The sequence below is a fragment of the Labrus bergylta genome, chromosome 8 (genome assembly GCF_963930695.1).
Source record: "Labrus bergylta chromosome 8, fLabBer1.1, whole genome shotgun sequence".
NCBI lineage: Eukaryota > Metazoa > Chordata > Actinopteri > Labriformes > Labridae > Labrus > Labrus bergylta.
In genome coordinates, this window is record NC_089202.1 from 7,780,052 (window position 1) to 7,907,597 (window position 127,546).

The following is a 127,546-nucleotide window of genomic DNA, read 5'->3' on the forward strand; positions in this document are numbered from 1 at the left end:
ATTATTCAGGAACATTTTAAACTTGTGTATTCTCTATTATTGGAACATATCTAATATTTACCTGAAATGTAACAAATGGGAAAGAAGACTGATTTAAGATGTTTGAGGCCTGACACTTTATACTACATGGGGTGTTTTTTTATTTTTTTATTTCATACTGATAACTCAGAAAGGTTGCAAATTTGCACATTCAAAAACTCAGAGTCAAAGTAAAATTTATATTTTTTATTATATTGCGAAAGCTGTCATTACACAAAAAATAACAATCTTTACCTGCTGAAACAAACTGCATCATAGGCTTTTGAACTGTACACGGACAGACAGAGAGGTCAACTCTCCTCTAAAAGAACAACTAAAATGTTCTCTACAGGGGGGAAAAAAAATAACTAAACCAGGTCAAACTTTACTTTGAAACCCTCACAAACTATAAACTTCTTATTTTAGGATATACTGACATTTGGCAACTCTGATATAATATATATTTATGCTAGCAATTTAAATATGGAACTTACAAGTTTACATTACAGGTTTTAGACATGAGGACGGCCAGAAAACAAAAACAAAATACATAAAATTAACATTACTAACAATATTCCAAACTGAAAGCCAAGTTTCACAAACATCCGTATCGTTATATGATTTAGCACAGTCTACATTACACCGTACGGAGTATCTGTATGCAATTGGTTCGATTTGACTGCACCCACTTTACAGTCTGGGTTTAATTCAGACAAAGAGTTGAGTCATCAACTATTGTACTTTTCAATTACGTTTAATACATAAGAAACCTGATAAAGATGTAGAAAATAAGTTGATGTCCGTGGGAAACTCAGGTCAGATTTTACCAAAAGACCAGCGTGCTATTTGTTTGAATCTAATTGAACAAGAGGCCTACTAAAAGAACTGTTGACCAACAATGTACCTTATTTACCAGATGTAAATAACTGAGATACAAACATTTAAGTTCTAATCATCCCCAGGAAAAGATTGCAGTCTGTTCCATCAAGAATCATAGCGAGGCATGCTGTCAGTCATCTTTCCACTCAGTTGATCCAAAACACACCGAACACATAAAGGTATTCACTGAAACCAACAATAAAAATCTGATTCAAGAATACCTATTGTGTAGAGATTGCACTGTGTTAACTAAAGTGAAACCATTCTGGACTCGTATACCATTTCCCCCCAAATCTGAACTCATAATACTGATGCAAACCTCTCCATTATATAACCTAACTTTGACCTGGCAGTCAAAGGAATAAACCTACTTAACTTGATTACAACAATGCAGTGTATGCACTTTATGTGTGTTTGAAATAAGGGACATAATGAAGTCTATCGAAAGCGAAGAATATTTCACTTCACATGCACTGATAGATAAAACAACTAATTACTCTGATACTTCATACAAGTATAAAAAATAGACAGGTTAAGAACTAAAAATAGATTTTAAGAATGAGAAGAAGAAAATAAATTAAAAAAAAGTGTGACTTTCTGGATAAACTTATACAGCTATGTAACATTTACAGTTTTTATATATGTTGTTGTTGTAGTAGCCGTGTTCTCACAGTGCCTAAACAGAAATGAAAATATATCTCACGGACACTAAATGCTTTAGTCTTAAAATGCTGCAGTTTGAGGGAAAGGTCCTCTTAAAGCCATATCATCCGAAATATAACGGAAAACATTCAAATGTACATATGTTGATGTTTTTACTTAATTGTAATAAAGATTTTAATATGTGTAGTGTTGAAGAAAATTGTAGATGACACGTTAAAACCAAATGAATCAAATGGGCGGAGCATGCAGGCTAACATGTCACATAACAGTAAGAAAAACAGTATGTCACATAACAAATCATAGCACCCTACTGATGAGGTTCAAATCCGGCAAAAATATCTGACTCATGAAGTTTTATAGAACCTTAATTAATATTAGTACATTAAATGTTGAGTTTTGATATGCGCGTCTGAACTTTGACATTCATTAGTAATCATATTCGTTATGATCGCACAGCAGTTTGCAGTATGGCTAATAAATGCTGCTACACAAAAAGGGGATATATATATATATGTTAGGGCTTATATAGAAACACAAACTACTGAAGAGTTCTACAAAGCTCAAGCCAGTAGATACTGCGGATTTAATAAAATAAACACTGGGAAAACATGCAACATAAAACCAAATTCTGGCAAAGGGCTTTGATGATTATTCTATAAAATCTTGCTTCAAGATGTGAGACTAAATGATCGTGACTGTGGAGAAGAGCGATAAACAGCATAGACACAGAAAGTGAGAAGCACAAACACAATCCTTGACATGCAAAATTATTTACAAATCATGTAAATACTTAAAACAAATTCAACAAAACAGGACGCAAATTAAAGTGTCTGAATGTCAGGGCATCGACAATGTGACGTTCAGGTCACACTGTTGTCTCGCACACTTTGACTTTAACACAAAGTCCCGTCGTTACCGTCGGTAGCTTAGTGAGGAGCTTTCTGTGTTAAGATTGGCTCTGTGGAAATCTTACATATTTGAACTGTTAGTGGAAGACGGCTTTGACAACACAGCTCCCTCCTGCAGCCTTCAGGGCGTCCCTCGAAGTGAGCAGTCCATACTGTTCAGGGGATGCCAAATGGTGCAATGCAAAGACATTGGAGCCAGTACTTTATAGTGCACCTTATTATTGCTCTCTTGGCACTGCGTGGTACTTGAATTTCTCGTTGCACCCCTTCTGCCAAGCCACTCGGCAGATGGAATGCTTTTTTTTGTCCCACGGTAGTACACTGCACTCCCTACGCAATGAGTGTTTACATATGATACACACTGTTTATTTACAGAGAAGAGGCATTGACACGGTCCAACCCTCTGCTTCAGGGAAAACACTGGAAACAAAATGTGTGAAATTAATCTTTCCTGTCCTCGAGTGTAATGCTGATTTTGTTCCTCTGGTTATTTGCAAACAAAAAAGCATCCGTTTGTATTTCATAACACACCTGTGGGCTCGGATTTGCATCACCACCTTAGGCTTAGGTCTTAATATTGTAAAGGCGTGTGATCCACTTCAGGTCCAAAGCTATATGTTTAACAACCTCGCTTTACACATTTTCTACCTCATTAAAACCCAAATGATACCTGAACCAGAACAAGAGACTTTCTGTATGCATCTTTCTTCTGAATCATTAAAGATGGGGAATTCAAACAGAAGGAGGTTATGCTTTATGTATAACAAATGTGTTTGATTTCTCTTACTAGCATAAAGACTTTTTTTGATTCTGTACAACACATTTCTATCAGCAGCATTTTGTCTAAAGCCTTTGACCCAAAGGGAGAGCCGCACTCCTCTTTGACGCAAGATCACATGTTTCTTGTGTCATGTGATCATGGGATACGTGGTGCTGAGCGGTCGTTGGTGAGGGTTCTTTTAAGCTTGACCCCCTTGCGGATGGCCACTAGCATGTTGCCCTCTGACCCTTCTCCTCCCTGGTGGTCCTCTTCTCCTCCGTCCTGCCCTGGCTCCCTCTGCAGGTGCTGGGGTACACTGGGAGGATTGGTGGTAGCCTGACCACTCCAGGACATCATAGGCAGCGTACTGGCATCCCCACCTCCTGCATATGTTGGAGAATCTGGGCTTTCATCTCCACCTCTGGTCTCCTCCGCACTCCTGCTCCCATTTACCACTCCAGGCAAGTCGGGCACTGTGGGGATTTTTACTGGGATAACAGGAGTACGAATAGGGATGGGGCCAGTGCCCACTATTGAACCTGAGCGGCGGGCGGAGGGTTTTGAGGAGGGGGTACGGCGGATTGTGGCAACTCCAGGAGTGACAATCACTGGACCATGGCCTGAAGAATAGGAGCCAGGGGCATTGTGGGATCCAGAATAAAATGCCTGACCTGAATTTGAGCCTGCCATGGAAGAGCACAAATGAGCCAAACATAGATTATTTTTTCAAGATTTTAGAGAATTATATCCAATTGTGACAATATCTGTGTAGTCTGTACCTGTAGGGGTAGTAGGATAAGGCCCACCGTGGATGGGTGTGGAGGGATAGGGCCCTGCAGGGTAGGCTCCCTGACCTGGGTAAGGAGCCTGCGTGCTGGGCAGGCCGGCTGTGGAGGCCGGCCGTTTGCTCTGAAACATTAGTCTGTAAGACTGACTGATGTCACTGTTTCTGGGGATGGTGGAGGACTTATCAAAGTCTGACTGCTGCTGCTCAGGCTCCTGATCCCCCGCCATGGAGAAGTAGTCATAGTCTGATACTAGAAAACACAAAGAGAGGGGTAAATGATGCATTGACACAGCAAGATATTGTATGAAACAAGAGTAAAAAAAACAGGTGACAGTTTACTAAACAATTGAGGACTAAATGATAGACATTGTGTTACCTTGTGAAGGTATTGTGTCCTCTGAGCAGCAGGGTGTGTTGGTCTGTGTACTGTAGCCACTTGAACACTGGATGGAGTCTCTGCTGGATCTCTGAGTGTCCAGCTCCAGACCTCTGGTTAAAGCCAGAGCCAGTTCCTCATGGGCGTCAATATCCCCAGCCTGGAGCAATCAAGCAGTGAAATCAACATTCTGTAATGGGGTCTGATGGTCTGACTGTCTGGACACAGCCAGGTACAATTCATTTAACTCATTACAATCATTAGGTACAATTGATGTCACTAAATGGGAACATTAGTGGTCTAAATGCCTCAACTGTGAAAACATTGGCCTGCTGGGAGTTCAATGTGAGTTTGCCTTAAACTAAAGAAACACAGATGGCATTAAGTCTGTGTGCTCCGTCCAGTATCGTGGCAAATTGCCATCAGCCATAGAAAACTACAAATGTTTTCAAGCACAAAGTTGAAAGTTAAGAGGCATAAAGGGGGAAAAATGTCTAGAGTCATTTTGAGCTTCTCTTAATTTAACATAAACTTGCAAAAAGTATAGAACAGATGTATAGACAATTATTCTCTATTCAGTTCTCTTAAATTTCTAAAAAGGAAATGAAGAAGTATGATCTAAAATGGATTATGTGCTATGAATAACAAAAAAATAGTGTAATGAGGAACTAAATACAGAAAAAATGCTGAATGACGGCAGACTTTTTATATCACAAACAGTTTGAATGATCTGACCTTGATAGGTGCAGCCACGATCCTGTTCTTCTCCTCCACTGATGCAGACGTTTGAAGAGCCGCTGAGGCTGGTGCTGTAGACCCTGGGATGTTACCATTACTCATACCACCATTACTGTCTACTACAGCTGGGGCCTCCTTGTCTTTCTTCCTCCTCAGTGTGTTAACCATTGGCTGATCATAGGGGCCTGGCTTAGCCCAGTCCTATAAGAAAAGAGAGGTCAAGGTGTAAATATCACATTACTTTGCTTCTGTCCTCTTATTCATCTCTACACACATCAAAAGTATAAAATAGGCAAACAGTTGATTTAAAAATAATGTAAATGACATATGTTGAATAAACTGTTTAAAAAGGAGGACGGGAGCAAGATGATCATCAAGACCAAGGTGATGAACAAACCTTCCAGCTGGGGACCCTTGATGAAGGCACCATGGGGGAGCCCATTGTGCCGTAGTGAGGGTAGTCTGGCAGTAAAGCTGAGGCGGGACGTGACCATGAGCGAGTGGGGCAGGAGGTGGAGGTGGAGGATGAGGAGGAAGGAGGGAAAAAAGGGAAGGCGGTGCCTGATCCTGAGCCCAAACTCCCCCCATTGCTATGCAGGTAAGGGGAGTTTGCCGGACTGTAGTGGTCAAAACCATTGGACAGCTGGATGTGTGTGCAGGATATTAGCAGAAAACAACAAAATACAAGGGGATACATTACTTAAATGATATACAAAGGAAAATGACAACAAAAAAATGGCCACATCACTTAAGTGAAATAATTAAACAGCACAAAAAGAAACATGGATCCAGAGGAATAAAACAGAACAAAGGAAACTATCATAAATGATGATCAAAATCATAAATGAGAACTTGATGTGCATGCCTGGGAGTAGCAGGTGATGAACTTAAGTTGATGTAATGTACAGCCAATTTGAAGTTAGGTACAAGAAAGCTGTAGTGCATGTAGTAGTTGTACAGTACAGACATGTATGTGAAAGAGGGTTAAGCGTGTTTCACCTGGTCAGTAGTGTGCTGAGGTGCAGTAGCAGCAGCTAGAGGAGAGGGGGAGCTGCAGTCACTGTGAGGCTGCCCAGTCTCTGACACCTCAGAGGACCTGGAACTGGGACAAGGCTGGAAAAGCAAAGGGGCAGCAGCAAGAAGCCAGTGAGATGAGACCAGAGGGAGAGAAGAGGTTAGTGAGGGGGGGAGGTGGTGGAAGAAATTGAGACAGATAGGCATGTGCAGAGGGGCAAAAAAACGCAAAGACAGACATGTCAGCAGGTAGACAGAGAGAAGCAGAGAGAAGCACTTTGTTAGAGAGCAGCTGCAATTTTTCCACAGTCCTCAGCAGTTAGTGAGGAGTACAGACAAGTGACCATAAAGGTGGCAGAGACGGTGCACTGGGAGTCATACAAGCATTAATTGCTTTGACATCAGCAGTACTGTAGCATTGTTAAATAATGCACAGGATAAGTTGTCTTTAGGATGTTGAAAGTACTCTCACAAACACGTGTTAAACATTTTAAAAGGGAAATATTAGCAATTAACACCCTATTTGTAATTCATACTTAATTCATGCCTATAAAAGGGAAATCGTTGTTTTGCTTGTGGTCCTTCAGAAGCAGATTAGAGGTCAGCTTCAGCTGCAGAGCACCAACCACAACGTTATTAAAAATGTATGTAAATTAAAGAAGTCCACATTGACTAGAATCTTTGGCCTTACCAGTCAAGGGTTAAGGAGTAACCCCAGTAAATCCTATTTAGTCATGACAACTTTTTCCAACATCAACTACGGTAACCTTAGAATAAGGCATTGAGAGGGCTAATCCTTGAGACTGTACTGTAAACAGGTCACGTATGAATTTGCCAAACCACTCTCTCACTGCATCATAAAAACTTGGAGTCTAACTCCACCACTGTGTCCTGGACAGGGGAACTCTGGTTGCTGGCACCCTACAAAACGCCATCTAATGCAGCCAGCCGCTCTCATGGTTGATCTCAAACCACAAAACCCCACACAGACAATCCCCCTGACTATTACATCGATAATTACCCAAAAAGTCCATGTCTGATGGTGCAATAAAAGTGACACAATGAGACCTGCTGATAGAAACATGCCCTCAGCGAGAGGAAAGCATACTATTGACGCTGAAATATATAATTTTACTTTGATACATTTAATGATAATACATCAAACAGCATGATCAGGCCCCTGCAAGTTTAACCAAACCACAGTCTGTCACAGCAGTCGACTCTTTAATAGCAGGATAGGGCTGACCTGTTTTGCCCTGGGCTAGAATGGAAGCAGACTAATTTCCTGTACATTTATGTTATAATAATAGTAGTGAAATGACTTCACCATGATCACATACACTCTCTGCTGTCAGCTAACTGCCTCCCATAGTGGCTGGGGAAATGTGTGAGAAAAGACTATTGTGGATTGCTGATTTGGGGTTTCTCTCTTTGTTTCTGAATACAATAACCTATAAAACATAAAGCATTTTTTGGTTTTACAGCCTTGAACTTTAAGCTACTTTAAGCTATGATGACGGTTACATGTGGGTCGCTGACATTTGTTTTCTTACCTTTGTTTCAGCTGGCATTGGCAATGATGATTTGCACGATGTGTATTGGTCCTGTGATGACGAAATGAAGCCTGAGTCGTGGGAGGAGATGCTAGAGAGCCGAGCTGGGGTCTGCTGGGGTAGGGTAGAGCTGCGGTACCGATGGCGAGGGGGATGGTGGTGGAAGAGGTGGTGTGAGGAAGAGGAGGAAGAAGAGGAGGAAGGAGAATGAGAGTGGGAGCCACTGGATCCCCTGGAGTCACTACTGTTAACGCTGTTCAGACTACTGAGAAGGGGGAAAGGGGTGAGGGATGAGGGAAGGACCAGAGGAAGGAGAAGTTTGGCAGTGACAAGCGGGGGGAGGGGGGGGGGCAGGGGGGGAAGAGAGAATCAAAGTGCACCCATAGACATGGATTGAAGGAGGATGGTTGGACAACAGGAATAACAAGGAGAGAATGGATTGGGGGGAATGTGGAGGAGACAGGGTGGGAAACAATTAACACAGCACACCAAGATGCAGCAGGCAGTGACTGTGGCCGATCCAGTCAACAAAACAAAACAACATAAGAGGCATGATATCATAATGACAATAATTAGAGGCTGGAAATCAAAAGGTCTCATGCCTTTGAAACCGCTGTTTGAGAGTTTCTACACAGAGATTACTGTGAGCTAATTACACTACAGTAGTGGAATTATTGAGGACTAGTTACTGTGTAAATTAAAACCTAAAAGCAATACATAAGTGATAGATTGCAAACACTGTCAAATGAAATATGCATCAAAATAAGTAAATTATGTAGAATGAAAACATACAATGCAAAAAAAGCAAAACTGTCTTATTTAAGCCTTACTTCAAAGTCTGTGAAAATTATAATTACAAAGCATCAAAACCAAGAAAGCAGCTGTCTCATAATGATTTAGTCATTTCATGAACGATTGGTTGAAAGCACAACAACAAAAAGTCTTGTTTTGGGGTGAAACACTTAAATTGCTCTTTTATAGTGTTTCAACAGACTGGAAGGCATTTAAGCTTTTGATGAAACCCATTGTCTTCAAAATTAATATCCCAAAGCTTTAACATTAGAAATGCAAAGCAATACCCAACCCAGGCAAAAACAAATGTCTTTATTCAAACCAGAAAAGTTCAAGAAAAATGACAAACAAAAAAGAAGAGAGGAGAGAGTGTAGAGGACATGGTCTGAAGAGCTACAACTAATGAAGTCTAACATACCACATTATATATCAAACTTTGTCCTTGTGCCATTCCTTTAAAATGTACCGGTAGTTAAATTCAAGTGTAACCTGCTTAGGTGAATCATAAGCCCTTTTCAGAGTACAATTTCACAACAGCGCCTTAGCAAAGCCTGGCAGTCATAACGACTCAAGAGTCCCATCTCCCGTGTATTGCAGTTTTTACCTCTGAAGGCTGCACAGAGGGATGATCACTCCCCCCCCCCCCCCCCGTTACACCTCAGCAACATTCAATTAAAGGCGAACGGTCACAGGAGTGTAAATATCACACCCTAAAAACAGCAGTCTGAATAGGGCTATTGACTACCAATGCAGATGAAGCACAAATAGAGAAATGAAGATGAAGGATATGCTAACTACTCCATCTTAAATTGACCACTGGGTGGCAGACATAGATTGGGCAACACAAAAGTTTTTCTTTTCTAAGATGTCTCCAAATATAATTCACAGCCATTGAGAGGGTTTGGGAGCCTTTGTGCATACATTACACATGCTATGATTAAACCTCTAAATTCAATGTTTAAAAATATTTGTTCCTCATATCTCAGTTGTTGGAAATGATTGAAAAAAACTGTAGACATTTTATTTTATATTTTGTGTCATCCTGGAAAAAAACCCCAGATGTGTCTGTCCATTAGGTAAACTACTTTGTGGCTGTGAGTCTTGTGATTGGATGTGGGAGCCTACCTGCACATGCTGGACTTCCTGGACATGGTGGTGCTGGGAGATGAGGGTGGCGTTTGGTAAGACCAACCATAGTCTGAGCCCTTCAGGTCCGTAATCACCTGAGAGGAAGATAAATAGTAGTCATACTTCTTAGTTGCACCTGTCAAGGTGAAAGGCACTAAACTAATCCAAATAACTTGACCTCAGGTCAGTTGTTTCAGTTTAAGTTAACTGTTCATGGGCTGTCATCTTTGATAGTTTTCTCACCTGTTCACTGGCAGGAGGAAGCTTGTGTGGGTCAGAAGTCAAGGCTTTGAGGTCATCAGATATGGTCTGGAGGTGGGTGACCTCTCCCAACATAGAAATCTCCTCATCCTAGAAGAATAAATGGCAGAGAATGAAGTATATATATCAAGAGCTTACAATATAGAAAAAGTCCTTTTTGAGTGAAACAAGAAGATCTGGAATGGTGGGTAATGGACAAAGTGCATAAAGGTACGTATAAGTAAAGCAATTCAATAAAAATAATGAATTGAAAATCACCTTCACAGTCAGTAAAACAAAATGCAGAGACAGATTGCAGATTGGACTTTCTAAAGGCTTTAGTCCTTCTTTTACACATTACTGTACTCACCACTACAGGCTGCAGCATGGCTACAAAACAGCAGAATCTCTGCCTGTCCTCTATAAGAGCCTTCCTCAGGGCCTGCTTCTCCGTCTCTTCCAGCAGGATGTATTTATCACTGACATCCTGCATGGCGCTGTCCAACTGGGGCTGGATATCACCTCGACCTTGGAAACGAAATGGAAATATAAACAAACACATGAAAAAAATGAAATACATCACAGGTATAATGAGATAACCAACTCACGAGGAAACACATGACTGGTTTATTTACTACTACTACACAAACACTACAAAGAACAGAGTTTTGCTACTGTAACATGCATGAATATTTACAAACAATATGAATACAAAGCCATGAAAGTATGATGAGGTTTCATTACTTCTGCCTGGAGTTGGCTCTGAGTGTTACTACAGCTCTGAATGTTATCTTCTCACTGTGGTTGTTGCTTCAATGTAAGCATTTGAATGTTCCTACTACGTTTTGGCTATCACCTCCACATGAAGTGCCACTCATGTCATAGAAGTGTTTCCTATTGTTTGCTCAGAGGTAGTCAGAAGGTTACCAACTTTAAAGTCATCTGTTGCTTATCCTCAAAAACTTCAATCGGCTGTGAGCGGATAGCCAAAAGTAAAACCTTGTGTTGAGTGTGTAAAGGTGTGTGTGTGTGTGTGTCTGCATACATTTGTACATGTTTCTGTGAGAGTCTATGTGTGTTGGCCTGGGTGATTGAGAGGACACCCTGAAGCCAGCTCATGCCCTCTTGAATTCCCTATGGAGGCAGGAAGGCTGGAGACTGTGCAAGTGAACTTATTGTGGGCCTCAAAAGCATTATCTAACCACTCAAACTACTCGTCCTCAAAAAAGCTATACACATACACACTCTTGACTTTGGTACATCAAGGTCAAACCCACAATAAGCAGCACTGTAGTCTGTCTGTCTGCTCTTGTGTCTAAGCAAAGATAACAAACTGGTGCCTGACATTGACGATTCCTGAGAGGCCCTATATAATGCAAATTAGTATGAAGGAAACACTGATAGAGTTCCAGGGGAGAATTATCTTCACGTTAAATGTAAAACAAAAGGATGTGTGTATAACGTTGAAGATAAAGCTTTAGCTCTTTTCTCTCTGATATGGCAGTACAATCTATACATTATAAATCATTTGGGAAGCTCTGGCTCAGATGCTTTGTCTTACCATCGGTTGACAACTAGACCACAATTAAAGGGACAATAAACAATGGCTGCTTTAAATGGAAAAGCACACATTGGAATCTCTTGCTGTTATTAACTGACTTCAAGATCGTTCAAAAGTTTCCATATATAAGATATCCAATAACCAAGCTTTGTTTAGTGTCTGTCACACTGAGAGGAATGTGAGTTATGTGAGTGTATATGGCAATTCCCACTATATTACACTATGGGGACCATACTGATGAGTAAATAGAATGGAAAGCTCAAATTGTAGTTTATATTTTCAAAGGGGCACTTTTTGAACAAATAAGTATTCAATTACATTGTACAAGGTTTAGTGGAGAGCTGACTGTATCCTTGCCTGATATGGCTAGACAGGCCTCACTCATTAGTCTGGTTTCCACTGCCGGACCAATGTCTGTATTATTCATAACCCTTCAGGCAATATGACTCTATATCAATAATGTTGCCAAGGAAAATGTGAACAATGCTTTAATCAAGAGTTGTAAACAGTTGGGCTGTTATCATTTAGTTGAATTAAAACCTTAATCAATTAATTTAATTGTTTCAATTCCATTTTGCAGAATGCTTACTTAACACTTGCTTCAAAGAACAGTCATTAAGGTGACATAAATCAAAATATACGTCACATCTTGTTTTCTTTTGAGTTTTTTTTAGCTGGTCTTGAAAAAAGACTGAAACCAGTACTGATGCATCTGCAGACAAGACCATCAGCGACAAGCTTGATAACGTAATTTTTTTTTATGCTTGTTACCACTGCTTTGAAGTAAGTGTCAAATGAAGTGAGTTAAAGCAGCATGTCACAGAAACAGCCTCTGTTAAAATGTTCCACTTCAAAGATTCAGTCAGGGATATGATTGACTATCACAAGATGGAAGGAGGAGAATTTTATTCAGAAAACAGGACTAACACTTTGAAATATACGAGGTGCTGCTTTTTCAACAGGGCCCGCCAAAATCCAGACAAATCAAGAGTTTCTCCCAGGAGCTGTAACTCTCTTTTAAGTGTGATAAAAACATTTTAAGCTCCAAGCCTTAGTTGGCCTTACTGTAGAAAAGTGAAATTTCCAAAGCCAGAGATGCTGTGGTGTCTCTTTGGCATGCTGTATAATGAAGGTTCCTGCATTCTGGCCACAGTGGTTTTGGATAGACACTACAGTAAGTTGAGGTACTGTGTCTTAAAAAAAAGCAAAAGATTTTCTTTGTTGCTGTTTTGGTAGGGCCCATGAGAATCTTGACTAGCCGAGCTTAACATTGTCACAATCAGTGTCATATAACTTCTACATGTACTTTTGTTAAAGGTAGTACTATCAAGAAGAAGCAACTTATCACTTTACACACTAACTAATATGAAAACGTTTGAATTTCAAGAAATACAAGCAAACTAATAATTGTTATTACTCAACAAGCTGGAGACGGACATTAGCATAGATGGAAAAAGCAGAATTGCACGGATGGAGGGGATAGGAAAAACTCACAGGAACACACCTATGCCGTCATATCCTTGCAAGAGATTTCCACTTGTAATCCAGAGACAGGTAATGAGTGCCGAACATAGGATTCTGTTATGTTTCGAAATTGTCTCTACAATGGGTCGTTCCTTGGTTTGTTCACATTCCTGGGTTCAGTACCGTGACTTGTGCAACTATTTGAATGACAAGGTCCTGATTGCTACTTCCTCCTTCCCTTCAACCACAGACATACACTGAGGTTCACGGAAGTTCAGTGGTCACTGACTGCATAGTAAACAAATCCACCCTGAAGCATATTTCCCAAGCTGTTTCAGTGTTTCATAAGAGACAATTAGAGATTGGGCTGTATACAGTAGACAAACTATTTGGTTTCACACTGACTACTGAGTGTCTCTATGTTACACCCTCAGAGCAACTACGTAACGATTAAATGGAGACACCCTTTTGAGTGTTAGTGAAAATGAAAATAAAGCTTTGCTGTGCACTTTGCTGTATTTTATAGTCTTTTATGTATCAGAACATTTGGGACATGAAATCGACACAAAGTGTCAGAAATCCCACGGGTATGATGCACTTGTTTTTACCAAACTCAACTTCCCAGAAATCCAGTAACTAAGCCGAGGCTAATCTGGAGGTGGTTTACATGGTCTGCACACATGAAGATACATTGTGCATACACACAGAAATGAGATTATCTGAGCTTTCACATGACCAATGATTACATTAGGTTTCAGTCACAGGCTGTTTCTTAGCAAGGCTGAGGTCTCAGGTCAGAAAAACACCCTCACGAGACACATATCAAGCATCAGATAAACACAAGCTGACAGAAGATGTATAAGTTCTGTGTGTAAACAGCATGCTATTTTTAAAGTTCAATTACTGAAAGAATTAGCTCACTCCTAGACTTTATAATTATTATTATTTTTTGTTTCTGTGACATGGCCGTGAGTTTACAGACATTTCCCATGGACCAGATGTAGTGGGGTATATTAAGATACATTTTCCTAGCTCTAATCACTAGGCTAATACCAGCAAGGGGAATGAGCTACTGGTAAATGCTATGTTATAACGGAATCATCTGTTTCATTGCCTTCTTGTCACACATTCTTTGGTGGGTAAATATTGTTGTTGTCAAAAGAAAAAAATTCTATGAATTATAAGCATTGAAAAAAAGTGTAATTTGTGTCACTAGGTGGCGCACTGAAAAGAAACACATTAGTTTCTTTACCTTGAAGTCAAAACCCAAATTAACAACAGATTCCCATGTGTGATGTGACAACTATAGTCTGAAGACAATGTCCGAGAAAATTATGGTGAAAAAATGACTTTCTGTAAATGCATCCAAGGTGCTTGGTTAGACATTACAGCCTGGACTAAAACTTGGACAGTATGTCTAGCCACAGACAGACTTACCTAGATTATCAGCTGCAGTGCAGCATAAGGACAGGGATGTATCCGAAACACATGGGGACAGGAAGAGGGAAGAGATCCAAGTCAACTGAAACAGTGCCACCACTAAACACTAATCCATCACCTTAGGGTGCAGTCTTTTGTCTTTGGATGCCTGCTATCATTGTAATAAGAAACCAACACAATGCCTTCAATATGCTTCAGAAGGAAGTAACATCATTAAGTCGCCCAGTATCACACAGTACTTAAATAGTGCTTTAATTAATAGTACATTACAGGCAAGCTTAGCTGACCACAACAAGCAAGGCTTTGTAAAATGCTTCTGTAATGTAAGAACATCACCAGTTAAGACAAACCAGACACTTTGATTCTATTAATCACTGCATTGATCGCCACAAAAAACTCCAAATGTTGGCAGTTTTAAATTTTAAAGCTGACATAATCAAATACTGACAGTATACTGATATTCTGCTGCACCTACACAACAAACAGATGAAAATTGTGGCAAAATGTTGCTATGGTTACTGTTTCTTTTATTGCTGGGCTGATAGTCTATTGGTGATTTTATCTTGTATTTAATTATCAGTGTCGCAGAATGCTGCAGGGGAAAGACACAAGTCTCTCGTTGCCATACTAGTAATGATCACTGCACTGTTTAAGTTCTATGCTGTTAGATCCACTGCAAAGTAAGAGAAAGTTCCATGTTTCCCCTCAACCTCTGTTGACTTTAGGAATATAAAACAACCACTTAATTAAACCTGAACACATCAACATCTCAAAACTTACTGTGGAAACATATTTTCCCAGTTCCTTTTATGTGTGTATCATTTTTTACCCAGGTGGGCGAGTGCGTAAGTAGAACCTGAGCCAAAAGACATGCAGTATGAGAAAGCTCCTTCACTCTCGCAGTGTTTACCAAGTAAGGTAATGTTTATCCTCTCTAGATTTGTATAAGTCCAATCTCAGCAAGGGCAAACTCCTTCCATACACATTAGTGCTGTCTAATGAAAATGTTGTTTATAATGTTAGGACATTTTCTCATTTAAAATAAAAGATAGCATTTTATTTCACAAGCTGTTTCTTTGCCTGGTCGTGTGTATGACTTCTCTTAATTCTGTAAAGCTGACTTTTTGCTGATAGAGATCTTCAGTCATGTACAGCATTCATCAAATTACCACCAAAGCCCAGGTACATCTTGTTCAAGTAAAGAGAATAATAGCATTACAAGTCATTCACCCGTAGATTCCTTTTTCTTCTCTCCTGATGTAACAACTATGAGACAGATAATGACGAGGCTATCAGAGAGGCAAATTTAAAGCTCATCTTTGCTACACGTAGGTCTGGCAGGTTATGACAGACACAAAGCATGTACGGGTAAAGCTCTTTTGAATATTGAGCTAATCTTTTAGCATGGGGGAGTAAAAGATTCAAGTGCCATGCTTTCTGATTAAGCATCAAAAGTAGCAGGGGACAACAAAAGCATTCTACATGGATACAAGTTTTAGGACATATGAGGTGGCTATCTTTCTCTAGCATCAGTTTGTAATTAATATGTGACCCCCCCAAACAATGTCTAGTTTTCATGCATTCACTTCATCATTAAGACGCTAGTGTATATTGTGTTGTGTGACTCCAACATGATGTCTTGCTCTAAGCTGATAGTTTAACGGTCCAATCTTAAGCAGAGTGTCAGCAGAACATTGTTCTCCATCATTAACAGATTAACTGCCAATAGCAGTAATATTTAGTAAATTCATATCAGCTATTTTCTTAATTAAGAAAGTAAATTGCATTCAACTTTTACCTTTCTTTGCTTTCTTTTGAAGTTTCAGGGTGTCTGAGGACTTCTTCTTTATTTCCTGTCGGGCTCTTTTATACTCTGGTTCAGGAGGACAAGGTGAAAAGTGTATTATTAGTGAAAACTTAGTATAAACGTGCAGTTTTTCATACACTTGGTATTATTCTGTGGGACAAAAGAAAAGTATGACACCCTTCAAGGGGAAATGTGCTGATTTTCCACCAGCTACGTGTATATTGATATCATATGTTAATGAACAATGTTTTACTCCCCTCAGTGTTAACTGCAAAGAAAGCTCCCATGTACCAGCAAAACTTCACCTAGCAGAGTTTTCATATGTCTTCTTGTACTACAACCTGTACTGTTTTTTGCGGAGAGATGCCTCTAAGAGAGGCTTATTGTCTTATCCACAGTCTTATTGTGGATATGGAGGAAAACGATCTTACTACTGTAAAGTTGGAGTCAGACATTTGGGGCTACTTATGCACACAGCAGAATACAGTGTGGTGGAATGACTGTGTGTAGAGGAGCTAGATGCTGTGGAGGGTGAAGCAACCCCAGCAGGTAAGGAGAGAAAGAAATAGCCAGCTTGAGCCGGGACAGCTGGTGGTGCTGTAGAAACTGTGTACTGATGAAAATCTTTATACTGCAGTGCATTTCACCTTGCAATTTAAAAAAACATACGTTGTCTACGCACTATTTTGTTCTCTGAGAGGTCAGCAAGCGGAAACTTTTGTACTTTCATTTACCCACCCACCAGAAGCACCTTTAAAGCCTATCCATTTGGGAAGGGCCTGGGAGTGGCATTGGAAGGCAACGAGCCCTGTGCATTCTGGGTGTTGAAGAATTTGAACCCTTTGGGCAGAAGGGTATGACAAAGCCCTTTTTTTGGAATTTATCTTGCTTTGTAGCACTGATTTCATCCCCCCCCCCCCCACATTTTTACTGCACCAGACAGTTTAGTTTTATCACAAGTCTATCTTCCCAGAAGAAAATATCCCATTCCTAACCTCTTCTTGCGGTCATAATTCGATAATAACTAGTAAGCTGCTGAAATAACATTATTACTGAAAACGTGTTCCTTGCATTGCTTTAAGTTGTTTAAGATGTTGTCTGATATATGAAATGATGAAGTTAATTTGTGTATCCTACCTTTAGCATGGTCCTTGTCCAAAGTGTTGACTCCTCTCTTCCAATCCTCCACCTGTTCTTGTAGAGGATTGATCAGACCCTCAAGGAAGACCCTGTGATTAACAGCAAAATATTGTTATTTAATCTGAGGTCAGTTTGATTCTGTAAACCAATTATATGTACAGTAAAAAAAAACAATTATATGTACAGTAAAAAAAAAATTATATGTACAGTAAAAAAAAAAATTATATGTACAGTAAAAAAAAACAATTATATGTACAGTAAAAAAAAAAAGATATGTACAGTAAAAAAAAAAATTATATGTACAGTAAAAAAAACAATTATATGTACAGTAAAAAAACAATCATATGTACAGTAAAAAAAAAATATATATATGTACAGTAAAAAAAAAATATGGCCGCAGGTTCGAATCCTGGTCCTGTCAGCATTTGGTACATTTCATCCCCCATTCTCTCTCCCCACATTCTCTGTCACTCTATATCTGTCCAATCCATTAAAGGCAAAAAGTCCAACAAATATCTTAAAAACAACATGAAAAACTCATTGAGTGATACATGGATAAACTATCTTATTTTAAATAAACAAATAACAATACTACACATGAGGCATATATGTTTACCATCCAGAAACTTCCTTTCCTTTTATGTTTCATGTTTTACAGGCATGCTGAGCACGGTTTGTCAGTCTGTCACCTGTTTATAAACTAGCAGACAAACCATCAGACATAAAAATCATTAAGTCTGGAATTTCTGTCTAACACTGTATGGCCTTTTTTGTCAATCATTAACAAGGTGAGAGAAAGCAAAAAACCAATGAGTGTCACAGTAAGAAACTGGTGCAGTCTTGTCTGTCAATCATTACCTAACACTGCCCGTCTTGTATTTGTGAGTGTTAAAGAGGCTGGGTATGAGAAGTAGGGAGCTGAAGGCTTAATGCACACAACTAAAATTAGACCTCTCCCTCTTGCAGACATTTCTCAAGTGTGTGTGTCAGTGGGTGGGTGGTGACCACAGCCCCCCTGTGTCCAGCCTTTGCTATGGAGATCCAAGTGGAATCTGTACTGAAATGCCACCCAAAATTAGAGCGCCCCTTGTCTACATAATGTGTGTATGTGTGTGTGTGTGTGTGTGTGTGTGTGTGTGTGTGTGTGTGTGTGTGTGTGTGTGTGTGTGTGTGATGGAAAGAGAGAGGAAGAGCTGTGGTGTGTGGACTACACTGAAACATTACTGATGTTTGTGTTGCCAGACAAATCGTCTCTTTCCCAGCATTTCACAACAAGTGGCATTCTCACCCACACACACTGAATGTCAAGAAAAGGTAAAATAAAACTTTATTTATATACACTATTCAATGGTGAAAGTATGCTAACTGTGACCTACTAATATGGAGAACACTGTAATAAGAAATTTACTCTAACCATACTAGAAAGTTACCTTTGAACATTTATCATTATAGTGCTGATATTTTTGTTGGAAGTGAAAAAAAAAACAAAAAAAAAGCTAAACGTTTATCACTTGAAATTACCAAACTGTAAATGTGTGAGGAGGGGACGTTTTTTTAAACACATAAACTCCTGATTAACTGTCCTTATTTAGCTCAGCCAAACCACTTTGATTAAATTTATAGGGAAAGAAAACCCTGCTCTTACCCAACCCCATTTACATCCCCGCCAAGCATTCAGCAAAATTGCATGAGGGATATATCATATCAGATCCTGTATGTTTATAAATGTCGACAGTCTGTAAAGCAGGAAAGTAGAGAGAAGGTCAAATGTGTAATGTTGCTTACATGGAGAACTGTTTGAGTTTAGCCTCTATGCTGCGATGTCTCATACACATTCTGGTCAACGCTGATCCAATGTCCCTGGTCCCACCTGAAAGACAAAAGGTTTGAAATAAAATTACAACATGATCATTAATGATAGCATGCACTAATGTTCATATTCAACCAAACCTCAAATATGAATCACTGAAACGTATTGGTAATAGGGTAGGGTTAAGCAGCAGGCTTTGGAAAAAGGTGTAGTTGTAACACTCACTGACCCCACTGTCCCTTCATTGTGGATGAGAACTGTGAGAATCAGTGGGAAACACTGACATACGAATTGCACATATATTCAGGTCAAGAGAAGTGATGGGGAGTTGAAGCTGGAGTCAAGTAATTGTGCTTGAGGCTAAATGTGGGTTTCCTTCACAGGCTAACTATCTGTCCACCAAAGGCCTCAGGCTGACAGCTAAGCAGGGAACTGACAGTGATTGACAGAACTATTGTCTGGATGCTCAGTAGGACTAGTTGGTTTCTCCGTGGGGTTTAGGCACTACAGTGTGAGTGTGTGTGAAAGTTCTTTAGAGAGAAAAAGGAAAGGTGGGGGCACAGAGATCGTGTATGAAACTTATGACATTCTGTTCATTGCATCACTCACAGAGGGAGACTCACTCTGTGTATGTGTCTGTGTGTGTGTGTGTGTGTGTGATGATCTGATTTGAAGTGTGAATCCCTTCCAACAGAGCAAGCCATTCTGTAGTCATCACAGTCCTTGATGCATGCAGAGACACACAAACAGAACTGTCACTCACTCACACCCACTCACAATCAGATTCACACACACACACACACACACACACACACACACACACACACACACACACACACACACACACACACACACACACACACACACACACACACACACACACACACACACACACACACACACACACACACACACACACACACACACACACACACACACACACACACACACACACACACACACACACACACAGTTTGTCAGTCTTCTAAACTGGACGAAGCAAATGCAACAAGCTATTCTTCCTTACATAACACAAGAGGAATTAATACATTAAAACATTTTAATTGAAATTGAATTGGTTTTGCAATATTCTCAGTGAAATATGCAGATAAAAAGATTGTGATCAATTTTTTTTTTTTTTACATAGATTTAGAATATTTGGTACCAGTGTTGCAAAACATGCAAAGTAGATACTTTTATTGTTTAATTTCCTTTGCTTCTGTCTCTTTCACTGAGCTGTTTAAATGCCACACTGACCTAAAACGCTTGACTTCGATTATGAACAGACAGTTTGTCTAAGAACTGGTTTTTGAGACAATCAGCATCTATCCAGCTCTTCTTTAATACTTGAAAAAGTTTCTGGTGCTCTTCACTGCTCAGCAGTGGAAAAAGCAGAATAACTGTAACAGTGAAATAGAGGGATGCAGTAAACTAAGATATTCTAGATGAAAACTACCATTCAGTGATACAGAATTGAATGTCAGTCTCAGTGAGGCCATAATGACTTCTAAATTCTCCCTCTATCCATTCATCTATCCTTTCCTGTTTTACTGTGTGAGCTTGTAATGGCAGAGGGTGTGACTACAACATGCTGTAAAATAAACACCATAATGTTCATTCATTCTTGTGTTGACTTGTTGTCATCCAATCCATCCATTCGTCTGCTTTACTCTCCCTTACTATGATTGCTTGTTGTTGTAGAGGGTGTGGCTGATGGATGCCTCAGTGCCACAGCGAGGCCAGAAGAAAAAAAACCCTGATCAAGCTAGCTAAGTCTTGCAACTACCGGTAATAGTGTTTACATCATAACAACATATAATTTTAAAAATGTGTTTCATTCCAATAATTCAAAAATACTACGTACTCAATGTGCACAGCTGGTTGGGAATCAATATGGCTGGAGCCAATGCTGCAAATTTCTCTGGAATATCACTCACTATAAACTCACATATTATAGTACATGGAATACGAAGAAGTGTTAAAAGTAAGCATGCCAGCCCAAGGATGATATCAGGCCAACCTGCTTTTTTTGGAAAGACTAATTTTGTTGCTCTCAGGATAAAGGGGCTGCTAACACATATCATCGACCCTGTCTGGCAGCAAGTGACCCCGTGATAGAAGTAGCTACTTTGGCTCTCCAGTTGTCTACCACACACACACACACACACACGCACACACACACGCACACGCACACGCAAGCAAGCAAGCAAGCAAGCTTCAATTGCCTCACTGAACTGCTCTTGTGTGTGTGAGAGAGTGTGCTTGCATGTGTGTGTTTTTGTGTGTGTTTTTGTGTGTGTGCGCGAGTGCGTGTTTGTGCTTGCATGTGTGTGTGTGCATGTGGGGTGTTTCTGTGCAAAGTGGCATAGCTGGCTGTCAGTCGATAGCTTCTAGAGAATTGTAATTATCTATGCACCAACAACACTCTTCAAACAGATGAGCAAGTAGCACTGGCAAAAAAAAAGGTACAGGACTTAAAGCAACACCATGTCCTACAGCATGAATGACAAGGTAACTTAATTCATTTACGGCCTTGGCTTTATCTGACTTACGATACTTTGATGTTTTTAAATTGTTTAACCTGTCTTAATAATCTTAATACTTAATAAGTGATAGATTATTTTATATACAAAAAATTATTCCTAGATACATGTGTTCCAGTTTGAAACGCTATAAAGCAGCTACTTCTTACATTACTATAAAAAGAGCTTTGTTTTCATTTGGAACCAGTGTATTCCACAGTCTAAAAGGATATTTGTGACAGAGCAGAGGTGATGGTTTCCACAGTCTTTGTGTGTTAGTGTGTGTGTGTGTGTGTGTGTGCACTGGACTGAGAGAGCTAGTATGGCAATTTGAAGTCAAGCTGCCAAGTCTGGTGTGTCATCAACCCCCTCCAGATTGTTCCTTGGAATGTCACACTGTGCTGACAAAGAAGTGTGTCTGTCTCTGTGTGAAAGCACTCTGTAAGAGAGTATTAGAAAGAAAGCATTTTGAAAGCCCATAGATTATATAGGGATGTATTAATGTATTGATACAGCTTTAAAAGGCACTCAATTTAAGTGGTTTCAATATTAGCTTTTAAAATGATATGCAGCCTCTATACATAACAGTGCATTGCCAAAGAAGTCTGTGGGTGACGGGCGGCTCTATAGTTCTCACCAAACTCGCATTAAAGTCTCATGTATTATGAGGTTGAAGAAAAATGTCCCCAAAGGCAGAGGGCAATGCAACTTCACTTAAAGGGTAAAGTAGCTTCCCAAAGCTAACTGATTTTGTGTCATGTTGCTTGAGAATGTATTACCAAAAGTTCCCGGTCTGTGTTGGTGTAAATGAAAAGGTGGATTATGATATTTCTATGGTGATTTGATAATTCAAATCTACCCATATAATATGGTGAGTCTCTACTTCTTCTGTGATGATCAATGTGGACCAAACTATCCAGACTCAAAGTTTCAAATGCACAAATTGATTTTATAGGAAGAAAAAAAGGGTCCATGGTATATTTCTGGTAAACCCACTTAAGAGCATGAGGAAAAAAACAAAGCCAGGCTGTTTTCATAACACAGATCTCAGCTTGTCATTAGGGGATGGAGGGAAAGCTGATATGAAGTGAGAGAGAAGGAGGATTAATCCAAAAACGAAAAAAGGGGAGACGGAGAAGTGGAGAGAAAGAGAGAGTTATTGGGCTGCAGAGTTTTTTCACATGAAAACCAAAGAGGCCTGCTAGCTAAAAGCAACTCAGTATGGACACCAGATGGTTGCTATTAAATATAGGCCAGTGGTTACACTGATAAGAGACTTGAAACCCCACACACACACACACACACACACACACACACACACACACACACACACACACACACACACACACACACACACACACACACACACACACACACACACACACACACACACACACACACACACACACACACACACACACACACACACACACACACACACACACACACACACACACACACACACAACCAGCTGGACAGAGGTAAGGGAGGTGTTCACTGGCTAATTAGAGAGCTTGGGTAAAACACCAAGGCTGCATCCACACTAAACTGGCTAAAATTACTCTTCTTCATGTTGGGCTTGAAACGAACAAAGCTGTATCTCTTCAAACCAAAAAATGATCTTCAATATGTTGGTTGAACTTGCTTTACCCTGTGCCATGAAGCAATAACCTTCAAAAAACTCATTGCTGCCTGTGACTAATAAAGGCAATAATACCACAAAGATGTACTGGTATTTATGTTTACGTCTCAGCCTTTGTTTTTAGAAGAAGGTATGATGATGTACTTAAAAAGGAAGAACCATTAAAGCTGTTAGGGTCGTCGCCTCTCAACCGGAAGGTCGAGGGATTGATCCCCAGCTGAGCAACATGTCTGATGTGTCCTTGGGCAAGACAAATAACCTTGCATTGCTCCAGCTGCTTCGGTGGTGGTGTATGAATGGATTAGTGTTGTCCTACTCTCTAATGTACATAGCTTTAGATTAAGTCGTCTGCTCATTGAAGTGTAGAATTACTATGTTTTTTAATTTGAATGACAAAAAATGATCTCCTAGAGTACTCCATAAGCGGCAAGTAAGTAAGCTTCTCAGAAGGCAACAAGGATATTTACTTGCTTTTGTAACTCATAATGGTAATTGTAAAATAGTCACTAGTGTTTTTGTCAACAAATTGTAACAAAACAACAGTTCTTCTGTTCAGGGTTAAAGGCATAAAACTTGTAAATTGTATTTTTTTTAAAAAGACCCTGAATCACACACACATGCACATGCACTAGCACACACACTGAGTTGAGCAGTTGGCATGCCCAGATGGAGCCACCCACAGAGCACAGACCCAGGCTAGTATTTCATTCATTGATTTATATCCTGCTCTGCCAGTCTGGTAGTCTATACAGTAACTCTACAGTTATTTCTACTATAACTAAACCAATTGGCGATTTGTGTTGTTGTTGTTTTTTACTCAGAGTGAGCTAAAAGAATGACTGACTGTAGGAAAAAAGAGAAGTAAAATGATTGAACAAAAATTGGTTTCGCTTTACAGTCAATATATAAACTATGAAAAGGGGTTAATTAAGGAAAGATGTCCCGATAGCAATCTTCAAAGTTTAAGAGGTCAAGGGCTTATAATAGTTTGCTCTAATAGACGGCTTGGCGACCATGGGAACCAGGCCCATCTCTTTAATCACCAATAGCTGTTGACAGAAAGGCACCACACACACACACACACACACACACAGCAGGTCTAGTCTCTATGGGGCACCAACACATGCAATGTGTGGGCGAGCAAACACACACGCACCTGCTGCAGTGTGACCACTGCTGACACACAAAAAACTCTGGACTGTCTGACTACATCTCACAGCAGCTGTCACTCACAGACAGGAGGAGGAAAATGATGGGCAGAGGGGAGAGGAGGAGAGGATGAGCAGAGTTGTTGAAAGAAAAGTAAATGATGAGGAACGGAAACTATAAATCAACTTAATTTAACAGGCATTTAACTCTTGAGACAAAGCCTCATATTTACTGAACACTGACAGGAGAGAAGATACGTCAAAGGGAAGGGCTGATCATTTGTTTGTAAATGGTTTGCATCATAGTCAAATGACGCACCAGAACAACTGCAGGCTGACATCTGCATGTAGTTACGCAGGTATAGTGAATGACTGCTGGGCGTGGAGCTTATTGACAACATTCGTCATTGGCATTGGGCCAGCTATGTAGTGTATTGTAATAGTGGGAGTGATTTTAGAGGGACAGCATGTTACATCCAGTCTTGAGGCCAGACATAAACGATTAAGTATAGATGATAAATGTATACATTGCTCTCTGTGTGTCTCTCTCTTATTTGGCGGCATAAGGGGAATCAGCATTTCTCCCTTACTTCTCCATTCTTGTTACCATCTGTTCTCTAACCATTTCTGTCTCTCTGCACTGTGATTTGAAGTAATACTAAGGCAATGAATGGAAACCAAATACAATGACAAGAGTTCATTACTGTTGTCTACAAAATGCCACCATCCTTTTCCTTAATGCGTTTGTGTTCTGTGTGAGTTATTCCTTCTCCTATCACACTTGCTGCACATCCCATACACACCATAAGGCCTATAAGCCCTTTCATTTATTATTAACCAGAGGAGTGCCACAAAATTGAGAGTTTTGTGGCCAAACAGTAAGATTTTCTTGAGTGGCCTGGTCAGTACCCTGACCTCAGTCTATCTGAGCAGGTGTTTCACTTGCTGAAGACCACAGTGATTGCAGAAACCCCCCAAAAAAACAGCAGTAAATGAGGGCTTCAGTAAAAGCCTCAGGGAAAAATACTTTCAATAATAGCAGAAGTAAGCCAGTTTACATTATACAAGAAGAGTACAAGAGAAAAGTATGAGGGTGGTCTCTAGATAGAAATCCAAGGCTGGCAAAAAGTCTCCAGACCGACTTGACATGCTAATTTATGATAACTGGATAGCTGTAGTCTTACACTTCTACGTCATAACTGAATATGTTGGCTTCAGTTGCAGATTTGAATACAAATGTAGGTCATGGAGGACTTTCATCTCCTCCCCCCCTTTTATTCTACTGTATTCCTTTGATTTTTCTCTTAAGCTTCTCTCACTCTGATCTAGTTCTCTATTGCTCCCTGAAACTTTCTGCGCTCTGCTAAGTTTTGTTGCTTTTCTTTTTGTTCGAGCTTGAGTCTTCTGGTCCCACAACTTGTCTCTGATGTCACCGTGAATGTAGTACCATCGTGTTAACACAGTTCCTGAGTTAATCCGGTCAGTTAACATTCAGCCAGTTCAATAAGCGGTCAACATCAAGGTAAAAATAAATGTTGATAGGAGTCTCGTAGTGGAAATAAAGCATTTTGGAGAATTCTTTTTGTAATCTTTATTGACTGTATACTGAGCTATGTTTCACAACTTTGTATTTAAATAATATACTTAGACTTGATTTGAATTAAAGACAGGCATTTTATAAAACAGTAAATACATTTTTTTTCCCTCATATAGAAGAAGGTAGTTGATCATCACGTGAGCGCTTAGCTAAAATACCCAGGGGGCTTTTGGATTTTTGATGAGACAGAAATGGACGAATGGATTTTATAATGGATATAAATAACCACAAGAACCATTATATTATTCCTTCTCATTAAAGGCATTGTATAAAGGGCAAACACATTCCCTGTAAAAGCTTAAACACAAAAATATAATTATTTTTGGTAAAATAGCTGAAATACAGAGCTTTAGGCAATAACCATTACCATTCATATTGTTCTACAGAGTATATCACAGCTTAACAGCAGCCATGAGAATGCTCCCAACCTCTAACAATTCAAGCCCCCAAAGAGAGGGTCTAATCATAAGACAACCAGGGAGAGAGAAAGAGCGAGAGAACGAGAGAGAGAGCAAGCGAGCGATTGAAAGAGAACAAGAGATATACTAGATTACCCTAGAGCCCACTGCTGCTCTTTCTGGGCTCTGGTGTCCCACTTTTGCTCTAATCTCCCTTTCTGGTCTGACACACATTCCACAGACAGATAGACTGAAAGGATTTATTAGGACCTCTACCCATGGACTCAGTTTAGTGCTTTTAGGTTGAGTACTGCCATTTTTGTTTGTGGTATGGACAGCTGAGGTGACAGTACATACCTTCTGAAACAAATCATTTTTTGCAACATTCACACTTAGCATTCACACTGCTTAAAAGCATTTTAGAGTCTTTTGGAAACGTGTTTCAGGGGCTAAGGGCAGAAATAGAGATTTGCAAAAATCATTAACCTCATCCTTTCAGCAGATTTATTGGACAATAAAAATGCCCTTCTTGGTGACCATGGGTAAAATAAAATTACAGTATGGTCAGGAAGACGTGCATAAAGTCTGGTGTCCCAGTTAATCATTTACCATGAAGAGGACAGAGGGTCATATTTGACGCAACAACAAAACCACCTAAGGTCTGAGTCATGTTCGTCTTTTATGCATGACTAACGACACAGCATTATAATATCTATTATTATTATTATTATTATATCTCACATTTAGCTTCAAATGCAATTTTGTATTTATTTGAACAGTGAATATGGCAGAGACATTCCAGCTAGTTCTGAGGTGAAAGTATCACCTACACTACCCCAGAAAAATCTTTGTAACAACATGAATGTATTTAAATCAAGGAGGAAAGCAGGTAATTCAAGTAATAAGGTTGGAGAAGATTTATTCAGAGACAGAGTTAAGATCCTGTGTGTACTTGCCCATAGAAAAGCTCTTCAAAAAGGCCTGGAGAAGAGTTTGGTTAGTCAAAACTGTCAAAAAGGACTTATGAAAGAGATTAACTTGGAAGCTACTGTTGATTTTTGTAGGTATTTGAACAGAAGCCATCATGCCGTTTTCATGAGTGTGCACAAGAAACAACATGAGTCTGTATTATATTTTCCTTTGTATAAGCACTAGGAAAAGTGTGAAATGATTCCTTCAAGGATATATGTATTTAAAATGTATCTGATATCAGTCAGTCTTTGTTTTACACCTATAGGCAATATTTTAACATATTTTTTATAGATTTAAAACTTTATTAGCAAACTTACATCCAAATGTTGGTATACATTTACACGTATAGACAACGTGCATCAAATTATGCATTATATGCAAGTTCCTGTCTGCTAAACCAAAACACACATACAATATTCTAATCAACAATTAAATTAAAACAATGTGTAGGCTTGTTGTAAAAGTTTTTTGGAAAAGACAAGTCAGGAGGATGAGATAAAAGTTACATCATTCAGAAAGAGGAGAAGTGCCAATATTTGTTTTGGTCTACAAAAAGTTAAGGTTCAGTCAAAAACCTGATGTGCTTTTAATTTGTTACAATATAATGATCAAATACAGCCTAGATATAAAGAGGTTAGAAAAGAAACAGTATAACTTCCATAAATACATGGAAGACAACACATTTTGAGTAAGCTTTCGACGTCTGCATTGGACCAATGTGTACCCTTTGCCGCTATTGTTTAAATGATTTTTGAGAGGAACAGTCTATACATCATGTCCACGCTTTAAACCTGTGCTTGTCCTCATTCATGAACAACTGTACTGTTCTGAAGCTCACCTCTTCCAACGGTGCTAAGGCCAAGGAAGTGTACTGTGCTTGAGCACGGTACAGAGCACTCACACTAGTCCAATTAACTGGACTTTGGCTAATGTCAGTACGCCCTCAGACTCAAAAGCTTTTTCTAACAAAGTTGAATAATAGACAACCGTTGTAAAAATGTAGATCACAAAGGTGATCAGGTTTGAGTCTAACTTGCCACTAACTCGAAGTCATGCAAGGCATAGAAAAAAAATCTACAGGTTTGGCTTCTCACCCTCTGCTCTTACTACCATATATGAATGTGCCTGTGACCTCCACTTCCCCTGCAGGGAGAGAAACTGAGAGGCCTTTAGTCCTGGAGATACTGGTGATAATTCAAACCAGGCCGACACGAAAGAGACTGAACTGTTTGTCAGAACAACACAACACTTGCCTTGTTTGCAACACTGGCCCCACCAGATTATATCTACTATGTGTGTGTCATAGCCTTTGAGTCTACATGTGTGTGTGTATGTGTAAGGGCTCTCTAGCTTGTCAAAAAGTTAGTGAGCAGACATTCACCACCCAAAAGTCTACCCACTTTCACTATATACACACACACACGCACACACTTAGAGACACACAGAGACCCACACACACATCATTCATTCAGAGTGTTTTATGAAGTGTCTCTGGGACGATGGGGAACAATCCAGACACTGAATTCTCACTGAGTCAACCTGCTGACTGAGTAACTTGAATGGACTGAATTTAACCATTATTTACTCATGTATCAACCAACACAATGGCTGTATTATCTCACACACTCAATTATAAATACCTAATATATCAATCTAAAGGACAACATGTGACATGTCATCCAGAATTAAACAAAACATTAAGCCTAATATTATTTTATGTGGACATAATGAGACACATTTGTTTCATAATATAATGTCACCTTAACTTACTTGAATGTGACTGGGATGGACTGAGAGATGTTATACATCCTCCAAGATCACCTTTCTACTCATTCTGCAGCAGAAAGCTCACCTGACAAGTCATACAGCAACAAGCTGATGAAGGTATCCTGCTGTGCTATTTACATCTGTGCATCCATAAGTGTTCATGCAAATGTGTAGCTGTTGCACTCTATTTGTAAGCCTGACACATAGACACTTGACAATCTGAGCACATTTACAAAGTGTTTATTCTCCCCATTCTAACATAGGTCTTCTCTGTGTCTGAGACCTTCCATCATTTAAAATACTTTTTGTCCTTGGAGGAAGTTTTAACAGAGCAGGAAGTTCTAGGTGACTAACAGAAAAGGGTTGGGTACTGCTGTCAAAGACCGGCTGTGTTTACACCTGGCCTCGACAGCCTGGGCACAGGCAGGAGGTAAGACTGTACATAGGAAGGGAGGACAACGAGATATTAAGTGTGGGGAAAAAAAACTAGAATATGCTGAGAGAAGGAAGGGACACATTCGGACAAGCGACCTTAAATGAATTTGCTTCTAGGGAAAGTATTTTAATATTAAGGATAACAGAAAACGAGTTCATAAGATGACTTGTTACTTCCTTGTCACGAATGGTTAATTTGTTTAATTTTGATTTCGTGGCTGTCTCTGTTAAAATAAAAATCTGTGACCTTTGAATCAAAATCTAAATCTAAATCTTAAAGTGAGAAGTAAAAGAGCAGCAGTGTGAGTAAGCCTTAACATCCCTGTGAAACCCAGTGTGAGACTGTAAGTGTGTGCATGGCCGTGTAGAACAAAAGCACACTGTGTTGGGTCACCGCCTGGCTGCTGGGATGTGGTCTTGTGTTAAGTGTTAAGAGAGAAACCTAAAATTAGCACACAGAGCCACAACACAGACACCCTTGAGCAAAGCCCTCGTACACGTGCTTTAAACAGATATACATACGTGCACTCGGCAGATACAATTACATACACACAAACAACACTATTGTGTAGAGGAAACTCCTGTAGACAGAGCAGGCCAGCTTGGTTGCCCTCAGTTTTCCAGGAACACACACACACGTAAGCAGGTAGATTATACCTGCATCTAATCCTTTTATGTTATTAGTGAATATATAGAAACATCTTTGCAATAAGAAAGTAGTTTCAACTGGGAAAATAGCTTAATCGATTCTTATCAAGTCACCTCAGAAAGTCTGTGGAGTGTTTTGAATTTTGCTTTGCATGCATGTCAGATATTTCAAATCTAAAGCTCACCGGTCTAACAGGGTTTATGTTTAAACAAAAACAGAGCAAACAGCGCTAACACACACAACCTCTTTAGTGGACACACACTGCATGCACGCAAAGTCAAGTGCATGGATGATTCTCTGCTGCTTTTCCAGGTAAAACACACTCAGGTGTTTAGCTTACTCTGATCTCATTCTAAATAACATACACCAAGAGGAATGTGTCAAACAGGTTTTGCTGCACACATTCAAAGACAAACATACACTCACTTATTTGCGTCACTTCACTCCTTCACCAGTGCATTTTGAAGCCTAACTCTGAATTAGTGGTGTCCATGGACATATGTGTGTGTTAAAGCAAATGGTGGAGGGTAAATCTTTTCAAGACATTTCCCTGTATTATTGATGTTAATGTGTTTTATAGTGCAAACTAAAAGGCAAATAAAGTGAGTCTACCATAAGAAATGACAAGAGTTTGAGTGCATGACCTGTACATTTTTAGACAGAAGAAAGGACAACCAGCTCTAAATCCTTCTTGAGAATATATTGTCCATGAGACAGAGTATTTTAGTCTATATGATTGAATCTCTGCTTATGCTTTGCATGCATCTCTGTGCATATTCTTCTTGGACTAGTCATTGAATCTATGCTTTTGTTTTGTTTATTCGACCCATTAAGTAGTTTAATTGCTGGTTCCAGTGATCTGTAGGATTCCCAGGATGAGGTCAGGGAGAACAGAGGAGAACAGAGGGGGAATTGAGAGGCAGGCAACACGTCTGAGGATGGGATCTAGGTCTGGGCCGGACAGCGGACAGCGGACAGGAAATGTATACGGCCAGGCTGGTCTTGGACTGAAATTGGAAAGAGGACAGAGCCCTTTCAGAGAGGGCATTGAGACAGTGGGCTAGTTCAGGATCTAAAGCTGCTCTGTAACAAAAGGCCAAGCCATGAACTGAGAGGGGCAAAGAGGAAAGGGCCTAATTTTTTTCTTCCTGAGCTGTATGGGGCTCTGTCCATAACGGAGCACACAGAGCATGCTTAGAGAAATGGGAAAATACAGGCAGAATCAAACTAATGTTCCACAAAAGTCTCAAGTTCAGTGCATTCCATGGTTGGTTTGGAAAGCCAATGTGTCATGATCATTCACAACGGAAAATGTCACTTTTGTCTTGAAACATGTGAAGTCAAAGAACATCTGCATTCAGGTAAACCTTTCTGGATTATAGAGTTACTGTGCACAGCTCAAATGGGAAAAAGGCAAGACAGAACCTGACTGTCTACTCATTTTAAACTCCTCAACTGGATCAGTCCTTTATTTGAGTCTAAATAGACAGAGTGTGTGCTGGTTCAGAGTAATTATATGGCCTAGCGTCACTCAGTAAAAGGGGATGAGGGTCAGGGAACAGAGGCCTGATTGAGAAATAACCAGGGCATGCATATGCACACACCAACACACACAAGAACAAATATGTAGTACATGTGCTTTCCTCTGTATCCACCAACTCAGCACTCACACGCACAGATCCTTGTTAATGTGCAGCAGCACTCCAATTCCAATTGAAAGATGACATAAATCTTCATTATCTAATTCATGTATGCACACATAACTAACCCTCTATCACCCATTTAGACTTCATCAACCCTGTTGTTTTACTTCCATATTTAGTCAATTGTCAGCTTCATGGACATACTCAACTCAAATTATTACCATGCATGTTGTACATTTAACTCAGCTGTTAATCGTTCTAAAACTATTAACCACCATGACTGAGTAGTTAGAACACTGACAATATGTGAGTATGTTATCCGTGCCTTTTACAATGACAGGCATAGATAACAGGTAACAGTTGTGACTGGGATTAACACACGCACCAAGTGCATTACCAGATGACTACAAACGGTAAGGTAAATTCTCAGAGACATCTGGGTTTTACAGCCCCATGTTGCGCTGAATATTTACAACACACAGCAACATAGCATGAACAATTTGTACAATATGTGTTGTGTTGTGTGGTTTTCAAGTTTCGGAGTCAATTTTTTGTTAAACTGACATTTAATTTGAAACATACTAAAAGGTGCAGTGCAGATAGTTCAAAGGGAAGAAGACACAAATCTCTGGATTGGAAGTTATTTTCAGGAGCTGAACTCATTGTTGGCACATATGGGCTCAGTGGAACTAAGCAATTCCATAAGGAGGGGCGGCATTGATGTTAATGGGAGAGGTTATACAATGGGCTGAAGCTAGGCATGGATAGAGGTCAGAGAGAAGGCTTCTAAACAGCTACACAAGTAGGTTTAAATGTAGCAATACCTCATTGATTATTTTCCTTTTTGTTAAACCCAGATATTCTGAAATACAGAAAATGCATATGTTGGATTTTGATGTGGGATTTTGTATCACACCCACACTAATTCAGCACACATAAGCTCCTTAATTTCAGAAGCCCCATCCTTCCCCTCTCTATGACTACCAAGGGATCAAAAATCATTAAGCTTCAAAAAGGCTGCAGCTTACTCAGACCCACTGGGCTACTTCAACATACAGTTTTGTTTTTTACAAACGGCACAAGTGGGAAAAATGAGACTGTGGTTGTGCCTCTGTAATGAATTAATGTTAAACCTACTGTAGGTGCAGTCAGGTGAGTAGGATAAACACTGATGTAATAAAGAGGTATGGCTTGGATAGCAGATAATTGTAATGGCATTGGAACTGCAATAGAGACAACAATAGCTGGCATACGGACACAACATGTGTCGGAACTGGTTTATAAAAAATGCACAACAATACCTCAATCAAAAATAAGAAGAAGCATGACTTGACCATGACCTTTGGTAGGTAGGGAAAGCAGAGGTCCATCTCAGAATCAATTTCCATCAAATATAGTTATCTCTTAACATTATGGATGTGCTGAAATAGGTAATTGTTTAAAGAATCTTTCATCTTTGGTGATACACAATTCTCGTCCAATGTTATGTGAATAAGTAATTATTCTTGTTCAAAATAACCTGAATAATCAGATAGCTGACTGTAGGATCCAAGTAATTATCAGCTCTAAGATCATGTTTGCACAACTTAATAATCTTTTTATGTCTAATGAGTCTGGCAGGCTTCTACATGCTTGCTTTGTGCCAGGTGTCCATTTCATCTTTACAGAGTCAGACATGTCTAAACAGACTCAACACTGGAGATGCTGACAGAGCCACTGGGATTAATATATATATATCTACACACACACACACACACACACACACGCACACGCACACGCACACGCACACACACACAATGTACACACACAAGGGCTCAGCTCAGAGACAGTGTCCTGACAGCTGCTTACTACAGGCTGGTTATTTTTAAAACTGTGAACACACTAAATGCTACAACTGGTGCGAGAAATTCTATGTTGTGTGTTTGTCTGTGGAAATTGTTTTGTAACATGCAATAAGCAAGAGGAGATCAAGATTTATGATCTGCCAATCCTTTCAAATTTGTCATATATATTTCACACATTTTGAATGTCTGGCAATTTGGATGACAATTCACAGTACAATCTTATGTAACTTCTCGAGTCATGTATGAGTTTTTATTCTAAGGTAGTGGTTTCAGACACAGATATTTTAAGATAGATTAATGAAAAAGACTTGAAAAAGCGATAATATGCTAAGCAGGCAGAGATGTAAAGCAAGTCACTGACTATAGACCTCGACTATAGTTAAGTACCGGTAAGTAAAAAGCAAAATGACAAACTTAATCAAAGTTTACAGCCTTGATATAAATTATCGCATGCTGTCCTCGTCTGGCCTGTTGTATGATTTGACTTCATCCCTAAATTTAGCAAGTTTGCCATCAGCAGTTTCCCCGTGTCTGACTCAGAGTTACTCTTACTACTCAGCCACTCCGTCACTCTGACACTCAATGAATGGAACATACCACAAAAAGGTATCACTCGTATACAGCGCTATGAACATACGCAGACAAGCTAAAAATAGACCCACAGACACACAAAAACAGACTCATATAATAGCCCAATATACAATGAAACTGAAACTATGAGGAAAGCATTATTTAATAATAAACAGAGGGGGGGGGGTAGAGGTGATCTACATGGAAAAATGAACTGGTGCCTGATGAATAAAAGAGAAATGATTATTCCTCCGCCTTCTCTTCTTCTATCCACGTTTCCTATTTGTCAAAATTGTCACATTTTCTTCTTTAGCAACACACATTGTCGTAACAGATTGTTTGTCAGTCTCCTTGGACATTGTTGCATGTGGCCTGATCCCTGTGGTCAGCCCAAAACACTGAATAATTTACATTTGATATCATGAGTTCAAACAATGGAACTATTTACTCTATTAGAACAAACATGGTCACACTGTTCCTACCAGGAGACACTCTGTGGGTGCCCAAATGTTTGTTTTGCTAACAGTTCAAGGATACAGGCAAATGGCTGCATGTTATGTTGTCACTTTATTGGGCAGATTCAAGGTTAAACTATAGAAAGGACTTAACAGGGAAAGAAAGCTAATATGGCCAAAAAAGGCAATAGAGATAGAGAGAGAGAGAGAGAGAGAGAGATAGCTGTAAAAATGACATCAAATAAGTGCAAGAAGAAAGTGAGAGTGTAAACTTCAGTTAATGAATCAGTGGATTCACGTAAAAAAGGCAAACAAACTAAATTCACCCACTTCAGGATGTTAGTTTAACCTGTTTTTGTAAAAATGCTATAGGAAAAACAAAAAAAACATGTTGATTATAATATAAAACCCTGTCAAGGATACATATTTAGAACATTTGAATTAGAAAATCACTGTTGTTGATATGACACTCAACAGTAAGCATTTCTCTAAAAAAAATTGTCATGAATGTTTTTACCCAACGATTTCCATACATTTGTAGCTCAACTTGACAGCACAAACATTACTCAGACTCAGTGTTAGCTTACTTTTAACTAAGTGACCAGTCAAAATCATATCCATTTTTACAATGCAGAGAGGAGGGAAAACCTGAGCTATCCACACTAGCACCTCCTGCTCAAACAAACAAAGCTGCAACAACAAAAGGGTAAGGCAGAAAACAAATTACGGGATAAAACAAAACTGTTATGGGGATATGATTGAGAAGTTCAGGAGAAACAACACTTCCATTTCGGAAAAAACAAACAAACATTTGATTAAGAACCTTAAAATGCTTTCTCAGTCAACAAAAGTGGAAAAAATACACACACAATGATCAGAAGTGCAAATGCAGCTATAAAAACAAGTAGAAACGAAAAGCAAAGAAGTCCTGCCAATGCACACTCCAATGTTCTGCATCAGAGTGAGGCAAAGTTAGCCCCTTTGTGCATGGAGAAAGTCCCAAGAAACAAGTGGTCTCTGCTAATCCTGTGTGTGTGTGTGTGTGTGTGTGTGTGTGAGTGTGTGTGTGTGTGTGAGTGTGTCTGTGTGTGTGAGTGTGTGTGTGTGTGTGTGAGTGTGTCTGTGTGTGTGTGTGTGTGAGTGTGTGTGTGAGTGTGTCTGTGTGTGTGAGTGTGTCTGTGTGTGTGAGTGTCTGTGAATTTAGATGTCTTGTAATGAACATATTTAAACAGGTGTGTGAGCACCCGTGTTGGATTCTTTGCAGTTGGGTGTCACAAACTGCCCATATTTACACTTAAGTACAGTGTGTTTGCATGTTCTACCAAAGCAAGTTTTTTTTTAAAATCTGTGATCTGTGTGTGCTTGTGTGTGTGTGTGTCCACTGTCAGCTACAGTACACTACATAATAAGAGACAAAAAGGAAAGGAAAGCCTTTGCTGGGATTCTTAAGTCCTTCTTTCTTCTATTCAAACATTCCCCACTTGGCATTCCAGTTATTTGATTTCACTCAACTGTAAACTTATAAGCTGGGCTTTACCTTTACTATTCTCATCAATGAAAAGAAGCAAATGCATGTCTCTTATTGTGAGCTGATTCTGTAATGCGGATTAAATCTTATATTGTAATCCTCCAATCTTTTCTAACCCTCACTCTTCTCTAACTGGGTGTTCTTAGCCAGGTCCACCTAATGCAAAACTGGCCAAGTACCCTCAGTTTGCAGGTTTAATCTCCTCTGTTCATCTTATGAAAACATCTGGTTCTCATAGATCAGTAAAAACAAATCATTTAAACAAATACAGAAACAAAAACAGCATGCCACAGCTGATTATTAAATGAAGCTCCAGCCTCTCACTGGACCACTGCCAGAACTAACGTAAACAATTTTTACCACAATGATCAGCTCATGAGCATTTCATTTACTGATGTTAGAACTGGAAGATTGATAGGAAGAAATCCTTGTTTTACACTAAACTACAATAGATATGATTAAATCGCTTGCCACAAAGGCTTATTGGGGTCATTAAGTTAACTCAGAAGAATCTTCCATTTTGAGTAGGCCTTAGGTTAAAGACATTTCTTGTTATACATTTTATTTTGCACAAAGCGATCAAAAAAAGCTGCTTGGCACATGGAGGACCAAATATTGTACATTGGTTTAATACTGGAAAGGAAAAAATATGTTTCTGCTAAATGCTGCCTCAGAGATAACACAGATAAAAGCGTCAAGGAGTAACTTTCATCTCAGCCCCATCAAAGACTTCTGAGTCCACTGATCAACCCTTGAATTTTATGAGCAACCGCTCCGGCCAATATCTGAAGACTATCTATTAATATGACCATTTACAAAGGCGGCAGAAAGTCTTGTTCTTCTGATTATGACACTAAACAACATTCAGTACATGCACTGTCATTTTTTATGCCAAGGGTGACAAGAAACAGAGGGAAACAGAGAGGGTGAACCAAAAGAACGGCCATCATCTTTTGTGGCCTTAGAAGCCTCTGGCTGTATGATGAGCAAACAGAAAATGGCTTGTCTACCAGTCTGCACTTTATCTGATCTAGTCACAAAACCATGCAGATGCTCTTCAACATCAAAGCTGCAGACACACATGAACAGAAACATAAAGGCTGGGAGGGAAATATATTCTGCTCTTTTACTCTGAAGGTGAACAATACAGTAAGCTGATATGTTGCCTGAGTAGAAAGATCACTACCCCAGGCATTTTGAGAGTCATGACATGTACATAACAACTGTTTCATAGTTTTATAGTTTTATATTCCAACAGAGCAGTTTGGCTTGGTTACAAATGACTCCTCAGTACATTAACAATTACAACATGCCTCTCAGCAACCAAACACCATAGTTAGCCATGTAACAATATTGCTCATGAAAATAAGTACACTTTAGTTTTGAGGTATAATGAGAAAAGCTTTCTACCACAGTTACCCTCCTGTCCTGCAGCATCTTTTTATTTGCTTTGTAATAGCTTCACATGAACCCTAAATTTGCTCATACATTAATTCTTCAAGAATAGGCAAACATGAAATATTGACTTAATAATCATTTGCTCTCTCAACACAAATTGAGCATCGATAGCCAATCTCTATAGCGTATGTGCAAAGCTTGAAGTCTTGCATCGCTTTAAATATACTGACAAACCTATCTGCAGTCAGGAAATCTTTGTTTAAGTTGTGTGTGTCCTTGTGTGTGTGAGAGGGGAACATTTTATTTATTTAAAGTTGCCATTACAACAGTACCTCCACTTTTCTACAATTATTTGAGTCACGGCATAGGTGAAGCACTAATAAGAAGGAAGATACTGTTTCTATGTGGACCTGTGTTCCCCTGCAACCCTGTGTGTAACTTTCCACTTAAAGATATTTGCACTCACCCTTAATTATGCAAATGCATGCACAACTGTACAGTTGCTTCATTGTGTGTGTGTGTGTTTGTGAACCTTCTGTCCATTTTGTGTTTTGATATTTTATTTAATATTGCATGTCACTCTTTATTCTATATCTGTCAGTTGTTTTTCCACCCTAACACCAAGTCAAATTTCTTGGATGCTTGGCAATGATCCTTATTCTGATTCAGTCAGATAATCTAACAAGAGATATATAAATCATTATTTATGATTTCCTCTATGTTTCAGTGCCCAGGTGTGCAGTGAAACCTGAGTTACAAAGCACATAAATGACAGCCTTGTCATGCGATATAGCAAACCTACAACACAATAAGTAGAGGGACGGGGTGAAGAAAGTGATGGAAGAGCAGATCAAGGATGATGCAATGCTCCTCAGCTGAGTGAACCTAACTCTTTTGCAAACATTTACAAGGGGTGAGTGAGACAGATAGGGTGTAATGACTTCCAGTACTCCGCATCTCTCTCTCTTTCTCTCTCCTAGCTCTATTCCCCCTCTCTCTTTCTCTCTGCAGTGACTGAGGTGATGAATGTGTGTGTCTGTCTCAGTTCCTATTAATAGTAAAGAGCAGGACTGGAGGTGTCAACGCTCGGGAGAGGTGTGATCTCTCACTCTCTCTCTTTCTTTCTCATACACATACAGAGTGGAAGCAGACCCTAGCAGAGTGTCCAGATGTAGCAGAGGCGGTGTTGGCGGGGGTGGCGTCGGGGCAGAAAGCAGGGGAAGGGGAGTAGAGGTTGAAGACAAAGCCAGCCACAGAGCTTCAAACAGCATAGTGAGGGATTTACTACCTATACGATAAAGCAAACAACCCATAGAACTTCTCAGCACAGTCGGCCCAAAAAATGGACTTGCCCAGTGGGGCTACACAGACAAACACACTAACACATAGGTGCCCAGAAACAGGCTGTTAAACAGTGAAGTAACTGATTTATCCCAGTAAGCACTGTGCTAAATAGGAAACTAAAATGGGGAATGGGTCAGGGGTACAGACAACTGCTCAGGCACTAAAGCCTCTAAATCTGTGAACATATACAGTATCTACGTACCTCGTGAGTTGGTAGCCAGGTCGGCCACTTTCTGAAAGGCATCCAGGAAAGCAGCCACAGCAACTACAGTCGCCCTAGGAGAAAAAAAAACTCCATATCAACGAAAAATGTCATAGCTCAGGTGGCTGATCATCTTACACACAAGTGTTGGCAGGCAGAGACAAATGATCTGATAAAGAAAACTCTTCATTTGCTTGAAAAAGCAGATAAAAAAGTAAAGAGACTTAGCATGTGCATTCATGCACGCTTGTGTGTGACATTTCAGATTAAGAACCTTTAATCAGCCCCTGACGTCTGAAATTGAAGTGTGTAAGATATATTCTAAGTGCTTGGCATGTGTGTAAACTCAAACGTGCCCTACTGTGTGAGGAATGTCTATGTGATTACTTAGAGAGCGATGGAATCTGTCTGGCTCAGCAGAGCCGCTCTGGAGCTAAGTTTGCCACACTTGCAGGTTGAAGAAAGGATCAATGGGAGAACTACTATGATCAGTTCTAAAATGGAAAAGGGGCTTGTGCCTGTGGTTCACAACTTCAACATGCCTTTTGGTAACCTTGTAAAGCTTACAAAGTATTTAAATTGCATGCAAAATGTGGTAACACCCACATTGACTGCCTTTCTGGCTGTCTTACTGACTTGTTACTTTGCTTGCGACAGGCTGCATCAACAGCCCTCACATGATTAACATCACAGAAGATGAACGTGCATGTGGTGCACGTGCATTTATGTGATATCTGATTTCCTCAACAAAGACAAGACTGCCTAATGCATGATAAAAAAAAAAGAAGAAGCACAATGCGGGAAATTTTCCACAGCACAGTCAGCCCCAAAAACATGCTTGTTCTAACAAGGAGCTCCTTCATTTGTAAACCCTTGTTATCGTCCACTGGCCAACAGAAAACCACCACAACACAACCTGGGAGTTTCCATAAACAGTCCAGACAGGTGGCTCTCATAACTGGGCAAAACAATAGATGAGTTCAGGATGGTGGAGACTCATGTTTTTTTTTCTACTTTATGTATCTAAAAGCTGTAAAGCAGTTTGGGGGAATACTCGTGCATTGGGAAATATTAAAAGGGGAAGTTTGTTAGTTTTACACATTAAAGATTGTTAACTGGTATGAGTATTATGCATAAATTAGTAGTTGAGGAAAAATCAGGTGGGGCTCAGGACTTCAAAAAAAAGGTGGACTCTCTAGATATGGTATACAAGTATTTTTTTTCTAGTGTCAGTACTATGTAAGTGCTCAATTTTTAGACCAGTCTTTTAATGCAACCTTATAGGTGGGGACACACTGTAGCACCCTTGAATATATGGGTCAATGCTATCAACAGAACCACTATGTTATATTCTTTAAAAACTCCTCAGAAGATTTTTTTAAAGACAGAAGGTTAATGCTGAGTTTTACGTTATTTTTAAAAAGTCATCCTTCAACTGTTTAAAGACGGTTCTTGGTAGTTTAAATACCAGTTACAGTTTACCTGTCTGACTCCCACAAGGTTAGCAGAAAGGGAATACATAGATGTTCTACTGATAAACAGCAAATATATAACTCAGGGCCTAATACTCTGCTTCATTCAAGTAAAAGCCAAGTCTTAGCATCAGTCAATGATCTGGCATTCATTTTCTTTATCATCTAAAATCTTAATGACTAATAAGTGCTGTGTTGATATAGGGCTCACTAGAAGATCCAAGGGTGTGTCTTGCAAATGGAAAAAGAAACATACGCGCAGGCACACACAGATTCCTTTCTATTTAAAGCCCAGAGCAGGCACCAGAGTAACCTCCAACTCATATCTGCTCCCACTAATTTATACCATTAACACTTTGGTCTATCAGATTCTACTTGCAGCTAAGTCTTGTTCGCGAAGGTTTGATTTATTAATGCAAAACAGGTTTATGTGGGAAGTGGTTGTAAATGAAGCCTGCTTCAGAATCAGAGGCTTCAGCACACTGACCTACAATGTGCAGCAGTTTACAACTACTCGGCATGATCACCTGCTGTTAACTGTTCCATGTTTTAACAAGAGAAATGTCCAACTATTAAACTTGTTTAGTCCATTCACTGCACTTTCAAGATCTATCTGTACAGCCTAGATATACACATTTCATATACATTTCTAAATTAGCAGCATTGAGAGAAATTACCTTTAAAAACTTGAAAAGTATTCTGGCACATTCAACAGTGAAGTATGCCAATTCTCAACAAATAAATGATTACAGATTTGCAAAGGCGCATAATCACATTTGAATCCTCAATACTTTCAAGAAGGTAAGCCTTCAGCTTTGCACAGTTCTCCAAAAATGACCTGGCTGCTACTATTGGCTTTTAAATCTGCAAATGCCCCTGTCCTGGGGTCAAGACAAATGACTTTAACATATCTATTCTGTAAGGCCTTGGCCAAGCCAATCTTAACTCCCAATGGACCCAGGCGTAGTACAGTGGTGTGCTTTTTCTTAGAATAATACATTCAGCAGTGCTGCCCTCATCTATTCTTAGTGCAACAGAAGCTAGAGTGAGGCTATAGTAAATCTGCATTAAAAGAGGTTGTGTTTAACTCAGCTTGTTTCAGACACAACATACCAAGCACTGTGACACACGCAGTACATTGAGGGTGTTTCAAGAAGTTGTGTTAGTGTTATGTGTACTGCATCCGTTTGTGTTCTTGTGAGTCCACTTTTCAACAACAGTCCAACAATTTTGTAACTCCTTTTGAGCTCAAACAAGTTGAATAACCACCAAGTTCATAATCTAAATTAAGAGTTTTGAGGTTGTCTCTGAATTTAAAACCAGAATGAGGGAGGTCTGAGTGTAATCCTGGCCCTGTCACAGCTGCATCAACCATGCCGCACCAAACAGACCAAACATTGACAAGTTAAAAAGGGCCTTGATTAGAAATCATCTAGCCTATATTCTGCACTGCCCTTCTTCAAAGCTCTGTTATGTGTGCATGCATGTACATGTGTGTGTGTGTTAGTTCTTAAAACCAGAACTAGGAGGGATAAAAACACCATATTTGGTCCAAAAATGACAGGACAACCCCAACACTGTAATTGGTTGATTCCTCATTGCTTTGTAAAGGGCGAACAGAGGGTTTAAATTACAGAGCAGGATGCCTTAGGACGTCATTACACACACAGACATATGCCTGCTTCCATTGCTGGCTAGTCGCTTATCCAAGCCAAGGAGGGAAGGTGGGTGTGTTTGTGTTTTACTGTGAGTTTGTGTGTGTGTACCCTTCTGTCTAGCTCAGTCCCTAAACAGATTACAGAGGTCATTGGGTGGGGGGTGGGGGGGGCTAGTTCTGCCAAATTTGTAGTCGCTGGAGACCGGCTTTAAAGTAGCGGAAAAAGCCTCACTTGTAGGTCACCATTAGCATACTTTGATATTACTTCTTATTAGCTGTGCAGCAGCATGGGTAATTCATATGCAGCCATATGCCACAACCACTGTAGCCTGAAGCAGGGCGTAGGCCAGGCTTCGTTGGGTAACAGCAACTCATAAATGCTAAAACAGGTTGGTTTTTTTTAAAATAGTTTGTCAATGAATGGCACTTCAGTCATCCTGAATAGGAGAAACTGATCTTTTCTGGGGGCATCAATAGACATATCATAATATAATACTCTTACTTTGAACAAAACATAAAGAACATTTAACAAAACCCTACAGAAATCCAACTCCACAGAAAATATGTAATTATTTCAAGAATTTATTAAGTTGAACCTCAGACTTTTTAACTTTTTATTGTGAATCCAATTGTTTTAATTTATTTATGTGTGGGAGAAACCGGAGCATCCCGGAGAAAAACCCAGTGTGAGGTGGGGGTTGGTCGCTCCCGCTTCTGCACCATTTGCAGGTGCTTACATTTGCGAAGATGTTTGAGAGTGCATGCCTTTTTGAATTTCCTCCACCAAGAGACATGCTCGACCACAGATGCTTCTTGGTACGTCTCAGGTGTTCGCTCTGTCTCCGCTGTTTCATGGATCAGTTCAGCAGTATCCTGGACTGTCTCTGCCGTTTCTTGGACCGTCTCTTGTATTTCCTGATCTGTTTCAGATGTTTCCTTGACCATCTCAGTTGTTTCTTTGACTCGAGGGTCAGCCTCATCTGTGACATGGATGTTTTTTTAGCGGGAGGGACAGCTCTACAATTGGCTCACATGTATGGAGCTCCATATCTTTTGGGAGTTCTTCAACCTCCTCCTGCGTGACCTGACAAAGCCTCCCCCTCTGTCAAGGCCAGCTCAAAGCTGCAGCTCGTATTTTTTTCTGAAGCTGCTTTTTGAGGTCCTCCAGCTAACCTTCTCTCTGTGTCGTGCCTCCTCTTCAAGTGCATCTTTTTCAGCTTTGACCTTCTCAACAAGCTTCAGGTCCCTGTGAAGTGTCTTATGAAGCTGTTGCCTAACTTCTTTCAGTTCTTTGTCCAGGTCTTCAGCCCTATACAATTCAGTCAGCAGCAGGTTGCATTGATAATTACAATCGCTTTGGATTTCTACTGTCTTGCATTTCTGCTGTTGTAGTTGTCTTCTTATGAGCTCTAGATCCTTTTCGAGCTCTTCCACTTTATTCACAAGCTCCTTATTGGCCTCCTTCTGAAGAAATAGTTCAGAGGCCACATTCAAATGCTGTTCAAGAGCTTCTTATTCAGCCCTCAGTTTCTCCATCAGATCGCTGGGGGATCTCTGGCTGATGCTCCAGTTGTTTTCTGAGTGCACCAGCCCCAAACTTTTCGGCCTACAGCTGGCTGTTTTGAGCTGCCACAACTGCTAAGAGCTCCTCTTTGGTCTTGTTCATATAGTTTGACAAGTCCTGTGGTGCGCTTAAGAACGGATTCAAGTTCTCTGAGCGTCATGTTCTCCTCTTCACACTGGAGTCTCCTGTTGATCTCCTGTTGCAGATTTGCGTCTGCATAGCACCATTGACCAGTGGAGTTCCTGGCCGCTCTGATCTATGGTATTTGCATGCTGTGTGTTTTTTTCCTTTGAATGCTGATTTAAGATCAGGTTTTGTCTGTATCTGATGGTTTTAAAACCATTTTACCAAACGTGTTTTTTATCAGAGAAAACCTAATTTATAATGTCGAGCCCTGGAATGAAATACTTAAGTTCACTATTTGTTCACTTATATATTTATATACGTAGATCTGTTCTTTGCTCCATAATCCAGACACAGAGCTCTCCAGTGCCAAACCTCCAGTCATTAGCAAGACGGCCACCAATACTCCCCGGAGTGTTAACATGGCAGGGTCACATATTTAACCTCTGAATGATGGAGACACTTGAATAACATATCACCATTATTTAGCCTTAATACTGAGAAAATGGACAAATGGGACACTGATTGGCCCCTGGGAAGTATTGTTAAGTCCCTGAGCCTTTATAAAACTGTCAGTATGATTCTGTCCCAGGACACGTGGACACTTAAATGGCTAGAGAACTGCCATGTTAAGTTAATCAAAGAATAATTTAGACCACAGGACATCCATATTTACAGTACTTGCTGGACAATGAGCTTTTATTTCAGCTGTCATGGGCTGTTTGTCTTCTGACACGTGTCCACTTAAAACCAACTAGGAGAGGTGGCTGGGATTGGCATCCATTGTCAGCAGAAGACTTTTGGCAGGAGGTGTGTAAATTTACAGCATTAGACGTAAAAATTAAATCAGGCTTAAAGATCACTCAATGAGAGTAAAGTACACATAATGAAACCCAGACAGTATTGTCAGAAGGTTAGGCTTTTGTGTAAACTGTCAGTGCTTGTCAGTCTGAGGACATGTGGTCAAATAGTCACTGACTATGTAAAGGCCAAAATAAAGTACATGATCAGACATTCACACACATTTTTACAAAATTTAAATATGAGTAAAATTTGAGTTGACCACACAAAACAGATTGTGAGGCTAAATGTCCAGTTGGATGCCATCAAATCATTGCAAAAGAAGAGGGTGCCATGAAATAATGATGAATAAAATCTGTTGTATGTGCACACCAACAGGTTCTCACCTGAGCTGTGACTGCAGTTTGCCAGCCTTGGTGGTAAAGTCCTCCCAGATAGGGTAGCTGCTCTGTGCAAAAAAAAACAGAGAGAGACAAACGTGAATGATACATTTTCAGAACAGATTTTACTATTCTCACGATTACCCAACTGTTAAGCCATCATGAGGCCACCTGGTGCCTCGCCTCACCTGCAGGGCTAAGAAGAACTCAGGCCAAAGCTTTCCCATGCATGTCACTCAGTTATGTCACAACATAACAACATAATGTTTTTCCATAAACTTGGAAGGGAAAATACAAGACGATATTTGCTCTATGAGCCTTTAAACAGGAATAATACTGTACATCACTTTTTTCAAACAGTGTGCTTTGTTAACACAATTGTGTTCAACTTTTTAAAGTTATTTGTTACCTGTTAATGGGAGAACAGATACTCATATCCTGCTTGTGTTAGGTTAGAAAATGGGTCGCAGGCCTCTAGAGCACTAGTACTATGGTATAATGAGCCTGGTTCCCGATGGGACTCTAAATTTACCTAATTCAGGTCCTTGGCTGAAAATAGTTAAAGGGGCTTTTATCATAGCTCTAACACAGAGAACAAGTGGCATTTTGCATCAAAGAGAGGAAGATAACATGATGGTTTAAGACATGACATAGTGCCTGGTTGTATTTGTTCAACCCAGAAACATTTAGGAATCCCAATTCATACAGAAAACATTCATTTTAGCTCACAAAACCACACTTTAATCACATACCAGGTATAGGATAGGATACTACTTTACTGATGCATTTTTTTTTAAAGAAAGTGCTCTGCTGAGTAACATATAGCTTGAGCATATGTTTGTCACCGATGTGCTTCTACTGTCAGGGGTCTGAGGAATGTCATGGTATACTGTCAAACATTACACCCAACAATCAAGTCAACCCTAAAGGACCTCTCTTTCCCCTCCCTGTCGCCCAATCTCCCTTACACCACTTTGGTTCCTACAGGTCTCTTAAAATCAAGAGGTCACCACCAGCAGCTCTGCCTGCTTATATTTAAAAATCAAACACTACAGCACAACATGAATGGCTTTTTCCCCCCTTTTCTGTTGTTGCATTATTACTACCAAATATTACTCCTCTTGTTGACGGATTAAGCTTCTACACTTGCTAAGTTTCAACTACAATCATTTGTAGGGTACACAGCCTTATCTGTGGCACTGGAAAAGAACATGCTCCTGTAGGGATGTGAACTTCCAGCCTATATGCTAAGACAAATCATATACACACAGAGACAGGGGATACATGAACTACCCAGTGAAGTGAGACAAGGGGCCCTGAGGAGTGTTGAATGTCTGAGCAGTATTCATAACAAACTATCTGACTCCAGTAGACCCGATGGCCGGTCATTTGACCTACACATGTCAAATCCTTCAGACGCTGAGGGTAATTTTCTACCCTGACAGCTACATTCTCTACATTCCTCCAGCCAAGTACAACAGCTGAGAAATCTCCTAATTGTCCCATCCAAGATGTAAAAATAACTCTAAAATAAGACACGTTTTTAGACTAACTAGCCCTATTTAGTCCATATTATAAGGGCCACTTACTAAACTTGAACAAATGAATCTATAGACCTTGATGTATTTTTCCAATAGAAAAGAATAGATAGATAGATAGATACTTTATTGATCCTGAGGGAAATTCAAAGCATCCAGTAGCAGGTTACAAAGACATACATGACATGAAACATTTGTTACAAATTAAACCGCAAAACCGACGCCCCCCTCCCATGCACATATATATATATATATATATATATATATATATATTAACCTGAAAAAAAGATTTAAAGAATACCCCTAGATGAATCAAACTTGAACTGTGCAATTAAAAATAGATTTATACAAGAAATGTACATAACCCGTGCAGGGATAAAAAATATTTGTGTAATTTAAAGCACCTATAAACAATATAAACAATAAAGTAACGTTGATTATTATACATACAATTCAGAAAGTCTTAAATTACTTAATTATATCTAGCCTAAAAGTTATTGTTTTTATATATTTATTATGCTCAATGTTGATATTGAAGTTAAAAACCTAATCAGGAGTCGGACCATTAAATACAAACTGTTTATCATTGGTCTTTTGGAAGTTGACTAGAAGGGAAAGTTAGTTTTTATGCCTAGTCAAATGTCTTTCTGATAATATATAATGTTTTGTAAAGTTCATTTGTCTTACTTTCATGTCTCCGATAAGAGTTTGGAAGAGTCCTCCGAGTGCGCTGCATTCCTTCTCGACAGCCTCCATTTTCAGGAGACTCCAGCGGGCAGTGCCGACTCCGTGAGCCGCTTTCAGGTCACCTCCGCTCTCTAGGAAAGCCCAAAAAACTCCGTCCAAAAAAAACCGAAAAAAAACTTTCAAAGTGTAGTGTTTTCTACTCTGGAATCGACGAAGAACTACTTTAGTCTGAGCCAAACGAGAAAGGAAGCACAGCTGGATCCTGCTGCGGTGCACCGTTTACTTCAAATCAAAAGAGGCTGTTTGGGACGAAAGAGAAATTTAAATCCCCCTCTCCTCTCCACGCCGTCCCGCTCATACCCATGGCTGGACCCTGAAGACAACCTTTTGCAGATTAATAGTCGAAACTGGATATAATCCACGGCGTTCAGGCAGGAAAAATGTGTCTGTATCCTGTCAGGTAAACACCAACACTCGCAGTTGCTCTCGCTGCTTTCTCAACACCGACTGAGTAAGAAAAACCTCCACGAGAAACATCCAACAAGCCCGCCTCAATCAACACAACACGCACTTCCGGTTCATAGTTTTTTCACCCAAAACAAATATATATTTTATTAAGTTTATTAAGTTTTAAACTCGTCCAAAAAGAATGGTTTTAAGATTACTGAAAATAAAAAGCAACACTTGACTGTAGTGAGCAACACTTGTGTTTATACATGTAGATTTATTTCATATTATTTAAAACACAATGTTTCGTGTGAAATTCTACTTCCGGTATGTATTATTTTGTTCTACTTGACTCTGTTTTAATGGGACATACAAAAAGGTGAGCAGTGAATGCTAAAGTCTTTCGATTACTTTTATGTGGTCACATTACCTACATGGGTGTAGTAATAGGGAAAAGTAGGACTGACTACCCAAACCCAAGAAGAGGCCATCATTTGTTTTTTTAACACAAGGTTTCTAAAGTAAGGTGAGATGATCTATCATTTTTTTTGTTTTAAAATAAGGAAATTAACTGAGAACTATTCTAGTTTTGAGGTGATGGTAACATCCTGATTATCGTTCAAAACTGCACTTAAACACAAGACGGATAATATTAGATATTGTTTTTATAAGTACCCTACACGTTGAAATATTAAAACATTCTCAGTATGTTTTTGCCTTGTGAGTGTGTAGAGTGAATTATACAAGCACAACAATTTAAAGCATATTTTGTTGATGCCAAAGTTTTGATATCAATGGCTCATGTGGAAAAGTTGAGTTGTTGTTGGTTACTGGTGGCATCTAGTGGTAGACATAAAAAGTTACAACACAAAATCCCAGTAGGAAGTTCAAATGTAAAACAGCAATTTCATATTAAGTTTGTCATGCAATTACAGAAGTAAAAACTTACAACAATGTATCCATTCCTATAAAACACATCTTTAGTGCATTTGGGAATTTATGATTTCAGGTCAACTTTTCCTTGAACCAATCCATGTTTAAAGAAAGCCATAATATCATTTTAGACTTTCCAACAATAAAATATTCCTATGCTTTAAACTATATTACTGTACACCAGGAAATGTGAAGTCGTAGTAGTGTGTGTAAAGTAAAATTGAATATTTGCTGTAGATGTTAAAAACATTTTTTTTTACTTTGGTGACACATAGTAGTAGCATGAGAAAAGACAGCTGATTACAGTACGTTATTCAATGATGCAGACATGATGTTATTCTTCAAAACTTTTATTTCTGTACTTCTAATATAGGCTACATTAATTACATCAAAGCAGCAGGTTTCTAAATCATACATTCAAACAATTTTTTAATTAATATCACTTCATTGGCCTAGTGCATAAAAAGTTAAATACAGTAAATCTGAGTAATTAATCATGTCTCACATGAGAAATAAAGTTACAAAATACAAAATTCTTTTTTATTGAATCTGATAAAATATTATACTTATCAAATAGTACATTAGTTAACCACATGGACTTTACTCAGAACTTTTAAAGGTGCATAGTGCACTTTTAAAGATTGGTAGTGCAATTTGAAAGTTGGAGAAGTGAAACAATTCCATACTATACTTTCTGAACTAAATACACAAACTTTATTCAAAGGTAAAATGGGTCCCTGGAACTCTGTTTGGAGCTAAAAAGCTACCAGGAGAGTTACGGTTTCACTGTTGTGGACCCCCCACCATAACTTCTCACGTAGCATTTTATCTTCAAACAGTGTTACAGGGACCAAATTTTCCTCTGAGGACAGTTTGTGTATCGAGTTATGAACAGACCACAGAATCTGTACACTTCTCCAACTTTTACATTTCTCTACCAAAACTACATAGTGCACCTTTAAACAGTCTCAGTTATTAGAACCTGATGAGGACTAAGAAGAGCTAAAATGTTATAATGTTACAATTATGATATACAGAGAAAATCGGACAAAAAAGTGCTCAACAGCAAAACAACATTCAAGCACTAGATCCACATTTTATAGAATGACCACGTTAAAAAAGTTACAGCAGTTAAATGCAGAGTGAGTTTACAGCTCTTTGTCACAAAGGTAACCAGAGGACAGTAAAAATATTGCACCATCAACATGTTTAGTTTTTCATTTCTCATTAGTGACACGCTAGTAGGGATGTTTTTGTGGTTTTGGAAATGGGAAATGTTCCCTCCAATGAGGATGTTACTCAAGAAATTGGGCAAGTTTTTTATGATCAGCAAACTTGATGTCAAAACCATAACTGTTGCATACATCTTTCAAAAGTACCCTGTATAGCCTTATTATAACTTTTCTCCTCCTCCTCCTTCCACAAAGACTTTTCTTTGGGGTAAAGGATAGCGTATCTGGAGTTAGATACACCTATAGTTAAAGTTCAGTTTTATACCCTGTTATCAAAACATCTTCAAAGGCCATGATTGGACCAGAAATGTTGTCATCTATCATTTCCCACTGAACTAAAGAGCAGTGGTCTTTATGGCGCTCTGGATGGTGAGGCTGATGGTTTTATACATGTTATACTGCAGTTACAGGAGCTAGTGCGTGCTGGTTTTCTTGGTTACATCCTCCATCTCTTGAAACCCATCGCCAAACTGCAGCCATAGCATAGTGTCACTGCAAACGCAAATATCTGGAGCATGAAAAGGAGAGAAAAGAAGATGAAGAGAAAAACTCAGTCAGATAAACCGCCAATCGGGCTGTTTCCCCCAAAAAATAATACAGAAAAGTATCACAATGTTTATTCATACATTTTTATATTGTTTTTATCGCCTCTACACTGATACAAAAAAAGTCATTTCATGTTCCTTATATTCCTGTGGTCACAATGAGCTCAGTGCCTGAAGATGTCGCTGTTTGACTCGAGAGCTGACACAGAGACCGTTGAGAATCTCTTTCAAACTGAACTCTTCTTTGACAGATATAATGTACAGATAACAAAAAAACAGGCACAGAAGATGTGTCTTACTGATTTTAAAATTGTTGACAGCACATTAGTGAGGGTATATTTCACTTTAATCAAAATAAGACCTTACTTAACTGTTTACAGCTTTCTGATTATTCAAGACTACATGCAGAGGTGCTGCTTGTCAACAGGCAAGGCAGCAGCCCAATATGTGCAAAATTTGCAATGACAGTAGGAAACCTCCCTATAGGGGCCCCAGCTGACACAGAGACCGTTGAGAATCTCTTTCAAACTGAACTCTTCTTTGACAGATATAATGTACAGATAACAAAAAAACAGGCACAGAAGATGTGTCTTACTGATTTTAAAATTGTTGACAGCACATTAGTGAGGGTATATTTCACTTTAATCAAAATAAGACCTTACTTAACTGTTTACAGCTTTCTGATTATTCAAGACTACATGCAGAGGTGCTGCTTGTCAACAGGCAAGGCAGCAGCCCAATATGTGCAAAATTTGCAATGACAGTAGGAAACCTCCCTATAGGGGCCCCATCTGACAGCACTCACTCTCGTTGCCCTGCTGAATGCAGCCTCCCCCCCAATTGATTTTTGACTAGGGCCCCAACAGACTTTAGAATTGCCTCTGACTACATTGACACTCTTTCATGTCATCAAATAGTGCAGAATGCATTTCTTAGTTATATCTTTATGACACTTTTACCTACTTCTCTCCAAAGTGAACAAACAATGAGCTTATCTTCATTCACATTGCACTGTGAGTGATTTATGCTGAAATTGCTTTAATGAAATCTTCAGCACTCACCGTGGCTGCTACATTAACACTGTATTGGTATTCACTCAGGACTGTGAATATCGTGCCCTGTGTGTTGGCTGTACACAGGACTTTTCCAGTGCCGTTCAGTTGGATGATGTGAGCTCCTCGATTAGCTGCTGTAGTTGCTGCCTCCAACACAAAGGCAGCAAAGTAGAAAAGCAGAGCCAAAAAATGGTAAAACACGTCCTGAGAAAATACAGAAAGAAAGCATTACAAAAGACAAATACAAGTTCAAGAGACTATGGCTGCTTAGTGAACAGGCAAACAAGTGCAGCCATTATCAAAGTTAAAACATGTTTTTTCCCCTGTAAACCTGCAGAACAACTTCCAGTTTACACAACACTAAACAAAGTGTACTGGTAAGAGAGGCAGGCTGTCAAAACATCAACATTTTACAACAATTGTATCGTATAAAATGGTTGAAACAACAAACATGACAAATAAAAGAATTCAACAGAAAAAAGTAGATGAGTGGAAACATGTAATATTGATGAATTCATTATAGAAAGAATGAAAGCAAAGAAAGATAGAAGGATTTAAGAAACACAGAGAGAGAGAGAGAGTGCGTCTTTGATAGTGAAGAAGGTTAATGAGAGTTTGTGTTGTCGACTGTGTGAGCCTGGCCGGACTACAGGCAGGCCTTTGTTACACATTGGTGTGAGCTCATCATACATGTCATTCATTGTTCGGCTGGACACAAACAACCCACCAAGCCTGGCTACTCCTGGGAGCAGAATCAAGAGGCTGAGGCAAAACGGCCCTGTCTGAGAGCCCAGACTTTAACGGTTCAAAACAAAGACACAGCACAACACAAGAACATGGAACAGGGTCGCACTTTTTCTTTTATTGAACTTCTGTTGATCATAGTTCATTGTGAGAGAATGTCTTTAACAGTTATTTCATGTTATATAAAACAAGATGTAGGTTCGCATCAATTTATTTGATGTATTTACATGAAAACAAGCCAACAGTTGTTGATTTTCACTAAGATACAAATTACTATGGGTGGGAAGAAATACTGATAGAGCAATATATCGCCATCCTGACTCGTGATAAATTTATGGAATCCCTGCTGCCAAATATTGAATTTTTTTATTACTTCAAATAAAGTCGCTCTAAACAGATTTCACTGCAACTTTGAATCATTGTGTCACCACTTTAAATCCCTCAAAGTGGTGGTTTTGACATGCATGAGCCTAAAGTGAACTGAAGTAAATTGGACAAAGACGAAGAAGACAGTGGGCTAATGTCAGACACCCATGAGATAAGCGGTGAAAGTGACTTCAGATTGCATTGAATTAATACATTAATCCTCCACTTGACCTTTTTATGGGTATTTTATGGCCTTCAGCTAATCAGATATGGACATAAATCATTTTATGATTATCTTACAAAATATAGATGATCACAAATTTGCTGTATCGGGATATTATCAATGTCTTGGGCCACATATGACATACTGCATGGGTATGGTATGGTTGGTTACCCTGTGACTCCCACCCCTACAAATGACCTCAGCAACAGTGCTAATATGTGGCATCTTCATCCATAATGCATTAAGCTAAATGGTGTACTGTGCATAAGTTACAGAAAAAGCCATTTTACATTTTAGCTAACACTAACTTTCATCATTGATTCATTTTCAGCTTAGTCAGCTCAGTTAGTCAATGAACCGAACATAACAGCTATCATAACTTCCAAGGTATAAGACAAGGACAAGGATAAACTTTTTTTTTTGCATTAAAGCTCATGTGAGGAACTTTTGGTTTGAGTCGATTGTGGTCCCTGAAGAACTGAAGATAAACCTGCTGTGTGATAACACATTTCTGAAGCTTGTGTTATGGAAAGTGTTTAAAGCTATCTTATAACAGTACTTTCTGTATTTCACGGTCACCTACATGTCCTTACCTGAGGTCTACACGGACTACCTGTCAGTCAGAGCACTGTAATAGACTTTGCCTGTACACATTATGGTTAAGATTACATTGCTAAAACGATTGAGTTTCATCTGAGCATTATCTTTCTATAATTGGCATAAAGCTTTGTGCACAAGATGGTGAATTAATAAATAATCTGCCTCACTTTGTTGCCTGTTCTCTAAAGAGCTCTTTAGTCACCAGCGGTTTCAAATCAAACCCCAGATACCCAACATATGGATTTACAAATGCAGATAAGATATAATATTTAACAATGTTTTTCAGTAAACTACAGTAATTTCTTCTTATGGCTTTTATACAAAGTTTTTAAATGTTGGATTAAAGAAGTGATGCATTATGTAAGAAATCAAAGATTTCACACATGAACACATTTACCACTGAGTCAGATAATGACACAATAACCTCAAATGGGTTTCCATACTTGGGGAAGTGCCATGATTTTGTGGGTAATGTCACAAGTTAATGTTTGTCCTTAACTGTCCTTAATGTTAAGCCGACTCTATGACTAGTTTTTATATTATGTTACATTTCCAGAAATCCCATTAGCAAAAAAAAGAAAACATTTACTTGGCATCATTAGAAGAAAAAAATTGCAATATGTTCAAACATCCAAAGAGAAAGCAATTTCAGCCACGATATTAGATTTCTCTATCATATGAATGTGTTTCGGTATAAATAAGTCAACCGACTTACAACTTAAATAGTTCAAACATAAAGTTTACACATGTTACTGAACCATTTCAGACTATTCAGGCACCCAACAACATCTGTTGTTTTCATGAGAACATTATCAAACATCTTATGTTGTGGTGCAGATAGCATAGTGGTTATGTCACATTCCCCATGTATTGAGGCTATAGTCCTTGTCCCAGCAGCCATGGGTTCTAATCCGACCTCGGCTGTTTGCTGCATGTCATCCCCATAGACTGTAAATATTTGTCATCCCACGCTTCCGCCCCCCCCCCAACGTTTCCTGTCACGCCCAAAAATAAATCTAAAACCCCCCCAAACATCTTTTAAGCATAACCTTACAGACCTCTAAAAGCACTATGAGGCTGATTTTTCTAAAGATACTTCTCTTTATACAGCTTGTTATAGTAATTTGTGCAATGTTTGTAGACAGCTGTGAACTAGTCAGCTCAACAGAGAAATGGAAGAATGAAAGAATGAATAGAAAGATAGACAGATATACAGATGGGCACATGAGTGATATGATCCGCATTTATCTACAGTAGAACATACCAAAAAGTTCCAGTCAGTGTTGATGCGATCTGCCAAGCCAGAGACAAGGAGTGTGAGGTAAGCAGAGGAGAGGAAGAAGGTGGTGACGGAGACAAACATCACCCAGCCCTGCAGCAAGGGCACGGGCACGTTGGAGGAGGCCACCAGGATCCATACCAGACCACCAAATATCTGGAGATATATACAAGCTGTTATTTAATTTGATATGCTGAAATGAATGCTGGGTGAACCTGAGGAAGCTACAGGTGTGATGCATTGTTCGCTCTCAATAAAGTGACAGTTGAATAGTTTTCAATGTGCAACGGTTTATTATTTTATTTACTCATGTTCCTGCAACCTATCGGCACCCGAGGACCTGGGCTGTTTGTGCACGGGGTCCCTGTTGGTCATTTTTATTATGCTGAAATTAAACTCAGCATCAGGAAACTCCTTTAATCCATTTAACAATTTATTGTGTCCGTGGTCAGATTTGTAAAATTACAGGCTTGAAAGCACTCAATAGTTTGCAACAATTCTACATATTTACATTAGCAAGGGGATTTTTTTTTACTCTTAGAACCTATATGTATAAAACCTAAACTCTGCTGGCAACATTTCTTATCTGATATCAGAGCTTTGTATTTGCTAAATGTAAAAGGTTAGCATCACTGAGTGCAACTCTATTTAATATTTGATCAGTAGTGTAACTGGAAATGGATGTGTTAGTGTTAAGAGTCAGTGACTTTTATGCAGACTTTGACAAAGACACTATCATATCACCAGCAAACATATCTGATTGATGTATCCTCAACTGTGTCATATATTTGCATCATTCAAAAGTTGCTTATATTTTTTTCTCACGCTTTAAGCAGTTTATTGCTCAATCTCCATAGTTGTCCATGTGTCCTGCACCTTTTTTTTGTTATTGCAAGGCCATAAGGATAACCTACTGTTGAGTTCGGTGTGAACCCAACCCAAGAAATAAAAGCTGAAATGGAACATTAAAGACAATGAATGCATTAAGGTAACACCACTGACATCAGGTGTTTATAGACAAATGAGGATATTGACAGAAAGGTACCAATAACAAGACTGGGGAAAAGCTTCTACATTGGACATAGCTTAAGACAACAACTCTGCATGTAAATGGTTATTTTATGTGAAGGCCTAGTTAGAGACAAAAAGGCCATCACCTGCAAATAGTCCACAGATAAGTACGCAAATAATCCTAAACTAAGAGTGAGTTTGTAAAGACGTCGAGACAAGGAAGGCTAGCACTTGTAACTTATAACACAATATTATGAGAGGATAACAAGCTCATAATACATTTTTGATATTTTACAGGCCTTGCATCTCAACAACAGGTGTTTAATCGAGACACCACGTTGCTTGAGGCCATATTTGCCCTTTATTTGCCTGTCAAGCGCAAACAGTATACCCAGCCTCAGGCAATCTCAGTGACGATCAGCGCGTTTGCAACTGTGAAACTGAGCAGCAGGGATGGTTTAAAGTCTCACTCAGCTGAGAGTCCATTAATTATTAACACAGTAACATTTACTCTGCAATTTTAGTTCTAAAAAGCCACATAGTAGGCTACACGGATTCACCAATACATAAACATCAAACGTCATTATTAACCCTCTGATAAACAACACTTACTATTTCTAAGCATACAAGGGCTCCAGAATAAGTTCTCAGCACGTCCAGTCCCAAAGGTAGAGAAATATTTGGTGCAGGGAACGAGGTGGCAGCGGGATTAGTGGCTGGTTCCGACATCTCTATATCCCCCTCTCTCGTCTGTGTCTCCCCCTCTCTCCTCTGCCTCTCACCCTTCGTCTCCCACAGAAAAGAAGACGCCGGTAAACAAAGGACGGGAGCAGCGGGGGGGAGGAAACGAAATTCCTCGGGAGTCTAATATCCCTCAAACAGGTCGGACAGGTGTACTTCGCCACTCCCTGGAAACGTGTGGTGCATTCAAGGACATCACGGAAGCTCCCCGTGCCAGATATCCAGTTTTGTAAACCCTTATATGTGCGTGGGAAATCATTTCTTGGACTTTCAGTGGCTTTGGCGGTTGATTTAACATGATGAAGATGTAGCCCAATAACCATCATGTTAAGACTGTGTTTCCTTAAAGATTAGTAGCCTACTTGCAAATAGAACACAAATCAGTCTGTGAAAAAATAGAGAGCAAACTTATAGGTGCAACAAGTTTAAGACAATAAAATGGGGATATCTTAGACATTTTTTATATATTCAACAAGTCAAATAAAATACAGAGGGACGCTAGTGAGTACTCATCTTCCATAAAATGAACAACCAAATGCACTTGTATATTCAGTCCAAACATAATTTATATGATATAGCTTATATATTGCTATATATATAGATTAATAGTTATAACAGAACCATTATCTAGCAAAGTAAACCTGTAGTCTGCATTACATGTGAGAATATTGAGTATTTCATAAAGGGTTTCAAGGTGTGTTTACAATGATGCAACACCATTGAATGGCCTTTATTCTCACCACACCCTAACTGTCATTTCTTGATAACCCTACAATCAATTATTGTGGTATGCCCAGCTGCCCCCAACCTTGTACTTTAAGTATTTCCAACAACTAAAGGCAGAGTATCATTCTGTCAGTCTGTTAAAGAGCATAGTTTGAAAAGCAGCCCTGATTACTGAGAGGGTGAGTATAAAACTGGAGTGAATGTCCAGACCCCAAAGGATATCACTGTAAGAAAAGACATGGGAAGCTAAGAATCAGTGGTGTGTGCACTACTTCTCCATCCCAGTGCAAGAGCCAAGTAGTTTGAAAAGTAAATATTGGTTTCAGTGTTACTTTCACAGTTGAGGAGAGAGGAGTACTGATTTCCACACACTCAGCAACATCAAACATATTTGCACTAAAAATGAGAAGTGAAACATCCATGGTTAAGGAGTGACCATTTACAAACACAGTTCTTTGAATCAAATGGTAAAAGCCTGTGTTGTTAAGTTTTTAAGAGCAGTTTGTTATGTTAGCCATTAATGTTTAGCTAGGGCTTGGATTATGTGAAACAATGTTTATTTAACCTCTCAAAGGGCACTGGGCTTGGTTCAGTTTAGTAGCTGGAGGTTAGAACTGATGTTAATTGTATAAGAACATGTATCATATCACATAATGAAATAATTTTGTTTATGAAATCCAGCATTGCTACTGTAAAATCGTTTACAGAGCATTTATTTTAATCATGAAGAAAAAAGGCCCTATAAGGATACGCTTAGAGAAGAACCTATAACACCTTCTTGACTTCACTTTTCTTCAATTTTCAATACTGTAAATGTGGCGTTTAAAACTAGGCATTCCATCATTCTTTTATACATGTTTATTGTTTATTTTAGAAACAGTGGAAGAAAGATACGGTTGTTACAACTGCACTAAACCACAACATAGAGGTAGAAATATAGTTATATACAATCAAAATATTCATAAAATAGGAATGCAAGTAAAATATCAAGCACTAAGTACAAGAAATAGTTACAAAAATAAGATTTAAAAAAAAAAAAAATCAGCTTTGTACTAAGGGCATCTATCAGCTCTGATAAAACTTTAAAAAAGAAAAAATAAGAGAAATATCACCTCCATAATAACCTGATAAAATTGTAGAAATTAAAGAGAAAAAGAAAAATATCACCTCGATAATAACCATGGAATCTTAAAAAATAAAAAAAGGCTCATTATATTACAAAAGGGACTGTAGGATATATAACAGGATGAGGGGGACTTATAGACATTTTTCAATTGCTACCCCCTGGACCAAAGGCCTCACATGTCCATGGAAATTTATTCCTACAAGGTGCATCATTCCATTTCACCTGAGAGCGGGAAACCTCCACACAATCCTCACTTCCTTGATCATTTGGCTCCCCTTCTTTCCAGAATCCCAGATCTTCCAGGTCAGTCCCATCCACCCACTGCCACACGCCTTCTTGCAATTTATCTGACAAACCAATCCAGGAGTAGCTATTACCTTTGCTGACAAAAACGAGCTCATCTTGTGTTTTTGGCATCGCCAGGTCCCCTCCTCTCGCTAGACAGTCTGCTCTGCTATTTTCCCAGGTGTCAGTCTTTCCTTTGGGCGAGTAGTAGTAGCACTTGTTGTTATGAAGGTTCCATCCAGGTAAACAAGAAGCTAGAGAAATATATAGTTTAAAAATAAGTTAGTTGGAATCTTAAATACAGGTTAAAAAAAATGATGTCCATCATTATTTAATGTTAATTACAACAAGTCAAAATGGTAAACGGTAAAAGGCGAGGCCACACCTCTTGCACATGCTGCCAATAAACACCTGATCTTATATCAGACAAAAAAGCTTTGAAACAATTTTTTTTTTTTTTACAAAAGCAGACTTCTCATTTTGATTCTGCTTTAGTTGCAAGAAATGAAAACTCTGATGTATTGAAATGAAAACCAGCCAAAGATAGGTATGTACACACTCTTGAAACGAATGAGTCAGTTTTAAATGGTGTAGCTGAGATGTTGTAAAAAGATCTGAAATATGAACATGAAAACTGTTAAGATTAATGTCTAGAATTAGGACTAGATGGAAATAAACACTGTAATATAAGCCTTTTTGGTTGCTTTGGTTTAATGTTGACACTTATAAGGGGTGACATATATGTTTCCAACTTTATTCAGAGTATTAAGTTTATTACTTCCCAGTGGTGTTAAAATAACAGATATTGTTTTTAGAAAGCCCAATATCAAGCTGTACTGTGTTTAACACTCATAACTTCTCTATCATGCGGGGAACTTAAAGTCATTTAATTGTTACTGTTAAACAAAAAAACCTTAAAGCCCCACAGAGGTATGGACTTCTGTCAAACATTCAACAGTAGAAGATTCTTCAGACCTGTCAGACTCATCAATAATCAAGCCTCATAACTTGCATTGCTAAAGAGGAAGGCGGGCACACTGTATTAGCAAGTAAATATAACCTCCCTGTCCTATAGGTCGATCAATCTGAGCAACTCACTCATACTCATGACTTGATTTAAAGTTTAGATCTACCTCTGACAATTGCAAAAAAGCCAATCATAGTTTAAGTTTTTGGGTGGCTCCAAGGGTGGCCAATCACATTTCAAGGGGGACAACCCTAGATCCTACTCTGTGGTTGTTAAAGTAGATTTTATACCTGTTTGGTTGAGGTTGAGCCTGTTGAGCTCCTCTTGAAGCCTATCTCGCCTTAGAGCCACAGTGTTGTATTTGCTCTGCAGGATCCCCATCTCTTTGGTCAGGTTACTGGAATGAATCTTCAGCTGGTTTCGCTCAATTCTCAAAGCGTCTCGCTCATCTATCAGAGTATCTCTGTCTTTAGTCAGGTTGAAGGTTAGAACCTTCAGATTGTTTCGCTCAACTTTCAAAGCAGCACGTTCAATTGCCAGAGCATCTCTCTCATCTTTTATGGCACCTTGCTCTTCTTTGAGAACACCTTTGTATTCAGTCAGGTTGCTAGATTGAATCTTAAGTTGATCTCGCTCATTTTTCAGAGCAGCTCGCTCATCTCTCAGAGCTTTGCGCTCATCCCTCAGATCATCTCTCTCTTTGGTCATGTTGCTGGAATAAATCTTCAGTTGGCCTCGTTCCTCTTTCAGAGCTTCTCGCTCATCTTTCAGAGCATCTCTGTCTTTAGTCAAGCTGCTGGAGTAGTTCTGTAGTTGATTTCTTTCACTTGTTAGGGCTTCTCGCTCCTCTTTCAGAGCTTCACGTTCATTTCTTAAAGCATCTCGCTCAACGCTAGCAATGTCCCTCGTTTGAGTCAGGCTACTGGACTCAGTCTTGTCTTGCTTGTCTCTAGTGCCCCTGTCTTTTGTCAGATTAGAGATCAGGTCTTCATACTTGGCATCCCAGCTGTTAATAGCACTGGTATCTGCAACAAAAATTATTTAGAATCATTAAAAAAATCATGAGAATTATCAATATGCAGCTCCTACACTGAGTGCTTTTTTAAGAGATTGACTGTTGCAAAATATATTAGAGTGATATATCAGACTTTTGGGAGTTTAAGGACTGATATTACTCTGAAAGCTCTTACAGATTAACAATGAAGCATTTTGCTGTTCTTATTCTTATTGCTGAAAAAGTTTTCCACCTACTGTGAGCCACCAAGATTACGGTGAGCAGAAGAAGCACCAGACACACCACAGCAGCTCCAATCCGCCACACTAAAAGGCAAATTATGTAATTAGAACCACAAACAATAGAAATGTGTACTTGATCTGAAAGCTTTAAAAAACAATATTAAGTCCCCTTTCTTTTTGCTATCTGCATGGCATGGTATATAGCATTTTCATAGCTACAGCTTCTATTGCTGGAAAATAATAAATGTAATCAATTTGTTGACGTTTATATTCTTACCTAAACTTAGAGATCTCTCATTTTTTCCCCCATCATCGATTGTCATCAGATACCGAGAATCTCCTCCAAATGACATCTTTCAGAGTCTTGGTGAGTGTCTTCCACTCTTCCACTCTCACTCTAAAGGAGTTTTCAAGTGTTGCACAAGACTGTTTTTATTGAGAAAATTGCTGAGACTGCAAATTCATGTTCGGGCATGTATGGGTTGAGAAAAACAACATGTTGGGGTGGAGTCTTTCTTATTGTAAAGCAGATCTCTGAAATCTTTTGACATAAGATTTGGGGATGTTAAAGATTATGAAAAGATTTGAAATCCATTTTGATATTCTACATTTCTGCAAACTTTTCTGCATATCATTTAAGATGCCAAATATGCAGATATTTTCAAATCATCATAATTTTTCTTTAAAGATTTATGCTCCTTATTAGTCAAAAGTAGTTATGAGTTTGAACCTATGAATTAGTTTCTTTCTTTCTGTTCACCAGCAATGCTTGCACAGATTTGATGTATTTGATCAAATGAAGCATTTTTTCTTGCCTCCCTCATTATTCTCTCTTCATTTGATCTGGTCTCACCTCCTATATTATTAATTCAACCTTACCATCACCTAATGTTCTGCTCTTTTCTTCCTTTGAAGTATTACATTTACACCTTTCTGCACTGTTTGTTTGTTAGTTTGTCAATCCATCACTAACCGTAACTGCTTGTCAAGTTCAGGGGAGGGGGGACTGGAGCAGATCCCAGCTGTCATTGAGCGAGAGGTAAGGTACACTAGTGATAGTTCACCATTTAATCTCAAGAAGGCTGACATATAGAGAAACAGTGCCACTTATGGACAATTAAACTCACGACAAGCATGGTTCTGGAGTGGGAGAGGTAGCCAGACAAATCGTGCAGACAAAATGCCCTTTCTGGCCAAGGAACATTCTTGCCAGATACAACAGCTCTATCCACTGCACTACCCTGCAGCCCTATGACCTGTGTTAGAAGATAAAAAAAAATATGAATTTGATATTTATTTTTTATGTGTAAAAAACTTAAGGGTTTTCTTCTCCAATTCAAGTCATTTTTTTCTGTCTTGGACCTCATGTCACCTCACTTCTTCTTCCATTATTTCACTTATACACAGATTGAATGGGTTTTAGAAAAAAGTACTGTGAGTCTTTATGGTGCCATATACAGTCTAAGTTACTGGACAGTCAGCAAAACTCTCTGCTTTTACTTCATGTGAACAATAACAAGATGTGAGCAAGTGTATAAGTGCTGAAGTCAAGCCGTTTGTATTTATTTAGTCAAAACAGTCCAAAATATCCCTGACGGCTCTTAATGATTCATACAGCATAGAAAACCCTCCATGCAGAAGAGGAGGCCTCCTCTTTCGGACAGGTTAACATGCAATATATCTATTTTTTCAATAGATATATTGTGTAAAGAAAAAGAAAAGACCAACATATTAAATTACAGTAGATACAAAAATGAATAATATGGTTGAAGGTCAATGCAACTTGGTGGTGTTAAACACAGATCTTACCCAAACAAACTCCTCTTTTGACTGGTGACTAATAAACAGATAGCAGGGGGGTACTGGTGGCTTAGTGGTTTGTGGCGCCCCATGGACGGAGGCCATGGTCCTCCGGGTGGGCAGCCCAGGTTCAGGTCCGACCTGTGGGTCCTTTCCAGCATGTCGTTCCCCACTCTCTCTCCCCCTGATTTCAAACTCTATCCACTGTTCTATCTCTTCAATAAAGGTAGAAAAAATAATCTTTAAACGGATATCAGAAAGAAAGAGAAGGGGAAGCTCTGGATTAAGGCGGCAACAGCCAGAGGGAGCAAGGTGAAAAGAGGGAGCAAGGTGAAAAGAGGGAGCAAGGTGAAAAGCTGTTTGCTTGAAATCAAGAAAAATTGTAAACGTTTAACTATGAACACACTATGCAAACATTTATTATTCTTGCTGGAGTTTGCAATTTTGGATTAACTCTTTCTGCACCTTCACAAGACATTAAAAATGTTCCAGCCAAGTCATGAGAATTGTGATCAGTGTAAAATGTATCTTTGAGTTGTTTGTTCAGATTACATCCCTCACGGATGGGGGTTGGGGGGGGGGGGGGGTTGGCAAAACATTCCTAATCCAATTCCAATTTATGTTTACAACAGATATATTATGAGAAGTATATTAATGTTTAAATGAGGGGGTCGCACAATGTTGAACTGAAACCTATCAGTGTCTTCCCCTATAGAGCCCTAGAGATGAACAACATTTAAAACCTGACAACGTTTGAGTTTTATGTTAAAAGTATGAATTCCACTTTCCTAGAAATAAAGAGCCACTCAGCCCTGACTCAACATGCACAGACAAGACACAGCAGCGGCAATAAAACAGGAAGGAGTCGTCAAAGGAATAGGGGAACAACTTCTGTTCCTTTAACAAAGTACAAGTCATTATCCCATGGTTACTTTATGTAAGCCCTAAACATTGTTAGGACATTGCATTAAATGTCTGTGAGCTATAGTGTTTTTTCTATTATATTTTTAACATAATATTGTTTGAGTCTTGTTTTTTTGTATGAATTTGTTATTGCTTGCTTAATCACAAATCATTAAAAAATCATCATCACCTGCGATATAGAGTCCAGCCAACCCATAGTAACCCCAATCAGAATTCTCAGTGTCTACTGTACTTTCCCCAGTACAGAAAAGCTTATTTAGCAATTTAACCTGCTTACATTTAGTTTCACTTTCTGTCCACTTGCCATCTCATCTGATACACTCGTGATGTTTTTTAATCACGTTGTTTTCCTTAGAAAGGTTTCATAACCACACCACCCTAAAGTGGTCATCTTTATTTACTTCCATTCTTATTTAAATATATTATTTCTAAAAGAAGTTGCAGTTTGAATTAAAAAAAACCCACATATTTTATGTTATCAAAAGTTTTATACCAATGCGATTTGTTTCATGTAACTCAGTGAAACCATTTTGAATCAGGATTTATTTTCACAGTTAAGGTTATGATGTTGAATCTGGCCCCTTTCCATGAAGTCAACTTCATTTAAACCTTCGGGCATATGAGGACAACTAGAATATTCAACGGTCAACTATAATGAATTGAAGTAGATCAAATTTAGTTTAGAAAATTTGTGAAACATAATCAGTGAAACATTAAACATTTTCACAATAAATGCTATACCTATATAACAGATTTAAATTCAAGTCATACCTGATATTAATGTTTGCTTTAACCTGCCCATTACTGTCTTTGATTAAGTAACTGATAGCCAATTTGACTTGGCAACATTTGACACATTTGCACTAAAAGAAAAGAAACATCAAATGTTGGGGGTAATCTTAGGCAAAAAGCTTTTCTTAATTCAATTGTTAAGTGCTACAGTTTATTCTTTTTATATCTTAAAGAGCAGTTTGTGATGTTATGCCATAGTTAATGTTTAGCTCAGGCTTTAAATATGAGATTCATAGGTGTTATAACCCTTGAAAGGGTCTCAGTACAGTTTAGTGTGTGTGACTTGCAGTTAGGATCAATGTAATCTGTAAAAAACCCTTATTTCTGTTACTTGTTGTCTACTTTAAAAACACTTGGCATGTTTATTCTTTGGAATTACATTGTACCAGAAATAAATCTAAGTCTCTTCTTCTATCAAATATATTAAATATTGCAGACTTCTATCTAAGTCTGCAATATTTAAGTCATTAAATCGTAAAACGAAAAAGAACTTAGTGAGCCATTATCCATTTATTCATGCTTTTATTGTATATTTTAGAGTCAGTTGGGGGAAAAAACATATAAAAGATACAACTGTGTGTGCAAAACGCAAGACTTCGAACTAATGATTATTGGTAAAAGCAGGATAAGATGAAGAATGGTAAAAACTATTGTCATGTTTTATTTTAAAGTAGTATATTCAACAACAGGAGGAGTGGGCCTTGTTGACTCTGCTGCACACTGGACCTTAAGCCTCACACACCCATGAAAATTCAGCGCTGCAATCTGCATCATTCCATTTCGCCTCATTTTGTGCAACCTCAACACAGTCCTCATCATAATTAGCATTGTTGGGCTCCCCTTGTTTCCAGAAACTCCAATCCTCCAGTTCAGACCCATCCACCCACCTCCAACTGTCTTCTTGCAACTTGTCCGACAGGCCGATCCAGGTATACGCATTACCTCTGCTGACAAACTCCAGCTCAGTCATTGTTTTCGGCATTGCCAGGTGCCCTCCTCTCTGTTGACAGTCTTGTTGGCTGTTTTCCCAGGTTTTTCCATGTCCACTGGGAGAGTAAAAATAGCACTTGTTGTTGAACAAGGACCATCCTTTGGGGCAAGTTTTTGCTGGAGAAAAATACAAATACATCAGTGAGTTTTGGGAGCTTAAAGTTTTGAGACTGATTTCCATTTTTAAGTTTTGTTTACAACCACTGAAAAAGGGTTCAAGGGATTGCCACTCCTTCGAGGACATGCCTGACTCCCCAGATCATCCCAAGACCAAAGACGATTCTTTAGAGACGCTGATACATGCTAATGAGTCTGCAGTCATCTAGTTTTTAGTCTTCAAAACAATAATTGAATTGTTCCCAGTGAACGATACCATTCCCTAGGAGGCAATCAGTTTGCACTTGGTTGAAAGATTTCTGAACAATTGTGCAGAATATTTATGATTACAGTTCTATCTTCAAAAGTATTGTAGTTCAATTATTCTTTCAAGAATTTTACAATTCATCCAACCAACTACATTAGTATTTGATAGTGTACCTTTATTTCAGCACCCTTTCAAATTTCCTTCTACAGTATTGAATCAAATATAAATTAAATTAACAATTTTCTGTTTCTTGCTAAAGTTATTTGCTTACCTTTGAGCCTGCTGATCTCTGCTTGAAGATTATTATGCCCTGCAGCCAGAGTGTTGTATTGGCTCTGAAGAGCCTCCATCTTTTTCGTCAGGTTACTGGATTGAATCTTCAGTTGGTCTCGCTCATTTCTTAAAGAGTTCCGCTCATCTCTCAGAGCATCTATGTCTTTAGTAAGGTTACGGGAAAGGACCTTAAGAAGGTTTTGTTCATCTCTCAAAGCGTCTCTGTCTTTAGTCAGGTTGCCGGATAGAACCTTTAATAGGTCTCGCTCACCTCTCAGAGCATCTCTTTCTTCAGTCAGGTTCCTGGAGTTAGTCTTCAATTGATCTTGTTCATCTTTCAGAGCTTCTCGCTCCCTGTGCCTGTCTTTTGTCAGGTTATAAACACATATCACACATAAATGTTTGCCTACACACATGCACACAGACTACTTACAATATAATTAGACAATAATATTATAAGACATTTGAAATAAGTACATTTGAAAGAAGTATAAGCAACCTAACTAGGACTCAAAGGCCAACGTGTAGAGGTGTGTTTTGAAGCGGGACTCCACATAGGGGGCAGACCTCACTGAGGGAGGAAGGCTGTTCCATAAGCGAGGGGCCTTGACGGCCTCGGTCACCTCGAAGTTTATAGTGAGAGTGAGGTACAGCTAGGAGGCCCATGTTGGAGGATCTGAGGGACCTGGTTGTTGTGTAACTCTAAATGGAGTTAAACATTTACTTACTGTTACAAAAGGATGTTAAGGGCTGAGGATTTTGAACAGTTGAAACTGAGTTTTACATGTTATATGGTTCTGAATGCTCTTACAGATCACACTGAACTCTGATAATTGTGACTAGATAAACAACGGATGTTCTGTGTTGGTATGCTCAGTACTCACCAAGGGCCACCAAGGTCACAGCCAGCAGAAGAAGTGCTACACACACTGCAGCAGCTCCAATCCACCACCCTGAAGAACAGATAAGCCAATGAGGCAATCAAACTACAAAAAGCATTGCAAATGCATACATTTTCTTATAAGAGTCCCCCCATCTCCTTTTATCTGCGCGTCATTACGCACATAATATGATTTAAAATAGCAACAGTGTCAGCTACCATCTCTATAACTGTATAATGTAGCATCTCATGTATCTAAAAAGTGTAAAGATCTATTCCTACCTAAACATCGAGCTCTCCTTCCATTCCTTGATTCATCCTCAATAGTCAGCAAATGACAAGTAGTATCTCCTCCGATCTCCTCTGATTTGCTATCAAATGTCAAAGACATCTCTCAGTTGTTCACCCTTCCAGTCTACAGAGAGCTTTCAGATGTTGCATTTGATAGTTCTTATTGAGAGCTGTTATTTGCTGATACTGCAAATACATATAAGGACATGTAGGGGGGAAATGACCTCTTGGGTGGGAGTTGTTCTTACTGGAAAGCAGATCTTCGAGAAAGAAAAGATGAGCATAAGAGAAGTATTCAAACACATTTTCACATTGTGTATTTCTGTGAACAAACTGTTTATTATGCAGATTATTCTACATTTGCAGTATTGTGTATACTTAATAACTGTATGCCTGTTTTTCTGTGTAAAGGAGAAATTTGTTGATACATCTTTTATTGTACAATCTTCAATACTATCTTCAATCCACATGAGCAGACAAACAAAACTTGAGCTTAAAAAAAACAAAAAAAAACCCACTCTCCAACAGATGTTACCTTCTCTGTAACCAGAACTAGACTGCTTGAAAGTATCAAGTAGCCACCTTTTAAACCAGAATCCACTCCCACTGGGCTTTATGACATAACTTTTAATACAAAAACACATTTTCTTATCAATGAAAGGATTTTAACTTTTTATACCCACGTAGCCTTGACATGAATAATTTAAGCATTTTAATCAACATTTTAATTAACATCACAGAAACGTATCTGTGGAGATACAGTGAAGACAAACTGTAGGAGCTAATTTAGTGTGTGTGTATTTATGTGTTTCATTTCTATGGCTTTAGTTTATATGTTTATTTATGTACTCAATTTGAACACTAGGTGGTGGTAATTGATAATTTGTGTTAATTGGTCAGGTGGTTGGTTGAGTGTTTATATGTCACAGGTGAACAGGAAACGGGGGCATAGGTGGTGGGAACATACGGTTCTTACCATAACAGAAACACAGGATAACGCAAGTAGGCTATTTAACATAACAAAAGAACGATAGCAATATAACCTCGGAAATAACAACTCATCATATCATCATCACGGTTTGTCTCTGCTTCATGTGAGACAATAAACTGGAACATCAGAAAGTACTTTCATTTTGGACAGTTGTTTATTTTTTATGCGTTTAGAACTTTCCATGCACCTGTGCAAGTGACTAAAGGCAAGATAAGAAATTTGGTCATTAGATAGTCACTACACAAACATTTCATTAGGTCACTCAAGTCATGTGACCAGTATTGCTCGCCAAGTCCGCCTATTTACTGTGCGGAAATGAACCGCCTCTGTTTGGCACACAAACGGAACACAGTTGAGCGCATGTGTAGCGCATCACTCGGTCAGAGCGCCATGAAGTAGGCTGATAGAAATGTAGTCAAGAAAGAATAGAGCTCTCTAGTGTGCACCCATGGTCGCGCTATGAAACGGAAAGGGAAAGGAGGATGATGGTGTGATGTACTTAATGATTAGGAGCACTGGCAGAGGGAAAAGTTCGCTGTATGTGTGTCTGCGCTGCCTGCAGTCTGTGACAGAGCAGCGCAATAGACGGTAAAAAGAACCCTGTTATTCACAGTCTATGCATCGGTTACAAATGAGACCCCTGGTGCTTTCATTGTAGGCTACTTATATTTCAGTTATATACAAGCACAGAGTCTCGATTTGTTGTACTAGAAGGATTTCATATTTGTGTTGCGACCTAAATCATTTGCAAACAATCCAGCCACTGGCCTCCCTATTGCCTAGAAAGCAATATTTTACCTTCTGTAATAGCCTTTGCTGAACTTTAAAAAAAAAAACTCCCAGTGTTGAACTCACAAAACCAGTTTTACTTCCCACATTTGCTTTAATCTTTATTTTTCTGTTTAGGAAAAAAAAAAAACATTTCTGTTATTACTGTAGGCAATGATAGTGAAAAACATGTTTCACCAGTTTCCACTCTTTTACATCTGTAGTTTCCGAAATGATTTAGGCTATTTATTTAAAGAAATGGCAAAATACTGGCTGATACATAGATAACACAGCTAACACTTCATCCATGAAAGGTGATGCTCAGGGGAGGATAGTATTTTGGTTTATATCTTGTTAATGTTGAGATTTTGGACCCCCCCACAGCCTTTTAACTGAAATGAGATAATTGGTTAAATGTGACTTTGACATCATGTCATCAGCCTGTGTTGATAATATCGAACTGAAGAGGAGGGGTTTCTTTGGAATAAAGTAGTTCCACCCAATTTTTTTCACCGCAAGCTGTGATAATTTACCTAAACAGTTAAACTAAATAACAAAGCAACAGTTTATGATTATGCAGGCACAGTTTATATTTAATTCCGGGTCATTTTTTAATTGCATACATTTTCCATTCCAACATAAACAAGAAAACAGTGTCACATCAACTTAAAATGAGACAGAGACAGATGCCCCTCCTCCTCCTCTTCCTCCTCCTCTTCTGCTGCTCTTTGGGAACTCACAGATGAAAAACAGGGTTGCTTCACACTCCACATGACCCCACGTTCCCGTACTGAGCAGCTCCACGCAGCTTGAGTTTGTGCTGGGAGATGATTTTGAATTTAATTCCACCTCTTGGCTCCAAGCTGCAAAACCTTGCAGAGGGCTGGTATCTGCATATACATAAGCACTAGTTCCACCCTGATGTTAATAGAACAGGATTAACTGTTAAAGATATTCAAAAGTTCTTAAAAAATGTGACCTGTGATATTGTGTGTCAGAGGGGGACCACTTACTGTGTGCATGCTTTGGGCCTGTACTCCAATATAAACTCTTGTCAGTCCGGCCTGACTGACGTAGTCTGCCATGAGGCGGTTGGTGTTGTTGGTTTTTGGCATTCCCAGGGCGCCTCCTCGTAGCTTACAGTTCATTGAAGCATCTCTGAACTTCTTGGCCTCCTTCACCAGCAGGTAGTATCTCTCTTCTGTTTCTCTCAGCCCCATGATCACTGCATAGGACAGGGGTCAAAGGTTACCGGTAATTGAGTTATTAATCTTTTTTCCATCAAATAACTGATGTCAAAAAGGCAATATAATTAAAGTTTTTGTTGGTGGGCCAGTATTAACTCTTTAGTTGGACAAGTATTGTTTGGGATCATGTACCCAATACCATATAACCTTTTAATTCACTATAGAAAGTCAGGGCAGACAGCATTATGAACAGAAAACATTTATTTTAAATGTCGGCCTATCTACTGATGACAGACCACTTGTTCAGACCTAAAATCAGATGAAAAGAGTCAGCAAAAAAATGTGAAAAGAAAATGTCCATGAACCGTTCATCAATTACATAAAAAAGGCCTATAAGTACAAGGTTTTTGTTTGTTTGTTTTTTTTACATTTATCTTGAGCTTAACCCTTGACACACAAACCGGGAAATGCTTTGCAAACATAGTTACACATTATTTACAATAAAACAAACAACAATGTCATGGGGTCAGTAAATAAAAGAGGAGGATGTTTTTTTTTTATCCTCTGGCGAACAAATTCATACTGCTTTGTATAATATGCGATAAATTACTCACCATTCTTCACAAACTTGACAGCATTCCTCAGCTTGCCTATGCTGACATCCAGCTGGCCAACCACCTTTCTGTACCTGCCACAGTCGCATGTTGTGCCTGATGGATTAAGAAAGATGAATCATACGAAAAAGTGGGGACATGATTTTTAAGAAAGATTCAGCTTCCTGAGCTATGACTGTGACCATCCATACCATATACTTTAATAGAATTATAATCACACCTCTGCTGCTGCATAACAAAGACCTCCTTCACAATAGCCTGGGTGTATTCAAGTCAATTTGATTCAATGGACAGATTGTATGCAATAAACTTGAGACATTCTATAGATATATAATCAGAACAGAGTCATTTTTTTTTCTAGTCAGCACTTTTGCCCTAGGGCTACCTTTGGTCAGCCTCTATTTGGCAAATGATAGAATTGATCAGATTGATGGAGGGCAGGGTGTGCACTTTCATTTAGTTTGGGAACTGTATCTTCAAAGTGTCAATGTAATACACACTTGAAAAGGGTGATATTTAGCACTTTAATGTCGTTTGAGTTCAGCTCCGGTGTGCTGGAGTACATGGCCAAAACAAAGACAAGCATCATGTCTAATACTCTCTGACAGCAGAGTAGTATTTTGTGATGCTTGGCTGTATTTCTGCAGGAGGGAGCATAACCAAACATGTCTCGTCATTTTAGTGAAACCAGTCACAGACATATGTTTGTTTTCTTTATTAAAATAACTTAAATGACAATTCTTTGCTCAACCAGCTCAAATCCATTTAGAAGAATGACTGTTGAAATTTCAGGAAAATACTGTACCTCTATACTGTCTGTGTGTTTGTAAATGTAATTTTTTTGTAACCTCATCATTTAATGCTGAAAGAAGCAGAACAGGGGTTACTGTCCTACAGGACTTTAACAAATAAAACCTTGTCAGTTAGGATTAAATTTACTCACCTGGTTTCCCCTTGAAACCACAGGGCCCTTCCAAACCCACGTCACCCTTGTCACCTGCAATACAAATCTGCTGTAAATTAACATCATACAATTTTGAGTGTAGGGATTTTTATTCTCTTTAAATATGAAATCGGTTTCACCGTTAAATAATCCAAAAATAATTGAACTTGCAGGTATTTATTATGATCGTGGTTCTGTTATGTAGTTATAGTGTATTGCCACTAGATGGCTGCATTATACATTTGATATTTTCAATATGGCTGCACACAGGTTTAGATTTCCTTAAGTCAATTCAACAAATTTCACCAAGAAAATATTTTTCAAATGGACCTCAAAATTTATTTGAATATGGAAAAAGTTGATTAAATTGTATTCATTGTGTCTAAATGTAATCCAGACCATAAATATTTAATGATACCAATGCTTTTTGAAGTAAATGAACTGACAGTTGCAACTTTTGGGGAAGTGGGCTGCAGTACAAACATCACAACAGGCTGTTGTTGTGTGAGGAAGAGCCAGAGAAGTGACGTCTTGTACCTGTCCACTCTGACCAGTCTAACTGTTTGTTATGAGTCAGAATCAGAATACACAGTAACAGTATGCGTTGACTGAAACGTTAAAACTGTAATGAACAAGTGAAATGTTCATTTCTGGCCTTCAAACTACACGTGTTATCCTGTTGCCAGTAGAGAGACTCTCTGGAGTATTAAAATAAAATCCAATCAGATATGCACTTGTTTTGTGCCTACGGTACAGTCTGCCTCATACAGCCTCACTGCAATTGTTTTTTCATTTTAATTCACAAATTTCACATGATTTTTATTTTTTTGGGGGGCTTTTTGTGCCTTTAATGAAGAGACAGGACATGGGATAGAGCTGGAAATCAGGGAGAGAGAGTGGGGAACGACATGCAGGAAAGGAGCCACAGGCTGGTTTTGAACCTGGGCCACCCGCTTGGAGGATGGGGCGCGCGCACTAACCACTGAGCCACCAGCGACCCAATTTCATATGATTTTAAAGTCAAAAGCTTTTGCTCTTTGTTCTGAGCTTAGTATATTATCTTCACATAATATTTTGATAATGGGTAAGCATCTGCATAGACTTAAAGCAGACAGAAAGCATTCTCCTCATGCATCATAACAGTCTTCAATATGTCTTGAACTACGACCAATTGCTTACTTAGGATAGAAAGAGCCATTTTTGTGAGCGAGCTCGTAGCACAAGCAAATCATATGAAACAGTAAGTTAGTCGTGGTTGTTTGTGATCCTGCTAAAGCCAACATTGCAATAAAATTGCATGTTTTTTTCTCTCCAGGTGTTTTATGAGCTGCTGGCGCTCAGGATCAAGGAGAATCCAAAGCCATGACCTCACTCGGTTGCCTAAGATGGCTGATGCACAGCCACTTTCCTGGAAGTGCATTAAATATAATGAATACTAAAAAAAAATGAATGCTGAAAAAAGGGCAGAGGGAGCATAACTGCTCATAAAAATACAAATACAGCAACTGCATGACATCAACCTGATTATTGTGATTCCTCGATCTTTGGATCTTTGGATCTATGGATGTGATAACTTTAAATAAAAAGGAAACGGCAAAAACACTCGCTCTTTTTTCAGAGTAACTGAAATTGGCTTATATAGCCTTGGGACTAATTAGGATTCCTGATTCTGGTAGAAATGTCCACTCTTCTTACTAAAATATTTTCTGTCTGTGGTAATGGTGCTGTTCCCCATGCTAAGGAGGAGCTCAGGAAACCATATTTCTCCTTTCAGGCACTTATAAAGACATTATGGTCCTGTAGAAGCAAAAAAAGCTACATTTGCAAATTTGTTATTGTTATTGATGAGTTTTAATGTTTCATTGCTCAGTGATACGGTCAAAGTGGGAGACTTCAGAGTAATACAGTTTGTCAAGTTCTCTCATTGGAGATTTTCTTTTAAGAGACACTGAAAATTGAAATGTCAAGCTAATTCATTTGAGTACTGTGCAATGTGTTAGAATAAGCAATGACAATGACAATGAAAAGGCCTATTTTTTACGCTGTTGTATCAAACTAGCTGCATTTAAAAGTCACGTTTATTAGATAGCACATTTCTTATGATAAGCATAGACTAATTGTGCTTAAGTGTCGTTATAGAAGAGGTGAGATTTGTGAGGGAGAGATAAGCCAAGATCATTGTTTCAAACTTTCTATTGAACTAATGATTGAAATATTAAAGCGTGGTTCCTGTGTTCTACCTTTGTCTCCCTCAGGCCCCGTCTTCCCTGCATGGCCCACCTCTCCTTTAAGCCCAGTTTCTCCTGGCACTCCTTGGGACAAGAGAAAGAAAGACAAAGGAGGAGAAGGATGAGGACTGAGGAGAGGATATCGATAACTGAAGGTATTTGAGAAACGACAAAGAACAAATCATCATCTCAGTTTTAGGGTATACCTTCCAAATCCAACTCAGTGTACGTTATAAACACACAGACAACACGCAACATTTTCCAGAACCTCAAACTCAATTTGACATAAATGTGGCACATTCAGGCATGCATTCTGTCATTCATACAACTATCTCCATCTTTCAGGGCTTCCATCATTTATCATTTGTTCCCAGATTATTTGTGGTCTTCTCAAGCCTAATCAATGTAATTGCAAGCTCCTGTCTTGTTAGAGATCATCTCTGCAAGCCCTGAGGTTGTTTTCCTACAATCATCGCATAGTTTGGATCAGAAATCGATGCTGTTATGGTTATTATTATGCCAGTGGATAGATTAAAGGAACACATGCTGATTTTTTTGCAGACACTGATGTAGTTTTGGTTCAAAGATTGAAGATTGACCTGTTCTGCTTCACAGAGCAGGTTTTGTGTGGATTTCTTTTATTTTTTAAGCTTCTTATGTTTGTTATTATTTCTCTTCTGATTGTTGTCATCAAAATATAAGTTGTGAATTATTTTCCTTTGCATAATCTTGAGTGTTTTGGGAAGAGTGTTTGGAGGACAGAAAATATCAGAAGGAGTGAGAGAGATTGCGCGCGTGCATGTGCGTGTGTGTGAGTGAGAGAGAGAGAGAGAGAGTATGGGAAAACTACAGAGCAGTCTGAGGCTTTCAGCCAGCACATGAATGAGTATTTCCTCAGGAAACTATTCAACTGGAAATTGATGGCGTTTCAAATACTAAGTGACGCACTAGAGAGGCCTATTGCTGTTAGAGGGATTTGCCACACACACACACACACACACACACACACACACACACACACACACACACACACTTACATACAGACAGCCAGCTACTCCTTTCTATTTCCCACTTTCTCATGTGTATTTTTGACTTGATGATTTGTGAGAAGTGCTGGCGAAAAGGTGTGGGGTCTTATGGATTGTGTGAGGTCTGCTAGACTCTGTACTGCTCTGGATTATGGGAAATTTCACAGTTTCAGAATGGTCTGTGTGAAATTTCTCAGTAATTTTCAGCATGAATGCCTCAGAAGAGTCATGTCAAAGTTAATATTTTGACTATACTGATTGTATAGCACTGATTGTGATCAGCAATAACGATTGCTTGTGCGATGTGAAGACTTGAATCTGTCTCTACCTTGTTACTCCTTCTATGTCTATAAACGTAGATTAATCTTGTTTTTGCAGCACTTAAGCTCGCCAGTTAAACTGTCTTTCCCGACGTCAAGATAACAGTCCCTCCTATCACTGCAGTTGTTCTTTATAATAGCCGACCCCTCCAACTGGTTTAACGTCTGGATTCTCCAGCTGCTGGAGGATAAAAGGGGTGAAGGCCACATTTTTCATTCTAATCTAACAGCCAAAAGTAAGGCCCTTTCACAACACCCTTAGCTATTGTAAAAAACGTTCTTACTGGCTTTAACAGACAAGATGTTTTTGAGTGTAAGCAGTTTGAAAATAAAGGTATAACAGTGCTTAGCAGACCTTAGATCTGATCAGTCCTGGCAACTTGTTTACTAATGTAATTAGCATATAAGAGTACTATTTTTTTCTGCTTTTAATCTTTCTGGATGGAGAAAAAAAGGGTTTGGTTACAAGGAGTCAGAATTTCCATTTGCGGTATGGTTCATTGCAACAGGTTCACCAATAAATTAAGGAGTGTAAACAACACTCAACTCTTCTTTGTGTAACACTGAAGTTGAGTGGAAAGCCCAATTAACAAAAATGGAACTCCAACCCTTTTAAGAGACTGTTTGTTGACGTCAATAAGCCTGGAGCAACAGTTTGTTGCCCTCCGGAGAATTCACAGTCATGTATTCCCTTTTAATGTTCCAAAATTAACCAAGTGTTTCCTGTAAAAGGCTTAAATTAAGACAGGGAATACATGCGTCATCCACTGAGCTGTTGACATGCTTACAGAGTAATCATAGGAACCTGCGTTCATTCCTACAGTAAGCATACACAGAGAAACCATAATGACTGGGTGCGCTATACTGCCGAAAAATATCTGCAAAGTTGAAAAGTTGAAAAAGGGTCAAATATATATACACTTCCTCTTCTGTACGCTGTTGGAAAGGACTCAAGTTGTCTTGGCATTTGTCTTTCACACAGTGTGATGAGAGAAGAGTGTGTGTCCGTGTGAGTGAGACGACCTCTGTGTGAATAAAATAAACACTTGCGGAAAGCAAGAGGGCAGCCAGGGTCCAGAGTGTGCGTGTATGTACAATAACGTACTGTGGGTTCTTATGTCTGTCTACATCTACTTTTCTATATATTTCACATCTTGCGTGCAAATATGTCGTGTGTGTGTGTGTGTGTGTGTGTGTGTGTGTGTGTGTGTGTGTGTGTGTGTGTGTGTGTGTGTGTGTGTGTGTGTGTGTGTGTGTGTGTGTGTGTGTGTGTGTTTTTGTTTGTGTCAGTGTGTGTGATATGGCTGGTTGGTTGGCCTGCTAGTCGGCCCAGTTGGGACACACATCATGGTGAAGCGGGACACCACTGCGTTCCTCAGCAGCAATTTACACGTCTGCTTCCTCTACACACAGCAGTGCACCTCTGGCTGTCTGAAAAAAGTTTGCCAGAGCAAAGTCATGCAGTCCATGGGAAAGCTCAAAGCACAGACTAAGACATGATTGGTTGTGAAGTTTACAGCAGCATTGTTAATGACATACAGAGGGTGAAATCACACTTATATTTATGTTTGTGTGAAAACATATTAAGGTAGGCCAGTCCACCTACAGTATTAGTTTGAGTTTTCTTCAGCCATGTTACACACCCATGGTAATAAATACAGAGGGGTGGTTATCATTATGTAAATAAAGCACCTGTTAAGACTTTTATTAATACATATATCCAACACAGAATCTATCTTAAACTGTGTCTTACGGTATTGTCAATGGAATTTTTGCACATATAGAAAACAGCAGTTAGACATGTAAAATAATAAAAGCACAAAAAAGCCCCCCCCCCCAATAAAGAAAGAAATACAAAGCAATAATTAATCTGCACTCCAAACTTAACGAGCTCAGTATAAGGCAGTCAGTACCAATACCTTACATGGAATATAGTGAATTTGGTAGAGTCTACTATACATGTTCTGTATTGTTTCTTCCCGTTCAGTCCTTACACTGTAGCTAGAGGATTAAGTAACTAGCCAGCCAACTTCCTTCATCCTTCTAAAGACTCTTTATATGACAGAGTTGATGGGCGCTAGATACCTGGAAGTCCTGGTGGTCCATTCTTCCCCAGTTTTCCTTGATCTCCCTCCTCTCCAATCTCACCTTGGTCTCCTGGATGAAAAAGAAAAGTCAGTGAAGAGGAGTATTACAGATAACTTGTTTAAATACAAAATTATATGCATTTTACAGCATGTTTTATGCACGGTTCTGTTCTGACACTGTCCTTTCACTTTTCACATGCTCAGTTAATGTCCGTTAAGACAATTCAAACTGATTGTATTTTCAATAGCCCTAGATCTTTTGAGGATCCGCTGCAGTAGAGCTCTTGGCAAGAAATCTTGAGAGTCTTCAGAGTGTCTCTGAGAGCTATAATTTCACCCTTTTATGCCAACAGTACTTCATGTCTTTTTAAGTACTGTTCTTTGAAATGAAGGATTGTAATAAGCCCCCTCATTTAGCCTGGAGGAGTATTAGGAAAAGTGATTTCTTTTATTTTTCAGACTAGGATGACATTTTCAAGTAACCTAAATCACTGCAGTGCAACATGTTTCTGCCTGCATAACAGTATTAACATTTCTGAACTGAAACCACAAACAATAAAATGATTAACATGGCTTACTAGAAAGATAAAGGAGGGAGGTCAACAGGAGATATCTATGGTAAATATCATCTACAGTAAACTGTGTGTTTAAAGAAAATGGTGTTTGTGGTGACTTTACCAGTCCCACATTTTTCTTTCTCAATAAAAAAAACGAAATACTGAAAAATAACTTTAAAATGGTGATGTCAAAGTACCAGTAAATGCCATAAAACATGTTGGGAAAGTTTAAATACATTCGAACAATGGATCGTTTTTATTTTTTTTACGGTGAGGAACATTACAAAATGCACGTCCTTCACCCACTCGAACACGCAGACATGAGGAAACACACTCACAGACAGACTCAGTGGTCAGTTGTATCTGGGATGAGTCTTGTACAAATAATCAGTTCAGTTTAGAGGCAGCTGTGTAAATACACACTCTCACTACGGGACTTTCTTAGTAGAATAAGAAATTCAGTAGAGCACTGACAAAATGTCCACTCATATCCTATCGAGTGTATATGATGTCACCGCTGCCTTTTTGCTTTAACCATGCCAGTGCTTCATTTCATTCAGTCCGTAGTTTAAGAAAAAGTCAGTTGGATTGACGCTAACATACAACTAAATGGCTAACAAAGAAGAATGATCTCTCTTACTGTATTTTAATCAGAGGTGAATGCCGTGTTTGTCAGTATGGAGCTGAAAAAAGGTGCTTAGCTTAACAGTGTTTTTTATTAGTTCTGTCTGTCTGAATCAGCAGGGGAGTGAGCTACTGGATGTCATAAAATGGAAAACACACACAGGGAGGCATTCCCTCCAAAACACTATGGGGTAGCAGACTGCAGGATAATAAACTACAGGACATTTCATGCTTGGTGCCTTTATCATCAGCTCTGTAAAGCCTGAAGCTTATTAAGGGTGTTCCCTCTGAATTTTCCACTCAGACCCTTTTTTTTATTGGACGCAAATGAGGTTCTCAACATTTACATCATGAGGAGTTTTTTGGTTAAACTCATTTACATTATCGGTGAGGTCATAAACTTCATATGCTTTATCTCCAACAGTGTGAGCAAAAAAATGTGCAGATTATGATAACGAAGCTAAACCAAAGAGTAGGAATGTATATGTGAAGTCCTCTTAAAATAGAACATCTTCAATCATCTTTTGCTATCATTCATGTTTAGGTACTTTACAGTGAACTTTGAACAAACACTCACATACTCTACCTTTAGCTCCTGGTAGGAGAGCATTGGTGCAAACTTCTGTAGAGGCAGAGACGTAGTTGAATGCAGCTGCTAGCACAAAAAGTTCCAAAAATCCCATCATCTTCCAAACACCACTGACCACTGAAGGAGCTCTGGATTTATGATTTCCAAGATATAAAGTCCCAATAGACATCCACACACAGTCTTTACTATAAAAGCAGAAGTTTGATGTAGCTCTAATATGCAAACTTGCTTCAGAGAGAGTGAGAACAGAGCTGTGCTAGTGTTTATAGAACATTAGCTTCAACGCTCTCTCTCAGTCACACACACGAACACACACACACACACACACACACACACACACACACACACACACACACACACACACACACACACACACACACACTGTTTATAGAATGTTATCAGTTCAACAACACTTAACAGATTACTGCATTCCTGTTTATCTCGCCCCTTGGTATTTGAAATAGTTCTGTACAGTTTTTATCTCAATTTTGATACAGAATTGAGAAATTAATGGGAGAATAGCAGTAAAGAACAAATTCAATGTATAATTTACATATTTATATTCATTATGTTTAAGAATGCATTTTAAAAAAAGATAACTTTTTATTAGGAATTACATTTCTGATCCATAACATTCTCTTTTAATACCATGAGCTCTCTTTATGTGCGTGCAGATTTATTATAGTTTGTTGTATTTTATATTAGGGATGCAACAAAATATTCAGCCCATGCAATACATACACCGTGTTTTTTGTTTTGTGTTCGGTTCATCTGTTGTGACGGCTCGGGCCATTAAAGTGTTTCTTTGGTATTCTATTCTTAGGAGTTTTAGGTAATATAAAGGAACAGCAATGGGGTAAAAAACAGTTTTATTCTAAAACTATTTCTTTATTGTACTTAAAAGAAAAAATAAGTTTCCATTTGTACACATTCCTGGTTAATGGAGTTTAAGCTTAGTAACAAGAAGGCAGCATTTTAAGTATTGCCATGTAGACCCGTTGTACAAATAGGAATATTTTAAAATACTTGTATAATTTTGCGGACTTTCATACAGAAACGGGTCATAAAGCGTTGATATTTTATTTTGTACAGTAACTTAGTTTCAAATGCTGCTTCATGTGTTCTCCGTTCACTTTCACCTTGACCATCGTACAGGGATCAGCTGGTGGCTGCATGATAGCCTGCTGTAGTCAGTTGCTTTAAAGTTGGACAAACTCTGTAATTGTTTCTATTTGAGTTGGCGACACTATAAACAGTCATTTTTTTGTTTACCATTTTCACGTCCTTGTCATTATAATCAAAGCTGAAACCAAAATGTCCCCACAACACTGATTTAAAAGATGGCGGTGTTTCCTCATAATGCTGCCTCTCCTCACCACTCACCATGTAAAAGGAATATGTAAAATCTGATATCAGTGTTTTCAGCTTCGCCCAAGTTTAGCGCATAGTGATTGGATATTAACCTGCAGGGAGGAGTTTCCTTATCCCAGTGTGCAGACACAAACAGAGCCAATCTGCAGAGAAATGCAATGCTTGGAAGATTTTGGCTCAGCAGATAAATTGTGTAATTTTAGACATACCTGAGTCAGGAGCTGCTGGGATATTTTAATACCAACAAGGGAGTAGCAATCTTTCCACCTAATTGTTTCCTCTCTTTTCCACTCCTCTTGTCTTTTGTTCTTCCTCCCACCCTTCAGACCGCTAACCGTTTAGGGAAAGGTACACATGTACACACACAGATGTTAATTATGTTCATGCACACATAGACATGCAAACAAACATATGAGACACAAAAGGGTCGATGCACTAACTCAGAAATGCATGTACACACATTCTTGCATCTTTGCAGCCTGTAGTTTGTCTAAATGTGGTGCAAACATACAGGGATGAGAGGGTTTTATGGGCTTGGAAGGACAGAGAGGACGGAAAGGAGGGTGTGCCCCGGATCTAGGAAAAAGATGCAAAGAAAGACACAAATAGGGTGAGCAAATGAGAAGAATTTAGGGATGAATACAAAAAAAAAGACACGAAACAGAGCTAACAATGAGGCATAACAAAATAGAATGAGAGTGTAGTCAGAGCCACATGTCTTGGCACTAATAGGCATTCCTTATTCAAGAGCTGGGATGTCTTAAGCCCTTCATCAATGAGACAAATCATCAGGGTCTTAGTGTGATCTGCTCATTGATGTACAGGGAGGGACTGATCGAAAGATATTGATTCAAGATTCATCTTAATCAGGCCCTGTCTATTGCTCCCTGAGGGACGGAGTTAGCCAGTCACCACTTTAAAAGCTGCCAATGTAAGGAAAGGAGTTCTATGATTTGTTGCCTGTATTGTTGGCTGGTTACAATGTTTGTAATAAGTGTGGAAAAAACCTGTTAATAACACCCAGTATTGGCTGGGAAATGAAAACATATTTTCTGACTACAGTCAAGTTACAACCTATTTCAAATGATGTGCGTTTAGTAGAGATAACATACTGTATGCATGTTGTAAAGTTGGACAGATCATTGCTATTAATCAACTTCTGTTGTTGATGTTTGCTCTTTAGGCAGTCTCTGTATGAACATTTCAAACCATAGCTTACACATAAATCCGTTTTTTTTCATCTACTACTGTTTGTGTCTTTTTTTTTATTAAACTAAAACTAACAGCATGTGTTTATGTTGCTAGGATTTTAAAGAGAAAATGACTTGTTGGCTAACACTGAGGGGCATAGCCATTCTTCCAATTCATTGTTTGTCTGAGCCTTAAGAAAGAAGAAGTGGAGAAAGGCTGCAGTTAAATTTAACAATAATCTAGGCCTTGAACCCATTGGTGGCAAACAGCTGTCTATTTCATAAGCAACATTAGCCTTCATTAAGAGTTATATTTGAGTCCACATTTTCGAGTAAAATTTGTCTTAATAAAATCCCATCAAATCACTTATCCAAATGCAGATTTTGGCATCCTCTATCAGCATTATTGTCTAAATTGTGTCTGTATGGTTCAATAAACATCATAACAAATATCAGTTGTTGCATTTTTGTTGGTAAAACAACAAAAAACAAAACATTCCGCCTTCCTTTTTTTTTTTTTTTTTTTAAGATTTATTTTTGGGCCTTTAAGTGAGAGATAGGACAGTGGATAGTCAGAAATCAGGGAGAAAGAGTGGGGAATGACATGCGGGAAAGGAGCCACAGGCTGGATTCGAACCTGGGCCGCCCACTTGGAAGACTATAGCCTCCATACATGGGGGGGGGGGCACGCACCAACCCCTGCGCCACCAGCGCCCCAACATTCCGCATTTCTATGCATAGATAGATCTAAAACATTTGTAGAGGGCATCATGTAACTTTTTCCTCATGGACCTTGGAAAGTGGTACTGGTTGGGAATTACATTGAAACGTGCAGCGATGCATTATGGGACCTATCTTATTCACTGTAAATATAAATGAAGTTGTTTCTGCTGTGTCTGACAACAAAATCATCTGTAAGCAGTTCATCCATTTGTTTGTGTGCAGATGATGTTGTTCTTCTCAGTCATTGAAAACAAATGCCTATATCTATGTTAAAGTCCTACATAATGAAAATTAAACACTGTAATTCATATTGCCTGATAAAGGCCAAGACCTTAACTGTTAATAACAATTAAAATGGCATTTATTGAGTGGTATCTTCTCGGCTGAAAGAGGTTAACTCATCCCTTTCACTCAGATTGGCTTCACATGTTATAAATAGAGGATAAGAAGCTCAGACATAATGAAATATTTTATAGTATAGCCAATAACCTGAGCCATTTGATCTCCTGATCACCTTCCTATGAAAGTTTTCCAGGCACATCAAACAGGTTAGAGACCTTAGGGTAGAACCAGGACACACTGGAGAGATTATCCATTTCATCTGGTTCAAGATCGCCTCAGGATCCTCCAGGAATACCTGGAAACAGGGCTAAGGAGAGGGATGTCTGGATTACCTTGCAAATGCCTGCTGCCACCACAACCCCAGTCTGGTGTAATGTTTCAGTTGAATTTTAGAAAAGTGAGGCATTTCCACTGTACTCTGTCTAAACCTCAAATATATACAAACACACACACACACACACACACACACACACACACACACACACACACACACACACACACACACACACACACACACACACACACACTCTCAATGCTCTCCTGAAGGCTAATTGTTTACATGTGGTTCGGATTGTGTTCTCTAATTAAGAATGTGATTCACACTTGTGGATTGAGGGTTGACTCCATAGTGGTAACCGCACCACAGCCCTTCTCTGCTGCTTAAAAGCCCATTTACAACACTGTAAGTACCATTTGTGTTTTAAAGAGTACAAATTGTATAAAATACCAACATATGTGTCAGTGACAAAGCAGTCAACAGCATATAAAATGTAACCTACCTAACCTCTGCTTTCAACCACATACATGTACTGCTTAGTGTTTTTGTCATAAATTGGACAAGTTACTGCTGTGGAAGTTAATGCCCTTTCTCTGGAAAGCTGTGAGGCACGCAACAAACACTGGTGACAACCAGCCAAAGTATTTTAGCCTTTTGCACAAAGTTGATCCATAAACAACTCACTTTCAGGGTTTGTTTTGCTGTCCCTCCTTTCCAGACACTATCTAACTTGCCTGGGAATTATTAAGCCGTTATATTCTGTCCAGCACATGGCTTGACTTGCTTTTCAGACTCTCCTCCTCCAATCAGCACTGCAATGCTGAACTCAAACCTCATTTCCCTCCTGAGCTGCTGAGGGTCCTACTCTTCATGTCAAGATATTCTCCCACCTGTTTTTAGGAGCTTTATCTTTCATGCCTACGTACTTACCTGCCACTCCTCCTAAAACAGGTTAGGTTAATAGGTCCACAAGCTCACTTGCCAGTGTCCCAGCTTCCAGCTCCAAGCACCCAATCCTGTATCAAAGCCTTTGACCTTCTTCTCAGCATAGACCTGCTAATAGACCTCGTGTCCTCAAAAGATATTCCCTTCCACCAGGTTGACCTCCAGCTTCTCTTCTTCTGAAGGACTCTGCCCATCTGCCCTTCTGCATCGGGCTGTTCACATTGACTCCAAAATCGAGGCTTTTTGACCAGCAAATACAGGCTAGTTTGGTTGCAGAGGTCTTAAGTTTTAGAAAAGGTGGTTTCAACACAACTTTTATCTTTAATGACTGAAAATGACCTCTTTGAGAAATTGCAATCCGGTTTTAAGGCATGTCACAGCACAGAGACGGCCCTCCTTAAGGTAAGGTAACTAATGACCTTCTTTAAGCAGCAGATAGAGGGGAGGGCACAATTTTAATTATTTTAGATCGTAGTGCAGCTTTTGATACTGTTGATCACACAATTTGAATAGATCAGCTCAAAAACTGGGTTGGCATAAAGGATACTGCACTCAGCTGTTTTTACTTTTATCTTTTATAAAGAACCTTTGCGATCACCATAATCACCTGCTCATCCTTTACCTCTAACATTACCTGTGGTGTACTGCAAGGTTCGGTTTTAGGTCCCAGTTTATTCTCCATTTATATGCTGCCACTTGGCCAAACAATTGAACGCCACAAAGTCTCCTTTCACTGCTACGCAGACGACACACAGATATACATTCCTTTGACACCAGAGGACCCTAGGAGCCTAGCTGCTGTCAGATACTGTCTAAATGATATCAACTGCTGAATGGCACAAAACTTTCTCCAACTAAACAATTCTAAATCCGAAATCATTGTATTCAGCCCGCCAAACTCCACTCATAGTTCAAATAGCAGCCCCACTGCCAGAAATCTAGGTATAACATTTGATTGCAATCTCACCTTCGAATCCCACTTAAAAACAGTTGTACGATCAAGCTTCTACCATCTACGCACCATCTCCAATTTTAAAACAATACACAACTCAACTGGACCTTTAAAAGATCATCCATGCCTTAATTTTCTCCCGACTGGACTACTGTAACTCCCTCTTTTCTGGAATCACTAATAAATCACTGTCTCGTCTCCAGCTAGTCCAAAATGCAGAAGCTAGGCTTCTTACTGGTTGTAGCAGACGACATCACATCACTCCAATTTTAGCTTCATTACATTGGCTTCCTGTAAGTTTTAGAATTGATTTTAAGATTTTACTTATTACTTTTAAAGCACGGATGGGGCTGGCTCCAAGCTATGTAACAGAGCTGCTAACACCATATGAGCCAGCCCGCAGTCTTAGATCCTCAGGTGGGGGCCTCCTGGTCGTTCAAAAGTCGAGACAAAAAACTAAAGGTGACCAGGCCTTTTCCATCAGACCCCTCAACTTTGGAACCACCTCCCTGAGGAGATAAGACTTGCAGATTCCAATAGTTCTTTTAATATCCTTCTTAAAATATAATTTTACAGACTTGCTTTTATGTGATGTCGTCTTCTTAATGTCTTTTCTTACTGGTTGAACAATGTTAATCGTCTTTTAATTCTTACTGTCTTTATAGTTATGCTTTTATCTTGTATTACTGTTTCTTTTCCCTTAACTGCTCTTATGGCTCTTATTTTGCATTTGTTATATTCTTGCTGTTGTTTATCTTCTTCTGTGTTTGGTTTGGCTTGGTTTGCTCTTGTTTTTGCCTTTGCTGGTTGTCAAAGCACTTTGTAAACCAGTGTTTTTAAAGGTGCTATATAAATTAAGTAATTGTTATTATTATTAAGTTTCCCTTTGACACTAATCTATATTGACACATTTAAACATAAAGTATGTTGGTCCAGACTTTCATGTCCTCTATTGATTGCCTGTTCTACTGACATTGTAAGAGACAATAGCTTAAAAAACAAGTATGTTGAACCTACATTTCTGGAATGGCTAAAAAAGATCATGTTTCTTCAACAAAATCAGTCATTTGTTTATGTAGACAGAGTCATGGTGTTGTGGTTTGGGTGATGGATGGCTGTTTGCATCTGCCTAATACCCTGCTGACTTTTGTTCCTTAGCCAACTCTTCGAGGATGTTTCACTTTGAAAAGTTTTAAATTTAAGGAAAAGGATTGCCTTTTTTTGTTTTTACCATGACTCTTGATTTTTCCAAACCCTTAAAATAAACAGTTAACCTAATTTCTAGCCTAACCCAAGTTTTTTTTTAAGCAGAATGCCTAAAATGCCTATCCCAACTGTTTATCATTGACAGTGTGTGACACATGGTTGAAAACTAGTGACAAATCAGTGTAATCATTAAAAAATGTTCAAATTCCAGATTGTGCAGATGTTATGAAATTTATGTGATTCTGCCAAAAAATACCTACCACAGTACATCAGATGTCAGCAACTTTGTCACAGTAGTAAAATGTGGACCAGCCACTCAAAAGAACAGGGGAAAATGTAGTTTCTCTGTGGATAATGTATTGAGAAGAGATTATTTTGAATTTATTTTCTAATAATAAACTTGTATCTGAAAGCTTATTGGGTTAGCTACAATCTGTCACAACCACAAAGCAAGCTTGGCTGGCTTAACCATGTGTTTACATCCATCTGACTGTCTTTATTTCCCCTGTGACACTTGATCAAAACTTGTTACTGAACACAAAGCTACCCCCTCTGTACAAAATACTTAACTAGAATATTTATATTTATATTTATTTAAAGAGCAGTTGTGTTACCATACCTGTGCATTGTCCTGTCAAGAGAAAATTGTAGATAGTGCATCCAATTTCTTTACCAAACACTTCAATAAATGAATTCCAGAGACAAGATGTCCACTCTTGCTATTTTAACCCTTTTTATAGTTTGGTTGCATGCTCTTAGTCTTGAAACTACAAAAAGCAGTCACTGTTGACTAATTGCCTCAGCATGTATGCCTGCAAATGTGTGAGAGGGTTGTTAAAACCATTGTAGCGTGCCATACTGATGTGAAGCCTGATCGACGCTTATTTGCATTGAGATGCAGCTTCCCGGTGAAAGTCCCCAGAGGAAGTAAGATCATCTTCCCTGAACCCTATGAATGGACTAAGTCATTTTTGGAGATCAAAAGCAACATCCTTTAAAACAAATCCTTTGTATTAATCAGAGAATAGGTTACTTTTAGACAGATTAATAATGCTCTGTTGTAATCAGACCGGAAGGCAGGCAGACGTCCAGGTAGACACTCAGATAATTACTGGAGACTAGACGCTCATAGTGGGAGATGAACTCGTACTATGGAGAAGTGAGAGAGCACGGGCAGTGCTGAATCATACTTGAAACCAACGTCATTTATAGGCTTTGAGACCTGGCATGGACATGACTGGCTTTGTTTTCACCAGCCTTACCACAAAAGATTTAAAACAACCTATTGGTGGATATTTTGACAATGACAAACATCTCGTACTGTGTTGTCAAGACAGAAAGTGTGTGCTTCTAAAACTAATTATGCTAATAATTCAACAAATAATTTGAGTAAGTGTAAAGTGAAGGCACGGCCAAAGATAAGACCGTATTCCATCCAACATACGAAAAGCATCCGGTGATTTTCTCCTCCTTGACAGCAGTGTGGCAACGCTGCCCGATACTACCAACACACACAGCTACTACCACATTTATCCTCATAAGATATTTAAAACTCTTTTAATCAAAGTTCTGATCCCACTCAGATTTCAAACCCCCGGTTATTGTAACCTGTCAGCATTTAAGACACTATTTCAAGTAAAGACCAGTTTTGCAAACGCCTTTATCTCACTCTCGATGAAATGCTGGATTAGATAGGGAGCTGTAAGCCGCAAATTGCTGTGTGCAAGTAGCAGGGAATATTGAATAATATGAGTCAGATGGGTGTTGAGAAAACCACCTAGAGTCCTCAGCATTTCTCACGACTCGCCCTTACAGATTTGGATGTCACACTGTTTTTGTAGTATACCTCATCCAGACCTGTGGTTCCATTTAAATATTAAACATCCTTCCTGCTGTCCATGATTGACTTAAGCCTAAATTCCTGCGTGTGTCTGAACTACACCTTCAAGTTTGGAAATACCTCTGTAGAAGGACACTTAACTACTGCGGGATCAACAAAAGTTGAGCACACTTCTCATTATACTTAATGGTTTCCTCAACTCATTTAATACTCTAATGTTCAGACAAGCTAAAGCAATTAGATCCTTTTTTAGGCATGTGTTTACTGACATGCCTGACTGAACTGAACCGGACTTATTTCAACCCTGTGATTTATGCCAATATCGAACACAGAAAGGTGTCAATTATTTAAACCAAATGTTTCTGCATTTGTAATGTGGTATATGTACTTTTATAACTGTTATCATTTGGTGCAAATGGCTAATTTATCGTTTTATATAAACCCTAAAGCATAAATGCCGACATTGTGTGATCTATAGGGGATACTATTCTCTGATGTTTACTTAATATTTAGTGCTCTTATGTGCACATCAGACAAAGCAGGCTGCCAGAGACACAGACAGATTTTAAGCTAATCACTTTGTCGGTTGTTGGATAAGAAGATTAAAAGAACAAACTTTGCCTTCTTCCTGTCAGATGGTCTTGTGTGGGCATGTCCTAAGCAACTTCTGGGCTATCTAATAAACCAACACTTTATATACTTTGAGACAATTTTTTCTTCTACAGATTTTAAAGCTTTGCAGATTTTGTACCCTTGTCAAAATGTTTTGTGCTCAAGTAGAGGTATTGTTTACTGTGGGGAATACCTAGTCATTGTGATGGTTCTTTTGGTTATTTGATTCAATTTTGTGGTTATTTTGTTTGTTTTTTTAACAGTTAGACACAGCCAAAGTAGTGAGCAGTTTAATAGAATAATAACTTAATGGAAAACCGTCCGGGCACTCTAGTGTCACTGAGGAAAGGCAGTCTTTCAGAGAGTTCCCCTCGCTCACTCGTACACTCTGTGGAAGTGGTTTTTGTTGCAGTTTAAGAGCTTCCCGGTCTTCTACATCAGTGTCTTGGCAGCACAGCCTGTTTGTCTCACACTGAGTGTTTGAAGGATGACTGAATGACTGCTTTCAACATGGTTTTGTCTGACAAGGACGCACGTACACACACACACACACACACACACACACACACACACACACACACACACACACACACACACACACACACACACACACACACACACACACACACACACACACACACACACACACACATACAAAACCACTTCTCACTAACAAACTGCAAGGAGACCTCAGCTTACCTTTTTGTTTTTGAGTCTAAAAAAAGAGTCTGAAAAAGCAGCGGTGAAAGTGGACGTCATATCTTTCCCTCATAGTAACATCACACTGTTTAAATTTGAAACAATTTCAAAAGTTGAATTGTTTTTATATAATGTGTTGAATTTATCCCTGTAAATGTTGAAGTCCTGTCTGCACATCAATTTTACCTTTCGGTACTACCTTGAAAAGTGAATCTGTTAAGTTCAGTTTTCAAAGAGCTTGGAGGAAAAAAAAAAATATATATATATATATATATCTGTAAGATTGTGATCAAAACTATCGTTGTTATCGAACCATTACCGTGTAAGCAGTCTTTTAATGTCAGGTAATCTAACCTAAAACACATCATACATTTGACCATCTGTTTTAATTATTTGAATGGATGAAAAGGAACAAGCGACCAAAGCTACGAAAATAACTGAAGAGCGGTAAAAAGCAGAAGATTTTTCTTTGAGGTTTAAACGAGTACAAGAACAATGTTGGAGGAAATTGAAAGAAAGCAATGACATTATGCACAAAGTTAAATGCTAAACTAAATACATTATTTACATTGGTTACAAGACTTGGAAAGTGCAAACAGAAAAAGACTACAAGAAAAAAGGAAAAGGGATAAAAGTGATAAAACAGGCATGTATAAGTAGTTAATGAAACCAATCTATGAAAAAAACAACAGAATAAAAGCATAAATGAAAGCAATAAAGGATAGAATTGGACATCAGAAGAAGGATTAGGAACAGATAAATAGATTTAAAGCAGTAAAACGAATAAAGGAGTGATTACCTAAAAAAATAGGTGACATTGCATAAAAGAGCTTTTAAGAAGTGTTGGGAAAAACAAAGAGATCATTGATTCTGTACATCTAATCTCTCAGGCAGGTTGTCCAAAAGCTGAGTGGCCCTGATGGCCAAATAATAGAAGACAGTTGAAGAAAGGAACTTTGAATCTGTTTGAGTGAGTTTCGACATTTCTGCATTTCAACTGGATTGAAGTATGATAGATGTTGAGTATGATTTCTGATTTTGAGTCATAAACTAACCAGTATGGTTCTCAACAATCGATGTAAAATGCATTCAGTACGAATCCAAATGATGAGTAGATCTTCACATCAAGTTCACATTTTGTCCTTTTCTGAGCCTGACACAGCATCACAATTTTGAACTGAACTGAACCTTGTCTGTCATAAAGAGATATACATTTCAAAAATTGGTCTCTCATTATAAAACTGCATTACTCATTATTATGTTTCCCCTTATTCTAGTGAATTAATCTCTCTTGTCCTGATGTGACCCAGCCATGAAGTAATCTCACAATTGTCATAAATTAAAAGACTGAAGCAAGTTAAGAAAACATTATTTTCCATAACGTAGTTTTTTCTACCCCAAATACAAGATCTCAAGATTACAGGATTTTACAAATACATCCCTGGAAGTTCAATGACTTCTGCTGTTCTGTGATTTCTCAGAATGAAACAATAAAACTTCCAGAGGAGACTACAAGAAGTTCTTGGACTCAAACAGAGATCTTTATTTTTACGTCTTTTCTTCTTCACGGCATAAATCACTGACACAGAAAATTTAATTTGTGGTGGATGACTTATGGAATGACAACAGAAGGCTGGAGCGTCTTTTGAAGGCTGAGGTTGGAGCCACTAGTGTTGCTTTAGGCACAGCTAGTCATGCATTTGTGTTCTGAACTGTGTGTGTGTGTGTGTGTGTGTGTGTGTGTGTGTGTGTGTGTGTGTGTGTGTGTGTGTGTGTGTGTGTGTGTGTGTGTGTGTGTGTGTGGTTGTGTGTTTCAAGTATGGATTTCATGTCCTCTATTGGGATTCAAAGTTACAAAATCCAGTACAATCTATTTGCCTTTTTTGTTTTGAAAACAAGAGAATGCATACATTTTTAACGCCTGCACTGATGGCAGTTTGCTGCATGAAAAGCAACCATCTCCGCATGCGAGGGAAAAGCAGCCGGCTGTTTCACAGTTTTTAACATGATGTGTGGGCTGAGATCATGATATATGGGTTTAAACCGGCATGTGTGGTTTGAAAGGCAGCTTGAAATATGGGTCCATGTCTATGACAGTTTACAAGAAAGACCCATCTGCTCTTTGGTCTCACATTCACCCTATACGACCTACGAAAGGTTGATTTGTTAAACCATGACAAGGGGAAGGGTGGAGAGGCAAATTCTTGATTGTGTGTGGCTGAAACGAATCGATTCTGATTGAGAATTATTAAAGGAAATTATGTTGTTAAGCACTCTGTTCATGTTACATACGTGACTAAAAACGGCATGGGCCCCAAAATCTCTGACATTGGTCAGTCTCATTTCCTTCTGACATATGACCGTAAAAGTAGTTTTAAAAACAGGGTTTTCATTGTTGTGTTATATGTCATGTGACTCATTCCCTGTCCTTATTTACACCTCTTCTCTGAGACCCTTTTTGATTTAAATAGTAAAAATGTGAACTCCAAGATTGCCAAAACTTAAGATGTTAAAAGGTTCTTCTATCTCTGAATGACAGCGAACTACACACAGCATTTTTATTTTATGATTAGATAGCATAAATCTTCCTTTACATTAGTCCTCTTTTTGTTTTTTTAAAATGAAACTTTATCTTAAAGGAAGACTTTTTGATCCAGTAGATGTCGCCCTTGAGGTCCAGCATTAAACTAATACAAACTGCTGTTTGGCGACACCGCCGCCATTCTGAAGCCTCCGCTCTCCTCCGCTCTCCTCCAGCGACACACCTCTAACCCCTCTCCACTCGCGTTAGCATGAAGGAGTTACGAATTAGAAAGCACCATAATTTAGCACAATTAAGCGACAAAATTGCCCTTTGGTTGAGCTACAATTGCCTTAGGCCTGAACCATTGTGTTAGCAGGCTAATGTTAGCACACGTTGGTTAACTCATAGCTTCATATTGCACATAAATTGACACAGAATGACTCTGATCTAAAGACACTTACATGACATCCAAATAAACAGTGAGTAGCACTGAAACATGATATAAACACGGTTGGATAACAATACAGCTGGTGGGACTCATGCTTCTCACTCATTGTAGACAGTCATGACTCAGAGACATTTACAGAGGATATACCTGATTTCTTCTGTATTTATGTGTAAAATGTTGCACATCCTTCCTTTAACTTTCTTTTTCTGTCCTCTGCTTATGTCCTTATTTTTCATTGAATTCCTTTCTGGTGAGAAGGGAAACACTTTCTTGACTGCCGAGAGAAGAACAGCATAAATAAGCATTAAGTTGACCCATGTGTCAGAATCCATTCACAAACACTCATTTATGTGAGTATGCACTTAGCGCTTTGCAGAAGTACGAGCCAAGAAACATTTATACACAGTAGATGCACTCAGGCAGGAATCCATGTGTACAAACTCTGTGTGAATTTGAAGGTATAATAATATAAAACTAATAAAACTGCACCTCTATTGGGTTTTTTTTGTTCTACAAATGTTTTACATCTGCAATCTCAACCTTTAAAATTTGCAGCAAAATAACAGCATGCTTTGAACATGTGGCGGTACATTAACAGCTTGACAAAACCAATAAAAGTAAGATTTTTATGCAGGCGTCATGTAATGAATGTAACGAGCATCAACTAATTGATTGTGTATTTTTCTGTCTCGTTCCCTCTGTTTCCATGCCTTGATAACTGCTGTATGTTTACTTTGACTTGTCTCCTGAAATTTAATTAAATTTTTCGGCTGACTAAAAATTCAAATGCCAGCTTCTTCACCAAAAGTCCGTAAAAATAAACTATCCCCGACCACTGAGGGATTATGTGAAGCAGGCACAACCAACAGCTGTAGTTTACCAATTAAATAGTGGGATGGAAAGTATAAGTCTGTATTCACCTTCCACTCTGACATCGGTTCAGTGCCAAACTCATGCTTAGAAGTTTTGCTCTACTGTGAAAAATACTGTGTACTTCTTTTAGTTGAAGTGTGTCTGATTTGATCATGACCAAAGTGTTCCCCAACCTTAAGGAAAGTTGTTTTGAGTTTGGCTTGCCTCTGACAAGCAGGTGAAAAACGTTTGCTAGCTGCCACAAACAACTTTCATGTTGGTGTGTGTGTGGAAATCATCACTGTGTCGTGTTGTACTTTATCAGCTCATTTATAGGACCTTTTTGAGCCGCAATACTTTTGTGTAAATGAGCTATAAATGATTGTAATTTAAACTTTGCCTCACCCCAATGTCACATTTGAAAAAAAATCTATTATCACTAAGCTGCACCACCGATTTCAGAGTTCTTTAAGGCCTGACCTGCTGATGCGATTGAGGCTATTTTCTTTAACAAACTATAATCGATCGATAATCAAAATCTTATGTTCAAGGCAAAACATTTACTGTAAATCATGCTGTTTATTGAAGAAAAACTTTAAAATCTCCACCACGTTACACAACCATCTCTCATTCTCATGTGAGTATATCTGCTTCTCTCTCTTCAGCTGCTTTCTCCGAGGTTCTTGAAGGATTTATGAATCACTTATTAGCCTAAATAAGCAGGTAACATTTTCATTAGCCTTGCAGTGTCTCACCTGTCAGCCGCTGTCTTTCTTGCTTCCTCTGTGAACACTACTTATGGCTTCAAAGATTTGTTTTAATCTCACTTTAATATCTGTTAATTATCAATATGCATGAATCTATAATAGTTTCTATAAAGTGTTATATATCAAGGCTGGTCACATTTTTTAATCACACACTTGCATGATGAAGTTCATTTAAGTATCCCAATGTTACTAAAGAATATATCTTAAATATGTGAATATTTATAACTTTAAATTATGAATTACTTTTAATGTACAGCATAAGAGAAAGAGAGAGAACATAGAGAAATGGAAAGCCCATATGCAATTATCATTTGAGCCAGATTAAAATGGCAACGTGTGTGATGATAATTCCAGGGGTTGAGGGCCTGCTGGGCCTGTGATGAGTTTGTTGAGCTAAAGTTGGCTTCACATTGTTTTTGGAGAAATTACAAAACTGTCATGTTGAATATTTATGGTTTGACTATGAATACTGTAATAATTTTCCTCTTGTTCCCACTACACTACAGACTGCTTCAGCTGGCTAATGTGCCACCATGAGCTGTCTTCATCAGAGCTTCAGCCGAGGGTGTTGTGCTTTCATTCCTCTCTTCTGGCTCAGGATCATGGTGGTGAATCTACTCCAGAGGTTTCATGGGCTTGGTAGGTCATCACAGGCAGCTCGGGTAATTATCGTGATGTGCTCAGTTCATCTCCGTTCTTTGCTGTCTTCTTTCCATCAGCCTTCTGGCTCACATTTCAGATTCCTGGACTGACTTGTGCACATCCTTGCTTTCAGAATGTCAAAATGTCAAGTTGTGTGACCGCAAATTTCCAGAGCCTGAAGCACCCACCCAACGGCACCTAAAACCACCAAAATGTAATCTTAATTTGTTGAAACGCTCATCTAGTGAGACACGTAAAATGGGGATTTCTTTCCTGTGGGTACAGTTCCAGTTACAAATCATATACATGTATAGAATTTATCAAGCGTTTTTATCATTTATCATGAGCTATACATTCTAAGAAAAGAGTCACCCTTTGGGTGGGCTAAGACTACAGGAGTTTTGAGTGTATTATACCAGATTTACATTTCCAGAAGATTTGAGGAGAAATTTGATTTGGGACCTTGTTTGTTTGGCCCAGGTTTTAGTGAGATGTGAGGATGTTAATGGTTACCACAGTACTTTCTAAGAAGGATGAGAGATGAGTCTACAGGGAGACGAAACCACAGAGTGTGAGTGCTCCAGGCTATCGTTAGCCTTGATACTACTATTGACAACAAGACTCCTTCTCCAACTCCAGTTCTGAATGAAAAACAAACATTTCCCCATCCAGACTTGTTCCTGCTTATTTTTTCTCACTGAAAATCATTACTCACTCGGCAGGTTTTATTTTTACCAGCCTACCTTTGAGATCAGTGAGAGTTTTCATAAGACTGACAGAGATTGTACATCCCGACCCTGACATATATACAAAACGTTTAAACATCCTGCAGTGAGAGAAGTCTGAGACAAGAAAACAGAATATCTGTGAAGGTTCTCCTTTTAGGTGTAATCCAATACAATATTTACATCAGTTAGGAATTGAAAATCTTGCAGCCTGAGCCAGCCTGAGATCAGCTTCCCACAAAACATACCATTCCTTGTATCTGCATATTTAAGCCACTCCTAAATAGAGGTGACATCCGTGACAGCATTTGGCTTGATTCTCACTGTTACTCTCTCCATCTTTCTGTCCTTCATTCCTTCACGTCCCTCCACCCGAAAAAGTGATGACAACATGTCACTTACAGATGAAGGTTTGCGTATAGTCTCTCTCCCCAGGGCTTTTGGTGGAACATATGATACTGCAAAGAGCAGGAAGGGAGGGGCAAGACAGGAAAGCAGAAAAGGGGATTGGGATGGATGAGTGACTTTATGGAACATTGGAGCCATCATATAAATGTTCATTTGTCCTGTCGCCTCTTGGTTTCAGATTTTACTGCAGTCTTTTTAAGATGCTGATCTATTGACCACTAGAATGCATCCCTGATAATATTATCACAAGCAGCACATCGGTGACTAGCTTTCCTTATTGTTCTGGCACTTATTTCAAGTGGAAATCCAGAACAGTGCATTAGCTGCTCATAAACTGTGTTATATTGGAGATGGATTGCATTGGGTAAAGGCTGTCTGTTTTAAGTTTAAAGACATATCCTCGTGTGGATGTGTCACATTTTGTGCAAAGGCGTGTGCTGTTTTACGCCTAAACATCTTGAGCTACTTTTCACCTCAACATGTGGTAATGTGATTTCTGTCCATAAATCTTCGTCACATGCTGTGCTGACAGTTCTCAGCACCAGAAGGAATCGGTCTAGCAAGAAAGCTGAGGCCCGACCGATTTGAACATGTTAAAAAATATGTGTCTTTGTCAAGATGAAATTTACATTTAATTATTACAACCGTTACACAAAGGGCTTGTAACACTAGAGGTATCTTGTTGATGTGATGACCCTTGATGATACCTTTTTATGGTAAAGATAAAGACAGAGGGCAGTGAATCAGCTTTAATCAATGACAAAAACTCATGTTTTTCAGATATTTTCAGAGATCAGATTTATATTGTCATCTATCTGACACACTTGTCTTGTACAGTACACTTTGAATTTTCCAACTTGTATTTTTACATGTGCTTTTTTCCAACTGCTTAAATTATTTTTTTATTGATCCCCTAATTCATCTTCCTTTTCTTTATCTGATTAAATGAATGTCCTTCATACTAATATTCCGCTCACAAACTATGATTATTCTAGTTTGTTTGAGAAAAATTTGAATTGAATTGAAATTTGCTGCCTCACCCTCGAGTCCACAATAATTTGAAACTAAAAACAGACAGTTTCATTTTGAAGTTGAACACTTCAATAACCCAGCTCATTTAGTGCATTTTATTGTGATTTTGTCAGTCATCTTCTACGACCATCCTAAGCACTAGCCATCAGATTTTGAATAAATTTGATCAAACTCTTATAGAGGCATGGACATCATCTTTTCAACAGAATCTCTGTCAGTATCAAGTTATCACACTTTCAGATTGTGTGCTGAACATAAACCCTAGTCTGATTTTTGTGAGCAGTTGACAGAGATTGTCTCAGGTTTGGTCTTTGAAGGGCAAGTCCAAGTCAAGTCTCTTATGGTTATAATGAATTAAAATAAAAAACACAGGAAAGAGGTAGTGACCTTCAGATCCTGAGGCATAATAATAATAATAACGGTAAGAGCTAGAATACGACTGTACTGTATAATTACACTGGGTCCCAAACTAATGGCAGTTTATATACTGTAAATGAACAAATCCCTCTAGCCTCTAACAATAAACCCTGAACACCAAACATTCCTCTAGCCAACGCTGACAAATAAAACCATTTCTCTCTGTTTTACGACATTAGACAGCAGATGGTGGATGGATGTATTTTATAGTCATAGCGAAGTGTATCCAGCACTTGCATGCAAACGCTCAGTTTAAAAAAAACAAAAAACTATACTTCATTTAACATCTACTACTACTCTACTACCAACATTAGATAGCTAATGCAGCTGCTAAGCATGTATGATGACTTGACTGACCTATCTGGGTTCGTTTTCAGGTGCCTGATAAACCTTGAAGTGGTTGATCCATTATCTTTTATTTTCATCCCTTTCACCGATACTTTTGTTAAAGCTTTGCATGAGATTGTTGAAGCCAAAACATGTGACACACTGCACCTGCACAATAGCAGCTGCAAGTGAATTGCTTGCCATGGGGTCACCTGTGGGTTGGTGCCGCTCACGCACCAGATGTGAGTCTGATATCTTCAGTCCAAGTCAAGTCTCAAGTCACAAGCTGGCCAATAAATGCAATTTGAGCCCAATGTCTGAATCTTGACTTATTGAATCATTATGTCTAAAAGGTGATACTTCACGAACAAATTCTGCCAAATACCATGCATTGAATATAAACTATTATAAGACTTTTAGCCTGTCAGTTCACACTATCGCATTTACGGATTTTGACATAACTCAAAGTAGCCTTTTGGTCTCAGATGAAATCCTCTGTTAATTTGCCAGATCAACCATCTTTGACACCACCTTGCACAGACTTTCTTGCTTGTTATCCTATATCTATTGAAACTGATTTTATTTGGATGCAGCACCTCTCCTCAGAATTTTATATGGTCCGATTTATTACCTACAGGCTGAACTTGAACTTCCAGTTTAAAAGTCGTGTTGTTTTTACTCCGCTACAAACCACTGAGAAGAGTGTGGACTAAACTCTGTTTTGTGCTACAGTAAAAACGGTTCCAGGTCTTACTTCAAATGTATTTATGCTGGCCTTAATCACTCAAGGCAAAAGCTGATTGAGATAACATGTTTCCAGGTCCTGCATTTAACACATTATATATTTTTATTCTTTTATTTTATTGCACTGTCTTTTTATTCTGTCATTTCCCCGTAGAATTATTTTTAATCACAATTTGTAAAGACTCTGAGACCCAGTGATATCAGCACTATAGCTCAAACAACGCAGACACTTGCAACAGTTATTTTGATGATTCGTGTTGACAAAAGACCATAACGCTTCACTGAAAATAAAAAAATAAAGCCGAAGGAGCTTTTATGCTTCAGTTTTTTCTCTCTATCGTTTTACCATCTCTCTACTTTTTTCCTGCAAAACATATTCTTCATCTTCCCTGCCAGTCGGCTTCTCCCTCTCTTTTTGTCTGATGGGCTAAATCTGTCACTGTCCTGTTAGAGAAATAAACAGAGCAGGAGGACAGAGAGCCACTGTGTTCTGGTTTCACTGGTTCTGATGAGAGGAGCAGACAGAGTGCTGGCAACGCTACAGTGAGGCTGTCTGGGAGAAAGGGACTGTTAGCAAGAAAACAGTACGTCACCAAAGCAGAGCAGAAAGGTCACTAAAGATGTGACTGGGATGCTCAGGGACAAACAGAACTAAGCTCCAACAATAAAGAAGATAAACAGGACAGATTGAAAGACAAGACAGAAGGATAAAACCTAAAGAAAAGAATGAAGTCAAACATTGAGTTTTAAAATTTTAACTTATTTCACATTTGGAATAAGGAAGTATAAATTCAAATCACATTAGTGACTTTGTACACATTTCTCTGTTTAATTTATGGGGTACAGGATGTCATAGCAGTAAAGAGCATTAAAACTTTGATATATAGTTATCAATTTCATTTTTCAAAAACATATTGTGTTCTTTATGTAACCCTGTAAGCCTTATGTCTCTTTACAATGTTTAACATTTGGGGAAACCCTCTCAAGCTCACATCTTTTTAAACTCCATATGAGTCCAAAGGTATCTTGAAGTTGCTACTTAACTAGCTAGATATGCCTTCTTTCTAACATAAGCAGTAATTCCTACTATTTGTCGGGTATGTTATTTCATAGTCAGTGTGGATTGTTACATAACCCGCTTTCTGGAGTCCTATTTTAATTTGTCCAAGGTTAAATTACGATTTTAGGGTGCACTGCTAACGTGCTTAAGCACTATTGTATACCCCTCCTCATTCCCCGGCTGGCCTGCACTCACACTGCTCCAGGACTAACTGGACCTGAGCACGGTTACCTCTTGTACATAACAACTTAATACAACACATGAATGGCTTTATGTAATTATGAAGCGTGCTTAGTTTACAAGACAGGCGGACTCGAAAATAAAATATATATATATATAAAATTTGACGCACGGTCGAAGCCGCGTCCACACATCAGAGAACAACACAGAGAACATAACATCTAATTTACTGACTTATGGCTTATTTTAGTCAGATACAGCCATAACACTCTGGGATTTATTGATAATGACGGCTGTCCATGTTGTGTACCCGCATGGTATTCGATGACATATATCATGATTTAATATTCTGCTCTAACCTCAATTGCACTAACAACACTGAGGGATTTCAATGTGTGCCAGCTTGACAGAATAAACCAATCTTGTCAGCCAGCTCGATAGCTTCCAAAGATTAAGTGCAAAGTGCTGCAGTTATCTTGGGTTTAATGTAATGATATAGTTTTCTAGAACCAACAGTTTGGGCTGAAAATCTGAGCAATTTTATTATCGAAACTTTCAGTTTCTGACTTGTTTTTGGTCCAATTAACATATAATTTTGCCATCCATCCAGTCTTTAAGAAAAGTGGTCATGGCTATCAAGTTGAGTGATCAACTATTTTAACATAACGTCATTTAGAAACTTTTTTTTTGTTTAAACATTAAGACCCCTGACAACAGTACTTTAAGACTTTCAAGTCTTTGTCTCCGAGTCCTTACTCATTTCATTTATATTATTTTCTGTGTCTTTCTCTATAGTCTTGTATTTTGGGAGCTTTAAGAGTAATTGAATTTGCTATTACTGCAACCAAAATAAATCTTTGACTGTTTTCATTATTAAGGGAATAAAGCAATGCCCTAATGTTGCAATTAAACCCTTAAAAAGTAAAAGATATGGTTCACTGACCACTTTCATGTTTTGAACTGGAGTAGATTAATGAACTCTGGCCGCACCACTGAAACAAATGAAGTCCTCCAATGCAACAACTGACCCTGGCTTTGGTCATTAGAGAAAGGATCAAAGACAGATTCATGGTCCACATTTAGAACAATGACAGTCACATAGGGCAGAACACACTGTGGTAATATTTAGCCCCAATACATCATATTTGACTGGGCTTTAAGGACCTGTGCCAGTCTTTGACTGTAAATCTGGGTAGCCACAGTAGCTTGGAACCCTGCTGATGTTTAGTCATGGGCGCGTGTCTGCAGGCTGAGCAGATTGCCACTTGTAGGTGGGTGTGAGTCACCAAATGAGGCAAATGAATGGTTGGTGATGTCCTGGTTTCACAATGGTCCATGGTATAATAGGAGCAGGGACATCTGGCAGGTGAAAAAACAAACTGGTTAATCACACAGTGCACAAGAAGTGTGAGTGGATATAGTGAGAGTGTAACATCCCGTCGAGGTGTTTGTGTGTGTTTGTTCTGCGGTGGTGTGATGAGAGAAAGGATCAGTATTTTGAGGCGGAGAATATTTTGCATTGATGAGAAAAAGTGTGCAAATGTTGCTGACAAACTCTCTCTCTCACACACACACACACACACACACACACACACACACACACACACACACACAAACACACATCACACACACACACAAACACACACACACACAAACACACACACACAGAGTGACCCATTCATCAGGGTCTGTGGAGTCTGGAAACTCCCCTGTCACAGCCAAATACACACACACACACACACACACACACACACACACACACACACACACACACACACACACACACACACACACACACACAGTATATGCTGAAACACTGCCTGCTGAATTCATCTGTCACATTTCATATGCTTAAAGACATTTGCAACTTCAATAAATCTGTTGGGTTTTTCTTGTCTGACATGCAAAGCTTCATATAATGTTATGGGTTTGTTTTCACGCCATCTAAATCACAGAGGCCTGGGATTGCTTTGGCTAATTGACATGTTGTATGTTTTTGTATTTTTGGCTGAATGTGATTTATCCATGGGTGTGGTAGGCTTTTGCACGTTGTAAAAACCATGTTTGGGAAAGTTTAGTGCTATTTTAAAAGACCTAATTCATAAACCAGAGTATGAAGATTTACCAGTAAATCATCCATCAGTCAAGGTCCAAAAAAGCCAGTGTTTTTCTTATTTATTGGGAATTACCAGTAAAATTCTGTGCTTGGGCACTGGTTGGCCTCGCAGTTAGGTTGTGCTCCATGTATGGAGGCTGTAGACCTGAAAGTGGGTGGCCCAGGTTTAAGTACGACCTGCAATTCCTTTCCTGCTCCATGCCTCACCAGACTCTGTCTCTCTCAAATGTCCTTCTCTATCCTCTGTCCAATCAAATTAAGGCATTAAAAAAAGAAAAGAATTCAGCACTTGGACATATGTTCTTCACTTATACTAAGGAAATGTTGGTTTTTACTTGTTGAAAATGGTCCCGTATTGCAAAAAAATTGTTTTACGTTGGCCATGCAATAATGTGTCACAGTTTGTGTTAGGAATCACAAAGGGGTACAGTAAGAATACCCAGCTCATTTTCTTTTTTGTAGTATGCCCTTAAGAAAGACATTCTTTTTTGTGCACCTAGCAAAATAACAAGGATATCAGTATGAATCATATTCATCATTATAGACTTTGCTGATAATTTCATTATTGTAAACATTGGATGTCTGAGACAGGAACCATAATCATACTTGTCACTCTGTCCTGACATTAAGTCCAGTCCTGTTGCTGTATGAATCCACATTTCCCGTAACTGTCTGGAGAAAAAACAACTATGCTGCTCTTCCAATTGACCCAATGAAAGTGGACCTTTAGTATGATTAGTGCTTTGACTTCAGACGTCTAATTTGGCGGCTCCTTGAAGTGATGGCAGAAAAAGGACAGTGAGAGGAGAGGAGGAAATTCAAACATTGTGTGACCACAGAAAGGCCATACACAGTTTTAATGTGCCCCACTAAAAAGAAGGGGAAAGCCAGAAAAACAAAAGGGGGTTTCGGCAGCACCTCTTTCGCAAGCAAGCTGGCCAGCTACTCAGACAGGGTAAACAGGGTTTGACACATGCATGAAGCTTCAGGAATGCAATTTCATGCTCGCTTTCAGCTTATATCATCTCTATCGACCTTACAAAGTCTCTGCATATGTCTCATAAACAGGTACATCCAATGCACTAGCTTTCAATAAACAGGGGTAAAACCAGTTTACATCATCAGCTTGAACAGTAAAATGTGGATTAAATATTGTTCTATTTCAAGGGGAAACTCAGAATGTCTTTTTTTGTCTAATCTAATTTGACGACAACTAAAAAGTTCTAAATTGTCATTTTAGTTTGGTTACTAATATGCCGTTTAAAAATGAACTGGCAGGACTATGACAATTATACATCATGACAGATCACAAACCACATCAACCATCCTCATTTCCCAGAATACATACAGAAAGAGAAAAATTAAATCCAAAAAATATTTGTACCTCTTCTTTAGTTTTTTTAATCCCATCATGCTGTCTCAGAGGAGTTTAAAAAGTGTATTACTTAAGCAAAAACTTGGACTGAAATGGCCCAGTGTTCGGAATCATACATCTTAACCACATTTCTAGAAGGGACAAGAATCTACTGCAGAAAAGAGACACAAGCATACCGCACAGACTGACACAGTTACACACCAACAGAAACCTATGTAAGTGCACAGAAACAAACGGAGGCCCTAACATTTGTGGATAACCTCAAAGAAATAGACGTGCCGGTCACATGATATGAATATGGGAACTTATAAACACATATGTGCATATACTGGCAGTGACATCACATGCGTCATGATGTGTGTCCCCTACATTTACCAGAAACTTTATTAACAATAAGAACACAAACTAAATGACTATATGATTATTACTGTCTTGGCCTTAGAAAGAGATTTAATCTTGTAAAGGGCAGTGGCAGGGGAAAATTACATGAAAGGCTAAGGGAGGAGTTCTGGCCAGCCTTGAAGGGCTTTTACATTTTTCTTTCAATTTCAAGATTTCTAATCTTGAAAAACACTAAAGGGCAGAACCGTAAGGTTGACACACATGTAGACCCATATCTGTCGGTGTTTACTGGTAATGTTTCTAGGGTTGGTCTTTTGTTTAAAGGGTAATAATACATTGTGCTCTTGGTGACCGAAGTTCAAATACAAAACAAGTCTTTCAACAAACACACATAAACGCCTCAATGTTTTCTGTAGAGCTGCAAACCGAAACACAAAATCTGTGAAAATGAAAACACTGTTTGGAGTGTGTTATCCGCATAACTTCCCTCGGGGGTCAAGCTCAAACACTAATCCTTACACTTCTTTGCCTCATTTGCTTTCACAGTTATGTCAGAAACGATTATTAAAAGTGATCTATTCATTGTTTTTTATTGCTCTTGCAGTGCAGGGAAAGGATTGATAGATGATGTCAGGCCATCATTGACCATTTGAACCTACATCCACACGCAGAGCCAGTTTCCAGATGTTCATTGATAAACTATGGACCCGATTTGGCCAATCCTCTCACGCTGTACCACAATACTCAGCCATCTGAATGGGAGCATGACAGAGTGGCCTTCTCCCCAAACCTCACCGCTGCTTTGAACCTCTGGAAGGTTTAGAGAGACTTAGGAGCTCAGCTCATAATATGGTTGCTGGTTAGCCACCAGCAACCACACTCAGCTCTCTGATGTTGCCTTCAGAGGCTCAGTGCAGCTGGCTGATGGTCGAGGCCTGGCTGAATAAAGCTCTTTGTAGTGTGGCAGGTTGCAAAAAGCAGGGAATGCCCCTTTCCTTGATTTAAGTTTATTTCTGTAGGTGGATGTAAACAAACAGTGATTTATATGATGGCATTTTACCTGCACATTTACACTGTAATTCATGGAAGGTAATTTACTCTTTTTTTTACACTTTTGGTGTGGCTTTTGTCAATAAAAATGCCCCAGAGATCTGTAGAACACCTTGAACATTGACAGATCATCAATCCAATAACTTTACTACTCCCCTTATATTGCTGGTTTTAATCCTATTTATCAGATGGGGCTCAGCTTGTAAACATTAATGTATTGTCTTCTATTAACACCAAAGTTAGTTTTGGAGTTCCACAAGGTTCACTGCTCAGACCAATTCAATTCACCTTATACATGGCTTGTTCAGGGTTTATTATGAGAAAACACTCCATGAATTTAGGTTGTTTTGCAGATAAAACTAAAATATACTTAGATGAAGCTAGGTGACACCAATCAGTTAACTAAAAAACATACCTTAAGGTGGGGGTTGGTTTGGACAAAAGAATGAGAGCAGAGCAAAGGTACTTTTAATACATTGATTAATTGAGGAACCATGGATTGATGTAGAAAGCCAACAGTTACAGACCAATATTTTCCTTGCAGCTCCTTTTCCAAACAGAAAATGAAAACAGTATCTTTTGTAATTAACAGACAATAAAAATTAGGAATTACCAAACATATTCACATTTGGAATAACCCATTGATAACAATTCAAAACTCCAAACTCCACTGGCAGATGTGGATTAACTGTAAAATTCCAAATTAATCAACAATTCTGAACCTAAATTTTGTTATTTTTTTAAGAACTGGAGACTAAAAATATATTGAAAGATACCGGGATCAAGGGTGGACTCACGACAAAGGTGATCTAGGTGCTGCGGTCACCTTGGGCACAAAAACCTGGAGGGTGCTTTCTTTGAACCTGAATGTTTTGAATGTAACCCCTTATGTGATATAAATATACTGTCAGATTGTCAACATCCCTGCTCTGCTCTGCCCCCATTCACAATTCCCTATATCTCAACCACTCAACCACTACCCTCTGTCCAACCCTGTTAACAGCAGGTTAGGTCGCAATATCTCAATAAATCTGGATATCGTTTGATCTGGATATGGCCTTCAATTCCTACATAAAGCAAATTTCATGGAAAGCCTCTATTCACCTTCCTTAACTAGCAACATCAGGCACACACAACTTGTCTCCAAAGGATGTAAAACCCTTATTTATCAGGCACCATCATATTTGACAGAGCATATAATGCTACATCGGACCTCTTAAACACGTGGAATATGGAACTTAATGAAACACAAACTTCAATTAAGTTTTCCCCCTTTTAAACAGATAGCTATATCTTGTTTCACCTTGGTTTTACCAAAACTACACTTACTTTACAGCTTCTAAAATAAGCTTCAGCTACTAGATGGGACTGCTTTTGCAACACCAATTATGAGCTGCACTATTAGCTCTGTTGTTGAATTATATTAATTCCAGCCAGAGAAGTCATTGGTAGCAAGTAGTTGTTCAATGATTAGGTAGTAAGTAAGACCAGCAGGGCACACATATGAAGTACACTCTGACATCAATAAGAAAAGAATGAACAAAAGTATATTCTTTGAACAATTTTTACCCAAAGTATGCGTAATAACCAATTTCACACTTTTTAGCTGTCCATGCAACATCCATGCATTCACTGTCTATTGGAATATGATTGTTCGATCAGATTAATTTAGCCACTGTATGGCGGGTTGGTAGAGAGCACCAAATATGACGTGAAACTTAACACTCTATATCCTCCATAGTTTAAGTGATAAAGCCTATTGTCCAGTGTCTTTTCTTGCCCAAACCAAAACTTTCCCATTAAGAATGAAACCCTTTCTCTGACCCCTCAGCAGTTGTAAGTGTGATAATCCAAATGGAAAACTCACTGTTTACGTTGTATAGTTTTGTGCTGTAACTATTTTGACAAAAAAACAGTTTTTACATTTATGCTAAATGCCTTACAGTCTCCACTGGTTGCCCGGCACTCTCACATCTTCACAGGATTCCTGGAAGCCACTGCTTGGTGCCAAAAAAACTTTCATCTTGTTACTCCCCGAAAACCACAAGTTGTCATTTTCACAATTCTGTGTATGTACAAATTAAACAAAGAAGATTCATTGTGTAACTTAGTGAGCTTTGAGGTGCAGGTTGGCGTGTGTCTGGATAATTTTTGACAAAACAAGGCCAACTGTTTTTTTTTACTCGTTTTAAGCCTTTTTCCTAAATTAGCCTAACTGTCCCTGTCGGTCTAAGCCTAACCCTTAAAGTACTGAAGGCATTTATATACAAATTCTCCTTGCAAAATGAAGCAGAAGATCATTTCAAAAAGCATCAAACAATGTCTTAACATGGGAATGTTAACCTAAATGAGAAGAATGTGCTTGGTGAAATCAGCAGTTTAAGCAGAAAATTAGATCAAATGGTATTATTTTTCTTCCTGTCAATCTGATGCTGTTAGCTCTGCGACATCTGGGAAATACACCACGAACTGAGATCAGTAAACATGACAGTGTGAAAATGCTCAGCCACAGAGAAACCAATGATTCACGCAATAAATATGTGGCGTCTCAGCCCAGTCATACACCAAGGATATCCTGCCCGATTTGGTTCATAGACAGAATAGATAGAACCCTTTCACCTAAGTGTGTTTGTGTCAGTGAATCATGCCACTTGTTTAGTTTTTTACACCCTGAAAGAACCACACCCTAACACACACACTGTAGGCTGCTCTGTAATAAAATGGGCATTTCTGTTTAAGTAGAAAGACAACTACTCCCTTTCACTTCAGAACCTTCTTTAATACTTCACATGTGACTACTGTGTATATCTCAGCAGTTATGGCCTTCCCAAAATTTAGGGAGATATAGATTCACTTATTGGAGACCTTGATTACTTGTGATTCTGCCACATTGGGGAGAGCAAATTGTTGTTCAATGTGTTTTTGCTTCTGACTAACAAATCAGAAGACTTTTGCTACTGGTTAACAAATGTTCTTAGTGATTAACTTGTAGCTTCCATTTGACATTTCAGGGAAATGGTATCCACCCCAAAATCAAAATCTTAGATTGGCTATTTGACTTATCAGCTCTTGTAAGTAAGCCTGCAAAGATAGCTGCGTTAAAATATCTGATTTTTGATTTTCATGGAAAGGATTGTGAGACAAATCTAGGGGGAGAAGGCTTCCTGTTTTCTGGGCCTCAGAATTCGTATCTGCCATTTGCAGATGATGTGGCTCCGTTGGGCTCATCAGGCAGGTACCTGCACCAGGCTTGGATTTACACAGTCCCAGCCCCAGACAAAAGTAATTGGGTGGGCCCAGACAGCCAAAGTATTTTTTTCTCACACTCTTACACAAACAAATACGGATTCACATTGAATTATTAATATAAAGGCTCAGTGAAAAAAAGACAACAATATAATATATAAGCCTATTTACGATAATGCCTACATGTACTCCTTAAACACTGCTTTCTTTTCACTACCTGTAGACTCTGCACATAGATGGACCACATGCGTTCTGTTCTGTGGGGTTATCTGTAGGGATCATGGATCAACTGTTATTTGTTGTTGCCACCACTAAATAGGTTGCTTCCTTGGCACCTGCCTTTGGAGGTTTTATAGCCAAATCCGACTGCGAAAAGACCCTAGGGTCGAACCAGAGCTCACTAAGCTCATCTGACCTGAGGACACCTTGCATACCTCAAGGAGGGGCTTAAAGTACATTGCTGTGTCGACATGCTTAGCCTGCTGCTACCGTAACCTGACCCAATAAGTGAAAGAAAATTTATTATTGGATGGAAATATCTTTGTGCTTGTGCAATTACAAACCAATTTGTGTTTGATTAAAGCTTTATGCACATCATATATGAAAGGAACTCAGTGCCTCAGTGTTGAGTTAAGTTGCTATATCTTATGGTTTTAGTTTTGCTTGGATAATAACAACTGACACAACAACAGCTGCTCTCCCTTTATCTTCAGAAGCAAAGCTGTGTTAAGAGTAATTCTTACATAAATTGCAGTCTTTATGTCCGTCCCAAATTAATAAAATCTTACAACACTCATGTCTAAATGAAGTCAGAAGTCCTAATGTTTTATGGCAACAGACAGATACAAATGTCAAGATAAAACTCTACAGCCCTGCAGTTGTCCAAGTTTTCATTCCGTCTTCACAAATTGGTACTTCTCCATGATGATACACTAATAAAAAAGGGCACTTCTAAATTACTACCACAGATCCTGTCGCTTACAATTGTTTTAAATCCAAAGTTTTCCCTCAGGAGATAGGCAGCTGTATAATAATGCTTCATGATTTGTGGCTTAGGGTTCAGGTAATTGCTTTGTGAGTCAAGCTGACGTGATCTGTAGAAGGATAATGTGTAACTAAATGCCCCATCTTCATAAAACTGAGTGAAAACAGCAACTTGGTTTACCAGAATAAGCATCTTAAACATTCTCTCTGCCTGTTAACAAAATTAGGGAAAAGGCACTCATCCATGTTTACAACAGATCCAACTTGTGGTGGGAAAAGACTGAATCGAATCCTGCAAGAGTACACAGACATTCAGTTATTATGAAAAAATATTACTGAGAGTATGAAAAGTACTACACAGAATTACTACCTCAGATTGCAGGCATTAGGGAGTAGGATGGTGGTAGGGAAAGAATCTTGGGTAAGTGACTGCTTGTGCAACTTGACCTATAGTTTCCCAGAAGTGCGGTTTTTCCACATGATAGCTGTGTCAAATTAGCCAATTATTTCATTATTATTATTAATGTGTCTTGCACACTGCTCTGGGGGGGGATTAACTAATCTGTGCACTATGTTAGACCCAGTTCCACTTTGTTCCTCCTGTTGACCTGTGTTGAGCCACATGGATAAGAATTATATAAATAAAGTCATCATTACAAATAAAAAACATGTATTACTCTTGTCAAAGTGGGAAATACAATATAAAACATCACATGGTCATGTTTTCGGCCAGATTTTGGGCCTATACATCCTTAATTTGCTGGGAATTATTTAGCCACTTTCTTTTATATCTACCGTCAAACTGCATGCAGAGAGATCCAAAAACATATATTTCAACTTTGAAAGACATGTAAATGAAGTTCAGATAAGTATTTTCAAATTGGAAAACTCCTCAGATGAGCATGAAATTAAGAAATTGGTGATTTTCATGAAACTACTTAGACATTGTTGGGACACATGTTGACAGCATGAATCTGCTAAAGGCAGAGAAAAAATGCATATTTTAAAGGACAGGAGCAATATGATAGCTTAACAATGAGGTTTCGTCAATTTGATCAATGTGAGCAGGTGATGACAACGGCTGATGTTTGGACAGCGTTAAACAGGAAATGCAGAATGGTATGTGAGAAATAAAAAATGAAGCCCAGCTAAATATTGTCCATAACGATGAACCTTACTGGGGCTTTAGTATCAGTTAATTGAAAAATTGCATAATCCCCTCAAGGAAATTAAAAAAACAAAACCTTATGTGCAATGTGGCTTTGTTTAAAAAGATGAAAGAAAATCAAAACATTCCATATCTTGTTCTCTTTGTCACATTTAATGAAATTCAGCAATTCACTGCCTCTCTAGGTATGGCCATTATAAGCTGATCACAATATTTCAGTTAGCACTCTGCTTAACCTTTGCTTAAAATACACATTGTTTCTCAGCATTGAAATGTGTTATACATCATGTCCGACTGTCGGTTACTGCTGACAGCTTCGGCGTCTTCATCAAGGACAGTTTGACATCGATTCATCAGGGAGGTGAGCCCTTGTTAATATAGCTTCTCCACCCAGATTTTCTAACCTTGTACTAGGATCAGATCTTTTAGCGCTACAGTCGCCACCCTGTTAGCTATATGCCAAACACTGTTGTTGCACATCTGTTGCATCTGTCCACCATGACTCTAATCCTGTAAAGCCTTTCAGGAGCGTCTGGAGAACATTATGAGGAAAAAAATGGGTTTAGAAGCCTCTGCATTGAAAATAAACCCTGCCCTAGGAAACAACAATTCACTTAATCTTGTGTTGGGGTACAAACTAATGCACTGTGGTGTACTTTTATTGGTTTGTTGAACTGTATAACATAAACAGCAGCCATTTAAAGATCCTGACCACACAGCTCTGCCAGCTTTTTACAGAAGCAAACCAGTGTTTAATCAACTTTTACACAATCTAACTACTCCGTTATTGTAAGTTATGGGCAATCATGCCAGCTAGTGCTCATACTATACTTTATTGGCCTAAGTGCCTATTATTAAGGATGTGGTATTTTTCTTAGGCAGTACTTTAAGGCTGTATACAGTTTAAGCAACAGCTAGCTTTAAATTTGCTTAAGATAATAGATTGCTTTTCTCCACAGAAATGCATGTTGTGCTTCCGTATTAACTGCCAGTAAGGACTTAAACAATCTACTAAAAAAAGAAAAGATGGAACAGTAAAAAAAAAAAAAACAACGATAGTCTTTGTGTCAACACAGCTATGGGCTGCTCTGTGAGGCTTTTCTATAAACTCTACCATTCAGAAAATTCTATGTGGCTGTGCTAAGATACAGTGTGAAAACGCCAGTATGCATACATGCCCACATAAAAATGCAGACATGCTGCTGTTGCTAAGCACCCTGTTTACTGTAATCAGTAACTCTGGTTATTGAGCAAGAGAATTCTTGGGTCCTTGTTTTCTGCCTGCTTTATAAATCATGAGACACTAGAAATATATGTCAAGGCCTTATCTATATTGTTATAATTTCAAAATGATGTTGACAGCATTCCAACTGTATACATTTATAACTTAGGCAGCTCCTCTAACACCCTACAACGTGATTTTTAATTTGTAACTGTAATACCATGTGGGGGAGGTTTTTAACTGTATCAAAATTGGGATACCTCCCAACTCTAATCCTGACCATCCCTGCTCCCCTGCTTACCTTTCTCCACTTCACTAATGGGTCTTACTTTATATATACAGTATACACAAATATATCCTTGAGTTGCTAGTTGAATATTTTTACTTTGCTTTAGTTGCTGTGTTGTTCTGGCCTGTAAGTAAGCCACAATAAATTAATCCAGCCTGCCTGTCAAGACCTGCGCTAAGGTAACTTCCTTCCTCAATAATCAAATACAAGGAAACAGTTTTCCATTCATGGATGGCTTACAATTATCACTTTGTCTACCTTCCTGCCTGCCTACCTGCTCGTAATTTAGTCTGCATATAACCATCTACATTTGGGTCCCCCCTTCCATCCTACTCTATCAATTATGACAGCTTTGTTACCTGTAAAGAATGAAAAGCTAATGGAGGTTATTCCTTTCTTATTCTAGTTTACTTGTGTTGCATTACAGCCAGTAAATGTGATTCTCATTGTGAAAAACCTCTGCCAAACATTACAGCAGCAAACCTCACTGTTAATGGATCCCTGACACATAAGTGCTTTCCACCACTCTACCACCCATTGCTTCACATTAAAAGCAGTGGCAGTAGCAGGCCCACACATCAATTCATGACCAGTCTGTTCTCCTGGCTTGCCCACACTGCCTTCCCAGCACTGAACCACTGTGTGATGGAGAACATTCATGTATGCTTACTATTGCCTCTGAATAGAGAAATAAATAGTTCCTGGCCAATTTGGGACCTCTGAACTATATTTATTCGAGGCATCATAAGAGCATTGCTGATTATGTTTTCTCAGGCTGCATGTATACAAGGACCTCACAGCTCGACTTTTTCAGTAGCCTACTGTATTTATAAAATGAAACCTAATCAAGCTCATCCCTCCTTTTTATTTTTCATTTCTGTTTGACATCACTTCTAAGAAGTGAAGACGAAAAACAAAATAATTTAAATGATGATAAATCTTTCCTCAAACCCAAAGCTCATACAGTAAATTGATGACAAATGCATAGTGGAATTTCAAAACCGGCTCATATAACATGTATTCCCTGTGCAATGCACTTTCCCAATGTCATTTGTATTTGGTGAGTGGTTCTTAGAGAACAGGATGGATGGTAAAACAATAAGATTACACTGATTAACCACAAAAGGAATGCATTGAATAACCTCAAATTGTCCTTAGACTTGATAAAATGAAGTGTCAAACCTACTGTATGTTGACGAAGGATCTTGGGTTTCTCTCTTGAGCACAGACTGGTAATTTTTTAATAAAAGCAGAAGGGCCGATTCAGGGAAATACCCCAAATAGCTGTCTGCAGTTCAAACCTTCATATTAATCCAAACCTCAAGAGAGAGAAGAACAGCTGTTTAACTGGTGTGGATGAAGAACTCAGGGAAATATGTTTTTAAACTTACCTCTTATCTTCTGAAAATGTTATATTTGCAATACATAGATCCTAGTGAAATTATGTTTTCAAAAGCTAACTTTATGCTGTAAAATCAATAAATTGTTCACAGGGAAAGACCTTTTACTAAAAAGACAACCAAGTTCATAGAGGAACTAGCTAGAAATATGCTAAGAGTTATAGTCCAAACTGATCTGAACACATCTAAACAAAATAAAAACAAAAACCTTGTTAAGCTTAACTGTTGGAACAGCCTGAATGTTTATTATGTCTCTGTCTCTAGTTTTAGGACGAGCTGCATAGATTTAGTTTCTTCAGTAATCAGTTTCAAGAACACGTTTTCTCACTGAGGAGACATGCTTATGAAACACACGTTTCTGGTTTAGTTTAAGTCTCATTCTTTTTTGGTTGAAAAAAAATGTATTTATTAGTTGAAGTCACATTTGATTAAGTCCGTTTAGTCCCATTTCATTTGAGGAAAGCCAAAGACAATTAAGTTTCAATGCCTGAAAATACACAGTAGTCAACATTTCACTTGGGCTTTTTTTTATCGACTGTGATATATTTATCAATTAGCCCTGTAGTAATCATTTGGATGTAGGTTTTCTTGCCTTTATTCTAATCTTGACAACCCATTTCATGATTTAATAACCTCAACCTGAGACGTTGTTATTTTCGTTTTCTATATACAGCACCTTAATTTTTCCTACTGTGATACATCAATATGTGCTCAGTGAAAAGCCAATAATTAATAACCAAAAGGTCCAATCATTCCCTTCATGAGAAATGAATCAAACTCAGCTTTAAGTTCAGTGATGCAAACACTTCGCACATCCATTCCATAAGAATGTGTTGGCCCCATGAAGGTCTAGTACTAACACGATGGCAATAAATGTTTGTTTTCAAGTGAGTGTGGGAGTTTACCTTTAAGTTTAGTGAAGCCACCAAAAGCTTTCATTGTTGGGTCTCACAGCATGACAGGTTAATGTGTCTTTGGGTGTGTGAAATCACAATAAAACTGTTATTGAATGCAAGATACAGGTCCGTAATGTGTTTTGGATTATTTTCTAATATTAAGCATGGGACAAATAATTTAAAACATCTATCTGATAGTCTGGTTATACACATTACCGCAAAATGTTTCTTGACTCAATTATATATTGTAGCTATCACTGCTGTCTCATTACACCCTCCCCTCACTTCAAAATTCAGAGGTTAAAGCAAAGTTTCTAATTTATCTCGCTAAATCAAAGACAGTTTCACAGCTCATAAAGAGCTCCAAGGTAATCAAAAGAGATGTTAGGTATCAAATCTAACTTAATGCAGTGAGAGAAAAATGTATGACACTACCTTGAACTAAAACAATTAAGTCATCACCTTTTGATGGTAGGAACATCTGCAGTCTTAAAGCTTCGTTTAGCCCATCATTTAACACACATTAGTTAGATCCAGATACTAGCAGTTACTGCAGATCACTGGCAGCAACCTGCCCACCATCAGTGACATTCCTCCTGCAGTGAGGAACTCCACCTTCACACTTACACAAATGTATCTGTGTATAGTTTTCATTTATTTGCGTACCCTGACACCACTTGCCTTCTACAAAATGATTGTCCAACTGTAGAGTACTTTTATACTAATATTTAAAATTATGATTATTTCATCTATTTGTTGTTACCATATTTCCAGATTCATTACAGACATCCTTATATTACATATTATCCTGCTAACACACACACACACACACACGATACACACACGATACACAATACACGATACACACACACACACACACACACACACACACATGATACACACACGATACACAATACACGATACACACACACACACACACACACACACACACACACACACACACACACACACTATACACACACGATACGCAATACATGATACACACACACACACACACGATACACAATACACGATACACAATACACGATACACACACACACACACACACACACACACACACACACACACACACACACACACACACACACACACACACACACACACATACACTTTAAGACATAACATTAAGATTCCAAAAGTTTCCATAACCATTTTTCTTAATCGAGGATGTTTAGGGCATCGTTTTGACTTTGAACATCACCTTCTTCCAACCAGGTTATAAGTTTAGAGTAAGTTACCATGGTGATCCAGCCAGATTACTGTAAAGAGAGCGAACTTCATGATCTTCTCCCCCATCAGGCCACAGATACAGATCACTCACCTTCAGGGCTAAGGTCTAATCTGTTTATTTATTTTTTAAACCACTCTTTTAACCTCTCATAACAATTATTTATTACCTATCTTATCGTGCTTTTAATACAGCCACTTGTATGTGTGAGTTTTTGTTTGTTTTTTTGTGCTGAGTTGTGTGCGCACTGATGCTCTTTCACACAACTGAAGTTCCTAACGGATAAGTTATTTGAAGTTGACATGGAAACTCTGACTTTAGGCTCAACAGAGCAGGCTTATCCTCTAATCTCACTTTGAGGTACACCCCCCGGGGTCACTTCAGGTCATATCAAGTTGTTGTGTCTTTTGTACACATGTTTACATAGAAGTCTGGGGTTCATTAGTTCTCATATTGCTCTTGTTTTTGTCACAGATATTAAATCACATACAGCATCATAAAACAGAAACAGTTGGCCTGTTATTGTTTTTGTCCCTGTTTTTTCTTGAAGGTTAGAGTTAGTTTCTTTGTTCTTCACTCTTTCAGCACCACGTAAAAACAGGTGGAGATTCACATCTGCTGTAAGTTAAACCCATAGGCAACAGTATTCAGAGTAATTAGAGTAAATAACTGCAATCAGACAAACACCTGACAGAAGTACAATCCAGAGAACACGTGCACTCTCTCTCAAGCTCTCTTTCTCTTTCACACATTCACACACAGAGCTGATACTATTCCTGGTAGGCAGCTGTTCTGGTGATGAATCCCAGCCCAACGTAAGAGGTCATATGTCCACTCAGGTTTTGTGTGTGTAAATGTTTCCTGCCTGCCTGCCATGCACACATGCTTACAGGTCCTCCTCTTCTTTTAACTGAACAATATGGTGTTCCCTCTTTCTTTTCATGTGGTCATGATGACGCTTCCAAGAAAGTCGCGCGGCTCGAGGGTTTGGCCGCAGCGTGACCGTCAGTGGACCACTGCTGTGGTTAGAGAGGGAGACCTTGCTGAAAAGAAAGCCTCCCATGCAGGGATGGGGTACAGCTTAAGAAAATTCTCCTCCCGACAACCTCTGTTGAACAAATATGGCAATGTGTGGTGAAAGTCGAAAGAAACACAGTCATTTATATTTATTTATTCCATCTCCACTGATCTCTTTTTCCTTATTTGTCATCTTTGAGTCAAGATCCATATATCAGATTAACTTTTCTTTATTTATGTTCTTCAAACTCCTTGCTGTCTCTCTTTTTTCATTCCTCCCTTGCTCATTTTTGTGGCATTTTTCCATCCCTGCACCTATCAATTTCTTCCTCCTGAAGGATTCAAGGCTTTCCTCTATGCCATTTCCAGTCAGTCAGACCCCAGCTCAGACAAATATAGTTTTCAACGCCCTTTTACTGGTAATGAACCCATCAGAGGATTTAGCTCACACTCCTTGCTGGCTGGCAAATATTAAAAAGCACATGTCTGTCTCTCTGTCGGTTCGTCCAGGCATTTCAGCATAATCTAGTAGTGTTGTTCTACATTTAAATTGCAAAGGCTCACAGTAAAACAAGCATGAGTTTAAGTATGTCTCATTAGAAAAGCAAACTCGTGTAATGTGTTGTAAATGACCTTGAGTGCTTGACTGGAAATCCTTGTCCTCCCCTGGGCCTTCTGAATTAATCCACATTGTCAGGAAACAGCAAATGAAATCAGCAAAGGCACATAGTTTAAGCATTTTTTACAACCTGCACTTTGTAACAGTTGTGATCATTTTTTACTCACCCGCCTAGGTACTGAGATTGGGAAGGGTGACGACATGGCGAGGAGAGAGCCAAGCAGCCCAGGCACACAGAAAATGAAACATGCTGTTAACAACCCCCTATTGTTGTTTGTATTGGACAGAAAACAAAGTCTGTTCATGTTGCCAGATTGTCCATTGTAAAAGTCTATTATATTTATAGAGCAACCTCCTGGTTCAAATTTGACCTACTGCCCATACTATAGGTGTCTCTAGTGTTGGTTTATGAAGTTCACCATGTTGATGCAGAATAGAATACCTGTAGGAAGAGGGTTGTTGTTAGTTTTGCATTATATCCCCTTCGGAACAACTTCCTCAAGGCTTGTATATCTCAAGTATGCAACTCCCTTTCTTCTTCTCAGTGTTATTACACTAGACAGAATAGTAGGTTGGGTAAATGTCATTATAGATAGTAACAATGCCAAAAATCTAAAAAGATATATTTGGATGTAAAAAAAACAATCCTGACACTAACACCACCCTTATAACCTTGTCACATCATGCACAGTTGCAAAAGTATTCAAATGGATTACTATCACAACGTCAGCCAATTTCTAAACTCCTTTCGTCCCTCACACCGTGTACTAACCCTATTGTTGTTTCAAACCCTGTAACTCCCACCTGCCCTGCAGTTATTCAAAGCTGCATTCCCCATCATCTGACACCTGTTCCCACTTCCCCATCAGCCCAGTAACTGCCCCTCCCACTTATCCCCCCACTAGATTATCCATTATGCTCTGCCTTAGTGTTCTAACCATTTTCTCATTTTTGCATCCAAACGACTTAAGGCAACCTTTGTATCAGAGTTTAATAGATAGTGTTGGCGGCTGTGGCTCTCAAGACACTTTACAGAAGAGCATACGGGATAATATGCAGGCAGAATTTCTCCTTTGTGAGTTTGACAGTTGGTAGAGTCGGTCGTTTCTCAACCAGAAGGCCGAGGGTTTGATCCCCAGCTCCTGCAGCCACATGTGTCCATGTGTCCTTGGGCAAGACGCTTAACCCCAAATTGCTTTGCTTTGAACATGTATAAATTTGATTAGTTACTTCTGATGGTCTTTTTACATTGCAGCCTCTACCATCAGTGTCGCTGTTGGTCGGCCACCGTAGGCCTTTTTTTGGCTGATTTCATTTGAGGAATCTCTCTGATTGGCTGTTCGGAGGTTTCATTTATCTCCAGCTTTCGACACAGGTTCGGAAAAGCCTCTTGAGCATGCCGCTGTAGTATCCATGTTTTCACCCATTAGTGCGGTTTCTCCTTATTTGTCACCTCCGCATCTTCTTTTCCTTTTCCACTAAAAGACCAAGGGATGACAACCCCAGTGCCATTTTCAACTTATCAGACATTATTCTCGATTAGTAGGTTACCTCTAATACGAGCGGTGCACAACATTGTTGTGAAAATGGTCTTCTAGTATCATAACAATGGACTACCGCCGCCTGCTGGCATGGAGAGTTATTTCCTAGTGTTATGATTATGTACCACGTATGTGGTGGTTGTCCGTCGGCTGTTGTCTTTGCGGTATGCTCTAGTGCAACTTTTTAGCCAAGAAAAACGGCGATGTGAGGCGACATGACAGGCGGCAATCATCCTCACTAGTTCTTTGCCATCTGCTTGGTGTGTCAAGGCCTTTAGGGTGCTATACAGAAACTATTTCTGAAGGTTTAACATCGGAATTAGTGTTTGCAGCTTACCAGTCTTTCATTTTGCTCATCATTGAATTCCGTTATGAGTCAGATGATGTCAACAGGATTATCTAAGTAATTACATTTTAATTATGTGAGTCACTCAAACAAATTAAAGTGCGCTTGTACTGTAAGAATTTCTGTTGCAATAGCGTACACCTCATTGTTTCATTAAATGTCTCAAGTCTGACTGCATTGTCACTCCACCCACGTCTTCAAGATGAAGTTGCTTTCATGAGTACGCATGTACGTGTTTTGATTTAAAATGTAAGCCATATATAGCAACATTCATTTTAAATCACATTTATGTGTGGTTGATTCTGTTGTTTTTTCTGGAAACAGAAAAAATAATAACTTCTTGTTTTACATCTGTCGACATAATTAATTATAAGTTCTGTTTAATGATCTCCACCCCACCATCCAGCTTCCCGTAATAATCAGAATCATAATCACAGCTATTATAGGAATATTAAGCCTCGGATTGCTTGGAGCAAGAGGTAGTTTTGCTATAATGTTTATTCAGGGACTATAAAGGGATGTTCGTGGATTCAGAAATGTGAGCTTTCTTCATGCAGTTACCTGAGTGTTTAGTTATTATTTATCAAAATAGAAAGCAGGGTAGGCAGCAGAAATAAGGGTTTAGAAAGATGCCTTTTCCTACTCCACACGCATAACCCCTGATCCACTGACTGCACAGCACTCACACCCACCCAAACACTCCTGACACACACTACATGCATGCACACAGACAGACAAGGTTTTGTGCCCATTACTGCAAGTCTACCCACCTGTGGCATCCTGGTGAGAGAGCAGGAAAACCTGCTGCTGTTTCAGAGCCGGCTGGCCTGTTTGTCATCTTCTCCAAGGTAACAAGAGACTGCATGAGATTTAACCAATGGAAAATACTCACAGAGATAATTATGGAAAAAGACAACAAAGAAGAAACAAACGACACAAGTGGAAACCCCGTTATCAAGTCTTGATGTAATTTTGGAAGCATTCTTCTTATTTGATTTAACATAATGAGGTGATTAAAGTTCTGCGATATCAAGAAAACAACAAAACATTGAAAGAACTGAAAACCCACCATTGAAATAATGTAATATTTAACTATGTATCTAAGCTGAAGAGAGTTATATAATTTGTCTTGAATTGCCATTTGTCTCCTTGCCTCCTCAGAGCAAATGTCTTTTCTTGTAGTTCAAAAGTATTCAAAGTAATGGGGAAGCAAAAATATTCAACCAAAAAAGAAAAACTTTAGAAACCTGTTACTTTTGTGATTTGAGCGAACTTGGTGTCCACAGCCTGGGGAAAGTAATTGTCAAGGTGAATTTAGCTATTTATAAATCGAGGAACTCATCAGGTACAAAAAGTTCTGGACTTTCTCCAGTAGATAGTGAAAAAAAAAAGCAGTCATAAGCCTTTTTCAACAAAACACCTGTAAGACTGGGTTATCTTTAAAGTAACCAGTTAAGCCTGGCTCAGACCTCAGGATAATCGGGCCGATTTGAGGTCCGATTCCTCCTTCCTGACAATCGTGGGGTCGTTCCCGACTCAAGGCTGTCCGGAACCGATTATCTGCAGAGATTATCTGACCAGATTATCTTGTAGTGTGAGTTGTATAAAGATCAAATCTTGACGTCCCCGATCTGCTCGGTGATCGTCGGGGGCGCCCCAATTTCTTTCAAACATATTTGATATTTAGAATTTAAAATATTGACAATTACGTCATGAAAGGCTCTTGCAGAAGTCTTGTGTGACTACAATAACCGCGAGAGGACAGTAATTATTGGACAGTAGTGGCGATTGGCGTCAAGACACAACCCACACAGGTGAGCCAAACAGCTGTAATGCAAGTGACAGTTACAATCTGACCTCCAGCTCTAACTAAAGAATATACAACCCTTGTTGTCCCCGTCTGCCCAGACATTTCTTCACCAAAAACGTGTTAAAAAAAGAAAAAAATCGAGAGCATAATAATCACAAATATAACTTCTGGCTCCATTGTTTACATGAGGTCATGTGAGTTGGTGCATTCCTCCATCAGGCACGATAATCTTATTGAAATCCTGTCGTATGTGATGAGCCAAGATTGTCATATCTTCTAGTGTGAGCATGTGAGATTATGGAGAATTATATATATATTAGGATTCTCCTTAAGTGTGTGATGCTATTCGAATTGAAAATCAGTAAGGATTTTAAAACTCCTGCAGTGTGAGCGAGGCTGTAGGGGGATTCAATGTAAATGTATTTGCTCAGAAAGGTGTTTTTTAATCTACTTCTCAGCAATAAATCAAAGTGGTGCCCAAACTTTTTTCCATGGAGCCACCCTCTCGCTGTATCTACAAAAACCTGAGCATCCCTGACACTTTGGAGCACCCCCCCCCCCCCCCCCCCCCCAGGTCTTTGGCACTTTGGTCCCAGACCCCAAGTTTGGAACCAATGGTTTATCATAGTACAGGGGCTCCAAAATCTTCCACATGTGTAGTCATTTTTCTGCTCTGGGGAATATCTGGTCTTGCTGTGGGGAGTATCAAATATCTGTTTTAAAATATTCAAAACTTATGTGTCTGACTAGAGGACTGCAGCCAACGTCTACTTCCTCTTTTTGATGGTATGTGTTTTATTTTTACTCTGGTTATTTTATGGAGGTGTATTTGAGGTCACAACGGGTGAGGCCGTGTAGCATACACTGTAAGTACAGTAGTTGCACAGTAAGGCCACCTTTGCTTTGGGTCAATGCCACTGTACATTGTGGCCGGTGAGTAAGAACTTCTTTGCCACACGTTCGTTTGGAACGGTAAACATCAGGCACAAACACACACATTCAGTGCTCGTCTCATGAAACGATTTAGACTAACAGGGGAGCAGGCTGCTGCCTCTTGTCTGTTGACTTTCCCTGACCGTCACTTTCCCCCTGCTGGCTGCAAAATAATAAGAGCACTGTAAAACCCATACTTGTAAGTCAACTGTTACTGCATATGAGACATATTTTACAGTATGAGATCGTTTCTCAGCAAAGAATTGTCCAAAGAACAGACCATTCATTCTTCAAAATGAATACCCTTTAGTCTATTTTTTTTTCTTTGACCTGCAATGCTACAGTGCACCTGACTTTATGGACCTCATAAACATCATTGCTTTTCTCTTGATTCAAATTCCTATTGGTGCATAGTCCACGGTCTGGTTCACAGCAAGTTTATAATGGCTCTAAGATTCAATATCACATTTCTTATTTAAAACAATACGTGTGTTGTTTCAGAAACATTAACTTCAATCTCCTTTCATTATGCAATCTCTGTCTGTCTCAGTTTCAGTCTACTGTCTGATTAGACTTGATAGTAAAACACACTAGTGGCCCTCAATTTATTTTATATTACACTGCCAGAAGGCCTTTATCAGCTTGTCGACCAGTGGCAGGAACGTGAAATATATATGTGTATGTATAAACCAGGGAAGGTCAACTGGAATGAGGAGAAGCACTGGACGTCTGACTGACATCCTTCTTTGTATTTTCTTTCCCTTTCCTGTCAGAAATGATGTCAGAGTGCCTCGCTGAATGGAATACTACTACTGCCATTCTGGTGAACATGATATATAAATCATCCTCATTTAACTTGAAAATAGATTCATACTAGTTTTTTGAGTCACACAAGTAACTGATCATTTATTATTAGTAGTACTAAATAAACAATGATTTGTCTCAGATTTATATTAGGGAATTCTCATTTTTTTCTGAATTCAGTGCTTTAAGATGAAATTTTGGTCTATTCACATATGTTTCTTTAAAAACCCAAACAATTCATAATCTATTATTTTGTTACTTTGTTTACTTTGATTTATTTAGCAGGACAAAGACTGTTTGTTATTGAAATTGGCATTCCCACTTTTAGCCAGGAGCTCTAGGAGAAGGTACAGTAGGGTAAAATGGACATTTCTATGACACTAGAATTAGTTAGATGTATAAATAACAAAATGGACATTATATGAGTAACCTGGAATGCTAAACAGTGTAGAAACTACATCGAAAATAATTTTAAGGGTATAAGAGTTATTATTATATTCCCTTCTCCATTATAAGAATACCACACTATGTGCTTGGAGTGTTAAAGGTTTGACCTATGACAAAACAAAAAAAAAACTTCACTTGCTACAAGTCATTCTTCATAGTTCTCTAGAAATGACACCAAGTCAAATTCCTTGTATGTGTAAATGTACTTGACAATAAACTCAGATTCTGATTCTGTTTCCTTCAGACAGGCGTGCAAACATTTCCTATGAATGAGTCTTGCTGCATGCATCACTCTCATCACACCAAGCAGCTTATAAGCCCAGAAGAGTTTCCCCTAAATCATTTCAGAAAACCTCACCAGAGAAAACAAGGTGACCACATTAGCTGCCGTGGAAGTCCAGGGATCCCTTTACTGTTATTTCTTCTCTCAAGGTTGTATGTGACTCACTGCTTTGACTGGCTAAACTTCCAACACTGGGCATAATATCTGGTGAATCCCTAATCCTTTCGAATGCCTTCCTTCATTTTCTCTGCTACTGCTTTGTCTCAATATGTCTCTAAAGGGCTTTCATCAGATTTTTCATTCTCACTATCCTTTCCTCTATGTCACTCCAAGCCCCCAGTTTTTGTTTTAATGTATTTTTACCCCACATTGATAACTTCTGTATCCTCTTTCAGCAGTTATTGAAATAAGGGCTTGTCCACTATGACTTCCATCTGGGTGCCCAGCCTCTAAGAGATATAAAAAATATCCTGTAACAAGAACTCTGAGGTGGACCGCAGAAAAGCAGAGAGAAGGACCATGTTGCCTTGTTATGGCTCTTGACCTTCTCAGTTTCTCCTGTCTGTGCAACTAAACATAATACAGTGGTTCGGCCTGAGGTCCCTGAAAGCCTTTTGCACAAAGGCCAACTTTCTCTTATTGACTTCAAACAGAACTAAACTGACATAAAATCAAGTGTAGAGTTTCTTCATGTCTGTTGCATGTCTAAATTCTCCTTTCATAGTTGCCACACACCAAATCCAAACAGATTTGACCTTTAAATGTGCAATAGCAAACTTTCACTTATATCTGTGAGGATCTTTCATTTGTGTCGATCTTCATAGTGCCCTCTGTGGACGGTGTGATGTGTTTTCACTGGTTTTGTCCTGTTCATGCTTTGGCGATGTTTCACTCACTGTTATTCCTAGCCTTTCAAAATGTAAAGAAAGGCTGTTTTGGTATCATGCTTTAAATGTCCTTGCCCGACACCGACCCATAGGCAGCAACCACTACCAAATAGTCAATCTTGTTGAATATTTTTTACTTTTGAGGGTCATAAAGAGGTATCAGTTTTGATTGCAGTCAGTAAAAAACAAATCACATGAGGTTTGAAGGAAGGGTATAATAAAGTATTGTAAGTAAGAATTCAAATATTGTATTTTATTAGCCTAGTAATTCAAATACTATTGTAGGATAAAGCTTACTTCTACATCAGCTACAGCTGCTTGTTGTTGCCAAAAATATGCTTCCACAAGCATCTCGAAGAGCACAGAAATGTGAAACAGAATAAGAAATCTTTCACTCTAACTGCCCCAAAAATGTTCAAAAAAGTAATAGTAATCAATAACTGGCCTGTAAAATCATTTCCACCGGTTTGTTCAGGGTGTACAGTTAAAGGAATACAAAAAACAATTGTCTTTGTCCACCATGTTGGACATATGTGGTGGGCGTCAGCCTTTTAGAATATTAAGCATTTCAAAATATTTTACTTTGAAGTCACAAAATGAAAAACGCCCTAATGAATTGCTTTGTGCAACTGTTTTTTACGTAACTGCTAATTCTGTGTGAGCCTCACAGGAGGATGTTTGGATCCTGTTTTATCTTCTCACACTGAAGTTTACCTGCAAATATATTTTATTTGCATGCATGGGTTGGGTCAAAGCCTTTGTCGAAGAAGATTAAAAAGGGCTTTCATTGTCTTTGGTCTTTCTCTGTCTCAGGTCACCATTAGCACAGCAGTTGTCAGTTCCCTTTTCCATTTACGAGATCTGTTATGGAAATGAGTGTGACAAGGATACGATGTTGGTTCTCACACACACACACACACACACACACACACACACACAGCTCATAAGCACATGCACATAAAATCTTGTCTAACACGCAACTAGTTGGTACTATACAAATGTACACAGAGGTTACCAAGGACCTGAACAATAATAGACTACAGTTGAGGGGGATCTGATATCTGTGTGTAGTATGCAAATCTGATAGCCCAAGCACTACAATGAGCTAATCGCCCCATATCTTTGCAGATCAGGAATAATTTTTTGTTTACCTTTCAAGTCCCTTTATTGTGAGCAGTTGTTCTGCTTGTTGGACAAAAAGCCTTTATTATCCCTGTAGGGGTAATTTGATTCCACAGTGTGTGTATTGCAAAAGGCCCAGGACCACAAGTACATAAAGTACATATGCAAAATATACGGCACACACAGAAACAGGCACATCTTTGTGCACATTATGCATTTATATAAATGTGCAAGCCCAAATTCTTGTGTTTAGTGTGGTATTATTACTTTAGATCTGCTATGTCTTAGAGAACAAGAGCTTAAATATAACATTTTGGCTATTTTTAAATTCAAATGTTTTTTTTTTTTTTGGAAGATAAACGCAATAGTAGCAACCAACAGCCACGTTTTTCAGGTCCATACACCTTCAGCTCTGCTGCCAACACGTCAAAAATACTTGTATGTGTGTCTTTGAGTGGGCATATGTCCATCTGCCGTTCTACCATTGTCGTGGTGGATCCTGACCTCAATGTTGAAAGGCTTGTGTGTATTTTTCTGGCCTTTTGTTTTTGTGCATGTGTGTGTTTGTTCAGTCATTCTGTGGGGAGATGTGACCTCACCACTGAGAGTTTCCTCACATGCTTCACAGGCTCGGAGGTGGGTGAGTGTGTGTATTTTCTCTGATTACGTTGAGTCCTTGTGCTTCGACGTCAGCTGGTTGTGACATGCGGGCTGGACAGTGAGCAGCTACAAAAAAAAACTAAATGGAAGAGCAGATCTGTTTTAGGACCTTTTGACGTAAGAGGTCTTGTATCAGTGTCATATGTTGAGATCACAGTGTAGGAGTGAACTTTTGCATTTACTACGTGAGTTGTTCTGTACCCATTGTGCTTCTTGACCTCTATGTGGGAGTTAGAGCAATATTATATCCTTCTATTGTACAGTCTCTTCCAACAAGTTTCAAACCCAAAATGTCCCTGCTAAATGATAATGGATCTACCATCTGATAAACATATATCACTGTCTTCAGAAGTGTACTGCATGAAGTACTATGTGTGCATATATGTGTGTGTGCTTTCTTGGATAAATGGAAAAAGTTTTTTTGACGGACTTGTATATACCCAGAGTGCACCTACTTTTGTTGGGTTGGAACTGATACTTGAGAAATTGGCTTAACTGGAAGGAGTTGAGACAAGGAGGTAGTTTTCTAAAATGTGTTTCTAAGTCTATGCCTTCATTAAATCTATTCCCAACACCAAGGCCATCAAATGTGAAAATCCATTCTTGACCTGGGGTTAAAAATCTTACCACAAGTTGGACCTATCATCCTTAGAAAAATGCATTGCATCAGGTACAGTTCAAGCCGTAAGGCAGACAAAAAGCTGGGAATTGGCATGCTGACCCTCTGCATTGCAGAGTGGGTCTAGGAATGTGAAACTTTAACTCTCTTAAGGACCTCCTAGACCTGGCCGCATTAATACAAAACAAGTTATAGTTTGGCTCCTATCGATTGGCAGCACTTGATCCAAACTCCTGGTGCGGAGTTGGCCTATTACCCTTCTGAATGTTGCCTAGGGTAAGATATGCCAGGCAGGTTTGAAGATATTAAGAAGGCACTGGTTAAGAGTTGCAATCTGGGAGTTCTCCCCAGAAGAGGGTCTTGCCTCTGCTTCATTGCACGCTATGGAGAGAAAGACTCTGACTACTGGAAGTAAAGGCTGTTAAGGCTGTATGTGCCTGTTCATCCCACATCTTCAGAACTTGCTGTGGGACACAGGTGGTGCAAGAAGTGGTCAGGATGAAGAAATATACTTTTGTGCTTGGTTAGTCCAGAACTGTCTGCTATGGCAGCTGACAGTTCTGAGGCGGCTAGGGGTGTTGTTAGTTCAGTGACTGCAGAAATGGGAAGAGTTTGGGAGGTTATATGAAGGAACACTTTTTGCTGACCTCATCAGTGTTTTAGCAGTCTGTTAACAGTCTGTAAAACCAGACGTGGAAATGAGGACTTGGCTTTTTTTTCCAAAGGGGAAGTAATCTGCTTTACTGGAGTGGAGATATTACAGAGCACTGGATGGAACACTTCAAGCATGAAGCGATCCAATAGGTCTTCTGATAAAAAGGCACAGTTCGAAGATCTCAGGCAATCCCCACTAATATCCTTCTCAGTGGTGCTTCAGTGTGCTGAAGGCTACAGAAAAAGTGACAGGTTTTATCTGACACACATCTCGAGTGTTGCATCTAGATCTGGGTGTACAAGTTGAGTTGCTTACAGTTGTCGCACCAGAGGATGTACTATTTTTATGGGGCTATCACTCCTCTTATTTTGAGAAACTCTGAGTAGAGCCACTGCGCCTTCAAAGTGAAGGACACAGTTAGGATGGTTTGGACATCTGATTAGGATGTCACCTGGGCAACATCTTTTTTCAAATTTTCTGGGTTGTCTATGAAGGGACCCTAAAGTACAGAGCATACTGTAGGGATTATACTGCATATCTAATCTGGCTTCAGAAAGTCTTAGAAGACCTGGAAAACTGAGAGGAACATCTGGGCTAAAAATGTTTTATTTAAGATTATTTTTTCGGGCTGTAGCCTCTATGGCAGGCCTGCTCTAATAACTGAACAGAACCAGCGCTCCAACATCTGGACCAGCTTGCAAAGCACTTCTGTTGCAGCGACCGGGCCTGAGTTAAGTAGAAGAAAATGAATGCATGGACAAAAGCTGATCACACCAAATATCTGTTTTGAATACTTGTTAATATCATGCACCCAATATATTAAAAGTAATACAATCTAATACTTAAGAGAGTAAAATGGAAAAACACTTCTTGCTGAAGTAAACCATGCTAGAAAAGCTTAGTGCAAAAACAACATTCACAGGGCACAGGATAGGCTAGCGGTTACATCGCATACCTTATGTACAGACGCTATAGTCCACGAAGCTGGCAACTCAGGTGTGAT

General features: G+C 38.9%; 5 protein-coding genes across 11 annotated transcripts; all 5 read right to left on the reverse strand.

Moving 5' to 3' along the window:
• Positions 1-210: 210 nt before the first annotated feature.
• Positions 211-47,926, reverse strand: LOC109984416 (protein MTSS 1). Of its 5 annotated transcripts, none has more exons than XM_029277489.2 (16): positions 47,415-47,926; positions 45,196-45,257; positions 39,193-39,266; positions 19,054-19,138; positions 17,266-17,357; positions 16,120-16,194; positions 10,227-10,384; positions 9,860-9,967; positions 9,614-9,711; positions 7,697-7,826; positions 6,129-6,242; positions 5,527-5,772; positions 5,127-5,330; positions 4,392-4,551; positions 4,008-4,265; positions 211-3,911 (listed from the first exon to the last, which is right to left on the reverse strand). In XM_029277489.2, the coding sequence occupies exons 1-16, from the start codon at positions 47,481-47,483 to the stop codon at positions 3,385-3,387; spliced, it is 2,460 nt and encodes an 819-aa protein (XP_029133322.1). In that variant the 5' UTR covers positions 47,484-47,926; the 3' UTR covers positions 211-3,384. The 5 variants fall into 5 exon arrangements, with proteins under 5 accessions (XP_029133322.1, XP_020490214.1, XP_020490215.1 ...); XM_020634558.3 differs by having other exon boundaries at positions 7,697-7,961; XM_020634559.3 differs by lacking the exon at positions 16,120-16,194 and having other exon boundaries at positions 7,697-7,961.
• Positions 47,927-49,128: 1,202 nt separating this feature from the next.
• On the reverse strand, positions 49,129-56,743 carry mal2 (mal, T cell differentiation protein 2). Its single transcript, XM_020634576.3, has 4 exons — positions 56,462-56,743; positions 54,824-54,994; positions 51,633-51,830; positions 49,129-50,534 (listed from the first exon to the last, which is right to left on the reverse strand). The coding sequence occupies exons 1-4, from the start codon at positions 56,576-56,578 to the stop codon at positions 50,463-50,465; spliced, it is 558 nt and encodes a 185-aa protein (XP_020490232.1). The 5' UTR covers positions 56,579-56,743; the 3' UTR covers positions 49,129-50,462.
• A 1,416-nt stretch (positions 56,744-58,159) lies between these two features.
• On the reverse strand, positions 58,160-61,368 carry LOC109984411 (C-type lectin domain family 4 member M). Its single transcript, XM_020634550.3, has 4 exons — positions 61,208-61,368; positions 60,946-61,014; positions 59,985-60,719; positions 58,160-58,981 (listed from the first exon to the last, which is right to left on the reverse strand). The coding sequence occupies exons 1-4, from the start codon at positions 61,281-61,283 to the stop codon at positions 58,587-58,589; spliced, it is 1,275 nt and encodes a 424-aa protein (XP_020490206.1). The 5' UTR covers positions 61,284-61,368; the 3' UTR covers positions 58,160-58,586.
• A 3,580-nt stretch (positions 61,369-64,948) lies between these two features.
• On the reverse strand, positions 64,949-67,411 carry LOC109984419 (hepatic lectin). Of its 3 annotated transcripts, XM_065957818.1 has the most exons (5): positions 67,236-67,306; positions 66,958-67,026; positions 66,578-66,775; positions 66,072-66,437; positions 64,949-65,553 (listed from the first exon to the last, which is right to left on the reverse strand). In XM_065957818.1, exons 3-5 carry the CDS (start codon positions 66,627-66,629, stop codon positions 65,174-65,176), a joined length of 798 nt encoding a protein of 265 aa, XP_065813890.1. In that variant the 5' UTR covers positions 66,630-66,775; positions 66,958-67,026; positions 67,236-67,306; the 3' UTR covers positions 64,949-65,173. The 3 variants fall into 3 exon arrangements, with proteins under 3 accessions (XP_065813890.1, XP_020490221.1, XP_020490222.1); XM_020634565.3 differs by lacking the exon at positions 66,578-66,775 and having other exon boundaries at positions 67,236-67,411; XM_020634566.2 differs by having other exon boundaries at positions 66,072-66,775.
• Positions 67,412-69,575: 2,164 nt separating this feature from the next.
• On the reverse strand, positions 69,576-79,467 carry colec10 (collectin sub-family member 10 (C-type lectin)). The gene is made up of 7 exons (XM_020634577.3): positions 79,178-79,467; positions 77,409-77,480; positions 73,988-74,059; positions 71,748-71,801; positions 70,805-70,900; positions 70,017-70,228; positions 69,576-69,921 (listed from the first exon to the last, which is right to left on the reverse strand). The coding sequence occupies exons 1-7, from the start codon at positions 79,347-79,349 to the stop codon at positions 69,670-69,672; spliced, it is 930 nt and encodes a 309-aa protein (XP_020490233.1). The 5' UTR covers positions 79,350-79,467; the 3' UTR covers positions 69,576-69,669.
• Positions 79,468-127,546: the final 48,079 nt, after the last annotated feature.

Excerpts from the sequence above, each read along its gene's own strand:
- LOC109984419 (XM_020634565.3), bottom strand. The coding sequence starts at position 67,344 with ATGTCTTTGACATTTGATAGCAAATCAGAGGAGATCGGAGGAGATACT. Across the intron at positions 67,027-67,235 it reads AAGGAGAGCTCGATGTTTAG|GGTGGTGGATTGGAGCTGCT; the intron begins GTAGGAATAGAT and ends TCTGTTCTTCAG. Across the intron at positions 65,554-66,071 it reads AGAGATCAGCAGGCTCAAAG|CAAAAACTTGCCCCAAAGGA; the intron begins GTAAGCAAATAA and ends ATTTTTCTCCAG.
- colec10 (XM_020634577.3), bottom strand. The coding sequence starts at position 79,349 with ATGTCTATTGGGACTTTATATCTTGGAAATCATAAATCCAGAGCTCCT. Across the intron at positions 71,802-73,987 it reads GGGGCCTGAGGGAGACAAAG|GTGACAAGGGTGACGTGGGT; the intron begins GTAGAACACAGG and ends TTTGTATTGCAG. Across the intron at positions 69,922-70,016 it reads AGGCCCAAAGCATGCACACA|GGTGGAACTAGTGCTTATGT; the intron begins GTAAGTGGTCCC and ends TATTAACATCAG.
- LOC109984411 (XM_020634550.3), bottom strand. The coding sequence starts at position 61,283 with ATGTCATTTGGAGGAGATTCTCGGTATCTGATGACAATCGATGATGGG. Across the intron at positions 60,720-60,945 it reads CGTAATCTTGGTGGCTCACA|ATACCAGTGCTATTAACAGC; the intron begins GTAGGTGGAAAA and ends TTTTTGTTGCAG. Across the intron at positions 58,982-59,984 it reads GCTCAACCTCAACCAAACAG|CTTCTTGTTTACCTGGATGG; the intron begins GTATAAAATCTA and ends ATATTTCTCTAG.
- mal2 (XM_020634576.3), bottom strand. The coding sequence starts at position 56,578 with ATGTCGGAACCAGCCACTAATCCCGCTGCCACCTCGTTCCCTGCACCA. Across the intron at positions 54,995-56,461 it reads CCCTTGTATGCTTAGAAATA|ATATTTGGTGGTCTGGTATG; the intron begins GTAAGTGTTGTT and ends ATATATCTCCAG. Across the intron at positions 50,535-51,632 it reads GTGTTAATGTAGCAGCCACG|ATATTTGCGTTTGCAGTGAC; the intron begins GTGAGTGCTGAA and ends TTCATGCTCCAG.
- LOC109984416 (XM_020634558.3), bottom strand. The coding sequence starts at position 47,483 with ATGGAGGCTGTCGAGAAGGAATGCAGCGCACTCGGAGGACTCTTCCAA. Across the intron at positions 39,267-45,195 it reads AAACTGCAGTCACAGCTCAG|GGCGACTGTAGTTGCTGTGG; the intron begins GTGAGAACCTGT and ends TTTTTCTCCTAG. Across the intron at positions 16,195-17,265 it reads GGACAAGGACCATGCTAAAG|AGTATAAAAGAGCCCGACAG; the intron begins GTAGGATACACA and ends CTCCTGAACCAG.